This window comes from Phaethon aethereus (genome assembly GCF_964289735.1).
Source record: "Phaethon aethereus genome assembly, chromosome: 6".
Lineage (NCBI taxonomy): Eukaryota > Metazoa > Chordata > Aves > Phaethontiformes > Phaethontidae > Phaethon > Phaethon aethereus.
In genome coordinates, this window is record NC_138580.1 from 11,340,148 (window position 1) to 11,471,033 (window position 130,886).

At 44.6% G+C, this 130,886-nt stretch overlaps 2 protein-coding genes across 3 annotated transcripts; both read left to right on the top strand.

Annotated features, from left to right (window-relative positions):
• Positions 1-36,192: 36,192 nt before the first annotated feature.
• ZNF148 (zinc finger protein 148) lies at positions 36,193-49,792 on the top strand (the record flags this gene model as incomplete). Of its 2 annotated transcripts, XM_082001450.1 has the most annotated exons (6): positions 36,193-36,534; positions 37,741-37,866; positions 40,904-41,027; positions 41,692-41,775; positions 47,742-47,860; positions 48,200-49,792. In XM_082001450.1, 6 exons carry the CDS (start codon positions 36,205-36,207, stop codon positions 49,790-49,792), a joined length of 2,376 nt encoding a protein of 791 aa, XP_081857576.1. The 2 variants fall into 2 exon arrangements, with proteins under 2 accessions (XP_081857576.1, XP_081857575.1); XM_082001449.1 differs by lacking the exon at positions 37,741-37,866 and having other exon boundaries at positions 36,205-36,534.
• An 18,931-nt stretch (positions 49,793-68,723) lies between these two features.
• SLC12A8 (solute carrier family 12 member 8) lies at positions 68,724-118,331 on the top strand (the record flags this gene model as incomplete). The annotated part of the gene is given in 15 exon segments (XM_082001451.1): positions 68,724-68,792; positions 69,591-69,737; positions 72,692-72,883; positions 76,431-76,662; positions 94,114-94,227; positions 101,607-101,694; positions 102,981-103,068; positions 104,242-104,289; positions 104,291-104,347; positions 106,255-106,401; positions 109,338-110,013; positions 110,874-110,971; positions 113,225-113,342; positions 115,497-115,557; positions 118,166-118,331. Coding segments are annotated over 15 exon segments (2,301 nt in total).
• Between the last annotated feature and the right edge of the window lie 12,555 nt (positions 118,332-130,886).

Sequence of the window (130,886 nt, forward strand, 5' to 3'; positions counted from 1 at the left end):
GTAACGTCAGCTACACTCAAGCCCTTGTTTCCTTCGCGTTTGTATTTTTTTCCCTCCGATTATTTGATATTTTATCTCCTTTGTTCCTTGTGATGTGCTCTTTGTGTCATCCTTACTATTTCTGCCATTTTTCAGAGCAGCTCAAGGAGCTGAGTTGCATGTGACCCTGTGCCATCCTGGCCATAAATCCTGAGATTCAGAAGGAGCTCATCTAGCGACAGCCATGAACTCGTGGCTTCATGCAAATAATTTGCGGTGTATCGCTAGGTTGGGCTGCCAAGGTGCAGGTTAGGGGCAGATGAATAGGAAATCGCTGCAGAAAGATGAGGACGTGCTAGTTAGCCACCTCCATCCTCCGCTTTGGGCGCTGCCCGTGGAGCTGCACAGCCACGTTGCTCCCGTGCGCACTCAGGGCTGTGGCTCTGCCCATCTCCTGGACGGGATGCTGGCAGCCTCTGCCGTCTTTTCATCTTGTCTGAGTAATTTATGGTTGCAAAGCGGTGCCAATACGAGATGCACTGGGACTTGTTGGCATCTTTAAGCACTATTTTAAGAGGGGCTCAGACTTGTGTCTTGTTCACTGCGCTGTGAACACAATTGACTTTTTCCAATTTTTCTGCCCCCTGGGGGGAGTCCTTCTCCACAGGGTAAGGACTGTCCCCAAAGGTTGGGGAGGCTGCTCCTTGGGCACCTTTCCATGGGGCGTGCACTGGAGCATCCCTCGGGGCCAGGGAGGTACAAACCTGCCTGTCCCTGCCGGGCGGCTGCAGAAGTAACAGGAGGAGAAAGGGGAAATGGAGAGATGAACGGCCCAGCGCCGTGGCTGCTGCAGCCTCCCCGCTTTAGGAAATAAGCTGAAGGCAAGTTCCCTCTTCGTACCATGTTCCCCTAAACGTGCATTTCATACCAGCTTAGTGCCTGGTGCCAGATGCTGTGAATCTGGAAGGCGAAACCTGCTGTGGGATGCTACGTTAGGCTGCGCAGCGAAGCATGTGACGAGCTTGCAGTTAATGAGACGGCAGGTAAGGCTCTATGGGCTGAGATCACCCGTATTTTGCTCTCGGTGTGGATTGCCCTGCTCTGTGGATGCCTTGCTGCAGGTGGCAGCTACTCATAATCTCTTCCTCCCAGCGCCCTCCACCAGTTTAACCAGTGCTCTCCAGCAGCAGATATGGTCATTCCCAGGGTAAGTGTGCAACTGATCGGAAAACACGCCGGCTGCCATGGGAGCCTCCTTTCCTGCGAGCATGGTCCAGCACAGCCCACGGCCCTGGGGATTCTCCTTTCCCCCCACCACCCATTGCTCTCTCGAGCTGCTGGGGAGCGGGGACCGTCACCGTCCCTGGCTGGGAGAACGCGGTGCCCGGCTGGGGCTGGAGGGAAGCTGCTTGATAGAGGTAGGGCATCTCCAAAAAGGTGCCTACTACAGCTGGCCCCCACTTTGCTCTCCCTCGGTTCCTCTGCTGTTCTCACTGCCTTCCCTGCAAAATCGTGTGTGCTTTGCTCCTCCAGGTGCAGCTCCTGGCTGCAGCCTCCTCTTCATGCTCACCTTCAGAAATCCTTTATTTCACACTGGGTGCTGCAGCCGGTGTGGCCCCGTGCCCCTGCTGCCATGTTTGCTGTACCTGGGCTATTTGTATTCTTTGGTAATTGCAAAGCCATGGAATCTTATAAGGGGTCTAGAATAAAACCCAGCTACAAGCTAGTGTGCTTAGTGCTGTGACAGCAAGCAGTATCTTATCCCACCTTTCCCAGGTTGGAAAAGGTCCCTAGGGATAAATCTGGGTCACTGGTAGCTTCTGGTGGGCTTTAAGGTGTTGGGGGGGAGGCTGGGGACAGGCAGGACCCGTGGCCATCCGCACAAGGGAGTGCCCATCTGTGTGGGGCTACGGGGAGTGATGCATTGGAGGGGACCAGTTTTCCTCTGGTGGGACTGGTGGTGAGCTGGTGACCTGTGGGTGGGGGGACGACAGGACACGGCGGGCTGCAGGACCTGGGCACGGCGCAGTCGGCAGCACGCAGGGGATAAGAGCCACCGCAGCATCCCGGCTCCGGGGGTGCCGCCCCTCAAACAGGGCTTGTGAGTGCGTTTCCAGGCTCGGCTGCTGCGTCAGTGGCTCTGGGGTCAAATGGGGGCACATTGTGTAGTTTGAGTATTTTGCCAACAATTAAACTGCAATTTGTGCCAGCATGACTGCTCTTACTCATCATCAATCGTGATGACAATTAAATGAAGTGCAATGTTTAATGACCAGTATCTCATTTTCTAGAGAGCGACTGAGATTTCTGTTTCACACGCTGATGCAAATTTCTTTAAACGTAAGATCTACTAAAAGGAAAAGGGAATGATTCATCTAAGCCGAATCACAAGAACTTGCTAATTCATTTAGGTGTGTGCTCTGTGTTGCTGCTGTTTTGCTGCTACAGGCTTTACCATAGGTCTGAAAAAACTTCCACCGTGCAAAAAAGTGGGTTTTTTTGTTTTGGTTTTTTTTCTGGACACCAAAGCCATGACCCTCACTAGAAACTATGCAAAGGGACAGCCTGACCGTGCAAGGCAGTGCTTTCACTAGCAGCTGCTGATCGGGGTCAGGCACATCACAGGGGAGGATCACAGCAGCTCCCCGCTCTCCCTCTCTCCATCCCTAGCTGCGGTGGACGATTTCAGCTTAACATTCCTTCATTTGTTAATTTGGTTGTAGCTATTAAAAATAGACATCTTACAGGGAGTGGCAAAAGGCTGTGCAAATTCAGCATCAAGAGATTGAGAACGTTATATTCCTGTCGGTGGTTGTGTCTTTACATATTGTAACAGACTTGAGGATGGACAGACATCTCTTCCTTCTGACGGTTGTGTCCAGCACAAGAAGATCTGCGGTTCCAGCAGACCTCTTAGGTGGTACCACAACACCAATTAGTTAGGGATGATTTGCTCTACTAAAAGATTCGATAAGTTGAGACTATTAGTGCTTTCCAGTAGTAAACAGCATCTGTGGGTTTTTTTGCTCTGTGTTGTTCTAAAGGGCTGTACCACCCTGAGCCGCTACCTCGTAGGAACTTCGGTCTGATGTAACTGTGAGCGGCTGGTGTTCGTCATTGACTCCAGGACACTGCTCCTGCAAGGTCAATGAAATGATTGCACCTTTGCCTTTTTTTTTTATTTTGGCTTCAAAGGACATGTTCCTATAACTCCAAATTATTATGAAAATCATCTTTCACTAGACTAAACTTTGAAGCTGCAATATTAACCATTTTATATGCCTATGATCTGTGTTTCTGTGGTGAAGACACAGTGACGTCCTCCTTCTGTTTTGACCTAGCCTGTTTGCTATTTTTGCATTTAATATTTTAACGCTGTATTACCCTATGCTACACCCTATTCTTCTAGTTCTTTTCTTTATTTGTGATTCAGATAACTTTTGTATTACGAACATAACTTAAATAGAATGCGTTTTCGAAGTAAGAGAAAAATGACGTTTTGAACTAGCTTTGTGGTTTTTTTCCACCATCTCTCCCAAATGATTATATTTGTCTACTTTGGCACTAAATAAGACCTGGTTTTCTTCCTTTTTAAGGACATTGACTTACTGATTTCTACATGAAAAATTCTCCGGCATTAAGACTACTCATTAGTATGCACAGCTGTAGCACAGGATGTTTTATTTTTTGACAGCTCCAGCTTTGTAAACTTCTCTGTAAACTGTGGGGAAAAAGCAGCCATTTTAGTACATAAGTGGGCTGTACTACAAACAGACACATTTCCCAAGCAGGAACCGATCTGCAAAATACTGCCACTTTGCATGCAATTAGGAATGAGATTGACTAGCATATCTTTAATTAAATATGCTAAGTGAGTTGATCAAAAATGGCCAAGCTGACAAAATGAAAGTATCCTTGATCTACATCTAAATATACATTTTTCAAAGGAAATCGTAGCTTTTTATCGTGCCTTCATATTCCAATAGCTGGCATTGATTTCAGCCTGTCGCCTTACATCTACTGGTGCTGAAAAGGAGTCTTTGATAATACGTTGATTTTTTTAAATAAAGCTATTTTTTCCCCCAGAAATTATGGATTTTGAGTCACCTTGTTGGTTTGCCCTTCTGTATTCGGTGAGTGACCCAGAATCTCCTGCCGCAATTTATGTATTTATTTTTTCTATTTTGGCTATTTTCTAGATGTTTTATCAGGGTCTATTTCCTCCATGCCTCTGGCTTCTGAAAATTGAGACTTAACTCTGTCTGGCAGTTAGGAACAACTGCACAACCACCAGCAGCTCTGCAACACTTGTCGGCCCACCGGAGGGGACGCAGGAAAGGGAAGCTCCCTCTTGTCTGGGGAGAATGCTTTTCCCCACAGCTCTGACCCAGAAAACAGTCCGGTACATTACCTGGCAGTTTATTGCCACCATTTGCCCTCTCCAGTTACGTGCTTTTATCCAGCTCCTTTTCCACCTGCCCTTTGAAGCACTGGTGGGATTTTTTCTTCCACCATTTACTGCAGCTCCTCTCAGGCTGAGCAGGAGTCTCTCCTTCCACCCAAGGACTGTTTTTTCTTCATCTGCTCATCTGGTTTGGTATTCACGCATCCAGCCAGCAAACAAGGGCAGTTTACTTTACAGAGAAACATGGTTTTATTTATGACAAGCCATTTTAAATAATTTCTTTGACTTTTAAATTATCCTCAGCATTGAGCTCTCATCTGCTTTGCAGATGGAAAGCAGCACTTACCAAACAGCCTTTATTGTCTGGGATATCCCCAGCCCATGGTCAAACCATTTTGACGTTTTTCTGACCACTTTCATTTTACATTGTTCCTAAGGCTCAGCCAAGCTCCCTGGATTTCCCAAGCAAAGTGGTAATTGCTATTCTGGAGGCTTTCTGAGCTGGCATTATATGGGCCAGCCTCCTGACCGACATCCCAGGCTTTCTGAATATGTCTGGCATGAAACGTGAGGGTGTGATGTCCTTCTTCAGGGTTTCACCTGCAGGACACAGTTGGTTCTCCTTACTCCCCATTGAAGCCTTCTAGAAGCTTAAGTCAGTGTGAAAGGGACTTCACAAATGCCATGCCAGGTGTGATGCTCTAGAGCCTGTAAGCTCTGAGAGTCCAGGAGAGATGGTGCTCTTCCATCCAGCTAGTTGGAAGTCCTGTACAATTTGAAAACCGCATCATCAGTGCTGTTAGCTGAAGATAGTCTGGTGTTGCTACATCACCAGCTCTAATGTTAAAAACAACTGCTGCCGCTGATGAAGTCATCCATGGAGAGACTGTATCATGTGCAGCATCCCTTCCTTACCAAAGTGGACCCATGGAGAGAAGCTGAGGAGGGACCTCTCTTCTTGTCTAAAATACTGTGATGTATCAGCATTACAAAGGTCACATTTTTCTTAATGCACCACATGCCTTCCCAGAAACTGGTCTTTTGATGTTTGGTTTGTGTTTTAAACAAATTGCTGCCAAAATTTCTGGTACGTCTCCGAGATGTGTCCTTAAACTGATCCCCCTCCAAGTTCAGTTCTTCATAGGCACTAGCTGAAGTGTATAAATAATTGAAAATTTAATGGTTGGAATTATTCAGTAATAAATAGGTTTGATAAGTTAACTCTGGGCAAGACTTTGCAACAAAGACCTTTGCTCTTCTATTTATAGGTACCGTCAGTGCTGTCATCTGGGTTGGAGAGACTTGGTCACTGTTCATTATTGGATAAACTAGACACAGAGAAACAGCTACACACACCTTGATAAACATGCTCAGTTTTCTTAGGATGATAAGAAGCCCGCTATTTTACGAGGAAAGTTACTGCTTTGGGGCAACGCGGTGTTTTTGGCTCAGGACACCTTGTATATCTAAGACAGAAAGTGCTTGAATCAGACCTGTGCCCTGTTCTTTCAGCGACGCGCAAGTACGACCAGCCAGTCCCCAGCCTACTGGGATGAATAGCGTCCTCTTAAAAACAAGCAGTCCTCCTTTTTGTCCCCTTTGCTGTATTATGAGAGCAACATCTGAACCTGAGGCTTTTTGGCCACTTTCCTTAGGTTTATTTTTGGCTGCTCTGCGAGCAGCTATCTGGGCTTGCGGTGTGAGTCCCCCGTGGGTGAGGGGCTGCCGGCCGGGGTGGGTTGGGTGGCTCTTGCCCAAGCCCTCGCGCTGGCAGGAGCGCTGGAGCTGGTGGCAGGAGGCCACGCATCCTTCCGTCAGCGACTCGTGTTGCTTCCCGAAGGAACTGCTCTAGAGGGATGGAGCGCCGCCGAAAAGGGCCCGCGGGGGACGGCAGAGCACAGTGCAAAAGGCTGACATCAGGCAAGCTGAAGCAGACTTTTTGTCATAGACTTTAAGGTGTCTCATGTACCTACGTTGGTAAGCCATTTTCTTTCTGAATCTTTTTGGTTTTAGCATCAAAGCTTTGGATGTACCACAGCAGAGAAGTTCCCCATTTTAATCTCGTTGTGTACTTCCTTTGCTGCTTTTTTTTTTTTTTTTAAAAGTTTTAAATATCTCACCTTTAGTTTGATAGTTCAGAGAAGGTCCCTTTATTCTACAGTTTGAGACAGGAAGAAAGGAAGTTCCTGATCAGCCTGTACCAGACATTACTTCATATACTTTTATTCTGTCTCCCTTGTTTTTCTCTGAAGATAATAATGCCAATCTTTTCAATCTTTTGTGAATTGCCATGCCCTTGATCCTACTTGTTGCTCTTCTTTGAATCCTCTGAAGTTCCCAGTCTCTTTGAGATGGCTGGAGATGGCTGGACCACAGCAATCTGCTTGAGGTTGTACCATAGATCTATGTAAAGATATTCTATCTTTTTATTGTTCTTCATCTTATTTTATCTGCACGCTGGAAGGATGGAGTTGTTGAGCTTTCTGTTGCACAACAGAAAAAAAGGCTGGATGGCACTTGGGGGCAAAGGCAATGATCTAGGTTACTTCCTAAAGCATCCCATGAATACGTGTCAAATTTGTCCCTAAAGACCTCTGCTAACTCCACAGCCCCACAGGCCATCCCAGTATTCCGTGACCTTTGCTATTAGAGAGAGAGAAAAATACCTAACCATAAAGTTTCCTTGCTGCTATTTGCATCTTATATACCTCCCATGGGCAGGGAAAACAGCTTTTTCCTCTTGTCTGTGCAATGGCCTCTTACATATTTGAAGACTCTCATCATGTTTCCCCTTTAGCATTCTCCTTGGGAACAAGTGCAGTTCATCTAGGCCTTTTTGGTCTAGATCTCTTATCGTTCTTACTGTCCTCTCTGACTGGGCCACGCCTTTCCTGAGCTTCATGCCCCAAACCAGACATAATACTTCTAGCTGAATTCTTAACAATGCTGTGTAGACTGAATGGAAATGATTCCTTTGTGTCTTCCCAGGCATAAGCCAGTTCATACATAACAGCATGATGTGCACATCAATTCATGTCCAGCTTGTGAACAACTGTACTGCCCCACTAAACCATCTTCGGAAATATTGCTGTCCTGTAGCTCGGCCGTAGATTCAGAGGAGGTCCTTTCCTTCATGCTTACTGTCCTAAGCTCCATCTTCTCCAGCTTAATCCTAGACTATCAAGAGGAGACTGAACCTGGACCCCAGCCATTCTTGCAGCCATCTCCAGCTTGGTGCAATCTGAAAATTTAGTCTTCATCCTCTGGTTGAACCACTGAATAGTCTGGTACAAGTTGAGACCAATTCCGTTCAGTGCATCTTTGTAAATTGAAAGAAAAATCAGTCATATCTACTTTCAAGAAGGGTTTAATAACCTTAGAGAAATTTTATCTAGTCCACTTCTCATTTTATGAGAAAAGTAATTTTCTCATGTGCCTATCAACAGCTTTACCTTCTTGCCTTTCCCTGACAAGAACCCGCCACCTGAAGCTGTACCTTAGCCATTTTTCACTTTAAGGTGTCTTAGCAGTTTGCCTTTTCTCCTAAATGCATAACTTCATGCAGATACAATGAACTTCCTTGGCCGTTACGTTGTCCATTCATCTAGCTTTTCTGAAGGTCTCTGAAGTTTCCTTTAGTCCCCTCTGGGGCCTGGTTAACTTAATAAATTCATACCTATGTTTTCTATTTATATCTATCACATCCCAGTTTAGCATTCATCTTTTCCCAACCTGTACTGTAAAAAACAACAGGAAAGGGATTTAGGATGGAAGGCTGAGGCCTTTGCTGTTAACCTGATGCCCTGACGAAAAGCGACCACCTAATCCTCCTCTCTGCTTTCTGTCTCCTGGACAAACCCTGACATCATAAATTGTCAAATATATTTTGGAAGAAAAAGTAAACTTATGTTTTATCTTATTCCTTGCCTTCCTGATACAATCTATAATTCTAAGAGATTAGTGAGATCTGATTTTCATTTACAAAACATTACTTGCCATAACATGATCTTTCAAATACTTTGAAAGACCACTCTGACCGATTTGCAGGTAAAGATATGTGGCTGCACAGTTTTGCGGCAGCCCAGTTGTTTCAGCTTCTGACAGTCATAGATACGCTCCACATGACTTGGAGAATGGTTAATAGCCTGTCTTGTTCCAACATTTCCTTATTATTCTGATGTAATTTTTGAGAGTACTACTAGAGGAGACCAGTAAAGGGAGGGCAACTCTATGATGTTTTTTCTTATGAGACTGCAAAACCCCAAACCCTTCCTTTTTTTCTATGTTGAATGATTAACTTATAGATTTCCAATTCCAGACTTTTAAGGCTTTTTTACTTCTTCACTTCAAGCATCTCTCCCTGTTTGGTCTTCAAGGTCCATTTGTGCCCTTCTCATTTTCCTTTTCTTCAGTGCCAACTGAAAATTGAGATTTTCCTTTTTACTAGCTTTCATAGATTCAGACTTCCATACTCTGTTGACTTTCCTATTGGCTCAAATAATGTATGAAAACATCCCATTGAGTGTAATCCTCTTGGGCTTCACTGTTTTCAGCAGTATCCCTGTAATCTCCAGAAGGCTTACTTTTTTTCTTTTTAGTTTTCCTGTTTCCACATTGAACTTTTGGTCAATAGGTATCAACCTCCCATTGTTATCACTGCATCACAGTCTGGTATCCTACCCCCTCTTCGAATCTTCAAGTCTTGCTTTTAATCGCTTTTAAATGTTAGACTCATGAAGAGGGGTGAATCTGAATTTAAAATACAGTAGTTGCTTTGCACAAACTCTCAGTGCATGTTAGGTGGTGTGATGCAGCCTGCAACTCTTTAATGTAAACCAAGAGTATTGACGCAAAGCAGATATGAAGTAGCTGGTTACTCTGCACTGAGTAACCTCCCCATATGGACAAGCCTTTAGTTAATGGTTCAGCTAACGCCATCTTTCGAATTAGATCCACTGTAATACTTCAAACTAAAGAACTCAGCAGCAGTGGGACACTTGGGAAAGATTAAGATGAATTAAGTAAAGGTGTGACATTAAATTGCATTAGTTAAAGCCCACCAAAACCCCGTGTGGATGCTCTCTCTTCTATAGATAAAATATCCCTAGCTTCCTTTACATTTAATTCTGAAAGGCTTAATCCTAAAATGTTCATGCTGGGGTTTAAGGCCCTCTTACTTTCCCATCTGCATTTAGTTCAACTTAAATGGCTTAGGTAGGCAGCCAATCTAAGTTAAGAGTAGATGGTTTTCCGCTCTGCTTATACTTGTGTTTTAAGGCAGAGACATTGGTTCTCTAAATTCTGCCTCATTGTGTCATTTGACAATTTATGTTATGCAGAGTACTACATTATCATCATTTTTGTTGCTTTTTCTGCCTATTAGGCATCTCAGCATGGGACATTAAACATCCTCTTTTCTTTTAATCTGAAGATTTATGATGCTAATTTTACAGGAATGCCATGCGGGACCAAGTCAAACATGTTACAGACATCTGAATGTCTTGTGTCTACACAAAACCATCTTGACTGACGCTGACTTGCTCTCTCTTTTTCAGACAGGTATATCTCTCATCAAACCATTACTTTTCATTTTCTCTGGAATTTTTGTGATGTCTTCAGCTCAAGTCTTAAAGCACTTCAAGCTGCTGTATTATTGTAAAATAAATGAATGAGTTAAGTCAGGCATGTTTGTGGCATTAGAAACTAATCTGATATGAAGACATCTTCAGGGCTCAGGTGGAAGCAGAACAGTGTTCTCCTCAAAACAGATTTGGGAACAGAAAAGCTTTTGGGAACACGGAAAAGAGCCAGGTGACTTACATGCACCCTCTCCTTCTGACCAACATTTTCCATAATTTATTATTTTTCTTTGCAAGCATCAGATACACAGGTATTTTGCGACATACCATATCATCACATTTCTCTGCATTAGTTAATGTCAGGACAAGCACACCGTACAACTACGTGACTGATAGCATTATGTTTGATTCCTGATCTGCTGGCAATATAGGGCAATGCAGACTCAACTGAGTCAGGCTTATGTGGGATCACGAATTGAAAGCCTGCTATATAAAAAAAAAAAAAAATTAAATCACAAATTCAATCAGGGATGTTGAAATGAAGAGGAGCAATTTACAGACAATGTGAGTAGAGCTCAGACAATGGACTCATTTAATTTTCTGTGTTGAGTATTTGTGCTAGTTAAAGCCCTGGTGAAATACTTGAATTGAAAAAATGGGCGGAAGGAGATTTTCTAGCTTTCAAATAGCAGTCGTTCCCTGATTGCATCCACAGTTGAAATGTCAGGCATTCATCTAGGCATTTCTGAAGCATCATTCATTGTATCACTGGCACATACTACTATTAACTAGGGCTACAGCAGCTTTAGTGGTCCAAGGAAGGAGGGGAGAAGAGAAATTGAAGGCGGCACTTAGTTTTCTTTCTGATTCAATATCTGATAGCTTCATTTAATTCAATGGGATATTTGCATTTTTGAGGCTACACATGTGCTTGGCTGTGTTGCTGAACAGGGAATGAGATGTAAATCTGTGATAAGGACTAAGTAGTGTTTAACTTCACTTCTGTGGCAACAAGCCATTTGCAATAAACCAGTTTATATTTACTTCTTGCTCTCCATCCTGGGTTTAGCCCTAATGATGATTACTGTTCTTTTGTGCAGTCGTCATTTGGTACTCATTTTTGTCAAAGGGTTTCCAGGTGTCATGCCCAGCATGTAGACTGGTGAGACACAGAGACACTAAAGCTTAAACTAACTTTCCCATTACAAGAAGAACTCAAGTGGGTGGGGGAGAACACATCTGTCATCTCTGAAAGTCAGGTTAATCTCATCCTGCACCAAAGTTGTTAACTTCAATTGTCTGATGACTGCACAAGCACAGAAAAGGCTGCTTTAGCATTGTTTGGGAAGATGAATGGTGTATTTCCACAACTTAACACCCCATGCTTTCTCTTGGGTTTACCTTGGTTTTGAACTTTCTGTTTGCAAATACCTTTTCTGAAGAACATAAAAGATTTTTCAGGCAGTGTTCTCTATCTATAAATTACTGACATGAATTCTTCACTGATAGTCTTAAAGTCTATTTCTTTGGAGATTTAGCATGGTTATAAAATACTCAGTAAAAATACTGATACTTGACATGCAGATTGCTTTTCACATTTCTGTTGGCCTGATCCTGTAACCACATAGAAACATGAATAGTTCAACAGATTCTTTTTAACTCTAGAAAAGCCAATTGCGCCTGTTTGAAAGAATAAGACTATTAAGCTCAGGCTAGATGAATTCAAATACAAAGGCATAACTTTAAGAGTTAGCCTAAGTGGTCATCTTGAAAACCTACCTAACTGGTGGACTTCTCTCTCAAATTCCAAGACTGGATCTTTCCAGATCAAGCTGCTGCTTCACTAGAGGCTACTGGCCTGATGCAGAAATTCCTGAATGAAATCCTTCAGTTTGTCGTGCAGGAGATCAAATGAGATGGTCCTGCTTGTGCTACACGGTTATTTCTGAAGCCACTTCCTGTTTTAAAACACACATGTTCTCCAACAATTCCCAAAAGCCACGTTTTTTAATATATAGCCTACTTGTGCTTCCTATTTTTCTTGTTTTCTGGATTTATACAGAAAAGGGGAGAGGGGGGAAAAAAAAAAGTACCTTCTACCTTCCATTATTTATCCCTCCTAAAAAAAGGAAACTGAAATGTACTGGACTCCACGCTCTGCACACATTGCCTTTTAGAGGGTTTCTCATGGGTGGGCAACTTCTGTAATTCAGAAGGGAGAGGGAAGACTATATTAAAGGCTATTAAATTTTTCCCTAGGGAAAAGCAGAGTTTGTCTGCTATTTACAAAGCAGCATAAGGAAAAAAAAATAGGTCAAAATGCAAGTGCTCCTTTAAGCTTCTCAAGCTACTGGCTTTATATGTTCCTTGTATATTTTGTTATGTCAAAACTCTAATATAAATAAACACCACAGTATTAAATGTGTGTCAAACACTAATACAAACAACAACGGTGCTGTAGCTCTATGACTCGGTGAAGAATTACCATCATTTGAAAACACAGTGGCAAAGAGGTAAAGATCCAAGGTCTGACGTGTCCCTTTACTACTCCTGCCTTGGTACGGCGGGACTTCCAGACGAACACAGCACTGTAAGATTCTCACTGAACTTGACAATTTGTAGGTGCTCAGTTCCTCTTAAAACAACAACAGAAAATTCCACCGTAACCCAAACTGCCATTTGAAAACCGGAGCATGTCTTCATTAAGGACATAGAATAGTAGGACAGTAAGTAATGAACAGAACCCAAATATGCTGAGTCTTACTTCTTTGCTTTAAATACAGGACAGTCTTTCTTCTTTATATTACACTGTTAATTGCCAAACAAAATTTTTTGAAAAGCAGGTTCCAATTGATGTGTCCTTGGAGAAAGGCTTGTGCTCACCCAGCAGAAAGCTTTAATTCCTCAGTGTGTTTTAAAATAAGATTTTAGTGCTGAGCTTCCTGACTCAGACTTAATGAAATTCAAAAGATTATTTTTGACAGGTAAAAATGAATAAAGCCACCCAATTAATTGTCTTTGAAGGAAAAAAAAAATCAAAGCTGCATAAATGTACATCTTCCCTCAGTTTCTAAAACTCTATTTTTGGAAAATAAAAGTTTCCCATTTTATTCAGCAAGCAGGTTAATGACACTTCTTGTATTTATGTAAAACTGCAGATGACTGCATGAAATGTAGCCGTATTTTATTAACTCCTTCCTCTGTTTGTAGAGATGAAGTACTCAATGCAATTATTTTGAAATATATGCATTGCATAAAGTCAGGGCAGACCTTGAAACTAGGTCTTAATGTCATTAATATTTTCTTCTTAATGCAATTTATTACACTAACTGGATGGCACAATCTATGACCTGCATAAGGATGCAGAACTTTGTTAATGCATCTCATTAATGGAGCTAGAAACCCTAAAGCTGACTCACCAGGCAGATGCATCTTACTTCTAACAGGACCTGAACAAAGGGCATCAGCTTTGTCACAGAGACAGGGCGATCCTGTAGGACAAGCTGAGAATAACTAAGCTTCTAGCAAAAAGCTTTGGGCTGCTGCTGATTGAATGACTCACAAAGCTAAGCCCGATGAAGCTGGTAAATTTTACCCAATAGAGCTTATGTAGATTTTTGGCTTCAATCCAGCAGAGCACTTCAGTACATGCTTAATTATAAGCAAGTGACATAAAGCAATTTAGTTAAGCACGTGTTTAAGTGTGTTGCTGGGCTAAAGAATTTATTTAGAAAAAATGTGGAAAGTTGATAACCCCTAAAAGAGATGAAGTCAAGAGATGCAAGAGAGACCAAGGCACAGTCAAAGTTGTAAAGGTGCAGACAGTTTGGGTGGAGAGCTACTCCAAGAAACGTGTGGGTTTCAAGAAGATTTGGCCTCTAGCAATTCTCCAAATTGTTTACTGTGTGGGATCACGGAGGACATCACCATCATGGGGATTACAGCGCAGAAAACTCATTTTGTGACTTCTTGATGGATTTGGAGGCCCTGGGAGTCCCACAGCCACCACCCCTGTGTGTGCACACGAGTGGCCCGGGGTCTCCCACGGTCTCCTGCACCGGGCCCGCACCTCGCTGTCCCAGATGGCCCCGGCCTCACCCGAGAGAAATGGGTTGCATCGGGAGAGGAGAACCGGGGTCTGTGGAGAACTGGGGTTTGCTTCAGCCTCCTCCCCGGCAGCGACCGCGGCGGTGCCGGCCCCCTCTCCTCTGACAGTCCGGACTGCAAATGAAGCCGACGAAACGACACCGGGGGGGCACCCCCAGCACTGCCCCCCCAGCCCCGCCGGCAGCGCCATCCCCTCGCCAGAGGCCCGGCAAGCAGGCACGGCCGAGGGGCCCCACCTCCCCTCAGGGCCGGCCCGGGGCAGCGCTCGGCCGCGCCCGCCCGGCGGGTCTTCCCACGGCCGCGCCAGCCTCCTGACCCACGCATAACCCGGGCCGCCGGCACCGCCCGGCCCCGGCCCCGGCCCCGGCCCCGGCGGAAGGCCTGGCGCGGCCCGGCTCCCTTCTCCTCCGCGCTTCGCCGCGCCGCCGTCCCGCCGCGCCCGGGCGCCCGCCGGTCCTCCGGGCGTTTCCCATGCTGCACCGCGGCGCGGCGGCGCTCTGGCCGGGCTGTCGCTGTCACCGCCAGGAGGAGGCTGAGGGAAGGCGCCGCTCGCCCCGCCGGAGCAGGAAGAAGCCGCCGCCGCCGCCGCCAACTTCCCCTCGGCCTCCCCTCCCCCGCCGCCGCCACCGCCTCCCCTCCCCCGCGCCCCGCCGCCGCCCCGCCATGCCCGGGGCCGCGGCACGGGCACTCTGAGCCGCTGCCGCCGCCGCGCCCTGGCCCGGCCCGCCTTCTCTTCGCAGCTCTGCGGCCGGTAAGTGCCGGCGGGCGGGAGCGGGAGCTGGCCGGGTCCGGCCGGGCCCGCCCGCCCGCCGCCGCGGCGGGAGGTGCACGGAGGGAGGGAGGGAGGGAGGAGAGGGAAGGGAAGAGAAGAGAAGAGAAGGGGGGGCCGCGGCCCGGCCCGGCGCGGCGCGGCGCGTCCCGCCCGCATGGGCCGCGCTTGGCCCGGCCGGCGGAGAGGCCGGCGAGCGGGGGATGAGGAGAGAGGCAGCGGGCGCCCTCCTCCGCCGCGGGGGGGGGGGGCGCCGGAGGCGCCCCTCCGCTCTCCTCGGCCGGCGGCGGGGCTTCCCGGCGGAGCCTGCCCCCCGCGCGGCGGGCCGGGAGCCGCGGGGCCGCGGCGGGTCCAGGCAGGCCGCGGCGGGGAGGTGGGGAGATGGGGATGGGGCCGGCACTGCCAACGGGGCTGTCTGACAGACGGACAAAGAGCCGGCGGAGCTGCGGACAGACGGACAGGCGGCCGGGCAGGCAGCTTGTCCCCCCCGGCCCCGTCCTGCCGGGCAACCGTATTCTCCCGCTGCCCGCGTTTCCATTGTTCCCGGTGTAAGATAGGTGAAGTGTGCCGACTTGCGAAAATTTATTTCATTTAATTTTGGTTTTTGAATAACCTTCTCCGAGTCGAGTCTCAGCTGCTCGGAGGAAGCTTTTGCAAGGGACCTCTCTCCAGCGTCGGGAGCTGCTGACAAGTGCCAGGCTTGGGCAGGGGGGACCAGGAGGAGTTGAGGAGATACTAGTTGGGCTTTAAACACTTTCACTCTTCATCGTCTTTCCTCCCCCAGTTCCTGCCAAACCTCAGCTGGAATGAGTGCAGCAATGTCTGTATTAAGCCGGCTCATTAAAAAGGGAAGACATTTATGTTGCAAGTGTAAATCATCTCTCTGATCACTTCGTTTTCGTAAACTGTTCAGAGGAGCTGTGAGGGCTTTTGCACAATGATAAAAAAAGGAGATATGTAGAATCCGGTGATCACAGCTTTAGTCTTGCTTTGAAAGTCTACCTGGAGCATAACCTACCTCTCTGCCTGCATATATGTGATATTCTGGTCCAAGAAGTTTTAGATGGGAGAGATGTCTTATTTCTGATAAGCAACATCTTCGCTGTTGGTACAAGACATATGACAGAGGACTATGGTTTTGCTCTTGAACAGAGTATCAGTTGCTTTGTTTATTTGCTGTACTTATTCACAGATTTCAGTAATACTTTACAAGCTTGCTAGGAATATGTACCTGGGCCTGTCATGCATATCAGATTCCATCCTTGTAAGTGATACAACTTTTGCAGTCATTCTCCATGAGTTTGGTGATGCACGCCTTGTGAAATAAAGAGGTGGAAAAATAGTGCTAAACCTGTATCAGTTTTTGAAGGCTGTACTCAAAATCAGACTAGATAAACTGACGGGCCAATCTAGATTTAAAATCTATCCTGCTATGTAAAAAGTTTGCATACCTTCAGGCAGTGGTGGTTCTTCAGTGTTTCGCTTTCCAGCATTTGGGATTCACGTATGTGTCCAGTGACAGCTGTCATCTGCAGAAGCTTTGGCTGTGCTGGGATGCTCCAGAGCTCATGAGGCCTGCTTTCCTGTGGACCTCATGGGATCTGTGGACTTCTGGTACAGGGTACAGTCAGATTTCATAGCAGAGGCAGACCAACCCCCCTCTTGTTGCGGTGATTACAGAAAACGCTACAAAATTAGTTTTTCAATTGCGTGATTTCCTGCAAACAGTTGTCATGGCCTTTCTTGGTAAATACTCAGCTGAATGTGTGCACTCAGTTTCCAAAAGTATTGGATGTTTGTGGATGTCTGCATGCCCCTTTTCCCAGATGTCCATGCAGTTAGTCACTGAGCTGAAGAAAGCTAAAAAGATGAGGCTGACCTCTTGTATTTAGCTGCTATGTGCACATGTACTTTTCTGTCTTTGCTCTTCAGCCTAAGGCCTGAGAGAACGCATGTGTACATAATCTATGTTATTGTCCTTCTTGTCCATATGTCCATATGTCTACTGTATTGCAAACATATTCTATTTATGGGAAATCCCGAATATAATGGATTATGAAATAAAATCATAAGTAGGTAAGTAGCTACTTGAAGAACCATAATGGTTAAAAAAAATTTGGAAGAAAAATTACACAGAATGTGAAATTATAGTGCAGGCTAAACTGTTCACCTGAAGGAACACATACTTCTGTGATGTTATTATGTAGGTTCTCAAAAGATGATTTTCCATCTCAGTTTATTGGTATTAGGATTTAAATCTCTGTGGAGTGTGCATGTATTCTAGAGAGAGTTGGTGTTGTAAAACCACTGAGGCTGGAAGTTCTTACTTCTGTCTGAGGACTTCTGTCTACCAATAATGTTAGAACTGAACTATGAGAATACTAAGAATATATTACCCTAGTGAAATATGGTGACAATACATCTGAAAGAGTTTAGGTCACTTCTAAATGGGTTCTTTGCACGACAGGTTCGATAATGTAAATTTGCAAATAGTGAAGTTCAAGGTGTTGGTTGTTAGCGTATGGATTTAGGTAAAATATTTTAAAATTTACTAATGGGGAGGAAGGGTTTGTTGTATTCTAGTATTTTGGGGAAAAGCGGAGTGGGATTGTCTTCTATATCTGCTACTAGAAATTTGTTATGTTTTTTGTGACTAGGATCTTAGTGATCCTTGCCAGAGGAAGACTCAGACAAAGTGTGCTGTTGTCCCATTGTAAATACTACAAATGGAGACCTGTCTGTATGGAGCAGCTTGATGGAGTGGGTTTTAATCTATGAAAACCACTTTAATTATTTAGCATAATTTGGAATTAAGTTTGGTTTAATTTTGTCTCTAATATAAAATAATTTTTCTGTGCGATGTAACAAAAGTTAAGTAAGAAATAGTAATGTTGGTACAACTTCTTTGATAAATAAACATAGTGCTATTGTTCTGGAGACCCTAAACATGAAACTGAGATGTCCAACTTTCTTGTCCAAACTTAACAATGTCTTTTATATTAAATGAATGGAACAAGGAATGAAAAATAAATCCTATTGGAAATATTTTTTACTTTGAAGACTCTTAAGTGGATCTAACAGAGAAATAGATAAGTTTTATGTAAAAGAAGTACTTTTTGTGCCTTTGCCTGGCATTTTAGTGATAGCTGCCTTCCAAACCAGCATCATTTACAAAGAAATAGATTCAGGCCTTTAGCTTGCAGTCTGATCTGCATAACCAAGTGTTTAAAGACAAATGGAGTCCCACAAAGTCTCCATGGCTGTAAGGAGACATGGGTGTCTGCTTTTACCAGGTTGCAGGACTTATGTGAAGGATCAGCACTGTGACTAACTTGCACTGTAATTTGTTTGGATTTTTTTGGCAAAAATACTTTCGGGCAAATATTTCCTGAAGTACTGAGATTCATGAAATATCTTTTTTTTTTTTCTTCTTCTTTTTCTTTTCCTTTTTGTCTTTTTATCTTTTTTCTTCTTTTTAATTTTTTTTTTTTTCTTTGTGTACTGGAAAACCCTTGAACAGAGTTTATATATTTTACTTACTGTTTTTTAAGAGCTGAGACAGTTATTGACAGGACATGTCAGCAAAATGCAGTCATTGGTTATAATATATAGCTATATGCCAAGCACAAACTTCTGTCTAACAGAAGAAAATCCATTCAGGTTTTCATGAGATTTATTTTCATTTACACAAATGCTGTTAGTTACTTTATTTCAGTAATTGCCAGTGAAGTTAAAAACACAATTCCATCTGTTTAGCTCATTAGTACTCTATATACATTTTAAATATACAATTTTTTTCATCATCTGTATAGAACAGAATATTTTATACATCTGCAATAATGCTGTAAACTACGCAAGTGACATTGGTTTAACCTATTTAAGTTACAAATTATCATACAAATTAAAATACAATAACATATGTGAGTATTCCAATATTGTAAGTTATTAAATTGTTTTCCCCTGACTGCATATATAAATATTTTTCATATATCATTCAGATATTCAGCATGTTGTATAAAATATCTGAAAAAATCCATAATATATTCTCACAGAACTTGATTATAAGTGTGTCCTAAGGGGAAATTCGGTGTCTTTTAGAAAGACTGTGGAAAGCACAACGTGCAGAAGGGTTAGAATCTCCCAATTACTTCTTCCATACTGTCAGAATTTTATTTTGGGAGATAATATAGAGAATTACATTGCTTTTACTCAGAAGTAATTTTTAGTGTACTCATGATATTATCAGTTTGTTAAATGTATTCAAGGCTACACTATCAAGAGGTAACAGTTCAAATACTGTAATATAGTTAACATATTACTAATTTATATTACTTCATGTTGTAATTGCACTTTGGAAAACAGCAATACATAGCTCTTTAACGGAGTATGTGTATTGGCCTGATCCTGCAACGGATATACTCTGCTGGCATATTAGTATTACAGTATCTGCATTTTGTCACAGTTTGTGCAGAAAAAAGGCAGTACTGTCTAATTCTTCCCTTATGACTAGGATGACATTTTTATAAGCGCAGAATTAAACAGTCTGATGATAAAATGAAATCCATGTGGGAAGAAGTTCCAACCTGCAAACAAGCAGTAGGGTGTAATTTATGAACAGCCTAACAAATATAAACTGTCTAGTTCTGTTGCACTGGAGGAAAAAAACACACAAACAAACCAAAAATCAAGGTGCCTGTAAAATGTCTGTAAAACAAAATAATTTCCTGATGTAACGCATGATATTACTAACGCATAAAGCTGTTGTGATATCTGTGTAAGTCAGCTCAGATACAAGGCTGATAAGCCTTCTGCTCTAAAATTGTTTCAAATGGTGGCTACATTCATAAGGTAAAAAGATGTCTATTCATGAATTTTTCAACAAGTATCTTAATGTTTTTGTAATAATTTCCCATAAAGTCTGTATTAACTTTGACTACTTATGTACCCCAAAATGGATACAAAAGACATCATTAAAAGGGTTTGCAATGCCACTAACATCGTGACCAGGTCATGTTACCTTAGTGTAAAAGGTGAAGTGAGAAATATTGATGCTGGACAGATTTGACATTGCTCACTAGCAGTGTTTGAGAAAGGAGAAACAACTATCTTTTTACACTCCCTGAATTTTAACCGCTACGTGATTGTCCTGAAAATCTGTTAGATTTCTTTCTTTCAGTTGTTGGGATTAGATTTGAAACAAGAAAGTGGTGATATGCTCCTAAAAGCTATGTGCACATATGTATGTATTATATAAAGCACTTTTAGCAGGTATTTATGATGATCTCTGGCCTAAAGCTCTAGTCATTGAGTATGAGAAATGTTCAGCATAAAGTGAAGTTTATTTTGCCAAACAGTAAGCAGCATGTTACGTGGGTTAGCTGCCTGGGATGTAGTTGTGTTTTGTAGTTTACTGGGAAGGGGCAAGGCAAGTAAGCAACTTCTAAATTCACCGGCTTTCTGCAAGCTTCCTTTGGTAGTGAAAACTAATTAGTCTTGCTTTCAACAAGTGACTGTGTAGTATTGCATTGCAAACATTCTTCAGTTTTGTAAAGGGAGGGGAGAGAGAGCAAAAAGCCAAGAAATGAGCACATTTCACGGGATCCCTGGATGAAGTTTTCGTCTGTAAGCATTGTGACAGTCAGTGTTTCCACACGCAGTGGATGATTTCAGAGTTTTTCAAATAAGAGTACTCTAAAGAAAATTACCATCTCTGTTGCTGACCTCCTGAAGTATGATTCTCCCCTGTTTCTGACCACATACACAGTGGTTCCTGACATAGGTCATTGTTATATGTGAGTGTCTGTCAGATGAAATATATGTGAGAAGGATGACAATTGTCAGGCTTTTAAGTCGGGGCGTTTGTTGCACTGAGCATTTCTAGATACAACAGTAACTACATAAATAAATTTAAGAACTCTTTTCATTTTGTGTCCTTAAACTTTCTTTTAACAAAGAAGTTCCCCATGAAGGATTGGTAAACTCAACTAACTCCCTTTTTGCTCAAGTAATCTTACACTTCGTACCTTGGAGAAAATTTTTGTAAGGACCGCAGTAGATCAACTGCAGAGGGAGGTGGTCAATCCTCAGGGTACCAAGATGTGGTACAATTATTTGAGACCACAATTACTTGCAGATTTTCTATAAGTGTCCATGGAATATTGGTTTTCAACTTAGGTTTTGGCCTTATAACCATTTTTATGTTTTTAAATCTAGTGTGAAGGTGCCCTGCATGAATATTGCCTTAGCAATGTCAAACAAAAATGAATCATTCACATGAGAGAAAGACTGCCATCATCCCTCAAGGAGCAAAGCTTTATTAGGCTGCTGTTCTCAGGAGCTTCCTCTGTCACTGGTGAACCTGACAGTTCTCTGTGATGAATTTTTGTCTGAGTCAGCAAAAAGATGCAAAAGTTATGTGATTGTCTCCTGGGGATCGGGAAAGCTTGTATTCTTGCGGGGTATAAGGAAGTAAGGGGAAGTTACTTGGCTTCAATGTGTCTTCTTCCTTGTAGAGATTATGAAATTTTCTTTTTAAATGACTCGTAGAAAAGAATTTTTATGTATTTAAAATACATTTTTTATGATCACGGTTTATTTATACGCGACATGAAATTAAGGGATTGGGAGGGGGAATAAAATAGAATGTATAGAAGAGGAGCATGCAGAAGACGATCATGCGGTTGTCATAGTATATTGGTTGAATATGTGGAATAGGTGGCAATTTGTAGACAGAACCAGTAGGCCTGGTGTCTTAATCTCACAGTTAAAAGTAGATCATGCAGAACAGGCATGTTCAGGCTTTTCTGGTGCCTGTTAGGAACCTATACTCAGTGTTACATACATGGTATGGGATCAAATACAAGGCAGCTTTAAGTGTGAGTTTACTGTCACTTTTCAAGGAACAGCAATGTAAAAGTACAAACTGACAGAAAACCTTAGTCTCTCAATTCTTTGCATGACCTTGGAGTTTACTGTCTAGTGAGTCTGTATGTCGCCCCTGGCTTACATGCCTCATAAGTCACAAGACAGGCATGGGGCTTTTCACAGTTGTGATGGTGATGAGAGAAAGCATGGGATTTGTTGTAGCTACATGTTACATGCCTCAAATTTGCTGTAAAATTGGGCAACTCTTAATTTCCAATCTTTGGTTGGGCACAAATTCAGCAAAGCAGTCTCGGCTCTGGTGCTTGCATCTTGGGTGCCTGAAATGGTTGCCCTGTTACCTATGGGACACATCTGTGCCTTGAGGGAACCTGAGTGAGAGCAGCTGCATCAGCTGGTTGAGGGCTTGAGGACTTGAGACTCTTAACATGGTTGGATGAGAAAATAATATCTGGAAAGCAGTCCGTAAACACAGGACATGCTGGGTTTTTCTTTTACCAGAATCCTGTAAGAATATTTTCTTACTTTACAAATTGGTTTCCTGCTTACTTAGTAATATGGGTTGTATTGAATATATTTCACTAAGAGTTGGCTTCATCATGAAGTTATTTGACTATGGGTTCTGAGAAATTTCAGACCTATTTGGGATGGTAGCTCTTAATTGTTGGCCTGTGAGTTAATGGCATCAAGAACCCTCAAGATTTTTGTTCCTAATAATTATAGGACTTATTATAAACATGAATCATATCTTTTGATCAATCTGAATTTCTGTTTTAGTGTATTCTAGCACTTAATTAGCAAGAAATAGCTGCAGGGCACCAAAGTCATTGAGGTAGAATCCAATTTCCACGATCTTTTTATTCAAGAGGCCACAATCCTGAGAAGGCTTGAGTTTTATTTTTTGGATTATTTTCAATGTTAGTTAATGGGCCAAGATATCTATGTTGTTATTGCTCTCATAAAATGTCTCCTAGACATCTCATGTTTTGGCTTGCCTTGATCTGAAAATGGGCTTAAGTGTTTTAAAATTGTTTGAGAAATGTAAAACTATAATGAGGAGTAATCACCTCGGGGTATGTGATAGAAGTCAGCAGGATTCCTTGTTCGTACCATTCTCAGAGTATCAGGGTGAAGAATTACCTGAAAGTTCTTGCTGGGGTTGTGGATAGTCTTTTGAAGCAAATATGCTGCAGAAGCACACTGGATTCAGTAGTTACTTGATTTGACTTTTTTTCCTTTGGAGTGAGGATCAACCAGATTAAAAGAGGCTGACTTACAATTCTGGAATTTTATGTAAGCGGGATAGGAATAGTTTGTAGTTGATTTAATCTGACCACAGATGTTGGTTATCAGTAGGGAGGTGGTGGGTTTGTTGCAACAACATGGGAGAAAAACCCTAACTGTACAGATGTGTACTCTTAAAAACTTCTTTGTTGTCTTGGCAAATTTACATGGTCTGTAGCATGCTTGTGTTCTAAGAGGGGTTTTGAGAAAGTGACCTAGTTGCTCACTTCCATGAATTTAGAGTTTATTTCTATTCCTTCACTCTCTGGCTGATTTCATACTGTCTTTAAACACTAACGTGTCTGTTTATGTGCTGACTGTTCTGCTCATCCTTGATGAAGGTGCTGGATACTGTTGTGATGCTTTTGTAACAGCCCCGATTCCACTGATGAAAATTGCTCCTTGGTGCCCAGTTCATAATTGGTTAAATACTTTGAAGAACAGTGATAGATTGTGTTTTTTTGGGGTTTTTTTTTTTTTGTTGTTCACTGTTGGTCAGTGGTTTCCCTAATGGAACATCACAAGATGCTCTGCTCTGTTTTTCATCATGCATTAAAGGAAAGAAAGGGCTACCACCAGAACATACTGTCCCAGATGCTGCTTCTAGTGATACCTAAATCATTGTCAGTTCACTGTTTTTATATTGTGATATAGCTGCCATCTCTGAAGGGTCCAAACACCTTAAGGAATTGCCTTTTGCATTATGATTAGTAACTGTCACCTGTGATTCTCTTTGTTTTCTCAGGGGATTATTATATGGGCTTATTTTTTCCATTGACTGTGTTATATGTATGTTGTCTTGTGTTTATGTTAACAAAAGTGAAGTAGATAAACTACTTCAATCACAGGAATAAGCTTATTTTCTATGTTTCATGTTTGGTTTAATATTTTTTTAGTTGTTGAGTGTATTAGTCTTGTGGAATAGGTCCCTGAAAGGCCTTTATTTTTATTTTAAGTAGAGTAGACTTATGGTGTTTAAGGAGCGGAGTGGAGCAGTCAGCCAAGATCTTGCATCTTTGAGCTTTTAGGAAGGGCTCTTTCAGATATTGTGGCCCAGACCACTGGTGGCTTTGAAGGCTGGCCACTGAAGGTAACACTGGTGTTTGAAAAACAATACAGAAAGCATAGGATTTGCTTGATCTGCCTGCAGTGAGTCTTTTACTAGAGAGGTATTAATTCTTTCATGTTTCGAACTAATTGGATTTTTTTGAGGTTAATGTTCCATGTGTAGGTGATGGGTATGTTTGAAGCGCAGATGAAATGCAATAAATATCCATTAAAAGTGAAGTTACGCTGGGGTATGTTACTGCCTCCTCAGCAGGTTTAAATGCAAAAATGTTCCTTGACAGTACCACCATCGTCTACAGAGAGGCAAAGATATTTCTCAGAACTTGTTTCAAGATGTTAGACAGAATGTAATCTTACCCTGTACCAAGCTTACTGTAACGAAGTTAGGGAAAAAATGTGTTCTTAGTGCATGCTAGTGTCCTAGAATTGAAATTGCAACTTAGGAGAATGGTTCCTATATTTTAAAGCACTTGCATTGCCCTCACAGCCCGAGAGACCATGTTGAAATAATACTTTCAAATATTGAAGTAAGATCTAGAAGTATTGCCTGTGCTCTGTAAGATCTGTTTTGTGTCCGTTATTTATGACCTTCTCACCTATGGTTTAGGTTACTGTTGGTATTTTCCTGAAAGTTTTCCTTATGCTGCCGTGTATGTAAATGAGGGATGTCTTTCAGAATCTTGAGACAGCTTTCACTGCTAACTTAATGGTTCTTTGATCAAAACCTTCTTGATTGTACTTGACTAGCTTGTTGTCTGTGGTGGGTTGACCCTGGCTGGACACCATATTCATATATGAATATGAATATGAATATTCTCACTCCTCTCTCCAGCTGCAAATGCTGCTGGGTTTTTTTTCCCCTTCTTAAATCTGTTATCCCAGAGGTGCTACCACCATTGCTGATGGGCTTGGTCTTGGCCAGTGGTGGGTCCATCTTGGAGCCAGCTGGTGTTGGCTCTGTCAGATGCAGGTGAAGCTTCTAGCAGCTTCTTACAGAAGCCACCCCTGCAACCACCCTGCTACCAAAACCTTGCCACGCAAGCCCAATGCATTGTCCAATGTCGTTTAGCCTATGTGGATGTATTAAGTAATTAGCTTCAACTTTTCTGTAATTACTATTTTTCTTTAATGCATGCAGATGGCCTTTTAGAAAACAATGACGCTGAAGTAAAGATATTACAGGCAAGGAAAGCATGCTCTTAAAAGAACTGTTTTAGGTATAAGTTAAGCACGCAAACATTAAAATTGCAGCATTGAACCTATGCCACCTTAATTTTACCATCCTAAGTGTACATCACTATATTACTAATAAACTGTACCTTAACATTATATGGTAGTCTTTTGTGATACATGAAAGACAGAAGCCCCTACCTTTTTGATTGTACGAGATACATGCTGCTCATTGAATAAGCAGCTGCTCTGTAATTTGCTTTCTTCTCATTGCATAACGTGTGTTCTTGTACTGTGCTCTGCTTAATCCTGCTCTGAAGGCAGAATGAATATATTTCTTTGTGAAATTTCTGTAACAGTTATCAGTAGGCCTGTGAGGCCCTCATAGATAGTGCCTACTGCTCCCTTCACACCTAAATCCTAGGTAGGTCATTGCCCCTGTTTGGGAGACAAGGAAGTGGAAATATGGGGCGGGAAATGATTTGCTGAGGTAACAGATTTGCCCAACAGCAGTGGCAGAGCTGAGAAAAGAAGCCAAATTTCTTACAGTTCTGTTGCAACATCATAGTGGTAACCAGTGTTTCTCTCTTCAGTCTTACTGTCACACTTACCTTTTCTCGATGACAGTCCTACATCTGTGTAGGACATCACATTCCTTTAGTGATTCTCCACCAAAGTGGCACTCTGTGCTAGCTGGAAACCTACTGGTTGGTCTTGCTTTCTGGTCAGTGATTAGGTCCCAGGAGAGGCCAGACCCATTTCGCCTACCATCTCCAAGCAGTTACCTGAGTAACTGATGCAGGCTTATCTTTCCATTTTACATGTGCCATCTTGTCCCCTCAGGAGCTGTGCTGGCCACAGGAACAAGAGCACTGTAAACTGATTAATTCACCCTTGTGACCTATATTGAACGTTGCTTATTCTTAACAAGTATTTCACTAAGCCTCAGGGAAAGGAAGTGGACACTTCTTATTTTATGGTTGGAGAATTGATGCCTGGGAATAAAATGAAAATGTGGATGTCCATTGAACTCTTACAGATTTTTGTGTGTGGTTTTGTTCTTTTTTTTTTTTTTAAGAATATATAGGATTGCATCCATCTTTGTATTTTCAACGTATTGCTGTCATTGATTTAGTCGCAGCCTTCAGTACTCAGCATTTAGGGTAAATCTGACCCAAATGTGTCAGGGTAAGCACCCAGAAAATGAGGGAAGTATAATTATTGATCACCTATTCTTAAAAAAAAGTTTGGTAGAAGTGGCTTGTGTAGACTTGTGTAAGATCTCTGGCAGGATCAAGAATAGGATCCTATTTTGCAAGATAGCATTTAACTGCTTAAATGGTCGTGACTTTCTTTTCCTGCTCTCTGTGTCTCATTTACATGCATTTCAGCCCTTGGCAACAAATGGAGCAAGGATATTATAAACTATCTCACTAGCTTCGCCTATTCTATGGAGCAGTTCCATCCAGTGTCCTGAAGGAAATGGTGCTTTTAGAAAAAGATATATACACACATATTTATATATATAATCTTTTAATAAAAAAAAATAAAAATCACTGTGTCAATAGGCTAGAGAGGTGAATTATGATGAACCAAGGTATCTTAGTTGTGGCAGTCCCTGAAACCTCTGTATGTTTGCATACAACTTTCAACTTTGCAGGCAACTTCTTATATTCTCCCAGGGCTTTTAGTGTGTAATGTTTTAAGGATTTTTAAAAAGCAATCTGGAAAGAAACACCAGAAATTCTGTTATACATGCGTTTATACAGACCTTTGCCCTTTGGGCCAGTAGGGTAGCTGATGGCAACAGCAGGTTGTTGTCTTCTGTAAAACAATGCTAGCATAGTGCTAGTGATGAGAAGAGATGCTTCACAGATACTTGCAGATAATAGAGGAGTGATGAGACCAAAGGAATTTAAGGGCTTGTCAAAACAACAAAAAAAAGACAGTTTTTCAGAAGCAATATATTTTTCTTTTCCATTTATTTTCAGGGTGAAATTATATGAGATGGGCTGAGAGAGACTGTGAATGCTGAACAGGGAAGGGCACTTCCACTTCCACACACACTGTGTTTTGAACTGCTTCTGATACACCGTCTTTATGGTAAATCCATTCAGTGAGTTAACCTGGCAGAAAATTAATAACGTAAAAAAAAAAAAAAAAAATTGCCAGGCTGGTTGAGTGTATAAACCAGTATGTATTTATATGAGCATCAGAGTAGACACAAAAGGTAGGGTGAAATCTCACAGTTAGGAGGAGGGAGCAGGATTTCCCATTTCCATGACAGCAGTTAGATTGGCTCAGCTTTGTCATGTAACTGCACTGTTGCCAAAATCAAATGAAAAAACATTTGATACATTATCTGGAATATTTTTACAAAGATTCAGGTTGAGGCATGCATGCAATACATGAAATTTCACAAAATTTTAACCAGTTGCACTGAAGTTATAAACTACTAAAAGTACTTAGAAGATGCTGGCTAGCCTTAGTTATGTGTAGGGCTTTCTTTCCTGCATATAAATTTAATCGGAAGTCTCCGGAGTGAGCACTTTTGAGTGCCTGAGTATCATAGTGGAAGGGCAGGAATTCTGTATTGTTCTTTTGGGGTTAGCTGGACAGTGGTAGAAATTCCCATATAAATTCTCAAAATAACTATTTTCTGGTAGTTTATAATTTAGTGCCACAAAATCAGTGGGCCTTTTTTTCCAGATAAAAGGTAACATTGCCTATGACTTTTAAAAAATATTTCAAGTATGTTGCTGCACTGGTGGCATCCCTGTGGATTTTGACATGTAACTGTGGCTTCCAATGAGCATGTTTGATATTAGATTATGGTTATGCTCGTGATGATCTAATACTGATTTGAAGAGAAGCAAGGTGGCAAAGATTTTCACGCATGGATAATTTTATGCACAATAAGTAGATTTTCTGTGAGTAATCCTGCTGATTGTAATAGGACTATTCACAGCTCAGTACGAGTGTAAATCTTTGTGGGATCAGGCCCTGTACTGGCACGTGTTCAGCAACATGGAGTGTTTAGAAATAAATGTGCAACAAGACTTAAGAGTGTTTGCATCATATGTTACATTTTAGAATGTGTTAATTTTATGATCTGTGAACCTTTTCACAATGATCTATGTTTGATTACTTTCTTTTTGCAAGTCAACACATTTTAATTCATTCTTGCAAACATTTGTGTGTTAATTTCAAAATCTTTCTTTTAGCTATGACTTATTTTTTGAGTAGGGAGAAAAGACAATTTTATTTAATGTTCTTTATTTAGAACCATTAAGTAGGGTATTTTTTACTTTCTGGGTTTCTGCAGCATGTTTAAAATGGAACTTTTGATAGTGTGAAAGCTAGCCGTGTTTCCTTTCATATTGGACTATATCCATATTTTAATAGTGCAAATAAACGTATTTTCTGATGTGAAAACATTCAACATGTTCTGTGGTCTGATAGGGTTTTTAAGTGGATGTTAGGAACCTGTCAAGTTCTAATTTTTTTTTCTTTTGGAGCAGATTGCGTTGATGGCCGTTTTATTCATGGCAATGCTGAAACATAAGTAGTTTTAAATATGCTATTAGGCCATGTTGCTATCTCTTTCTTCATTAGCATTGGCAATTACAGAATTATTTGTGAATTTTATACTTCCTTTTAGGAGGCGTTGAGAATGTAGATACACGCTTTTCCCCGGATCTAAATTTGGCATAGCTGTTAGGTATGTCTGCGTGGCAGCTGTAACTTGTTCATTTGTGTGTGTACGTTGCATTTGTGGAGCAGTTTCACAACAAGCTTTAATCTAATCTAACTGCTAACTGCTGCTGAAGGAAGCAGCCCTTTTCCCTCCTCCCTGCTTCTTCACTTGTCTATCTCCTGTGCAGCCTGCCTGCACAGTCCTACTGATCCAAAGGAAAGCTAATGGCCTCCCTGGTGGGTAGGTTTTTGTCCAGCTCCCTAGTTGCACAATGCTGTGCTCAGCCCAGTGAAAGCAACAAGAAGGTCTAACGGGGGGAGAGGTGCAGGGCACTACTGCGGTGGGCAGGTAGCCCATGTATCAGGTTGTTTCTTGCAGCTGTATCATTGAGAGTTGGGCTGACTTTTTCTAAATAAGAAAACACACCAAATGTCTAATTGGAATGGCCTTTTGGTTGTTTGTTTCCCTATCTGAATGTCGTAATGGATTTATTTTAATCTTCACTTTATGATAGAAGGATGTGAACCTCTTTTGGCATGGTAACAATCTAGTGAGTGGGGACTCAGTTATAGTTGCTTTTTATAGGAATTTGTCTACTTAGACAGTTTTTATTAGCAGTGCCAGTAAAACTGCTCTGATTATATAATGATTGGCTTTTTTTATTTAGCCTAAACCTTTCCAAAGTGAATTATGCTAAGTAGGGAAGGGGAAAAAAAAACCCGATTCTGTGCTGGAATAAGAATGTTCTCTTAGGGACTTTTGTAGATTTATATGTACTATATTCATTTAAGTTTACAGTTTAGCACAAATTGTAGTATGACCATAGAGATGAGCCCTAAGAAGCAAAATATGCTTAGGGGTTTCCATGAATTGCCATTTAAAAAGTTTACTGTACGTACGTTTTACACTAGTAGCCTTTATACAGTTTGTTGTTTGGGCCCAGCATGCACTCATTCTTCCAAAGGCTGTTGTGGAAGAAAGGCTCTGGTAGGAATGTGCCGAGGTACATATTCGGTAGTTTCAGGTATTTGTTCCTTAGGAAGTTTGCCTTGCCTTACCTTAAACAAAAATACAATTCCAAAAATGTGGAACTCAAATAATGTCATCGGGCTACTTCCAGTGTAAGGTTATCCTGAAACCATTTAATACCTTGAATTGAGCTCAGTCTCAGCTTTTGTGAGGGAAATCTCAGAGGTAGATGTTTTTGTCAGAATGGTATCGAGTTGCTAAAGGCGTGTTAGAATTGCTGTTGTGCATCCAGGCTGTGGTGTTTGGGTTGTTGAATCTTAGAAAATACCGTCAAAGGGAGCATATTGCTATATATGGAAGTAATATTTCTATCTTAAGTTTTTCTTAGAATCCTTCAGAAGGACCTAAGATTTAACCCAGAAAAAGAATTAAATTTTAACAAACTTTATTTTTCTGTCTCCCTCAGCATTCTTTCATTCTATTTTGCCTTGGAAAAACAGGGGGAAGTTAATATAGGAAAGAAATGGGAGTGGGATGTAGATATAGAAAATAGCAAATCCTGCTTTTTAATGCTTAAAAAAAAAAGTAGAAGTCTTAAAACAACAAAGGCTGGCAGGAAATTGTTTACAAATAGAAAAAGTCCATCTTAAAAAAAGAGCAAAAACATTAAATTAGTTCTGTTCTAGAAATAGATATTAAAATGCAGATAACTTTAATATTTTGTCTGTTATTAATCCTTAAGTATATATATTTTTTTAATCTCTCAAATAATCTTTAAATCCTAACTACAGAAACTCAATACAGGACAGCACGTATGGATTTTATTTTTAAAGTGAACCCACTTAGTGTCCCTGGGTACTTGCTCGTTAAATTAAATAATGCTTTACAGCTTGCTTTAGAAAAGAAGGGAGAAGACAGAATAACCCTTACCCACCATCAGTCGAAGTGGAGAAAAAGAGCTGGACCATGTGTTGTACTCTGGTAGCTAACAAGTTTTGCCACTTTCCTCCAGGGTCTCTGTTCAGCTTTACTTCATAGAAGCCACCATCCCAGCAGACCTTTTAAAATCTATTAATGTTTTCTTTTGATTGTATTTTAATTTTTGATTCTGAATTAGAAAGGTCGTCATACTTTTCATTTAGTAGGGTTTTGTTTAAATGGCTGTTTCTTTAATTAGGAATATTGTCTTTACCACTCAGCTGTCCAACTTACTGCACCACTAATCTTTGGAAAAACTGATGTCAGGGTTACTGAAATGAATAGTTCTAAAGTACTGCCGTAGGGTTTGGCGTAGCAGCAGTTTTTTGAAGCAACATGGTTCACTAGCTGTGGATGTTCTGCAGGCAGCAGTGGAGCGCTGCATGAAGAGAGAAGGTGCCGGGATAATCTGGGAGACCTTGTTCTGTGCAGACCCTCCCCTTCCCCTTTCTCCCCCCCCAGAATGTGTGCACACCCAACTAGCTCTGCCTGTAGATGTCTTGTGTGAAATGCTTTGCATAGAGTAAAGGTTTGGAGAACGTCTACCAAGCAAAATAGATACTTTAAAGGTTTTGTTAACAGCTCTTTTTCTGTCAGTGTATAGAGAAACTATATATTAAAAAAAAAAATCATACGATTATTTGGTGAAACTTAATAGTAAGTCCTGAAATTCCATGGAAAATGTCTCTGCAATAAGGGTAACAATATTTTATGCCAAGGAATGTGCTAGTATATGTTAGTATGTGGTTTGTATTATTGTAGCTCCCCTCAAGATAATCTCAAAATAAGTTGATCTTTATTTCATAGATGCATGTTGCACTTAAAATATTTGTTTAATCTTTGCAGGCTTGGTAAAGTGAGCTTGTCTGACTGCTTATAACTTAGATTTCCTTTAGATTTACACTCATTCTTCCAAGAACACTTCTCATCTTCAATTTAAATGATAGGATTCCTTTTATGTGAGCCAAAAGGTGTCAGTTGATGAATTACATGTGTTTTACTGCATTGGTTGCAATTGGGATACTTCTTGTTTGGCTTAATAGCTTATTTTTGTTTGTGGTTCTTCAGTTTAAAACAGTACCTGCGTGTCTTATAACTTACATTGTGTGTCATCACAGCCTAACACTGTGAGTTCTCATTATTTTTTTTATGAAAAGCCAGATGTTTGAAAGCCTGATTTAATAAGCAGTACACTCACTGTACCAAGTTGTGATATGACTCAAGTTCATGACTGGAAAACAACTTGAATGCTTTTGGTTGCATGACTCTACTAAGCCTACTAGACAGGGTGAGAAAGAAAAAGTTTCCGTATCCTTGGCAATTGAGAGAACTAACAAGACCAATAAATACCAGTACACTGCTAGCCTGTCTTCTGGGCAGCTGCCCTATCTTGCCAGCTGTCCTAAGATTCTGCCTGTCACGAGTCTTCCCGCCTCTGTTGCTGAGAGTAGCAGGCTCTTCTGCACTCTTGAACACTCAGGCTTTCTATTTGCATTTGACTGCCTACCTTCCTGCCAGGAAATAGCTTTAAATCCAGGATTTCCTCAATTCATACCTAATTTCAGGGTGATATGGCAGTATCCGCCATGTGGAACAACCTTCTGTGCTGTTTTTGTCAGTGGCTTGAGCAGACACATGAGGGCCACCGTGTTCTCACACTTGATACTGTTTGTTCTCCCATGAATGCATTTCATCATCTTGAGTTCTTGTATTCCAGTACCTGTGCATGTAATTCCTCTAGATTCTTTGGAATTTGCAAAAAGCTTATGTTGTTTTATATCTGTACTGTGGAAAAAAAGCATAGTGAATGACATGTATGAGATGTACCCTGAGTATGGATTAACTTGGGAAAAAGGCTGAAATGAATAAATATATCTGCTTGTTTTTCTTCAGTCTATCTTTCAAACGACATATTTAAAATGCCCTGCCTAAGAAACCAGTCTCAGCCTTACATTTTTTGTGCCATCTCTTATCAAATAATGGCTCCATGGGAGACAGATTCTTAAGAACTTCAGTTCCTTCTCACATTTCTTACTTGGCACAGGATATTCCATACTGATAAAGTGATAAATTAATCCTCATTTTCTTCTTTTAGGATCACTAAGGTCTGTTGTTGCAAGATCTCTCTGGGAGATCTACATTGGTGGAAAAAATACAGCCTTAGTGCTGTGCCAGGTTTTTTGTTTGTTTGCTTGTGTTTTTTTTATTGCTGAGAAACTATCAGTATAGTTTCCTGCTTACCTCCAAAAAGTACTTCATGGATTATACAAAGTCTGCAGGCAGCTGTGTGGCATACCGGACATGTATTTTCCCTTGAAGACACGTGAAATCTCATTCTCTTACTATAAAGTGCATTAACTTGGGAGTAAACCTGTCACCTAGCACTACCCAAGCTCACTCAAGGCATTAAGGAATTGTTGTCCATATTTGAAGACAGATGCTGTGAAAGTCAAGAGTAAGATTGCAAACTTCTTTGTTAGAATTGCAGAAGAACAAAAAAGGACAAATTGCAAGCATAAACATTCTGAACAGAAATTTCCCCATGTTCTCCTCCTGTCACAGGCTTTTTTGTCCCTAGAATGTTCTTTTTACGTAGGAAAAACATTAAAAATTTTTATGACATTGTCCTGTATAAACAGATTTGGCTTGGTGACTCTGTCCTCCTGACTTCCAGCAGAGGAGGGCTGACTAAAAAAAAATAATCTAATTGACTGAAAAGGTTCTTTCTTTGGCGTGCCTCTTGAATATTTGAAACTCAGAGAAGTGAAGCGATCCTGTCTGTCCACCTTTCTGTGATACATTCAGAAATTTAGAACCTCTCGTGATAGAGAATAGGGACAAATCCTCTTTCATTTTCAAGTTATATGATGTGAGTTGCTACTGGAAGGTGTTAATGGACTTTTTTTTTTTTTTTTTGTTGGGGTGTTTGGTCGCTTGGTTTGTTTCTTCATTTGTTTGTGGTTTGTTTTCTTTTTTAAGAAATTGAGTGAATTTTACTTCCAGCGGGTTAAAAACTAATAGTAATATTTGAAACAAAGTATAATGTAGCAAAACTTTGAGATCTTTTCCAGCTGTTTCTGTTGGTGGCTTGCATTCCTACCAAGTACTGTAGTATCTCACCTGAAGAAAGACCACTATTTATTTTGTAAACACAGTGTAGTTTGGCATAAACAAACCTTCAGAAATGTTTAAGACACGTTGAGAAATTTAAAGAGATTTTCCTGTGAAGAAAATTATTTGGAAAGCAATCAAAGGGATCAAACTGAAAATTGAAATTTAAACATTTCATGTACATTTGTTTGAGCCAGTCTTTTTGCACGTTGGCAGGCTGTTAAACTGGCAGGGACTTGCGCTGGTGCAGTTCTGCAGGGTGATGGCCCTGCCAGTTCTAGGCAGAGACCTCATTTCTTTGGTTATGAGTTGTCATCGAGAGCTGCAGGGAAAGAAGCATAGCCTCTGACTTAAAACTTGAATGGAGATGGAGCCTTTCACCGTGCTGCACTCTTTAGGGGGACAGAATTTGAAGCTGATGACTAGCAATATAACAACATCACATTTATATCATAATTCTGAATGCATCAAAATCGAAGGTGCCGACATTATCATAATATTCCCCAAGGTACCCATCTTGTGCTTTGGCTAGGCCTGCTGTGTGTTGTCCAACTCCACTGTACCTCTGCTCCCATCCCAGTGTCTGCTGTAGCCTTTGTTTAGCCTTTACCCTCCAGCTGTGGGGACATAGAGGGATGGAAGAAGAATGTCTGTCTGTCTGTCTGAAGGAGTAGACCAGAGCACTGTGAAATTGGTAGGAGTTACGGGTCTGGGGAATTGGGTGAAGGAGGCTGACTGCTGTAACTGGACATCCAGTATGCCAAGGAGAAGACGACTCTTAGGACTGTCTTGCATACATATATAATAATAAGTAGAATAAGAAGATGCTTGCCACTTCCAGCTTTACAAAAGCCTGCCACCCTATGTTAAAAAACTGTGTCATGTTTGTCATGTCAAGTATGTTATGACACTTGTTGGAATATTATGATTTTGTATCTATCTGTGTACCATCAGTCAATGTAATGGTATTGCTATGCATGACTGGAATTCATATTTCCTGACTAATGCTCCTGCTTAGTGGGTGTGAAAGTGAATGCCTTTTTTATAAACAGATTTGACCTCTCTATAGTCTTTATTTGATATATGCCTTTGGCCAGAAGGTTGTGTTTTCATAGAATCATAGAATAGTTTGGGTTGGAAGGGACCTTTAAAGGCCATCTAGTCCAACCCTCCTGCCATCAGCAGGGACATCTGCAACCAGATCAGGTTGCTCAGAGCCCTGTCCAGCCTGGCCTGGAATGTTTCCAGGGACGGGGCATCTACCACCTCTCTGGGCAACCTGGGCCAGGGTTTCACCTCCCTCATTGGGAAAAATTTCTTCCTTATCTCTAGTCTAGATCTACCCTCTTTCAGTTTAAAACCTCTACCCCTTATCCTATTGCTACAGGCCCTGGTAGAAAGTCTGTCCCCATCTTTCTTCAAAGCGCCCTTTAAGTCCTGGCCGGCTGCACTAAGGTCTCCCTGGAGCCTCTCTTCTCCAGGCTGAACAACCTCACAGCAGAGCTGTTCCATCCCTCTGATCATTTTTGTGGCCTCCTCTGGACCCTCTCCAACAAGTCTGTGTCTTTCCTGTGCTGAGGGCTCCAGAGCTGGACGCAGCACCACATGCGGGGGGTCTCACCAGAGCGGAGCAGAGAGGCAGAATCCCCTCCCTTGCCCTGCTGGCCACACTGCTTTGGGTGCAGCCCAGTTTTCACTTACTTGCGGATAATAAGATGTTCCAGCAGCTACAGTATGCCCTGGGGTAGCAGTGCTGAAAGGGCACTTAAAGGACAAGGAAGTAGGGAGAACAGGACCAATATGAAAGAGGCATTTGTAACAGACAGTCAAAACAGAAAAAGGGAACAGAATAAAAAGGGCACACGGGAGAAAAAAAAAGAGTTTTCTAAGGAATGGGAAGGAGGAATTAGCTATCATTTAATTACCAGAATTTTGCCAGTAATCAGAAGGCACTTTGATTTGAAACTTTCAATTTGAAAGTGTTCAATTGTGTACACATGCACATGTATGAAAGGAGAATCTTTTCATGTTGAACCACAATAGCCAACATTTTGCTTTTATTCGCATATCAGTTTTAGGAGTGCATGTGTGTATGTTAAGTACTGACAGTTCTTATAAAATGTTTTTAAGTAAAAAATTTTAAGCAAGAGCACCATTTGTAGATGTTTACTATTAAAACTTTCTTTGTAGGTTATTGCACTTAAGAATGAACATTGAAGACAAGCTGGGAGGATTATTTCTTAAATGTGGTGGCATAGACCAAATGCAGTCATCCAGGGGAATGGTAGGGATGGGTGCAGTATCCGACCAGTCTGGAGTATCGGGAGATCGGCAAGAGGCAGTGCTTCAAGATCGGACTATGGCGCACCAAGAAATTCTAGCAACAGACGAAGTGTTACAGGAAAGTGAACTTCGACAGCAAGAGATGATTTCACATGATGAACTCATGGTCCATGAGGAGACGGTAAAAAATGATGATGACATGGATACGCAAGATAGACTTCCTCAAGGGCTGCAGTATGCCGTTAATGTCCCTGTAAGCAATTTCTTTGTGAAATATTGGAGAAATTACTAGGAAGCTTGATCTGGTAGTGTAATCCTACTCTGGCAAGAATCTATTCATTGCTTGTTTGGATTTTGATTATCAAAATATTTATGAATGGATGCTATTTATGAATATGTCATTTGTCTCTGGCTGTGGATAAATTTTGCCAATTAAGTATAATCTTTAAGTATCTGTTTTATAAATATTTTATAAGCAGGCTGCTACCATAGAATTAATGCGTTAAAATGTGCTTTTTAAAATAGATTTAATGTTCAAGGGTAACTACAAACCAGAATAAATAGCATTATTAAAAGGTGCATACTGTTTATGCTGTTCATAGTACTATTTAGTTTCTTTTGCTATAGGAAAAGCATCTTGTATGTTTTCAAAGTATGTGGACGCTTAGCAATTGCATTCACACTGCAGGTTGGACTGTGACACTTCATACATGACCATAAATATGCCCCTCCTCGATATCTCATAGAAGGTGTACCTCAGCTTTCCCAGAGAGAGTATAGATGACTTCCTTTGTGAAAACAGAGCATCTGTCTGTAATGCAGCACATCATCACTGTTACCCTTCAAACATAAAGGATAATTACCAGGACTTTAAAAGTAGATAGCCTTATATACGAAGAATAATCTTTAGAAAGGTAGCATTGTTAAAACACTACCCTGTTAGCTGTAGATCAGGTGATTCAGGCATTAGAAAAATGTTAGAGTATCATGCTCTTTATTAAAGTTTACATTAGATTATTTTTTGGAAAAAAACTTCACTAGCACTATTGTTTTCATAAAAAATACTTCTGTCTTAAATATATAATAAACTATTCTGTTAAATCTTGCATTGACAACACATGGACTAAAGTAAAATAGGTATGAAAAACTGAATGGTTTTACAGATGGAAGTGATTTTAATATAAGAACTGATCTCAAAATCAACAAAGGTCAGAAGGAAAAAAGACTTTGGGAGATGAATGAAAGGATACATCAAAATGTCACTGTAGAAATTAACTATGCCCTTTTTACTTAAGATACTTATTATTCCTTTCACTTAAATTTCTGAAAGAATGAAGCCACAAGATAATTCCCTTAGAAAAAGGTTTTCTGTTTCAGCAGTTTGTCATCTTCTAAAATTGAAAAATTGCTTTTCTGTAGTGAGAACCTTACCTGAAACTGGCACTTGGTATCTTAACAGATCAGTGTAAAGCAAGAAATTACCTTTACTGATGCATCTGAACAACAGAAACGAGACAAAAAACAAATACGAGAGCCAGTAGATTTGCAGAAAAAGAAGAAAAGAAAACAGCGTTCACCAGCAAAAGTAAGACGTTGATTTGGCAAAACCAAGATTAAAAGAACCTGAAGATTTGGTTGACTATGACTAATTTCATTAGCATTTGAAGTAGTTAGGCTGGAAATTGTTTGTTTGCTCAGTAAAGATGCAGTTCTGAAGTTCACCAGAGACCCAAAACAAAACCTGATATAACAGTGTTTTTCTTTGAACTCTTTTTAGCAACATGAACCCTTGACATATTTTAGCATCTGTCTCTCCAGGCAGTTCTCTCTCCAAATATTTTTTTTTAAATTATGAGTCAGTAGCTTTGTAGACAATTTATAAATCATTACTCTGTATCTATCTAATAATAGTTGTGCTTTTCTGTGAGCCTGATAATTTTATATGCTTCATGCATAGTAGTGAAAATTTTTAAAAAAGAAATCTAAAATGGTAGTTTCGAAAATTCTAAACAGTTTATTAATATATATAAAAATAATTTGCCAGTAGGGAATATTCCTGTGGTCATAATCATCTTCATATATGTATTTATATCAAAAGATTCTTGCCATAGCTGCTGGTTTGTTACTTCAAAATTTGTTTTGTAGATCCATTCATGAAGAGTATGTATCCCTGTATGTCTGAAAACAATTTTCTTCTATTGAGACGCACTTCAGATAAAACCAGAATCATTTCACCTCATGAGGTAGCAGTGTTATATCTTCTAGTAATTCCCCAAATCAGTATTAATCTTTAGACTTAAAATAGAACATATACAGGCTGTTCTGATAGGCAAAAATCCATTCTGTATGATCACGCAGCGGCATTAAAATAAGTCCACTCTGAAATCAACCCAGACTGTGTATACATTGAAGGAAAACTCACCGTAACACCAGGAAAAACTCCAAAACCTCCTTTTTGTTGGCCTGGGACTGGGACCCCTCAGTCTTCCTTGAAGCACTGTCAAATTAGGTTGCACCTGTTGTATCCTCAGAAAATTGAGAAATTGTTTCAGATTGGGTGTGGAAGCAAGTTCCAAATCCTGTGCATCCAGATACTTCTCCCTTTGATAAAAAAAGGAGATCTAGGTTGAGTACCTCCACAGATCACTTCCATGGAAACATGGCAAGGTAGGAGAGGCATGTGTCCCCCTTTGTATAGACGTGTACTTGCATGCTTCCTTTTTATCTCCCAGTCTGTCAGTGTTAGTCTTTTGAGATGACAAAAGATTGAAAAATGATCAGGCGAATTGTTAAAACAGGTTCTTTTTCAGAGTCTCTCTTCCCATTTTTTCAAACTTGTCAGAATAGAAAGGCAGAAAGAAGCTGAAGGACTGACATAGGTGACAGCTTACTGCAGTTTAAGTTAGTATTCCCAGAGTAATGGGATTGATTTTCCATCCAAATGGCAGCTGGGACTTTTACAAATGGAAGTCAATTAACATATTGAAACATTTTAAATTTAATTTTATATTAATATAGTCATCATATAAATAAGAACTCAGTAGCTTTTATGAATCCTGTCTACTTTTCCCTCTTCCACGCACACAAACACATGTGCACACACATACATGCACGCACACGCATAAGCTTTTTTATTGCTTTTATGAGAAAAACCGCACTGACAAAGTTAACTTTCTTCATTTAAGAGGTGGTACAATGAATGGATGCAGTAGAAGAGCCCAGATTTAGGATAACTGTGAAATTAATTGTATTTTCTGCACAATTATTTTAAAATTTCAATATACTATATGAAAAAACATTTCATAACATGCATTTAAATTTCTTTTAAATAACCAGTCAGTGTTGCATTAGCTGTATGTTGTTACAGAACAGAGTTTTTATAATTGTCTGTATCTGTGACTTACTGGAGCTGTAACATACCACTCTTACAAACGTATGAATGTGCTTGTCCTTCAGAGTGAATGCACAAGGATTTCTTAGCTTGAGACTTTCACTCTTGCTGAGTTTTGATGCAGCAGAATTAAAAATTGTTTAAGTAGACCCTACAGTATTTGCTAATATTGCAGAGATACTATTTCAGTTATTGACTCTCTCTCATCACTGTCATTATCATAAACCCTAAAACATCATAGCTTATCAAATTGCAGCTGTGTTTCCCCAGCAGACTATTTTTTGTTAATAACAAGGGACTAAACTGTTGTACTTAAGGTTACTTAAGCTCTTCTTTATAGTTATGTTTCTAGTTAACTAAGACTTTTGGAAATGTAATTTGTTTACTGGTTTTCTTACTCTCTTGCCAGAGATAGTAGAGACTTTGGGGTTTGTTTTTTTTCTTTTTGACAAATTAGAGAAAACCTATGATGAGCTTTATTGAATAAGGTAGATATGGTGCAATTTTTTTCATTTAAGTTTTTTCAGTTTTATATGAAAATAGCGGCTTGCTTTGACAGCAAAGCAATTGAGTGTGGCAAGTTGAATTCGTCAAAGAGATGCTTTAATATGTATATTGAGTGAGCAATATTTTATTGCGTGAAAAACTTGAAAGGGGAGGAGAATACTATTTTCTTGTTTGTTTGGCTTTGGGGTTTTGGTTTTTAAAATACAATTTTGCCTCTAAGACAATTGGTATTATGTAGATTTAGGTAATTTGTATGACTATCCTGGATAAGTTTTAAAGCCTTTTAGCAAACATTAACAATCGTGATTTGCAAAAAGAATATATATAACTTTTCACTTTTGCTTCAAAATATGATTATCCATGGTTCAGTGCCCAGAGGTGGTTTGGTTACTGTGCGTCCTTTCCAACAAATGGACAAAGTAAACAGTAGCATATAAAGTTACTCAGCTGTGAACAGGGGAGCTCTAAGCTGATATTCCATGAGCTGCTTTTGTCTCCGTCCTGTTGAAATACCTCTTAATAACACAAGGAGACACAAGTTGGATTGGACTGTAATTGGAAATGTATATGAAAAGCCTAATACATAGCTTTGCAGAAATCAACATTGTTTTACCTGAAATATTTAAATTTTCTGTATCAAAAAAATTAATGGGTTTTTTTTTTGTAGTTAATAAGACATCTTTAGAGGGTAGTGTGAGAACAAATTTTACTCTTTTTAAAATAGATCCTTACAATAAATGAGGATGGATCACTTGGTCTGAAAACCCACAAATCTCATGTTTGTGAGCATTGCAATGCTGCCTTTAGAACCAACTACCATTTACAGAGACATGTCTTCATTCATACAGGTACTGCTTGACTTCAGTATTTTCTTTTCTACTATATAAAGAGTTGTTTACTTCTGTTAAAAAATGTTTTCAGCTCGATGCGAATTTCATTTTTAAGAGTGTAGCTAACTTGGCATCTAAGTTTAGAGATTCCATGCACCAAAGTGTCAAAAGAATACCAGAAAAAAAAAATCAACATATGTTTAACAAACTGAAGACCTAACTGTTTACAAGGTTTCTTTTCTTTCTTTATCAGAAAGTAATGGGTTGACTTGTAGCCTAAGTGCCAAAATTGACCCCTTTGTAAAATGTGCTCCGGCTGCTTATTTGCCTGATGAGGTATCTCTCTGGTTCGGAGAAGTGAAAAAGGTACTTACTGTTATAATAGCTTGCCAGTATCCTGAATGCAGTCTTATGCCAGCATCGCGATTGATCTTGTTCATGAGGAAATTACAGCCGTTTCAGATCACTCTTCCGTGCTAGTCTTAATGTGACTCTGGGGATCATGGAAAGAATTCTGCAGTTCATATACTTAGTAAGGCTAATGGTTTTTGGTATTAGAGTATTTTTGGAATTCGCTCAGATGCTGGTTTTTTAATAGACATTTTAATATTCCTCAAAAGTAGTTATCAGAAACAACAGTGTGTAGTTATTAACTTATGGATGTGGAATTATATTGTTCAAGGTGAAAAACCATTTCAGTGCAGTCAGTGCGACATGCGTTTCATACAGAAGTACCTGCTACAGAGGCATGAGAAGATTCATACTGGTGAGTATAGTGCCTTGAGTATCTTTACTGGCGTGCTTAAAAACTGTTTCCCCACTCAGGCAAGGTTTCTGGTAATAAGTATGCAGCCTAAACCCTGTTGTAGTTTGTTTTAACTTAACAGATGTTATAAAACTTTAAAAAATAAACTAGTTTTGTGCTTTCAACTTGCTCCACTTTTCTTTGGCTGTAAAGTGAGTATAAACTCTAGTAAGCAAATCTGAAAGTAGTATTCTATAAATAGCCCGAGAGTAGCAAATCCTGAAGTTTGTGCATTCATAAAAGTCAAGGTTTGTTAAGCAGTTCTATCTTTTGTTGTATCAAGTTAATTCAGACAGTGGGGACTTCCAAATTACATTTCAGTAGATTTATTTATGTATTTATTTATATTTATTTTGGAATTTGATGGAAAAGTGCCAGGACTAAAATGGCCAAAATGCCTAACCCCAAAGGTATTAGTATCAGCTTTACATTTAACTTTTGGGGGTTTTTTTGAAAGGTTTAATTCAGAACTATTCTAAAAATAAGAGCCTTCGTTTAAAAAATATGCAATATAGGTCAAATAAGGCCTGAAGTTTTAAGCCAAAGAGAGTTAAAGTTTATATATGTTTATTTTTTTATCTTCTTGCACCGCACAGAATCACATTCTTTAATAGGTTTGGCTTCATTGGGTTTTTGGCATTTTGGTGCATGGCCTTTCAATCCCTCTTTAAATATTTTGTAATATGGTCCCTTTGGACTAGATGCCAATTTCTCAGCCTCTTTTTCAGAAAAGCAGAGCTGGTGAATGTGCACAGTGTTTCTTGGCTGTAGCATTTAAATGGATATGAAAGCTACTAACATGCAGTGCAGTGTGTGCATGTGTAAGAGTTGAGAGGGAGAAAAAACTGCAAAATGAATTTTCAGAGCAGTGTAGAGGGAGTTACATGCAGAAATGCCCTGCTGTTTATGGGATTTTTGTATCCTAGGTTGCCACGAGTACAGACTAAGTAGGTTTCCTTCAGCCAGTCAGCCACAGAAGAGTCCTCCATTCTTCTGTCCAGTGTCTTTGTTCTGCTCCTAGGCTTTCCTCTGGCTCTGAACTGGTGAACCATGCTGCCTTTGCTTTGTGTAGATATTATTCTTAAAAAGAATGCTCATTCACTCTCTTCCATCTATCTGCTCAATCTGTACCCCCGCCTCAAGGCAAACATTTAAGTGCAGTCTTCCCATTTTTCAGAAGAATTTTTTTTTTTAAAGTGAGGATTATTGTGGCTTTGAAAATGAGAGTCTGGGCAATACAGTTAATTAACACTTGACTGCAAATATTTTATAAATGGATGTAATTGTCTTTTAAAATTCAACTTCTAGCTCTAATGAGAATTCTGTGTTGATTGTAAGCTTTGGAGGGAGGGTGTGGTGGTGGGGGCGTTGCAGGTTTTTTTTTGCCAGCTCTTACACATACTAGTCTTTGTTTAGCAGAGAATAAGCTGCCATTTAACAAATTAACTGTATTGTTATCTGACTTTTTTAGATAACTATGTTTTCCTCCTTTCCTTAGCACCTTGAGGTATAGTTTGGTTGTTCCTCAGAAAATTGAAGATGGTGACTGGGTTTAAATTTTTGAATTACGGGTGTTTTTCTAAGTGACAGCTAGTGTGTGGTTAGAAGAAAACATGTAAGACCCAGCTTCCAGGAGTGAAAAAGCTTTTTTGAAATCCATTTACTTAGCAAGTATTTGACTACTGCTTGATTTTTGGCATGGCCCAGTTATAGTGTAGCTAACTGGCATTCTACATACCTGCCTGTGCTTTCACTTCCATGTGGCAATATTCACTACTGGGCTTTAGCTGTTTGTGTAGCGTTACTCTGTTGTTCAGGAATGCATAATTGAACCCATCCAGAAAAGCTGAATTTTCAGCTTGCTTCTCTCACCAGAAGGTGAGCAGTGGGTCAGTGTTTCACTTTGATGGAAGTAAAGGAAAGGTCTCTTTGTATTATTCATACTCTTTTAAGAAATATTCCTTACAAATTCAATACTGTGTTTTTTTCTTTTTATTTTGCGTTTTTATCTCTCTGCTTTTAGCACCAGCTTTTGTACAGTGTTCAAAACAGTGATGAAGAGCAGCATGTTTCTTACTCTTTTGAAGGCGTTTATCAAATATTCCCATTTATTTTAAGCTAATCAAAGACAGTGGTAACACTTGGAAGCCCCATTTTATGCCTGTTAAAGCCCTGAATTTATAGGTGCTCCAACTAATTCCAGTGTGATTCGAATTCAGTTCTCTGAACCACTCCTTCAAATGAAATGTTATGAGGGAGTTAGGAAGCAATCAATGAACAGCCTTATTCTGTGTAAATAATTAAATAGTTGCATCTAAAAGCAGACGTTGCATTAATACAAAATTCACTTACCAGAAATAATTGTATGTAGAGGAGAGCAGCTGTGCTAGAACCCTGCTGCTAAACTTGTCGCTAATGGTACAGAAAATCGCCATTTCAGTTGTAAGAGAGGGAACGGTCATTGGTACAAAAATATTTTCATATTTTGAGTTTACTAGGCTCACGAAGATGCTGAATTTTTTTTTTTCCAAATATGTCTGCTTTCTTTTTGCTTAGAGATGTTACATCTTTAGATGTACACCTTACCCACTCATGTATTCATATGTACTAATTCTGTAACCCACCCTACTTTCCATTTTAAACACAAAAAATAACATTACATTTTAAAAAAATAAAGCAACATTGGGGCTAACAATTCAAGCATCTTATTATTCAGTCATGCTGCTTTTTTATTGCCGCCTTTGGTATCTTATAATTTGCGTTTTGTCTGTTGAGATTTTAAAATACCTAGGGGTTTATAATTGTTACAGCCTTTCTCCACATAGTATTTGTACCACACTTTATAAACAGTTCTGTTGCTCAGTTTTAATAGATTTCCAACGTAAACACAAAACACAGTCTGTTATCATAAGTAATGCATAAAATTATTTATTGTATTTTAAAATTTTGACCTTTTTTTTCCCACATGTGATTCTTTCCAAATCACCAAGACATTTCAGAAAAATATGTCCTGGATTCTCCCTACATTAGCAAAAGGTTGTTATTAATGATCTCCTCCATTTGCGGTAGATCCTGTTTGAAAAGTACAAGAAAATTGCAGAAAGCATCTGAAGTTCCAGGCTTCTGCTACGAAGAAATTATTATAGGAAGCATATCTTCATATTATTTTTTAATCTTTTTCTAATATTATCTTCCTTATGAAGATTAGAGCAAGAATTAAGTATGGTATCACTTTCACAAAGTATTTCTTAAACTCATTTCCAGACTATTCTGGAATTTTACTGAAAAATACTGTTTTCTGTGTTGTGCCAAGTAATTCAAGGGCAGTGTCCTCAAACTTTTCTTCCTGTTGAGGCATGGCCAGTGGTGCCTTCATATGTACTCTCAAAGTCTCCAAAATAGCTGGTGGTGGTAGTACTCTACAACTAAAAACCTCAGAAGCCCTGTTTGGCCCTCTTTAAGCCTTGAAAAGGGAATAGGTAGCTGGAAGAGTCTTCTGCCAGCAAATAGCCAGCTTGGGTAGACAAATGTTAAGGAACTTGAAGTGACCGTTCACTTACAGGAATGGATATAGGGCTGAAGGTAAATGTATCAATGAAGCGCTCTGCACTCGAGCCTTGCTGGGCTAGCGAGATGGCTCCTTAGAGGGCTCTTCAAAGCTAGAACAGGACTGAGTTGTCTTGCGTCTCTGACTTGGTTTGGCTTCTGTAAGGCCCAGGGTAGTTTTCATCCCAAACAGCTGCTCCTTTCGCTAAAAAAGTCTAAGAGAGTGTGAAAGCAAACTTCCAGACAACGTAAGGAGAGTTGTTCAAAGGGGTGATTTAAAAGAAACACAAAGTAGAATAGTGGAGCAAAGGGAAAGGAAACAGTAAGTGACAAGGATTAAGTAGTTTTCCTTGGGAATGGAAGTGTTCCTGTGATTAACCTAGAACAACGAGACCTAAACCTCTTGCCTCATCTTCTTTAAAAGTGAAGACAGGGTTTGGAATTTGATTCAGAAAGCCTCAACAGGTTTGATGCAAGTAAAACACCGTAGCAGTAAGGGAGCCTAACGCATAAAGAGAACACGAAGAATGAAACTGGAGTTTGAAAGTTGAGAAATAGGCCAGAGGGTAGGATTTGCTTATAGATGGTACGAGAGAATATGATAGGTGTTAGAATTTTTAAAGGGTGCTGAAAAAAGCAACATTTTATGGTAATTATTAAAAAGCAAGAAATGGTAAAAGTTAGTCTTTGACTAAATGTGAAAGAAGAGTTAGGATGCTGAGGTTGTGAGCCTGTAGAAAAAGAACTGATGGAAGCTGAGAGATCTTAGGAGAGGAGATAATGTGATTTAGGAGAGAATAAATTGGAATAATTTCATCCAAGAAAGGAGTTGGCTGAGAAGCCATATGGAGAGGTAAGTATTAATAATGGGAAATAGGGCATAGGCTTACAAAGAGAGAGATTTAGAAATTGCTTGGAATTAAGGAGGTTGAAACTCTGGGCATTAATGATCTGACTAGGAGCAAATGTGTGGGTGATACAGATATTTTCCGTTCTGGTTTCTATAAATACTGGCATCTTATTTTAAGGTACCATATTTCCATTTGTAGAAGGATGTGGCTAAATGGAAATAGCCACATTTTCCATTCTAAATGGAAAATATACGCTCTAACAACATTTTAAATAATAAATTAAAATTTATTAACATTTGGACAATTAATTATTAGTAATAATTTAATAAGATCATTTTAAAAGAATAAAACTACCTCAGAAAAATAGAAATAGTCTGCATATTTCTGGAAACAAAAGATAGATTGTTTATCAATCTATGATTTTGTATCCCAAAAGTCAGTGCAGTACAGTATCCAGAACAAAGAGGATGTTGACAGATGCTGCCAAGACAATTCCTGATGTCTGTGTCAGTTCAAAAGATTTCATAGTAAATATTAAGAGGAAAGTTTACTGTTGTTCAGGGTGAGTTCTGTTAAATAATAGTGAACTTTTACAAAAGCAAAACTAACTTTTCAATGCACTTGGAATTTTTAGATTTTGTCAGAGAAACCTGGAAAAGAAAATTATCAGAGGGAAGATGCAAGGCAAAAGTTAAAAGAAATAAAAATAGAGTTACCCTATGTTCTGAAAGGATCATTGCAGGGCTGCTTTGTGGGGAAAAGTAAGAGGAGAACTAAGATGAATTCAGGGCAATGAATATTGTTTGAACAAATATTTCATGAAAGTAAATAACAATAACCAAAACCAAACCAACCAAACAGAAAAGCCTGTAAGTATGCAAACGCCAGTTCAGCTACAGAGTTTTCTTGTTTTCAGCTTAGTTTTTAAAAGAAAATACTTTAAATTAATTAATGAATTAAAAAAAATAATTGGGATTCCAACCAAAATAGTTGGATTTTTTAAGAGCAGCTATTTCAATTCTACATACAGATAATGGAAAACAATATGCAAAATACAGAGTACCCTACAAAAATGTTAAGTTAAAATCTTGGAAATGCATAATTCTTTTCTAGAAGGGATGGGTTTGAGTTAACGAGTTGGTTAGGTATTTTGAGGTATTTTTATACAATCGTCTGCCCTAAAAAATGTATTATGTAGCAAGCAGTTCAGGAAGGCTATCTTTGCAGTTCTTAATTTGTTAGGTTTAAGACAGATATCTGCACCTACATTAGAAAGAGGGGGTAAGAATTTAGTTTTAAAGGTGGGTGGGTTTTTTTTTTGTGTAAAAACTTAAAATAATTTTGAGGCATCAGCTACTGAGTACTGGGAAAATAGTGATGTGAGCAAGCCCTATGTTCTTTTTCAATAGCAACAGACTATATCCTCCTCTTTATTACTTCTAATAGAGAAAGTAGTATTTGACCTGGTAATTGTATATAAGATCATTGATTTATTTTTTTAGATTAACATTGCTATGGTTTTTTTATCAGGTGAAAAGCCATTTCGTTGTGATGAATGTGGTATGAGGTTTATTCAGAAGTATCACATGGAAAGGCACAAAAGAACTCACAGTGGAGAGAAGCCCTACCAGTGTGAATATTGTTTGCAGGTAAGGTAACTTTGTGAAATCTTTTGCAATTGAAAAACAAAACACCAGTCAATTCCCAAGTAGTACAGATAAGTATTTCTCCAGATGTTGTAGTCATGTGTATACAAATAAACATATAAAAAATGTTTTTTCTGTTAGGGTGGGTTGTCTTGGTGCACAGATAGAGCAGAGTCACAGCTGTCTGTGCTTGATTTTATTGATTATACACTGTTTGACACTTCATTAGAAATCAGTAAAGTGGATGAATTGTCAAGTGAATTTGTTAGAAGAAAAAGTTTCTTTTCTTTCTGCTAATATACTTACTTTTCCTATAATAATAATTAAAAAAACTTTTTGCAGTATTTCTCCAGAACTGATCGTGTGCTGAAACATAAACGTATGTGCCATGAGAACCGCGACAAGAAACCGAACAGAAGTGCCACCAAAGTTGGCTTTTTGCCATCAGAGGAAGATTCTGGTTTCTCTACGCCTATGAAGGACAGCTCCTTGCCAAAGAAGAAAAGGCAGAAAACAGAGAAAACAAAATCGGGGGATAAGGAAAGTACGGATAAATCGGAACAGAAAAAGGACAAAAATGACTATTTGCCTTTGTACTCTTCTAGTACTAAAGTAAAAGATGAATATATGGTAGCGGAATATGCTGTTGAGATGCCACATTCTTCGGTCAGTGGGACGCACTTAGAAGAAGCAAATTCTGGAGAAATACACCCACCTAAGCTTGTTCTCAAAAAAGTTAACAGTAAGAGGAGTCTGAAACAGCCACTTGAGCAAAGTCAAACCATTTCACCTTTATCTACATATGAAGACAACAAGGTTTCAAAGTATGCCTTTGATCTTGTGGATAAGCAAAGTTTACTGGACTCTGAAGGTAATGCTGACATTGATCAAGTTGACACGTTACAGGAAGGGCCCAGTAAACCTGTACACAGCAGCACTAATTATGATGATGCAATGCAGTTTTTAAAGAAAAAGAGGTATCTACAAGCAGCTAGTAATAACAGTAGAGAATATGCCTTGAATGTAAGTACCATAGCAGCTCAACCTTCGGTAACACAAGCAGCTGTGGCCAGTGTCATTGATGAAACTGCTACAGCCTCAATACTAGACACACAGGCACTGAATGTTGAAATTAAAGGTAACCATGACAAAAATGTCATTCCAGATGAGGTACTGCAAACTCTGTTAGACCATTATTCACACAAGGCTAATGGACAACATGAGATATCTTTCAGTGTGGCTGACACTGAGGTGACCTCCAGTATATCAATCAATTCTTCTGAAGTATCTGAGGTCACCCAATCTGAGACAGTTGGAACAAGCTCTCAAGCTTCCTCATCAGATAAAGCTAGTATGTTACAAGAATATTCAAAGTTTTTACAACAAGCTTTGGACAGAACTAGCCAAAATGATGCCTATTTGAACAACCCGAGCCTTAATTTTGTGACTGATAACCAGACTCTTACAACCCAGCCAGCATTTCCTTCCATGGAGAAGGTCTACACATCTATACCCGTCAATAGCTTTCGATCGGGAATGAACTCTCCATTAAGAACAACTCCAGACAAGTCTCATTTTGGACTAATGGTTGGTGATTCGCAGCACCCTTTTCCCTTTTCAGGTGATGAGGCAAATCATTCTTCTTCCTCCTCTACACAGGACTTCTTGGATCAAGTAACTTCTCAGAAGAAAGCAGAGGCACAGCCTGTTCATCAAGCATATCAAATTAGCTCCTTTGAGCAGCCCTTTAGAGCTCAGTACCATGGGGCAAGAGCTGGAATATCATCTCAGTTTAGCACTGCCAATGGACAGGTGAACCTTCGGGGACCAGGGACAAGTGCTGATTTCCCAGAATTTCCCTTGGTGAATGTAAATGATAGCAGAGCTGGGATGGCTTCTTCACCTGATGCCACAACGGGCCAGACTTTTGGCTAAGAAATCTTTGTAAATAATACTGGCACTTTAGAACACATTTGTCAAAAGGGGGTAGCTCTGTATAAGATGGAGTTCTGTACAGCTTTTAAGAGCGCTATGTTAAAACAAAAGTAAGCTGATGTTAGCAAGACCAATAACTGCTTCTTTTTTTTTTTTATTTGGTTAGTCACCAGTCATTGAACTGCCTGATATTGGTGCCCCTGTCAAAGGCAGTTTATTATTCACTTGTTTGAATCCAGAAAATATTTTACCTTCTATGAAATTTAAAATAAACAAAATCCCCAGGTAAGACTTTCCCCCATGATTGTTTCCTTACTGGTTTCCTTGTATGCTTTGAGAGGACAGTTATTGTCTGATGCTATTCATATTGTCATTTCTAAGCTTGTCAGCATATTCATTGCTCTTCAGCAGGGAATTGACATGTACTAAACACACAGAATAAACATTTTAAGTTTCAAAGTCAAGCAAATATGGCTTTAAAAGATGGCATTTTCTAGAAAGTTAATCTTCCTTCCATTTCTCTCAAAAATAATTTTTGACCATGTGCCCTTTATTTCTGCTTTGCATTACCTTGAGTTGTGTTTGGCGGAAAAATGAATTCTGACAGACTAACTCTACTATTTAAAAGTCTAAGTAATTTAAAATACTTTAAACACTTTTTTAAGCAAAATGCCTAACTGCTAAAGCCTTTACTTCATTCCTGAAGTAATGTGTATTTCTTTGTACAGCTGAATCTAGATGTAACTTTTTAACGACTTTTTCATATGCAGATATCAAGATTTTCAAGTTTTAGTTAAAGTACTGTGTAGATGACATTCCCAATTGCATAATGCTTACACAAACTGTGTATTCCAAGATTTAAAAGCTTAATTGTACCTTACCCTACATACTCATAATGATTAACATAGAGCACTTAGTCAACTTGGTAGTTTTTGATTTCTCAAAAAATAAAACCCTTTTTAGATTTTTAGGTTTGATACGGTTGCATCATTTTCATCTCATACAGCTTGAATTATTCTTTTCAATATACTTGAGATTGGGTATTCTTAGCTTCTGTAAAAACTGTTTTAATTCTCTGTCTAGAATTTTGACAATTCAGATCATTAAATTTATTGAAGTATCCCCAAAAGCTGAAGAAGTGGGCATTCGAATTCCCTATCTTTTTAGCGTTTGCTTAGTGGAAGTCATTACAATTTTACCGACAAAAACCACTGAATAATGCTAGTGAACAGGATTTCTTTTTCCAGCATAGGTGAGTGATCAGAAGTTTTTGTTGCATTTCACAGTATAAATAAACTACAAAGTTTATCCCTGTACCATGAATATGTTTTTTTGAATAGTACTTTGTCTTGAAGTATACAGTATGGTACGATAAGTAGTTCTGTGTGCATTTTTAAGGTGGTAAGATTTGAGTAGCATAACTATTGTGTAGTTTAAGTTAACAAGTTACAGGTTTTTGAACTGTATGTTCATTCTGTTGCACCTTCCCTAAAGGGACACTGTCTGGTAGTTTAAGGCAGTTTAAGCCTAATGTAGGCTGATTAACCAGGGAAAATCACACACACATACACACACACACGTGTATATATATATAGGTATGTATGTATATGTTTTGTTCTGTTTTTTAATAGGTTTACATACATCCTTTTACAGCACTATTGCTAGCTGGTATCTCTCAGATGAAGCCATCAGCTAGGAGAAAAGACTGCGTCTCAAGGGGCTAAAATATATCCTGTCTTTTAAGAAAGGACTTGAGCAGGACATGCAACAGTTCCTACCTCTTCCCAAAGCAGTAGCAATATTCTTCTTAATTTTAATTACTAGAAAACTGATCCCACTCTGTCTCTTTTCCCTTATGGTAGCACTATTACAGCTCTAACTTCACTTGGTACAGTTGAGGGAGAAAGTGCATTTGTTATCCATATCTTGCTTCTTATATTGACAAGAAATACAAATTACATAAACTTCTTATTTAATACTTTTGTGTAAGGAAACAGGTTCTGTTTTGATTCACTGACCCTGTGTGTAATATGGGAAGGTGTTTCAGCATGCTGTGTCTTACCAGTAATTTTGTCTGAATATTTGGCCCTGAGTTAAGAAGACTGAGACCAAGGGAGAAAAGTAAATTCCTTATGGATTATTAGTGATACATGTAAAGAAGTTTGTCTGAAAGAATATTTTGAAACTCATTCACGTCTGTTTTTCTTCCTTTATGGTCAGTTTGGTTTGTTGACTTTCCATTCTACTTTGCAGGGACGTAATGGCCCCTATATCCCAGGAAGCCACCTCTTGTAACGCATGTTTCATTTCCATGAAATACCAGCTTGTACTGGTATCTTTGTTCTCATGTCCTGTTGTTGCAAGCAGATGGCCATTAATAGTACTGTTTGTTAAATACAACAAGCAGCAAAAGCCAAAATAAAATAAAAGGGCTAGATTATTACTGCACTTCTCTGGCCCCGTAGGAAGGTAAGAGGAATAAAGCCTGCTTCTCCCTAAGGAGATTGACTGAGCTTTATTTTAAAAAGTTACGGCATTGATACTCTGCTGTGAGCAAGTGATTAAGGAGTAGGAAGGAGTAGCTGTCGCTCCACGCCATTTTCAGACGTAAGAATCGCTGCTTGGTTGCGTACTGTTGTACGGAGTGAAGGAACTTGCTCTTCCCCAGAGCAAAGTGGGAATAATCTGAGGAACTGTTATTCCTTATGTCGCAGCTCATTCCCTAGCCTGCTGCTGAGCCATTACAGCTATACTCTGTGCCTTAGAACAGGTTGTGAAGTCCCTGTCTAGCCCACAGGGACTATCTCATAGGGTTCTTCCACATGTACTATTGAAGTGGTGGTGTGAGTAGTTGATTCGCTGATGCTTGAAGCTTTCTGTACTTGAGGAGTTAACCAAATATACTGCTATGATTTCCTGAGTACATGCCCTTTTATTCTGGAATAAGTGTGTATGTAGTTCTGGGAGTTTTAACTATGTAAAAAGCTCTTGGTTGTTTAATAATTGCATTATTTAATAACATTTTCCACTGCTCGTGTTTTGCTGCTTTTAATCTGCTACAGATGCACACTCTTCATTTTGATCTGGTCAGTGTTCATTTTTGTTAGTTTTCAGTCTGTGTCTGGAAAAAAGTGAATTTGGTTTTCTGTTCTGTTCTGATATTGTTCAGTCGGTCAACATAAGGCTGGGGTGAGCATTTATATTCCACAGAGCTAACAACAGACATTCTTACTTAAAGGTCATGCAAGCACTGAATGTGTGTGTGTGTGTAAGGTGGAATTTTTGGGGATATCTCCTAGTGATAGAGCAATGATGATTTTAAAAGAGAGGAAATTGATTACATTCATTACCAAGCTATATATATATATATATATACACACACAGTATGTGTATATATATACACGCACGTATTAATAGGCCATATTTCAGTCCTAAATTACTTGACAGTGTCCCTTTTAGCATGAATCCTTTGATATGTTTTACCATTAATATAACAGACAATGAAGGAATCGGCTTGTAATGGTATACTAATAGGCATTTACATTTTCTTCATTTGATTTGAGAATGAATTAATCATAAATTGCAAGGTTTGGGGAGAAGGATTAACCATGTGTATCACTGTATGTTGGTTTACAAATAACAGCATAAAAATTTAAATTGGATGATAAAAGAACTATGTTTATGATCTTGTGTCTCCTAGTGTTGTCTTTAGGAAAATTGTGTTTCAAGAAGAAAATAGGACAAGAAAGTATTCATGTAAAATAACACTTGTATTATTTTTATATTGTACTTGTCAATTTCTTGGATGACAGGAGCTTTTCATTGTTAATTGAGAAGTACAGTAAAATCTTGCTAATTCACTGACCACTAATCAGAGCATCCGACAGGTTTATACGTCCCTGATGGTCTCTTCCCCACCTCTCTGCAATGGTCTAAAAAGTACTGTAGCGAGGTCCTATATTAGTAATACTGTACTACCTCACCCAAGTATACTACAGAATCTATATTAGTATACTGGGAGGTAGAAGAAGTATCGAAAACTAAGTTACAGTTGTCAGAATAAATGAACAAAGTACATTTTGTGATGTGACATCCTTGCTTTTATTGCCTGCTTCTTCACTATTTTCAAAATTGTCATTTGTATAGGGTTTCCAAGGCATTGCTGCGAATTATTGGGTTTCTGCTGTAACTTTTGGAGTTTGTTCTAGAGGATTCATGTTCTCCTATGAAAACTTTCCACCTGGACAGATACATTATATTCCATGCTTGTTCAGAATATTTTTGTAGTATTTGTATCATATATAGTAACTATTTGAAATGAACCAGAATATTTGGATGAATCCGCTCTGAATTTTGCAGCATTGGATTACTTTATGTATGTATATTTGCTAACTAAATTTTCTTGGCTTTGAGAGCTTTGATTTTTATTCTTCTTTCTTTGCTTTTTTAATACCATTACAAATCGCAGGGAAAATCCTAAAACTCCTGGGAATCCATTTGGAAATTTTAACAGGCAGAAATATGCTGATGCAGTCGGTACCAGTACGCATGCGAACTTTCAAATTACATGGTTGGTACTGAAGCACATGAATAATGTTACAGTTTCCTAGTGTTAAATGTTTTACTAAAATGAAGCCTTGTAACTTTGAAAGTTCATTCAACTTAGGGTAATGCATGTTTATGTTAGGCATGTAATGCATCTAGCTGAAACTCACTTTGCAAAGGACAAGTACTAAGAAAGTATTACTGCTAATGAAAAGACATGTCTTCAAGTTGAAATTTCAACTTTTGATCAATTTTAAATTGCTTTGTGTCAGGGAAATAAATTTATAGTCGCTTTTGCTCTACTCGGCATATAAAACCTTATGTTTCCTTTTTAAAATTACATCTTTTGGTAGGAAACACAAACTGAGGCAAGCAAACATTTCTAAGAGTTGTTTCTTGCTTTCCTTAATCCAATGGATGGAAAGATAATATTGTGTAAACAACATTATTTTATTTTTTTATGCAATATCATGCTGTAAATATGATTTATCAAATAAGGATGTACCTATGATTGAATCTTTGATTCTGCACAGCTAGAGTTTATATATAAATATAAATGTGTCTTGACAATCAAGGACTTACGTCAGTCTTCCTTTATGATGTTTCTTATTGTTATGCATTCCATTTGTTTGACTTGAGTATTTGTATTGTCTGTAAAGTATGTAATGTTTTTATAGCTTGTTTAAAAAAAAACAAACAAAAAAGCCTGTAAATACATACGAACTGATCACAGTACTGCTCTGTTAGAAGGCGTATGATGATGTACTGTTTGTAAGCAATAATACATGACAGTGCTAACTTTACAAGTAGCATAAGGATAAATTCCAAAAATACCTTTGGGAGTTAATAGCCTTGTTTGAGTTAATGAATATTCTTAATCATTTTTTTATAAATAAATTCAAATGTCCTCCTGCTGGAGTATATAACATTGTTTACACAGCACAATTTCAGTCACAGAGGGGACAGTCGTTAGATCCATGGCTGCATCCGTACACACTTTGAGTAAGAAATGAATGGCTTGGCTGCACTTCTGCAAGATGAGGAAGACTGCAAAGGTTGAATAACTGTGTCTCTAAAGGATGAGAGATACTATTCTGCTTCTGTGCTGATTCCTGACAATTCCTCTACTTAAATTGGGAGTCTTTAAGTCCTGATATTGAACTGATGTGACTTGGGCCTCCAGTAAAAAGGAGTAGTTCTCTTCTTATTTCATACGCAGATAAACGGTGAACTTAGAAGTCACGTCGTCACTTGAGTTGTGTATTTTTCAAATTACGAGCTATGAGATGATGAGATGGGTTTATTCCGATAAATAAAATAAACATCAAACTTATAGCTTGAATTGAATAGGTATTAGACTGTACAGAGCAGCATAACTATTTGAACAGTCATCATTGCTTTAGAACCCCCTATCCCCGATTTATAAATGTATATGACCTACATTTTATAGAAAAAAAAATGTTTTTAAATGCTAGTCATTTATATAATATGTGCTTTGAAGGATTTGCTAGTCCTCTTCTGTCACTTTTAGTACACTGGTATCTTTTATATGTAATGTATGCTTTTTATTATTATTATTATATTATTAATATTGTAGTAAAGCATTTCAGTAGGAGGAATTTTGCAAGAGTATGAGGGGTTGAACTTTTCATTGTCAGAAATTAATTATACTGGACTTTGTCTGTGTAGTCTTGTCTTTCTTTTAATGCTGTCTGGAAGGGAACTTGGTATTCAATAAAGCAAGTGACCTCCTTTTTATTTTGAAGGCATACTATGTAGTGCTGAATTGGATCTGGAAATATGATGAATTTGAAGACAGAAATTAGTAAAAAATCTAGTGTACAGAAGAAATTGTGTTATGAAAAACCTGATGATATATATGGTGGAACACTGTTACAGTGCATTTTCTGATACAGTGTTATTTTCCTGAAGTCCATATGCTTTCTTTGTATTTCAATTAATAAAAAAACCCATAATCCATATAGATAAATTTAGGATAATAGGTTTATTTCAAGAATTATACAGTATTTCTTTATCCTACAACATCTATTCCGTCCCTTTATTATCAGGCAAAAGACCATAACCTGAATTCCATCAGTAAAAGTAATGTATATAGTTGAGATGGTTTTGTAGGAACCTGAAAAGTATGAATTTGTATATTCCTTATGTTTCTGACAGAAATCAGCAAGTGAGACTTTCTTTATTCCTGTGAAATGAGGAATTTCCTGATACCAAGAGAGTGAGAGTGTGTGTGTGTGTGTGTGTGTGTACGTACATGAAAGATGCTTGGGTCTCATGGCAAAAATGATACAACTATAAAAGGATTTAATGTAGTTCAACATGACTTGCATTTAATATGTAAAAGAAACATTTAAATTTCATAATTCAAAAAAGACAAAAATAGTTTTGCAGGAAACAAAACTATTTGGGTAGCAGGCTTGACCAAATGAAAAAAAAATTTTTTTTTTTAAAACTTGATATATTTTAAATGATTCTATTTCTGCCTTTATTTCTGCCCTAAAAGTAACTTAAAGTATTTTGGGAGTTACTCTTCCTGTTCATTTGACTGTGAGTGTAATTTATATCATCGTTTACAAAATGTGGCATGAAGGATTGGATTGTTTTATCTGTATAATACAATGAAAGATTGCTTTTTTTTTTTTTTTTACATAATCATGGTGAATGGTATTGTATGGTTAGGATTGATTTATTCATTAAGTGACTTAATGAGTTTCATCACTTTTGACATTATTGTTTTCTTATGGTTAACTTAGTCTTTTGGGGTTTATAATACCCTTCTATGTATTGTGATACTAAGGGAAGTTATGTTTTTGCTTTATTTTTAATTAAACTAATAGTTTGATAATTTATATTTGCAAATGATGCATTTTAAATGTGGTCACTTGCTGTTTGAAAAATAAAAATATAGAATACTGTTTTATTAATAGACTTAGCAGTATTTTTCATGTTAGATAATTTCAAACAAAGTCTTAATGAGACAGATGAAGGCATGTAGAGATGCGTATTGTTGTGCAAGAACTGAAGTGGCTACTTTCAACAATTAAATATTTAAATACTTGATTTGAGACATACAAAACTTATTTGGGTTTTCTTCCCCTTTGGATCTCGGTCTTGCCTCCTTTCACTATAGAAAACAGAATATCTGACCTTAATTTTAATCCTGCACTTCTTAGAAGATTGCACTGGAATCACTTCGATAGAAACACCTAGTATTAAACCAGCTTTCCTTTTGTGGCTCTTGTTTACACTAGAGGGAATTTATTCAGTGCCAGCAACCCTTCATGTAAATGAGAACCAGGACTTCTTTTTAATCTCAGTTGTAAGGAAGGTGAACTTGATTACTCCCGTTTTTAGTCTATGGGATAACAATATGCCACGTGTGCAACTCCATAATTCTGTAGTGTGTGTAGTGCAGGGTATTTAATATGCAGCATAGATTTTTCTATCATTGAAGCAAACATGTAAAAAATATTGAAGATCTGAGCATTTATGCGCTTACAAAACCAGAAATGCGCCCCATGGCATTAATTACTGATAATACAGTTTCCTCACCTTTATTTATTATGCGTTAAAGGCATTGTTTTCCCTGAATCTTTTGGTAGCATCACTTCTGATAAAGACTTGATTTTTGCGAAATGCGTGGCTCTCTTGATTTTACTTCGTGTGAGAACAAGTTTTGTATAAGAAAATGGTAAAAGTCACACAATGCCTTTTAAAGAGGGAAAAAAACCCCAACCCCTAGTGAAGTTCTGTGCTAAAACTTGAGCCGTGATCAGATGAGCGCGGCAGAAAGAGCTGTGTGGGTCTAGGATGCCAATGGCTCCCCGTCTGCGTGGGAGAGCCGCGGTCCGGGAGCCCGCAGAGCCGCTGCCTGGGCGTTTTCCACCAGCCGCCTCGGGGAGCCGGCGGGCAGCTTTTCACCTAAGCCCCTTCTGCGGGCCTTTAACCCAGTGGACCGAATTTGCGTGGTAGCAGAGAAGGGGCACCGGAGAGCTGTGCCCTAGGGCCTTACCCAGGGGACGGCAGCCCCGGCGGGGCGGCCGCGCGGCGCTCGGCGCGGCCGTGAAGCCGGCCTTGGGGAGGCCGCCCTGCGTGCGTCCCTCTTGGCTGTGCCAGGCCGCAGCCGCCGCCGCCTCGTAGAGCCCGTGCGTACTTCAGAAGTACGGCGTGGATGCAGCGACGTGACTCCATAGACTTGGTGTCGGTGTTACTCCGGTGGGCGTGCGGTGGTGGTGTCGTGTTAAAATGGCCTGTCAGGAACTTCATGTGGTATGTTAACATCCAGCCCGCAGAGTAGCTACTTTTAATGGTTTCGCATTTAATATTTTCAAATTGTGGGTGCACTTTGCGATATGCCTGAGTAAGCAGTGTCTGTGTACTTGGGCACCCTGCTTGTCTTTAGTTTTGTGATGTTTGCTTATGTTAGTTATACTGATTTTTATTTGTTTTAATTATGTGGTAGAAATAAGAAATCAAAACTGGTAGCTTCCACTTACAGACTTTCATGATTAAAACTGTCGAATAGTAAAGTGATACTGAAAAGAAGACTTTTTCAGTATTTTGATGTTAAAAACAATTGCCAGAACGTACATTTTGTGTTGAGTGAGAAAAATAATCAATTAAATTAATTTTTTGCTAAGGAGAAGGAAACAGTTTTCTGTTAAAATGATTGGTTATTTATTTAGAGGCTTGGGGGAAAAAAAAAAATCTCTCTCTGAAATTAACATTTTTCTTGCACTGCACAGGAGAAACTATTTTGTAGCTCCAGGACAGGCATTCTGTGGAAGTAGAGAGATTTGGAGGTGGGTTGGTTTAGGGAGGTAGTCTGGAAGAGTGTCCAATTTGTTGGTTATCTTCTGTATTGTGCTGGCCAAATCAACCGAAGATAAGTTTCCTATAGAATATTGTTTGCTCTTTTGTCTGCTTTAGTTGCCAAGATAAGGAGTTTAAAGACGAGAGCTTTCCTCTGGATCAGGGGGTGAAAAGAGAGCCCGTGTCGTCCTTACGGAAGCCAGCAGTCCTGCCCTGGTCGCGCAGGTAAGCCGCCTCCTCCGCAGCATCCTTCCCTTTCACCTCAGGGCTGGTCTTCAGGTTCACGGCATCCCTGCTGCAGCATCGGCTCTAGCTTTTGAATTTCAAAGGCAGTCGAATGCATATACCTACAAGTCACTGGCAGAAATTAAATACGATGATTTGGTGAGGTTCCGTCTTAAAATGGAGGGGGGTATCTTCTGCAGTCTGACCAGCTACGTCACTTTTGCCAATGTCGGCAGCCGTGCACATCATGCAAAAAAGCATGGGATCCCGTTCTTCCCTCTGTTATTTGCTTCTGGGTGTTTGCTGGGGGTACAAGTAACCGTGGTTTTTTCCACTTAGAGTCCATCTCGCTGGGCAGCTCTACCTGCCGTACGCCAGAAAGCCAAGGCACGTCGCTGCGCGGTGACTGTACGCTGCTGCCCGCCGGCAGCGACGCAGCTTGGCTTTTGCTTGGCTGGTGGCCGCACCCCTCAAGCCTCTCGGCTGGAAATGTGGGTGCCTGGTCCCAAACCAGGCTCTGTGCTGGTGTCTTTTGACATAGGTCAGTGCATTGGCCATAGCTTCTACGTAGGTGCCTCGCTTGAAGGCGGTAACACCTTCCCGGCTGCGCGGCCCGAGAGAGCTAAGCTGGCCCAGCTGTGGAAGTGCAAGCGGTGCCACTGAACACACGTTAGTTTTCACTTTTATTTACATACAGGGTGTTTTTTCTCATGGTCAGATGTGATCGTTAGGGCCGTTTCAGAGAGGCAGAAGTAACAGAGTTTTTGTAACTGCAGTTACAGCCTGGCCTAAGTGAAACCAAGAGGATTCCATTATTTTAGCGGTGTAATTTATAAAAAAAGTATTTTTGTATTGTAATATGAATAACAATTGTTCAAGTTGTATAATTTTTATACTCTGAAACCTCTTCAGGAGCAGCAGTTCCTTAATCGGTCTGTCTTGTCACAAGATAAACTTGAGGCACGAGAGATGATAAAGCAATGACGACGAGTGCTCGGAATATTTTCAGGGTAATTGCAAGTTGATGTGGACCATGCAGTAATGTGTAAGAACAAAGTAGAGGATGTCATCAGCAGCTCAAAGGATGACTTGTTTGTTTTCTCTCAAGCCCTGTTTTTTCTTCCATTTGTGTCGCCAGTTCCTGAAAGCTTCTTTGTTATAAAGCTCATTATAGACAGGTCAGAACAGCCTAAGAAATTTACAGCTCAGGAAGACGGATAAGCAAGGGCGAGGATACCGGTGCACCAAAGTGATCTTTTCGTCCAAAACGGGACTCGGAAAGGAGGATTTTCTTTAAGACGGCATTTGTTAGCTTAAAGGAAAGCGTCAAATCAAAGTAAACGGGATGATCAGTCCCCTAGTGAAACGCGTAGCTAGAGTGGCGGATGCTGCAGCTGCTTGAAAATGAGCCGTAAGGACAGTCTGAGTCCGCACGTCGGGTGTGGAACACGCCGTGGCAGTGTTGGCTCTCGCAGTCGTCCTTGTTGCCTGAAACGCCATTTTCAGGAATTGAAACAAGAATGTTGTTTGTGGTGATGCTCGGGTACCATATCGATAACTGCTGTTATCACGCACTGCAGAAAATCATGTAAAAATGCATTTTAAAAGCAAAGTATTTTACAGTTTACAACTCTGAGTGAACTTGAACAGAAAAAGGCTGGCTCTTCATTTAGTCTAGGAACATACTCTTTGCGTGTAACAGCCCGTTTTACTGTTGATTTGGGGTTTGTCCGGGGGTCATTAAGCGATGTGATTAGCTCAGTCGTGCAGTTTATTCACGGTGTGCGTTTACATGGAAATCAGCTTGCACGTTGCTGTATTAGGAAAGATGGGTATGTCTGGCAACTGAAGAAGACAGTGATGAGGTATGTGGTAATTATCCATTCTACTAAGAGTCAATCCTTTCTGCATTTCACGGCATGGCTCAGACCTGTGGGTGTTTCAAATTCACATCTTCTCTTGCTGACCGACCTCTGCGCTGCTACTTTCCCTGTTCCTGGGGGCCACGTTTGTATCTTTGACACCTCTGTAGTTTTCCCTTACCTGTTTTATCCCACATAACCTTTTGTCACCTCCTTCACTCTCTTAAATCCATCTCCAGGCTCCATCCCCTGGAGCAGTTTCCACTGTGTGACACCATATGGACTGTTGAAAGTCTTCTCAAAATCACGGTTCAGGATGTCCGATACTCGGGTCTGCCGGGCTTCGGACGATCCATCTGATGGTCCCGAGGGCCTCCGTAACTTGAGGGAAAGGATTCCTGCTGGTCTGTGGAACTCGCAGCATTTGTTGCTAGCCCTGAAAGCACCCAAGAATTGGACTTTGATAAAACAATTTTAACTTCCAGTTACATTTTTCCCCCCTGTTTTTCCTCCCAGTAGAGCTAAGGTACTCAGCATAAGCAGAGAGAATTTTTAATTAGGACTTTCAAAAAACTTTCTCAAATGGTTTGCAGTGGTTTTCCTGGAAGGTGATGTAGACCTCAGAGTGCTGGGGAGGAAGGCTCGCAGGGACATGCTGGTGGCTGAGCCAGCTGCGAGTCACACAGCCATCCCGAGCATGCGCTGGGGGAATTTATACCATTCCACTTCAGCACGTATTTGTTACGAGTAATCTAAGCCAGAGATGCTTCTCTTGCATTTGGGTTACCTCTTTGTTTTCAAAGCCTGTTCTTTAAAGAAAGCAAACAGCTTTGCAGATGTCTGCCGCTTGTTGACTGCCCTTGGAGGAGTGACAGTGTATGGCAGCCTACGGTTTTGCTCATGTGCCACGCATGGAAAAGCAGCGCGCTCCTCGGGAGTGCACGCACCCCGCTGAAGGAGTGCTGCCGAATGGATTCTCTTGCCAAGAAGGAAAATGTTGACAATTGCCATGACTTAAATAGGAGCAGACGGAGACCGACGCTGAGCGCTCCTGGAAGTGCTTTTTAACAGCAACGCTTGGTAATTTTAACATGTCAAAGTGGTCCTTGAAAAATACCTTTTTCTGGATTTCTGCAGTCGCTGTTTCCAGTGGGGAGGCAGGGTTTCCGAAAGGAGCGTTCAGCAGTAGGGTGGCAGTGGCAACTGCCCCAGGACGCCGCTTTAGCTCTTGCTTGGCGTGCACGTGCGTGTGTAGGGGCAGACGTGCCTGCAGGCAAGGCACGGGACTCGGTCCTTAGTGAACTAGTGACCCTCCACCAGTTCTGCAACGAATCAAAGACAGTTGGTTCAGATTCTGCACGGGTCCTCAAGATGAGACGGTCTGGCTGAACCTGTTCCCTGGTAGTTGTAAAGACTGAAGAGAAGGGAGCTGGAGGAGAGCTTCCCAGGTATTCCAGCAACGGCATATCTTGGGGAGCTACCTGCTGATTTCCTCAGCTAGTCTTCATCCTTTGAGAAGAGTGGTCCGTTTTCTCTGAACTCTTGCTTTCCTTTTCTGCCACTCGCTCGTCCTTGCTGTTTCTGCCCAAGAGTAAAGATGTGTTTACACTTTGCCTCTGCAGGGCACTCTGGAAAGTCAAAGAAGGTTTGCTAGATTATGTAGATGTCTTTTCATTCATTCAGAATGAAAATGGCCCTAACTCATTTTGGCTTACTTCATTTTGGAAGTGAATGGAGCCGGTGAATACTATTCAAGCTCTAAGGAAGTGTGTCTAGCTTTAGATTTGATCCTATTTACACTGAGACTATCCAAAATTATTGGTGGATGAAAAACTGGACATGAGCTGGCAATGTGCGCTCATGGCCCAGAAGGCCAACTGCACCCTGGGCTGCACTCAAAGCAGCGTGGCCAGCAGATTGAGGGAGGGGATTCTGCCCCTCTGCTCCCCTCTGGTGAGTCCCCCCCCATGCGGTGCTGCATCCGGCTCTGGAGCCCTCAGCACAGGAAAGACATGGACCTGTTGGAGAGGGTCCAGAGGAGGCCACAGCAATGATTAGAGGGATGGAACAGCTCTGCTGTGAGGACAGGCTGAGAGAGTTGGGGTTGTTCAGCCTGGAGAAGAGAAGGCTCCAGGGAGACCTTAGTGCAGCTGGCCAGGACTTAAAGGGCGCTTGTAAGAAAGATGGGGACAGACTTTTTAGCAGGGCCTGTAGCGACAGGACAAGGGGTAGAGGTTTTAAAGTAAAAGAGGGCAGATTTTGACTAGAGATAAGGAAGAAATTTTTCCCAATGAGAGAGGTGAAACTCTGGCCCAGGTTGCCCAGAGAGGTGGTAGATGCCCCATCCCTGGAAACTTTCAGGGTCAAGCTCAGGGGCTCTGAGCAACCTGATCTGGTTGCAGATGTCCCTGCTCCCTGCAGGGCGGTTGGACGAGGTGACCTTTAAAGGTCCCTTCCAGCCTAAACTATTCTATGACGTTATGCAAATCCGTGTCTTTAATTCAGACGGAGCTTTGTCGGCGCAGGGTCGCAGCGTTTCCTGGCAGCCCTACCGGGGAAGTTACGCTGAAGCGTGTTCCTGTGGAAGCCGGGTTGCAGCCGCTCCTCCGCGGGCCGGGAGCCCCGCTTCCCCGCGGCGGGCGGCTTTCCCTCGGCCGAAACCCAGCGGCTCGCGATTTTTAAAAAAAAACAGTTTTTTGGTCAGACTCCTGCGGATTTCAGATTCAGCGGAGGGCTGCTACGGCGCCCTAATGAGCTCGGTTTCCTACCGAACGTTCAGCCGTGCGCCTGCCGCTGCTCAGCCGCTTTGGCACAGCCTTGTCTCACCGCCCCCCCCCCCCCCCCCGCCCCACACGGGCAGAACTAACCCGCGTGTTCCCCGAGCGCGAGTGGAGACTGCCAGAGCCAGCGAGGGGGCAGCGGGCTCCCCGCGGCGGGCGCAGCTGCGGGCCGGGCCGCGGCGGGGCGGGGGGGGGGCGGGCAGCGCCGCCCGGGCAGACGTGGCAGCCGCCCGGGGCCGGCCCCGCGCGGGAGGCGGTGCCGCGGGAGCGCGGGCCGGGGGCGGTGGCCGGCGGGGCAGGAGGGAGGGCCCGGGCGCCGCCAGGTGAGTGGGGCCGGGGCGGCGCGGGCACCCACGGCCCCCCGCAGCGGAGCGGGGCCGAGCCGGGGGCGGGGGGGACACACCGGCCTTAGCGGCGGGGGCGGCCCGGGGACCGCGCAGGTGGCACCGCGCGGTGCTTGGCGCGCTGCTCCCGCCGGCTGGGCCTTGCCGCAGCTCGCGGGGGCGGGGGGGAAGGGCCAAAACGGGGGACAGAAAAAGTTTTTACCTTTTCTGGAAAGGAAAGGAAAGGAACCTTTTCTGGAAAGGAAAAAGAAAAAAAAAAGGCCAAAAAAAAAGTAAGGGTCAAAAAAAGGAAAAAGGGCAAAAAAAGGATAACAAAAGGGAAAAAAGGCAAAAGAGGCAAAAAAAAAGAAAAAAGGCAAAAAAAAAGCAAAAAAGGTAAAAAGAAAGAAAAAACACAAAAAAAGGAAAAAAAAGGAAAAAAGGAAGGAAAGAGAGACAAAAAAACGCAAAAAAAGAAAAAAAAAGGAAAAAAGGAAGGAGAGACAAAAAAACGCAAAATAAAAAAGAAAAGCAACAAAAAGGCAAAAAAGGGAAGCAAAAAAGGTAGTGAAAAAAGAAAAAAAAAGGACAAAAGAAAAGCAAAGCCAAAACCAAAAAATAAAAAAAAAGAAAGGAAAAAAAAAAGGAAAGCAAAAAAAAAAAGACGAAAGCAAAGCAAACCCAGGGCAAAACACACCAGAGAAGGAAAGTGCGCAGGTACTCGCAGCACGCCCTGCGCCGGCAGAGGCAGGAGGCACCGCGGCCTCTGCAGAACCGAAGCTGCCCAACCACACCGGGAAATTAGAGCTGCTGGGGTGAGCCTGGGCTTGTTTCCCACCTCTCGTGTTCTGCAGCGTTGGTTGCGCTGGAGATACATGTAAAAACAAAACGAGTTGGGTAATTGTCCTGGCTATTACAGTAAATGAATAACAGGGAATAACCAAGCGCTCCGATGAGGTGGCGTTACCTTCGTTGCAGTGATGGCTGCTTTATTTCCCTTTAATTCCTGCCTTCCTCAGGGTCCCCTAAATTAGGTGTTTTTAGGAACTTGACCTGGAGTGGAGTTGAGGGGATTTATTAAAACTGAAGTGCTGTTGGCTGCTGGGTCCCTTGAGGGAGGGAGGCTTGGAAGTGCCTCCTCTGGCGGGAGCGGAGGCTTCGGAGGTGGTGGGACCACACGCAGCTGTGCTTGGGAAGGCGTTAGCCTTTCCTCCTCAAAATCAGCCAGCTGTTGAGTAGCTCAGAGCAGCGACGCTCAGCTCAGGAGTGGCTTTAATGTGACGATTAATAAAACGTTATTGCTTCGAAAGGATGCAGAGGGCACGGAAATTTCATCTGTAGGAATCTGGTTTTGTAATTAAATATAGAAGTGTCTCAGGAAAAGGAGATGAGCCTTTGTGACGTTTCTGCGAGGAAGTTTGCTAATGCTCTTCTGCTCTCTCGAGCGCTAAATGGTATGGAAAGATTAAAATAACCATTCTTCTTTAATTTATAGACTAGTTATTGTCTTTGGCAGAAACTTCAGGAAAAGTAATATCAATTAACTTTCGAGTTAGAGGCTCGCTTGGACTAGAGGCAAGTTGTGCCTGTTTGGGTTTTTTGGCAGACCAGCCTGTATAACAGAAAAAGCTTCCTCTGGGCTGGTGACCTAGATAGATAATGGTGCTGCAAAACATTTCTGTGCTGCGCAGCAACTTAGAAACCACGCTGCGCTGGTAGCGCGCCGCACGGGGCGAGAGGAGGGCTCCTGCCCCGAGGACTTTCCACTTTCAGACCCTAAACTGCAAAAATACCTGCGCCTCGCGTGTATCAGGACGCGGCCGCTCGTGCAGCGTCATCCTGGCATGTTTGTTCAGCTCTCGCCGCTGCGCATTACACCCCCTCCTGTCTTTGCTTGGGTTACCCCGGGGGGCTGAACGGACCCTTACGTTGAAGAGGGATGTAAACAATCGCGGGATTAAGTGATAAGGTCTTGGGCAGTTGGAAGCACCGCGGAGGAGCAATGGTGGAGAGGCAGTCTCCTGCGACCGCAGAGGAGAAAGCTCTGCCACCGAGGCGAGCGGGAGCAGGGCTAAGCGGAAAGGGCACGGGAGACAGCTTTTAATTCTGAGAAAAAGGAAGGAAATAGTGAGATAAAGGGGTTTAAATGTCCAGGAGGATGACGTTTCCTGCAAAGGCGAGCCCCAGGTCCGAAATCGGTGCGTGGAGCCCTTCTCTGTATTTTGCGAGTTTCAGGTTGATGGTACGGGTGCCCCAAATCTACCCGTGCTGTAGTACTACACTGGGTGCACTGAAGGAGCAGCTCCAGCCACCCTGAGCTGCTGCGAGGGCTCGGGGCCACCTCCTCTGGGCTTAGGGGCGCCGGGGGCCGCAGGGCTGCAGCCTCCCCATTCTTTCTGCATCCAGCTGCGGCTGCTGCGAATGACAAGGGTTTGGATGACCGTAGGGAATCCTTTGCTGAGTCAAATCTCTGGTGAGGAAGGGCTGCCTAGGGGAATCTTGGGAGAATATGGCCATTCAGTTGTAATCTTGTTTCATGGCGTGTATTTTCTTCCTTTTTTTATTACTATGGCTATTTGCATAAAAACATGAGCTTTGTTTCTTTAGAGTTCATCTGCTCCTGCTGCTTTTGCTCTGCTTGAAGCCCCAATCTCCCCGTAACAGCAGCCATTTGTGATATTCTGAAGGGTTATTTGCTTTAAAAAAAGGGGGGGAGCAGCAGGGAATCTGAACTCTTACGGCTTCAGTGCTGCTTAACCGTCCGCGTGGACGGGGTGAAGAAAAACCTCCTGTGCTGTCCATTGTACCCCAGCTGCAGGAGACCTTCTGCAGCTGAAACACCGTGGTGAAGCAGCGGCAGCATTGATTATTTATTATTGGGTATTTAAAAGTAGAATAATAAAGGTAGGATGCTGAAAGTGCTGATCTGGAAGCTGGGATTCAGACCCTGATGCAGAAATCCTGAGTGACCCAAAGTAGTTTCTGTACTCCTCTGTCCCTGTGCGATAGGAAAAGCACATTTCTGTTGGTTGTCTTGTCTCTGTAGCTTGCAAGCTTGAGGAGTCGGAGATTCCTACACTGAGCCGAGCCCGTGATAAATTGGGTCTCTGGTCTCAGGTAAGGTGTCCAGCCACTGGTACAAGCCATGTGTGAACACGGTTGGTTCTTGTACGCGTGTGAGCTCAACTGGCCAGGAAACTTATCAGCCCCAGGAGAGCCAACGATCCAAACAAACTGCCCTCTCCACATCTGTGGAGCATGGCTTGCTCCCCTCTGGCTGCAGCCTTCTTTATCTTACCTAGGCATGGTGTAACTGTGCTGAAGAATGGCCAGAAAGGCTTTGTGGGCAACTGGCATGGGAGACTGTGGGTAACTGGTTGATGGCCATCACAAGACCATTTTGGGGAAGTTAAGGCTTGGAGCCGGTTGGAGAGAGGTATATAAAAGCAGCTTTCCACAGTTTGAGGGTGAACTTCATATAAAAACCACCCCAATGAGGAGAGGAACAAGCAACTTGGAGGCAGAGAGATGCTTGTGCTAGCTTTTACCTTCTGTAAAGATGTGCTAAGTTAGCCTTGAAATCAAGCCTGATGCTGCTTTCTTGGTACTGTCGTGGTTTAATATAATTAACACCATACATGGTGTTGAATTGGCCTGACCCACTGCCAGAGTCTGCCTGGGGCAGGTACAAATCTGAAGTCGGGCCACTGCAGACAAGATGACTGTGCCTCCAAGGGAAGGGTATGACCATGAAGAAAGGCTCCTGTACATCAGTGCAGGGGATGTGGCTGAGGGTATCAGGAATGCAGAGTGTGGGTCTGTGGTGGACACCTTAGCTGCTCCAGTTCCATCTCTGCATCGTACTGGAAGAGGGACAGAGCGGGGTATCGAGGGGGCTTGTCAGGGGAGAGGTTACATTGGCAGGACTCTAGTCTGCAAAATGTCCAGCTGAAGGGGATGTGATCAAGGCTGTGAGGTGATTAGTGGTGCTGGGACGTAAATAGTCCATGTGTCCCATGTCACCAGAGGGCTGATGATAGAGCCTGTGCCGCGGGCAGGCCCTGGGGCAGTGTTGCTCTCTGCTTGCTGGGGTGTCACTGCTTCAGCACCTGCTACGAGCCGCTGCCGGCTCCGTCTGGATAACAGCCTTGTGTTTCTGTAGGCTGGGAAAGCAACAGTTGTGTCTTCCGTCTTTCCTGCCTCCACAGGGAAGTGCAATAAAACCATGAATCATCAACCACGGAGGATCCATCACTGCAGGAGTTCAACTGAGGAGAATAGCTGACCTTCTGCTTGGATCAGCCTCGCCTGTTGTAGTGTTAGAGCTGCGCGTTGGGCAGGCGGAGGCAACGCGGAGGATACGATGTTCAGGCTGAATGGTGCCAGAGGTGAGGGATATGTCCAAGAGCTGTTCCATGAGGAAGCGCAGCAGGTATGTTGGAGAGCCATTTCATAGCCCAAATTTCCATCTTCGTGGTCTCTTCACCTTCTCATGGTCACCTCTGTGGCAGGTAAACAGGACTGAAATAACAAGACTGCCCTTCTTTCTGCTACGTAAACCTGAGGGGCTTTATTTAGAAAGGGAAAGAGGGGACTTGGTTTTGAGAGTTGCAATGGGAAAGCTGCAGTTTCCCTGGAGTTTCGGCGCTTGGTTCCAGCAGCTCTGAAATTCACTGGCACCCCGAGCACCAGAGTCCCATATCTCCTCTAGAAACTTAGTGTCCAGGTCCCCAGATCTGTTGACGATGGCTGTGTGTGATGGGTAGGCCATCTTAACCTACTTGGTCAGTCCCAATCTGTCCAGCCTCATTTGTCATCTCATGTAAGAGACTTCTCCAGTGCACTGAGGATGCTCCTTATCTTGGTGGGCTGCTTGGCAGGGATAGCAGGAGAAGCACAGCGTACAGCTGCAGTCCCTGTAAAGGACCCCTTAACTGGTGTTTTTGGTTCACATAACATCATCAGTGGGGTTAATTTGATGAGACTGAGTAGGATTCTGTTGCTGCTTATGCTACAAGAATGTAAATAGGGTATTACAGGGAACCCTCTCTTCCAAGGCTCAATGATCCCAACAGCTCTGCTGCCCCTTCATCTTAGAGACAACCTGTAGCAAAGTCATGTCTTAGCAGCTGTTGGTGGCCATCCCACTCTTGGGACTGGCTGTTGCACCACTTCTGCAGCCTGCCTGTAAAGCATGAGAGGTAAAACTGAAGGCTTTGCATTCCTCTAGGTATCTCAAACGCAGACCAAGCCCTGGTGGAAGATCCAGCTGTTTGTGTGGGAGCCGGTGCTTTTTGGAACGTGGGATGGAGTTTTCACCTCCTGCATGATCAACATTTTTGGAGTGGTTCTTTTCCTGAGGACGGGATGGCTCGTGGTGAGTGAGTGCTGACTTGGTTGAACGTGTGAATAGATATTTTCCTGCTCACCTCCTTACCTCGTATCTCCATCACCACCCAGGTGTTTTAGATTCTGTGCTGTTCATTGTAGGCATCGCTTACGTCCGCTGGTATTGTGTAGCTTTTCAAAAAGCTCCACTAAAATGGAAAGCTGAAGTGGTATTTGTAAGCAGTTTGCTATTTTAGCTTGAGGAAAGAAAAAGGAAAACACAACAACAAACCTTGACAATGGACAGGGACACCCGTGTGTTTCACTGTTCAGATGAAATAACTGCTTTTCAGGTAAAGTGTGTGGCCATAGTTACAGCTACTTGGCCATCCTTCCAACACCACTGAAGCACACATCTTCTAAATGAGTCACTGCTGGAGTCCCCAGTGTCTTGAATGGCGACCCTTGGTCAGGTGAAATTGTCATCGCTGCCAAAGGGTCTTCCACTTGTAGATCCGGAATAGTACCTCACCAAGGGTCAGGGCCTGTAAGAGTGTCTTTGCTCCTCTCCTGATGCAAAACATTGTATTGTCCCTTAAAATTTCCCCTTAGAAGAAGGAAAGCTCCCACAGGGATGGGTGGAATTTATCTTTGGGCAGAGTTCGTGTCACAGGCATGAGTTCGTGTCACAGGCATGAGTTCATGTCACAGGCATGGTGGACATCTTCCAAAAGGAGCCGGAAGACGCTTGCACTTTTTATTGAAAACGGCTTTTGGGGGGAGCTGCAGTCGTCATGATGGAGCAGTCGGGATGATTTTCCTAGCTGCCTTTTCCTCCTGATCTTAATTCCTTCACGTCTCCTTTGAAAGCACGTTACTGCTGAAGCAAACGCAAATACAAATAAAGCTAGTAAATAAAAGAAAAACTGAAACAGCTGGAAGCTAGCATAAAAGGGAAGGGAGGAGAAGTCAGGGTTGGCAGAGAGCTCCCCTGGCAGAGGACAGTCATGTGTTGAGCCGTTCGCAGAGTCAGGCTTTTGCTATAAATTTCCAGAGCCGGGGCTGGTAAAGCTCTGCAATTCCAGGGGACCCTAATCTTGCCGAAATGTTCACAACTAGTGTAAGGCTGCACTAACCCCTTCCAGCACGAATGCATAAATAAGCATCAGTGTTTAATGGGGGCTTTTTCTTCCCACTTTCTCTGCTTGCTATTGTTGTCCTGAGTCCAGCCTTCCTCCCTGGTCTTCGCATTAACCCTTTCTTCTGTGGGAACCATTGGATTGCCCATTTGACTAGCTGCTGCCGTAGCCCGGTGCCACCAGCAGATCCTGGAAAAGCCCAAGGCTACGTGTATGTTTGTGTGTGTGTGTGCTTTTTTTCTTTTTTTTAACTGAAGTGTGTCGTATTTATTAACCCTTTTAACCTGAGGGTAAGCTGTTGAAGAAAAAGAACAATTGTCCTTTTAACAAAGGAGTACCGGGTTGCAGTGAACTGTGGTGCTGACCCAGCCAGCAGCTGCGTTTATAGCAAACCTTGGCTCTGTTCCCCACTGACCAGATAAATCCCCTGTCAAAGGCAGCGGGATGCTGAACCAAAATAGGATTTTATGATGATAGCAACATCCTGGATATGTTTTTGTTGTTTCACAAAAAGAGAAAAGAAAAAAAATCTGGGACTTCAACCAACCCCAGAGCTGAGAAGCAGTCTTTTAGTGCTGGTGACAAACCAACCTCCATCAAGGCTAGCATGATGTCAGAGGTGAGCATCGCTGGAGTGAGGTTGGAAAGGAGGGATGTAGACATGGCCTGTAATATGAGTAAAGGCAGGGGAAGTGCAGCCAGACCTTAACGAAGTGCTGGGCACTGGAGGAGGTTTCTGATCATACAGTTGGAATCACACTGCACCAGACTGAGCGATTCGTCAGGAGGGGAAGGTGGGCTGGAGCACCAGGGAAAACTTTTGACCCTGGAAAATAATTTACAGCCATGTGCAAGAGGGTTGGAAGGTCCGGAGCTCAGAAAAGGTGCTTGAATGCTTTTGGAGGTACTAAGTGCCTTCTCCTTCTGAAAATCCAACCTGAACCGAACCCCCCAAAGCAGAGGTTATGCTGGCCCTTAAAGCTGCCAAGAGGGACCTGCAGCTGGGCTTGTTCAGAGGCTTTTGCTCCTCGCACCCAGCGAGAGGGTGGCTGGTGCAGCAGATCCTCCTCCGCCCCGAGCAGGGAAGAGGATTTTTTTCCTGCGGGGCTGAATCCTCTGTGCAAAACTCCCCACGGGCACGGGGGGAGCGAGAGCTGCCTGCTGCTCGGCGTGCGTCCTGCGGGCAGGGGCCAGCCTGTGGTGGTCTGTGAGTGTGCTATTTGTCTTCCACTCCGTGCTGCCTTTGGGCTTTTGTCCTTCGGTCTCTCGCTGTCTGGGAGCTCTGATCAGAGCTCTTAGAGGTAAATGTTCTGAAAAATTAAAAAGTGAGCTTGATGCTGTTAGTAAATCAGCTGTCACAAATCCCAGATGTTCAGTTGTGAAACTACTTTTTGGTGTGAAAGTGGGTGGGTTTTTTTAAGCGTGTCATTCTAAAATGGGCAAATAGGCGGTGATCCCCTCCCCATGGTGGCTGAATCCTTGTTTGACATCGTTCTTTTTAAACCAGAGGACAATATCTGTGATTCATGCAGGAGCCTGGCACCGGAGCAGAACCTGGTCACGCAAAGGTCTGTGGAGCCCCAGGATGAGGCAGGTCTTCTTCAGAGGGGCGTTAATAGGAACTGTAAATTTGGCAATCAATTACGTTAATTAGATAAGTAGGGGCGCGTGCTTTTTCTTTTAATGTGTAATGACTCCAGATTCATTGATCACTAGTGACCAATGAAAAAAATTAGGAGAAAAAAAATTACTTTAAATAATTAAAAAATTAAAATTAGGACCAGATAGGTCCTTCTTCTGTCTCAACTCATCTTCATGGTGCTAGTTGGTCTCTGTTTAAATTGTTGGGTTTTTTTCATTCCAGGGAAACACTGGCATTGTAATGGGCATGTTTCTGGTGTCCTTTGTCATCCTGGTTGCCCTGGTGACGGTCTTATCTGGAATTGGGGTGTGTGAGAAGTGCAGCGTCGGAAGTGGAGGCGTCTACTCCATGATTTCTACTGTCCTTGGAGGTCGAGTAGCGGGGACCATTGGCGTCCTTTATATTTTTGGCCAGGTAATTAAAAAAAAAAACAACTAAAAAACAAACGATTTAAAGACAAATTTAGAAACTTTGCAATGCAGGTATTGATTTTGTGCTTTGCTGCTGCAGGAAGCAATGCTCCAAATAAAATCCAAGTAACGCCCCAGCGTGCTGGACAGCCCGGGCGAGCACCACGGGGAGCACTCGGCCGCTCCGCTCCCCAAAAGCAAGCCTGCGCATGGCAGCGCACCCCTTGGCACGGACCCGGACACTGGGGGGGCTGGGTGTCTGGACAAGCAAACCGTGCGGGACGTGCCCTCCTGTCCCAAATTGCCGCCGTTGCCAGGACGTGCCCTGGCTGGCGAGACGTTTGACTTAAACCCAAGTGGGAGAGGCCAGGGTGGCCACCTAAAGCACGGCGGCTGCGGGCTGGCGGGTGGGCCGTGGCCTGCTCCCCGCGCCCTTAGGGACCGGGCGAGCCTTGGCTGCATCTCTGGGCGCCAGCAGAAGTGGAGCTGGTACGGGAGGAGAGCTGGGCAGTGGTAAGGGCCACCGCTAACTGACCTCTTGAGATCCAAAAGTCACAGTTCTGGGTTTTCAGAAAGGCCCCGAGGAGCTGTCATGGTGGTGAAGCACCGAAATACACAAATAGTAAAGATAAAGAATGGAAAATAATCTCTTAAACCTGCAGTAACTTAACCCCCTCCCCCCATAAAGATGTTATGAATGCTGTAAAATGTGGTGAGCAGAGAAGCATTTTTATTGAGGTTTGTTTTTAACTGACTGGCTTGCAGCAATCTCCGAAAACCCTTAAAGACCCCCAAACCAAAAATAATCCTCTCTTCTCCTTTCACTCCAGATTAAAAGCAAGTGTCCATAAAATACAAACTGAACACAGTTACAAGCCAAGATATGGAAATGGGCCACACATGAGAATCCTTCCTGTCATATTTTCCACTCTCGCTTTCCGAGCGGACGCCGTCTGGGAAAGCAATCAGGCTCCAGCGGGTCCGGAGGATCGTAAAAGCTGGGCTGCGGCAGCCCCGGCCCCTGCCTAGGCATCCCGCGCGGCGGGGGGCTGCGGGGTGGGAGCTGGCAGCTCGCTCGGGGACACTTTGCCCGTTCCCGAAAGCTGATGCCTTGCCCGTCTCCTTGGCCCTGATTTCTGCCCAGTGTGCTTCGCAGCCAGCGGCAGGCTGCCGCCCCGCCGCAAGATGCAGACAGGGCACTGTAACCTCCGTCACGAGGCGAGTCCGGCCAGAAACAGGGGTGTTCCCCGTTCTCTGGCCTGACTGGGGCAAGCGGGGCACGACTGGCCGGGGCTGCTGGTGCCCTGGGAGGTGAGAGGTTGCTCAGTGCCCTGGGGCTGCTGCAGAGCTGGGCTCCTGCTGCGTCGGCCAAGGTGACCGAGAGCCTGGTTGGGCTTTGCTGGGACGCTCCAGAGGAGATTGCCCTGAACGATGCATGTACCAGGTCCTACAGAGACCGGCACGTGTTTGGTCGCCGCGGCTCTTAACGGTGAGTCCGGGGTTTGGTGCTCTCCTCTGCAGTCTCCTTTTCTGGAGCGGTTTGCAGTAAGACCTCTCTGTGCAAGCAGACGGTTTCCAGGGTCCAGCCCTAAAATCCCCAAAAGCAAAGTCAGCGGTAGCGTTTGTCTGGCTGTTGAAAATCAGCTATGTTCCTCGCCCAGCAGAGTGTGTGGTTTACAAGGGCTCGTAACGGACTGATTTCTGCAAGTTTCAGCCTAGAAATTCAGTTTTCTTTTCAGGATGGGTAGTTTGAGAGAAACCAGCCCACGGTCGCAGTGCCGCTGGCCTTTGCTGCGTGCGGAGCGTCGGGCTGTTTGTGGGCACCCATCTCCTCCGTTCCGCAGGCGATGCTCATGGTTCGTCAGAAGAGAAAGGCTGCAAGGAGGCTTGCGGTGCTGGGGCTGTCAGAGGCTCACGCCGCTCTGCTCCCTTCAGAGCGTCCTTCGTGCACGTTGCCATCCTTGGCGTGAAAGGGAAGAAAACTTATTTAGTTAATAAAACCTACCTCCTTCAAAAACTGATGTTGGTCTGGTGCAGGGAGGTGGGGTTAGGCAGTACCACTTTCTGTCTACAGGGCTTTTCTTCATGTGAGAGGCAAGAACTTCACCTGGTTTTAATGTGTTTATTGAAGTTAGGTTCTGTTTGGGGTTTTTGGCTCCAGGTCTCAAGTGCAGTTTTTGTGGGTACCCCAAGTGGAGCTGTGCCAGCGCAGGGTGAAGTCCTCTGCTAGCTTAGGACCTGTTTTCAGGAGAGAGCACCCATGTAGGACATGCGTGGCCCACTCAGTGGTAGTGTAGGCTGTGCTAAAACACAAATAGACAAGAATACGTCCACTTTCTTGGGGACTACCTTGCAGGGTCTGAGACTTCTGTAGTGGCGACATTCACGGTGGGGCTACCAGCAAGGAGAGAGACATTCAGGGTGTATCTCTGCTGTCAGGGTGTATCTCACCCCATCTCTGCTAGGTGGCTGCCTATGGTGGAAGTGAATCCTTCTCCAGGATCTCCAAGTTGTAGGTGTCTGAGTCTGAACAGGTGAATTCCACACACCTTGCTTGCTGAAAACCGTGTGTAAACCTGCAGCTCCTGGCATGGGTTAGGATGCCCTGAGCACCCTCAACAGAGCAGTGCTGGGTTGGTCTAAGGGGGATCTGCAGCAAAGAAAGGGTCTTCTCTGACGCTTGCTGCCTTGAGTAAGGGTTTTCTCCCGTCTGGTCGTGTGGGAGCTGTGCTGCGCATCCGTTGTCCATGGGTGGGGGTAGTGGGGTTTGCAGGACCCAAGGGCACACCATCCATGCCAGACTGGTTTGCCAGGGGACGCTGTGCACTGGGAAGGGTTGTTGCTGAAATGTCAGCTAGTGGGAACCTCTAGAGGGAAATGTGCTGGTGTTTAGGATGGCTGCACTGCCATGGGCTTTGAGGCTGAGCTGCAGATGTCCCATCCTGCAGACTCTCGGCCACCCAGGGCAGAGCGCGTGTCCTGCTCTGTAGCAAGGCAAACAAATAGCGTTCCCAGGCGCTCAGGGGGCATGGCTCGCACAATGCGCTCTCCTCAAAAGTGCAGGCTTCCTTCCAGCAATGAGATGAGGTGAAACATCAGACATCCAAACTAAACACCGAGTTAAAAATAAACCATGGGAGGCAATGAAGGGGGAAGCAAATTGCCATTCTTCAGGCAGGTGTTGAACTGGGACCCTTTTTGCAGAGAAACGGAAGAAGGGAAGAAGCTTAGAGGTTGACTCATCCTTTTCTCCCTCGGAGAAGCCAGCGTGGTTTCTCCTGGAGGGTAAATTTTAAAGCCAGTGGAAAGCTGCTGGGCTGCTGGCCGTAGCACCCAGCCTTCTCTCTTTACCCGGGAATAGGTATGCTGCCGTGGCAGCCTCTTACAGCAGTACGGTTCAGTCCCTGTAGACCAGAGCAACATTAAAGATTGTATCGTGACAGCAAATGTCTGTCTGTCTGTCTGAACAGAGACCGCCCAGCCCGGCATGGGGGCTGTGGATGGGGATCCCTTGTTCTCCCACACGGCACCCACAGAGCTCTGTCCTTCAGTGCGTTGCAGGTGCCATGTACATCACTGGCTTTGCAGAGTCCATCGCGGATGTCCTGAGCCTCAGCAACATCTGGGCAGTGCGTGGGATCTCCCTGGCCGTCCTGCTGGGCCTGCTGGGGATCAACCTGGCGGGAGTGAAGTGGATCATCAGGCTCCAGCTCCTGCTGCTTTTCCTACTGGCCGTCTCGACGCTGGACTTTGTCATCGGGTCCTTTACGCACCTTGATCCAGGTAAGCGTTCATCGCATTGGTGTCAGGAGGCGTTAGTCCCCCGGGGTTTTCTCAGGCATCTTTGTGACCTTACACATCTGGGCAGGGGTAGAGTTCAGCACTTCCACCTGTGCCTCCTGTGCCTTGGTACCGGCCTGTTAGAGGCAACCCATAGTTTTGCAAGGAATAAGTATTTCCAGGACGTGACTGGAGATGCCTCACTAATTTGGGTGTGTAAGCTCAAGAACCGAGCTCTCAGTGTGTGCGCTTGTTATACTTGGGTTGCACTCAAAGGTGTTCTAACAAGAGAGCGGCTGCGCTGGCGGTGGCTCTTTGTAGCCTTCTGCTGACTCTGCGGTGAGCGTTGTGCCCACGGAAACGGAGTATTGCAACTTTGATTGAAGGAGATCTTCTCCGCAGAGGCCCCTGAGGTCACTTAGACCCCGGATGTGGTGAGCTGTGCCACCAGCGCTGGCCCTGGGCTGCACGTTGCTGGATTTGCTGCCCAGGGCTGCGCTGGGGAGCGGAGGAAGGAGCTGGGTGGGCTGGGGCAGGTCACTGCTGGGGTTTTCAAGGTGCTGTGGGTGCAAGGCTCCCCCGTTAACCTTCCGCAGCCTGACTTCAGCCTGCAAGTGGCAGCTCCAGCTCGGGCAAGGTGGAGGTTCAGGACTCCCTCCTGAGCCCTGCTTGCACCCTGACCCCCTTCCCCTCCCTCTGTCCTCATCCCTGAGAGTTGTTAGCAGGGAAACCCATCTCAAGACACGGGGAGGTGTGGTGGAAGGGGTCCCTGAGTGCTGCAGCAGCCACTCCAGCAATAACGAAGTGTAATTAGCTAAGTAAACAGAAGGTGTCACCTTTTTCTTGGCTTCCCCTGTGTCCAGCAGCACCTTGGGGGGTTGCAAGTGACCTGCTAAAGTCAGTTTAAAGGAAGGATCTTTAGTTTTCATTTAGTTAGGACTCAGCCACCAAGTCGGGCGGCAGGAGGTAGGTCATGTAGGTGTTGACCGCACCGACGGCACGGCTGTGTTTTCACACTGCTGTGGCGTTTTGTGCTGCCGGTACGGTGTTCAAGGATGGTGGGGTGGGGGCAGAAGCTGCTGCACCAGCAGCTGCTCCTCCCTCAGAGAGCCTTATGGAAAGGCGCTTGCATTTTATATTTAGAATGTAAGAAATGCCCCAAATGAAAGCACTTCAGACACTTGCAGGCGAGAACAAAGCGAGGATGGTTGTGCTCGGCGTGGTGGGTTTTGTAGAGAAAGCAACCGACCTGCTCCCAGCAGCTGCGTTTCATAGGAAGTAGTTTCCTGAAGGAAATGGCGGGTTGCGTTTCGGCTGCGCTCGGAGGAGAGCTTTAATGCGGACCTAGAGACCTTTCTAATAGTAGAGAGAAAATGAATGCTTGAGGCGAGAGCTGGTGGTAGGAAAGTGAACGTGGGACCAGGAGGAGAGGGAGGAATACAAACGTCAGCAGGAGACATGCCTAAGGTGAGGTCAGCGTGGTCGTCTTTGATCTCCTCCACTCCTGAGCACTATGTCATTTTCTTCTGACAGAAAATAGAGAAAAGAAATGAGGCAGTTGAGCATCACAGATGCTGCAGTTCAGCCGTGGCTAGCTAAAGAGAGGAGGGTTTGCAGGGCCTGGGTTGGGCTGATGGTGGCCCGATCCAAGCCCCAAACACCAGTACCCCAGAGCAGCCCGTGCGGCGGGCCCTGCGGCCATACGGCTGGGGAGAGCTGTGGGTGTCTCTGCTTTCACAGACCGCTTCCGTGTGAGAGAATCATTTCAAGTCCAGGCTGAACGGTTGGTTCCTCCCAAGCCCTGCATTTCCCCAGAAGGCCTCAGAGTGGTGTGTCAGCACCAATGGTGAGCGCTGGGCTTCACAAAGCCTCTTCGCTCTGTCTTGAGCGCTTTCAGCATGGCATGGATGGATGGATGCTTGTCTCCTGGGTGCGATTGCACCCATCAGCAAAGCATCCCTCCTGCAAGGCAGCGCAGGAGGCTGCGGGTGTGACGGTGAGTGTTGATGAAGCTCCAGCCCCGAGAGCTGGCTGATGGCATCTGAGCCCAGCGCCTGGGGAAGCATTTGAGACCCCTTTGGGGCGGCAGTCAACTGATCAGCTCTCCGCAGCCTTCACCTGCATGTAGTTGTTTTGGGTTTGGTTCTTCGGCTGCAGCGGTGGCTGAGACGTGAAGGGCAGTGTGCACGGGAGAGGTAATTTTTGGGGACAGACCTGTGAGCTGGAAGGATTTCAGCTGACGTCTTGCTGGGTTTCTTTCTTATTTTATGACAGGTTTATGGGGTCTCAGCTTGCAGTGTCAGATCTCGGTCTCTGAACCTGTAAAATGGGCCACGTGCAGCCATCCTGCTTTTCCTGCTCCCACCATGGCAGCCTTTTCCTCGCTTCTCATTTCCAAGTGCTGCGCACATACCAAAGGACTGCACATCTGCCAAGCAGCAGTTATTTGGATTTAAATAATCTCCAGGAATGCCTGTCCATCTTGAAGGTCTTAAACGACTGCCTTTGTGTGGTTGCGCTGGGTGGAGTCCCCTGCTCTTCTCCCCATTCCCTCAGCTCACACCCAGGCACACACCAAATCGGATATTGTCCAAGCACTCACTCCCTTCCTGTGGTTGGCCTTTATTTTTAGTTTGAGGACGGAGCATGTTTACACAAAAGGGGGCTTCTCAGCAGGGCTTCCCGCTGCTTTTTCTTCTTTTTTTTTTTTCTTTCTTTTCTCTCTATTGTTGTGGCTCGCTCCCGCTCCGCGAGCCGAGAGCCGGCCGGGAGCTGGGGCTGGAGGAGCTGAGCAGTTCCAGCAGGCAGGGAGTGCTCTGGGTCGCTTGTCCAGATGCTGCCGTCCCTGCAGAGACTGCAGGCAGGCCTGCCTGCTCCCTGCCCGGCTGCGGCATCCCTCCGCCTGGCTCCGAGGGCTTTTGCGCCTTTCGGCAGGCTGCCTGCAGGGTGGGGTGGAACTGGCTGATTTTTTGGAGTTAATCCTAAATCCTCCCCTTGGCTCTGGCTGGCACTTGCCCTGGGGACAGGTCACGGTCCCAGGCTGGGATCTTGGCCGGGGGTGGGATCTTGGCTGGGGGTGGGTAGTAAGGAGAGGGGCTTGCTGTGCTGTCTGAAAACCAGCCTCCTTCAGCTGTCTCTGGCCACTCACCCTAAAATTCAGTCCCACCTCCAGAAACAGAGAACCCTGTGCTCCTTTCTTGGGACAGAAAACATCCATATTCTCTTTCTCCCTAGAGAACAGCTTACTGTTTTTACCAAACCAAACACAGGTAAATTGAAATCAGGCAGCGCTCTGCTTCTCAACCCATAACCAAGACCCAGCACTTGCTGCACAACTGGGTTTTCTTGGCGTGCATACATTTGCATTTTCATTCTGGAGGTCTGTACCTCAAAATGAGCCTGAGTCATTTTTGGAGGGAGCAGTGAACGTAAAGGAGAAGATGCTCCTCTCCGTGACCGGCTCCTCCGAACAGTACGTGAAACTTTTTGGCCTGTTCATGTCCTGAACATTAGAGTCATGGAAAAAGAAGATAAGCCCGCTGTTAATGCCCACTCTTTTATTTTCCTAGCGTATCTCTGCTAATTTTTGTGTAGGGTGACTCCCAAAAACTCCCTTTCAATTAGGCGCCAGCTTTCCTGTTTTGGCAGGGGCTCACAGGTGCCCTGCTAAGGCGGAGCGGCTGCGGGGCCGCGAGGGGCTGCTTGCTGCGGTTGGGGGGGGGGCTGGTGTTAATTTGGTTGCACTTTGTTGGGGAGATGAAAGGAGTCGCAACACGAGCAAAAGGGACCCGACAACAGCCTCTTAAATGCCTGGGGGAAAAAAAATAAATTATTTTGTTGGGAATTCAATAATTGGGTCCCCTTGGGCTGAGACCTGTGCTGCAGCAGACAGTAGCACGTGGCTGGGGCAAGCATTGAGCTGGGAAACCTGGGTGGTTTGTTTCTCAGGGACGCAACGAGGTTTGGAAGGTGCGTTGCTGCCGGAGAGCTTCTGCTTGGGATTATTTTCCATGCAAACCACATCCTTCAGTGTCACCCTCTTGGGTTTTAGCTTCCCAAAGTTGCTCACACAGAGCCCAGAAAACTCATTTATCACCCTCATTTCTTCCTCCAAGGGTGAGTCCTTTGGAGGATTCATCCCCCTCGTGTGTTCTGCAGCTGACCCGGGGGAGCTGATGCTCTCCCACGGGTACCACTGGTGAGGAACTGTGGGAGACGAGCTTCACCTGGGACTTCTCCAGCAGACAGGGAACCTGCAGTTGTTAAAGTGATTTATGTATAGAAACACTCGGGTGTTGTAAAGATCCCTCAAATGGTGCCACGGGGGCTTTGATGGATTGAATTAATTAAATGTATTCCCATGTATTTAATATGAAGGTGATCAAAGCGACCTAATCAGGGGCTTCTGCTTGGCTCTGGGTTGTTTTATCTTATTTTTGGGCACAAGGGGTGTGCCCCAATTTCATAAGAGAGGGTGCAGGAAGGATGTGTGTGTCAGAAGATGATCTGCAGCTAATCCCAGAGGCTTTATCCAGGCTGATTGCTGACTTCCTGGCCTGAGACACATCTGGAAACTGGCATCAAATTCCAAGTAGAAATCACTGAGCAAGAGGCAGCAGAAAAAAAAAATCCTACTTTGCTACCGAACAAGGTAGACACCGTGTTGAATAAAAGCAGGAGGCTGCTAATATGCTCTTTATTTATTAAAAAACACGGGATTGCTTTCCCCAGGTTTTTCCAATTATAGCACATTGAATGGCCCTGACATCACTCTTGAGCCGGGGCCAGCCTATTCAACAATCTGGCGAAGACATTTATTAACTGGTTACCTGCCAATTGTCTGGGCTAGGAGCTGCGGGACAGATGTGTTTTGAAAAGTGATAACATTGTTAGGGGCCTTATTTAGATAGCAAGAGGAAAGCTACACCACTCTGTCCAGGCTCTCTGAGTAGATATTTAAAGCAGTTTATTAAAAGCAAAAAAAAACCCAACAAAAAAAAAAGAGGTTGAGATGTAACTTTGCTGCGTGGTTCCACTCTGACGCCCTGTTTGTAGGTAGGTTTTCACGGTGTTTCCTCGGCAGTGGGACTTCATTGAGGAGCCGCGGTCTCGCCTGCCAGCGGGTGCTCAGGGTGTCGGTCGAGCTCGTCGGGGGCTGGGGCTGGCATCCCTGTGCCGCCGCTCCGCCGGGGCCAGGCAGGACTTCTGAGCCCGGCGCCCTGAAGCATCTCCCAGGAGGTGGGCACGGAGGAGGGGAGGAGAGCTCGGGGCCTGCGGGTCCCTGCCCTCCTGCACCCGCCGGGCTGCGCTGGGGATGCCGCGTGCATCTAACCTGCTCTTACACATTTCTGCCGCTCCATCCTCTGCTGCGTCCTTGGGGACCTGCTCTTGTCACGGCTATCTCAGGCTAACCCCCGCTTCCTGCAGCCCGAACCCACCGCTTCGGGTCTCTCGAGGACTTGGGGACCCGATGAGGTCCGTCCTTTCTGCCCGAAAGCACCTTGCCCAGAAGATCTGTTGCGCTCCCCTTCGGTCTTTTCTTCTCCAAGCTGCACTGGCCAAGCGGCCACATGGGACCTGGGAGTGAGCAGCCCTCTGCCATGTGCTTCTGAGGAGGAGGAGGGTCCCGGCCTCATCGGCACCCAAAAACATGCCGCTGCACAGTGCCGTCGGGGCAGGGCTGGCCTGGGTCCGTCCCCGGAGCAGGAGAGGGTTTGCTGGGGCTGTTACAGGTTTAAACTTGCTTAATAGGTAACGCTGCTCCTGATTTGTGCAGGAGATTTTCTGTGCGGTTGGTTTAACCTTTAATTTCTTCGCTGTTTCCCTGCGAGGCGATGCTAAGCTCATCTTCCTGGAGCTTGTAAATAAATCCTGAAATACCTCGGCCGGCTTTGTCCCCTGCTAGACGCTGCCTTCACGTGGGCTTTCCCCACCCGCTCCTCCCACAAGACCTCCCATGCAGGCTCTCGCTTGTTTAATGCTAGAGACCTAATAAAACCGACTGGCTCGAGGAAGATGTATATCATCCCATAGTCATCGCTCCATCTCTCCCTGTTGCTTTGTTTAAACTAGACAGCTTTATTTAATTGCACTGATATTTTTTCTTTTTTTTTTTTTTTGGTGCCACTACATAATTGTTTTCAAATGATGGAGATATTTTACCTCCTCTTTTTTCATTCCCCTGGTGTTTAATTCCAGTCACACTTCAGCTGTGCTCTGAATCAACTTTCCTTATTTAGGGATTTAATTTATGAAGATAGTTTCTAGATATTAGTTTCTTTCGCCAGCTGCTTCACTCCTAGTTTGCATTCCTCCCCTAGGCTAAAGGGAAAACTTTACATGGGACAGGGGTCCTTATCCACTGCTCATCATCTTCTCTGCTGGCTTGTGTTAACAATTTTTGGCCATTTTTGGCTGTAGGTAAGAGATTTTAGCGTGGTTGTACCTTCACTGGCCTGGATGGTGGTCTGATGGCTCTTGCCAGTTTTCTGTTCTACTCAAAAGGGGAAAATGCATTCATTGAAAAATGTGATTTTGGTAGGGAAAATGTGTTCTCCGATTTAAACTGAATTCAATTTATGGTCAATTTATGGTCAAGTTATGGAAACCAATTAATAGTTTCAAACAAACAAAAAAATCAAAATCCTTTTCGGTGACAACATCTTGCTCAACCTTTCAAACACTGTTTGATTTCCAGTTTGATTTGCAGTCTGAAACTAGACTTGAAGCTGTAGCTATGTGTGTTGTATAGAGGATAATGAAAACCTCCCCAAAATAAAATGAAACTATCATTTTGGACACAGAATCAAAAAATCAACAAACGGAGTAGTTTTCTTTGAAATATCATTGTCATCTGGGTAATATATCCATAACTTGGAAGTACAGGATGGTCTAGTCATGAGTAGACTAGACTTTGTAAACCATGGCAGAAGACTCCATAGACCGTGGCAGGGTCCAGTGGATTATGTTACCTTTTGGTTCAATGCTTTCTTTTGAAAGATGGGGATTTGATCGACAGGGATTGGGCTTTGTCCCAAGCAATAATGGAGCAGCTCTGAGTTAGAAAGGAGGTCACTCCAATGAGCCCAGAGGATGTGTGTCATTGCTGCTGCCGCTCAAACACCATTTATTTTCCTCCAATTGTTGTGCCTTGACTCAGCCTAAATTCTGATTTCTCAAGGCTGGGGTTTTTCATCAGAGAAGTTCTGCAGAGCTTCCCACAACCAGGGACTCTGGGCATGACTTCCAAGAAATACCATTCTATAATTAATAATAATAATAATATCCCATTGATGCAAACTATTTTCCTAGAAAAAGGGTGAAGCAAGGGACGTTTTACTTCTTGTCCGCTTTGTAATGAATAAAACCATTTCCGCTGGCTGGTTTGAATAGCGCTGAACAAGCCAGGTAGTGGATACCACATCAGAAAATAAAATAATAATGGAAGGATTTCATATATTATGGCAAGTCTGGTGCTTAACATTTAGTAATATAAAACATAAGTGGACTTTATAAAGTTGAAATACCCATGTTAAAATCTCTTCCTTTTTTCTCCTAACCAAAATTTCAGATTTTCCACCTGCAGAAAATATCAATTTTTGGCTTTTTTTAAAAAAAAAAATTAAAACCACCAACGTCTACAGACAGTATAAGTGCCAAAGGGCTCTACTAGCTACTGCCATGGGCACATTCCTGAGTTTTCCTTCATTTAAGCCATGCTGAGGCACTGGGCTTTCATGATGAGGAGCTGCCCGTGTGGGCACTTTTGGTCTCTGTGTATCCTCTTGTGTATGCTGGTGGTTTTTCACTTCTCCACCCTTTTGAGAAGCTGAGGTGGAGATAAAGCAGGCGCATGGGAGTTGGGCAGAAATTATTGTTTCCTCCCAGGGACCTTCCCAGCCTGGTCCCGCAGGAGCCACGATGTGGCTGGGGAGAGGTCAGGGGGAGTGTAGGCTGCTTCGTGATTTGAGAGAAGTGAGAGCATCCTGCAGACAAAAATTGCCCTGTTAGCTAAATATGAACAGTGGAGACCAATTTAAGCAGCTCCCTTTGTTTATTCTGCCTTTTGTGCTATTTTTAGCTGTTGGCCAGGACCCCTTATTGCAGGTCCGTTGTCTTTAGGGAGAGGAGGTTGCTCATGACCTGATGGCTCTCATGGTTGGGATGCTCCCAGGTCCCCGGACCATGAAGAGATTGGGGTGGGGTGTGAGCGCATTTTCCGGGGACCAGCCACCTCTGAGGCTGGGAGGACCCCCCCTTCTTGGGGTCTCCAAGCCTGATGACCTGGGCAGAGAGGGCACCTGGAGACCTCCGAGAAGAGCAAGACAGGAGGATAGAGAGTGAGTGCTTCCCCTCGATGTTGCAGTCAGCCTCCATGCTTAGTCTCCAGCTAATTTGTCTGCTCAACTGAGAAGTATTTACAGACGGGGGTGATTCGTCGCCCCGCAGCAAGGCTGCTGGCAGCCGTCAGCATGATGCCCGTCTCCGTGACGGTGCTTGAAGCGTGACCAAAATACCCCATTTTCATCCCCACTGGCGGTGGCTGGGACCGGCAGGTGCGGTGAAGGGTGGTTTTTGGGAGAGGGTTAATGGTGGGATCCCTCAGAGCCTGTGGCAGCAGGAAGCCGTATTGTGTGTTGACTTTAAACAGGAGGTTTGGGAGATCAACTCTGGAGCAGAAAACAGGGGCTCGGGAGGAACAAACACTCGCTGCTTCAGAAGGGCGGTGATTTCCTTTTGGGTAAACACGTCATTAATCTCAGGGAGCACATTCTTTTCCATCAAAAGATAAGGGATTCGAGTTGCCTTTCTCAGGGCTTGGCCTTTTTGGATTGTTTTAACTGTGGCTTTCTCTCCTTCAATTACAGACTTTACATAAGCTCTCATTTTGGGTTTCCTGGGCTTATTATGGGTGCAGAGAAAGTCTTGGGCAAGAGAACTCCTTTCCTTCTTTCTTTAAAATTGCTCTGATCCTTCTCCGCCCTGCCACTGTCTTGTCAAATTTTTTTTTTTTCACTAAAAGCTGTCTATTTTTTGCTACTTGCAGCTCTGACAAATTTGAAACCTAAGTGTGCTGTTTGTCCTAATTTATGAAACCATCTCCCTAGTGCTAATGGTAAAATAGGAGCTTATTTGTGCACCATGAGTGGAAAAATAGCGATGGGCTCCTCTCCCCGCCCCGGGCTGCCTCTTGCTGCTTGACATTGGTTTGCCATTTTTGAGGATGCCACTTGCTGTGGCCAGCAAGGCGTGGGGAAGGCTGGGGCGCTTCCTTGTCACCTGGCACCACCCTGCCGTGTGGGGAGACTCCTGCGGCCTGTGACTTGGGGTCTGTGGTCGCTCCAAGCTCTTTTGATAGCAGATGTGTTTAACTGGGACTTGGGGATGAAATTACGGGGGGCATGTAGTCCCCTCCCATTCTTACCTCCTCCTCTTCCCAGTACTTTGTGCTCAGGGCTGCCAGCAGTGGCACGGGTTGGGGTGGGGTGGAGCTCCCACATCCCCCATCTCTCGGTGCCCTGGCAGCTCGAGCAGATGCTCTGCAGTCTTTCTGCACCGATCTGTCAGTGTGGCCACGCGCCGTTGTGTTGATTGCGCAATAGCTGCATTTTTGTCACTGCATAATCATTGACCTGCGTGTATTCAACACCAAAATTCATCTTTATTTTTTCCCTCACCTAGTTTAAGACTCCCAAAGCAGAAATACTGAGGCTGTGGGAGCTGTCAGCAGGCAGGACGTGGCCATGAGGACTGAGATGAACCCAAGGCATGACGTCATTTGTGACATACAGAGGGTGAATCTGCAGGGAAGGGATCAGAAGTCCTGTGTTTGTTCTTCTCTGGCTGGGCTGGGCTGCACGTGCCCCATCTCCAGCTATGGAGCTGTGCTGCTGCCCACAAGTCCAGCATGGAGCAGATGTGCTCCTGGCTCGTAGGAAGCGTGCGCTGATCCGCGCTGACTCATGCGGCGCACGCGTTGCACTGGGGATGCAGAAGAGGGCAGCCCGGGTTTGGTGAGTGTGGTCCCTTGGGTAGGTGAGCCCAGCGGTAGCTGTCAGGAGATGGGGGCATCAGTCTCCTCAGTCCACCCCATCCTCCTCCAGCTCTGCTCCCCTGCAGCTCTTCTCTTTTCCTTCTGTTTCTTCCCAGTCTTCCACTTAAAACTTGTGTATCCACAAGTGAAGCAGGAGGAGTCCTGTAAGACGTTAAAACATTTTTGTATCCCCGTATGAGTTCAGCAAAGGTCATGTTTATTCTCTGTACCTGCCAGCGCAGCTCTCCCTCTTAATGCACTTTGCTTTCATGACTCACCAGTTCCCCGTCTCTTAGAGGACGGGGACTTTCTGGTGAAAATGTGTTTGTGCATCTCACAGCCTGAGGGTCAGCCCACAGCAGTGGACAGGTAGCATGGAAAAAACACCATATTCTGTCCACCTCCAGCACTGCTTCCTTCTCACTGTTTTCCTTCCCAACCTTTCCACATTTTTCTCCTACACCTCTGCCTCCTCCTGCCCTGTACCAGGCTGGCAGCAGTAGGGCAGAGCCTGGGAGTAGCGATGGTGGTGTTGGACTTGCCTGGGAAAAAATATTGGGAGAACCTTGGCAGCTGGAGCTGGGTGGTTGCAAAGGCACGGCTGCAGAAGCGGCCCAGCCTTGGAAGAGTGATGGAAATGTCATTGTTGATGTCGGCGTTAAACAAACCCAAACACAGGAAGCCAAGCGTGTGCACAGAGGGATGCGGAGGGATGGGGCTTGCCACTGCACCACTTTGATTTATTTTTTATTCTGTTGTGAAAGGTGATTCAAGTGTTGTTCATGACCCCGGTGCCCTCTTCATGCCTCTTTGATGATGCCAATCCGCTGGAGAGGTGCAACATTTTCAGTGACCTTGCTTGGGTGTGCTGTGTGGCATTGCTGGGCTGTGGTTGCAGTCAGCCAGACCCACGTCGTTCTCCGGCACATGCAAGTACCCCCTTCGCTGGGGAAGCCCAGAGCCATCCGGAGCGTGGCTGTGTCAGCACAGAGCATCATTCAGAGCGGCTGTGTCAGAGGATCCTGTGCTGCTTGTTGCCCCAAATTAAATTTCAGCGTTTGCATAGTGTGGGGGGAACACAGAGATAAAAAGGCCTTGGGGTTTGGATGACATTCATGGCTTTGTATCCATCTCTTCACATCCACAGTTTCTATGAGGATGGTTAATTCTGTGTATCTGCAGTTGCATGCTGAAAAACCTATTGCTGGTGGTGGTTTGGCGTCAACATGTTGCTTCATTAAAGCCAAGCATGCCTGACTTTCCCTTGGCAAGTGAAGATGCTGTTCTTGTCTGATAGGCTATGGGTAGTAAGTACATTTTGGTGAGTTTAGTGACCACCAGCCCATCCATGGATCACAGAATCACAGGATGGTAGGGGTTGGAAGGGACCTCTGAAGATCATCTGGTCCAGCCCCCCTGCCAAGGCAGGATCACTTACGGCAGGTTGCATAGGAACGTGTCGGATTTGGAAGGTCTCCAGAGAAGGAGACTCCACAACTTCTCTGGGCAGCCTGTTCCAGTGCTCTGTCACCGTCACAGTAAGGAAGTTTTTCCTCATGTTGAGGTGGAACTTTCTGCGCTGCAGTTTATGGCCATTGCCCTTCGTCCTGTCACTGGGCACTACTGAAAAGAGGCTGACTCCATCCTTGTGACAGCCACCCTTCAGAGATTTACAGACATTGATAAGGTCCCCTCTCAGCCTTCTCTTCTCCAGACTAAACAGCCCCAGGTCTCTCAGCCTTTCCTCATACGAGAGATGTTCCAGTCCCTTAATCATCCTCATAGCCCTCCGTTGGACTCTCCAAAAGTTCCCTGTCTCTCTTGAACTGGGGAGCCCAGAACAGGACACAGTACTTCTTCTGCAGGCAGGGGAAGAATTAGTATTGTGAGGGCTTTTGGAGGGAGAATTTCACTGCTTCCCTGCGGTAGAGCACTTTAATCTATGTAGAAATTAATTTGGTTTATGCCACCCAACAGTCATCTGACAGGTCACAACTTCTGAGAGTTACCAACCTGGCAGGGCTTGACTTGCTCACCGGGACTTAACAGCTCAGAAGTCCTGGGCTCGTACCTTGCCCACGGCTAAGAGTTTGGAGGAGGAAAATGCAAGCACGTGGCTGGTGAGGAGTGAAACTTTACCTTACTGCAGAGGTGTGTGTTCAGGTGAGGATGGCAGCTGTGGGACCAGGCTGCGAGGACCATCCCTGTTTTCTCCACACTGGTGTGCCCAGGTATCTCTGGCATCCGCACCAGGACCTCACTCTGGGCATGTGTTTGGACTGGTGTTCAAGGGGAACGTCTGGATTTCAGAGCTTATGCCAGAAAGGTTTAGAGATGGAAGAAGAGATGGGAAAGAGAGATAGAGAGGAGATAATTATGCCAAGGATATATAATTAATCTTTGGCTCTCCATATCTTACATCACACAGGATCCTGAAAGCACTGGGATCAGATCTGGGAAATGTGCTGCAAGACAAACACTTCCAGCTGTTCCACTGAAAGCAAATCTCAGCAAGTACCTTCCAGGCAGGAATGTGTGGTCTTACTTATTTAGGAAAAGAAAAAAAATCTCACCATTTCTAGCCTTCAGCATTCACCTTCATAATTGAAATCTCTAATCACAAGCAGAGTGCAATACGTGACTGTCTTCTGGGAGCTGTTTCTTAAGGTGGTTTTCCATTTTTGTATTATTTAGCCCCTGCCTTGGTGCCAGGGTTTACTTAACCTTAAGCTTGTGAACAGGCTTATTGAATTTGGCCAAGATTTGACTAATCTGTAATGAGCTCCAGGTTGCCTGGAACTTGGCAGCGCCGTCGTCCTCTGTGCCGTTGCATAATGGCCTGACCCCACGTAACCACAGCTTTGCCTCGCACCCCTTCTCCAACCTCGAGTCCCGCTCTGAAACCCCGGGCTTCATGGAGAGGCCACCCTTCTAAGGGGTGTCCTGAGTGCCGAAAACATCCTCGACTGCTTTCATCCTCTTCCATGGAGTGAGAGTTGGGACAAAGTGCAAGAAAAGCTCAAACGTGGAAACCAGCCATGGTGGAGGGGGGATGCAGCGGTGGCAACCAGCCAAAGGCTGGTACCTCCTCCCAAGCTTCTGTGGTGGCTGGGGGAATGTGAGAATCCTGGCCATCTTCCTCCTCCTCTTTGTCCTTGTCCTTCTCCTCCTCCTCTGCCTGCATCAGGCTGATTTGTAGCCCCCTGTGGTCCCCCTGCACTTGTGAATGGAGGATGCTCATCCTGGAAGCTCTTCCATTTGAAACTTGCTAGGTGTTTGTTATTGTTTATTACATCATTTTAATAAGGGCAACTGAAAGGACTTAATTCATCAGAAATCACAGGGGTAATTCAGATGTTGCTCTAAGTCAATTTTTTCCCCCGTTGTTTATTTACTTCAGCTCAACCACTTGAGAAATCCATTATTTTCCTGCTTCTTATTGAGTATCTAATGATGAAAATAAATTGTTACCACTCTTTATTGTGCATTTCCCATACGGCTGACATGGCACAGAGGAGGAACCAGATTCCTTTCCTTCTAGCATGACACTGGGAAGATTTTTTATAGCACTTCAGCTCCAGCCCTCTGCAAGCCAGCTGAGAGCAGGATCATTAAAGGCAGGATTTAGAGGTTGTGGGGTTGCATAAATTAATTGAGAGCAAAATTTTTCAGGCAAACATTTTGAAATGAGCGAGGAGGGAGGAATCTGGCTTGGATCTCATATACCCAGCAGTTAGCTGGAGAGAAAGATCCTCTTACAAACAAAAAAAAAAAGATCTTTCCTTGTTCGGAGATCAGAGAGCCAAATATAGACTCTATCACATTTCCTTCCCTCCTCCTTCCGAAGCTCGTCCTTTTGAAGTGCACTTTCAATGGGATGTGGATAATTGACTCTGTGAACAACCGACCGAGTGCTCTGTTGGTTTAACCGATTGGTCTCAGTTGCTGATTCCTGTTTTGTTTTGGATGATTTTCAGCCCAATTGCCCCGTCAGCTACAATTAGTCCCATTAATATGACAGCTGAAAGGTCACAGATGACTCCCTCTGGTCGCAGGCACGAGGGCAGCCAGGAGATACTCACAGCGAGTTGTTCTCGGCTCTGCGGTCGCGTGCCGATAGCTTGCTTAAATTGGTGGCGATTGCAAATCCTGGCGTAAAACTGATGAAAAGGGATGCGAGATATGCTTCACAGGAGGGTGATTGACTGAGAAATGAGGTTGCAATAACAAGTAACATTTGGATGAACTTTTCTTTAATTAGACAAGAAAGCTCCTGGTTCTGTATAGAGAGGACATGTGGATTGGCTGGGCTTCCTTTTGCCTGCCAGAGCCGCAAGGAAGGGAAGCAGAAGTGGGATAGAGCCATAGGCGCATCCGATGGCTCTTTCAACAAATCCACAGCTGTCGTTTTCTGTGGTTCCAGTGACATTGGCCATGATTTTGGGCTTTGTCTCTTCCACCCAGGATTTACACTTAGGGGAATACAATAGGAAAGGGAACAGCAGACGAATGGATGGAGCACAAGGGATCGTTTGGCTTCTTAAGATTAATAGGGGTCAGATGCACACAGGTGCAGGTCAGATGTTGGACTCATGGGTCTCGTGGTCTCTCTTTGGCCATGGCACGGCCAAAATGGTATCACAGAAAATGTGGTCTGGTTGTATACTTGGTCTTTTGTATGAGAAAGGAGACATAAGGCACCCGAAGAGCCTGGATCAGCCCATTATTGAACTATATAGACCTTAGTTGGAAGACCCTGGTTGGAGATGGTTCACTTGCAAAGCAGGATGCTGTGCCGGGTGAGGTTCTGCAAAGGTCTGGTTTCGGTTTGGTGTATTTGGTATTTTCCTTAACTGCTTGGGTGATGGAAAAGAGAATATGCAGATTCAATTCGCAGATGACCCCCCCAGCTGGGAAGGGCTGGCTGAGAGGGTCAGACTTCCAGATGACGTCACACAAGCTGGAGAAGTGGTATGAAAAGGACAATTTGTGGTTTGATGAAGACAAACATGAAGTTTTACAACCTGGCAGAAACAGTTGACTGTGCCAATGCAGGATGGGGACTGTTTCCAGTAGGTGAAAGGATGCTATCAAAAAATGCAAACAGCTTATGAATCAGGCAAGAAATAGCATCATGAACTTCAAACAGGGTGATTTTGGTTAGACAATAGGGGAAACCTAAATGATAGAGGCAGGAAAATATGAGAGTAAACCAGTAAGATATGAGAGGCTAGAGTCCACTTCACTGGAGATTTTTAAGAATTGGTGGGACAAACTTTTGTCAAGAGTGGCATAGATATATTTGATGCTGCTGCTGTGAAGCACAAGTTGGAGAAGGTCTGCAGTCCTCCTTGGGGTGACATGAATATTTTGCCCACTCCTTTTGTCTTATTAATGAATCATTAACATTTCTATGAGGAGCACATACTTTGTGAAAAATCCCTTGGCCAGGGACTGAAATTTTCCTCAAGCAGTTTGGTGGGATCTTTACAGCCAGCTCACATGCTGGGCTGTCGTGGGCACAAATTCCAGTTGAAGGAGCTCGGGTCTGGAGTTGTGGGAACATACAGCCTACACAAAATCCTCCCTTTATTCCTCCAGAAGCTGCACTTTCTGCAGACATCCATGGGGTCCACAGGTCAGTGTGCTGCACTGAGCTCATTCCAGCTTAAATCTCATCTGAGACTTCTTCCTGGTGAAGATAGCTGGTGCTTTTAAAAAGCCTAGCAGCAGGAGACCTCTTCTATCAGTGTGTTTCCATCCATGTTTGGGCAACATAATGAATGCAGATGTAGTAGGAAACTTTTGATTATCTATAGGATTTTTCTGTAGCAACTTCAAAGCTCTGTGGTTAGTTATATTCAGAGACTTTAAATGGATATGTCTTGCGTTCAGAGCTCTGATTTAATTTTCCGGTTTAATCTATTGTCCAAATGTCATTAATGTTGTCTTTGAGGCATGGGACAGCTTTGATGGAGTCTTTCTTTAATTTCTGGCCATCCCCTGTGCAGCTATAAACAACATCCTGCCTGCTAATGAGAAAATTCAAGTTATTGCAGTCACATGTCTTGTGGAAATAGATTGTAGTGGCAAGAGGAAAAAAGGAACCAACTTTGCTCACCTCCCACCCCCAGCCGGCATGAGCATTTGGATTACTGACAGGGAGAAGTTTCCACAGATTAAGATACTCCATTAAAAAGCAGTACTGTCTGTTGAAAATGAAATTATTAATTTTGTAGACGTATCATTAATTCCTTAACCTGCTTTCATGAGCTATCTTTTCTACCTGTAAGCATCTAAAACCTTTCCTAATTAATGCCCTGACAGCACATCAGCTGTGGGGCTCAACTATTCCTGACGACTCCAGGTTTGTGGAAGAATTTGACCCGTCCCTCCAGTGTGAAGTGAGGGAGCAGGATCCTCCATTACATACCCAGTAAACCAGTTGCATGACGTTGATATCCCACCCATTGTTTTTGCCTCTCTCCCATCTTCTGTAAAACTTTTTGTCTGGAAGGTAAAAATTGTGTGTGTATGACCTTGGAAAGACTTGGCAGAAGTCGATGTGAGGAGCAGGGCACAACCCAAGGTCACGGCATTTGATCCTTGTTGCGCCATGATAAACATCTGCAGAAGATTTGGGAAGGGGGCAGCTGGTCATGATGCACAGCCCCATGTTTAGCTCTGGTTTGGATAATGCAGCAACAGGGGAGCAATGGCATCAGAAGAGTAAGTGCACAACGCAGCAGTGGGCAGTGTTAGAGCACCTTATTCCTTCTCCGCTGGGAAACCCGTTGTGTAGGGAGAGCCCACCCTGCAACAAACTGGCTTTGTTGGCTCTGGGCTCATTGGCAACCAGCGTGTAAACTGGGTGTGTTGGTAGCAGCTTCACAGCATGGGAATATCTCAGGTCTTGTCTGTGCAGGAGCTTGACCGGCAGAAACACAGAATTGACATGGTGTGAGGGCTTGCTGAGGGATGCAGTTGTCTTATGGCAGCATAATTTTGCTCTATTTGGAAAGAGGATTAAAGTGACATGGATAAATAAATATAAATATTAGCTGATCCCTGCAGCCACTTTTCCTCCATGGACAGGTTTTACAGGAAGATGTCCTGCTTGCTTGCAGACAGGGCTCGATATGATCCGTGTTCTGGCTTGGCGAGAGCCGCCCAGCCTGGTGGTGCCTCTCGACGTGCTGGCACCTTTCCCTGGCATTTGCACCCTTGTAACCACACTGACCTCTTCTCTGGCTTCTCCCTCCACCAAATAAGTTGACATTCATCCTTTCAAACCATCCCTGGAAACAGCCGCTGCTGTCACATGTGCTTAGAGGACGGGTGGTCACCAAGAACGGGCTGGAGGGTCTCCTGCAGTCCCTGTGGTTTCTGAGGTTCCCCTCTCGCCCTCCGTGTCTTTGCAGAGCACGGCTTCGTCGGCTACTCCGAAGAGCTTATGTTCAACAACACACTGCCGGACTACAGCCAGGGAGAGTCCTTCTTCACTGTTTTTGGAGTGTTTTTCCCAGCTGCCACAGGTACAGTTAAGTTTTATTCTCCCCCTCTTTTCCTCCACAGTCATATCTTGGAGATGAGTGGAAGCAAGGGGAGTTCCTCTGGGCTGTGAGGCAAGGCGAGCAGGACCGCACTCGGCCGTAGCAGACTCATGAGGTCGATTCAAAATGTTCAGGCTTTCCTCCAGCATCTTAAATTTTTCACACTCCTCTGCTGTTCACTTGAATGTGCTCTTCTGTCTCTTTGTGGTCAGAAACTGCTGGTCAGCTCTATGGGTTGATGTGGTGGTATAAATCCTTCCCTGCCAAGGACAAGGCTCAGGCACTGATCTTGGCCAGTGCTGTCAGGCCACCAAGTATCAAGTCTTTTTAAAAGGGCTGATCACGATTTATCTTATTAGATAAGCCTTATGACTTGATTGCACTGGGAGGGTGGGACGAGCACAGGAGGACTTTCCCATTCTTACTGCAGGCAGGTGGCCGAGCTGGGCTGATGCCATCACTCATGATGCTGACCCACCACTCTCTGCATGGTGTCACGGATACATCTTTGCATGTCAACAGAGCTCACGCTTATGAGCTTAATTGGATGCTTTCATATTATTCATTCCCTTAAATTGCTAGGAAGATCCATGTCCCTTTTCCAAAGCTGGCAATCTCCAGTGGCAATGAAATAACTATCAATTGGAGTTACAATACCTTTTGTTGATGCTGGGTTTTTTAAGCTATAAAAAGTACCGATTATAAGCAGTTTCCATAGTGATGAAACCTTGGATTACAGAATGAATTTTCAGAGGATTATCTCTAAGCAACTCACTGGAAATTGTTTGCAGAATTGCTGTGATACAGGGGGACAGACTAAAAGGTTTCGTGAAACAGATGGGTCTGGAGGAATAATCTAGTAGCAGAAGTCACTTTGTCAGGTGCACCTAGTGCAGGACTTCAAATTTTCCTTTGAAATCCTCTGTCCCAGCCTATCAGACTGGCTATTGCCTCTCTGTAGACTTCCTCCCGGAAAACTCACCTGCCTGAACTATTGGCACCATGGAGAAGTTGGCTCCTGCCCTCTTTTTTGTCATTCTGCCTGGCCCAAGCGGGTCCCCTGGCCAAAGAAAGAGACCTTCCCCATGAGCCCTGTCTCCAATGCAGGAAAGCAGTTTTTTCCAGCTCCCTGATTATAGAAAAGTGATAGTTATGACAAAGCTGTGCAGAAAATTACCGTGCTTAGCCATATTAAATGGTTCCTCATCACTGCTAATGCTTGGCTGCTAGGAAGAAGGCCAAAGCTAATAGATATAATTTATTTAAAGTCCTGGCAGCCTGTTGCTTTGTTAGTTAGCCACAGTAATACCAGTAGTAATGTTAAACATTCTCTGAAAATATGGTTTGTGCTGATGTATAATTACTTCTGTTGCTGCACAGCTTTTTCATGAGTTCGTTTTAATTGCTTGGTTATTTACAGGATTTAAATTATTCCTTTGGAGTAGCAGTGCCAGTGGTACCATATAACACCACTATTGCTCCTGTTATTGCTGTTCGTAGCACTGCAAAGTTCAGGAGCTTCATAAAACATAGGGTTGTGTTTGATGCCCTACGTAGAAGAACCTGTGCTCGGATTAAGAAATTTTTAAGAAGGTGGAAGTCAAGACTTCTTTGCTGCAGATCACAAACGGGGAGCCCAGTGCAACCTCAGAAGTGCTGGGAATAAAGCTTGCATCTCCTAGGGCTGGGGCAGTGAGTGGGGGCTGCAGTTCCCCCGTGTCCCGCCTGACCCACGCTGGCTTACCTCGCCTCCTCCCCCATGATGGGGGTGCGATGCCCGGACTGCAGCGGGGACCCCGGGTTTCTTGGGGTCCCACATGCTGGAGCAGAGCTGTTCCCACCACAGTGCAGGCGCTGCCTGGATGCAGCCTGAGCCTGCCAGCAGGACAGGCAGGCTGCAAGATCGGAGGTGACATTTCAGGGATGAGTTTGGCAGTGGCATTAATAGCAGGCTGGAGAGATGCGGTGGGATTGCCGGCGCCTCTGATGCAGGGCAGGCAGCGCGATGCAGGTTGCGAGCGAGCGGCAGCGTCAGTCCCCAGTGCCTCCGCGTGAAAAGGAGCTGCAGGGATACCCAAACGTCACCTCCAGTCTGTGCTCCCGCCCCGTACCATCCCCAGGGGTACCCACCTCTGCTGGGACCCCCGCAGTCACCCGGCCAAAGCACTGGAAGCAAAATCCCTTGTGTTAAGATGCGTCAGAAATTCAGGGAGAGTTTCAGTGAAACAGTATGTTGTTTATCTTTGAGGGGTTACTTCGAGCCAGTTTGAAACATTTCTGTGACCCACAGCAATGTTCTGTTTATCTTTTATTATTAAACGTTGTGTTTACTCTTTTTAATTTTTAGCATATGCTAGTTTACAATATAAGATGCTGTTTTGATAACAAAGTTTTAAAAAGAAAATGTTTAGGAAATTGTGAAATGAGATGTTTGGGCCTTTCTGAGATGAAATGTTTCTCTTTGAAGTGAAACTATTTTGATCTCTTCAGGATAAGCTCTTTACTCTCCCTCTGAAATGGTTATCTGAATTCAACTGGTTTAAGTTGTCTTTGGGATGTACAGAAAAGTGGGCTTAAGTTGCCCATTTCCACCAGAAATAGCAGTGAAATGCAAACTATGGAAATACAGGCTGGTAGCTGCAAAAGCAAAGAGGGGCAACCACTTTGGGAAAGGGGAGCAGGACCTGCAGGGAGACCCTTGCTGGGTCCAAACGGGCAGGAGGAGAAACCGGGTACGTGCTTTGGCTGGAGGGGATGGGATGGTTGTCCCAGCCTTTCGTAGACCGGTAGCGACATGCTGCCTCCTACAAGCATCCTCCTTGGATCGTTTTGCTCCAGATTGGGTTATTTTCTCTGTTTCTCTATATTTTATTACTATGACTCCAGCAACGCGGTGAAGTTATCCTGGTTTTACAGTTGAGGAGTGATAAGCAGAGGCTGGTCCATTTGCTTCCTGGGTAATAGCTGTTTAAACCATTTCAGCTGGATATGCAGTGCAGCTGGCTTTATTCCCCCAATTTGTCATTTAATAATAGAGAAGTAGCTGAGTGATCCAAAACATACATCTAGAGCTGGCCTAAATGGGAGTGCATGGGCATGGAAGACTCAGATTTGCTGGCTTCAATCAAAAAGACTAACGTACTTGCTACGGAAGATGTGAACGTACCCCTATAGAGATTCTGTGCATTAACCAGATGTTTTTCAGTGTGTTTGTAAATACCTTCCTAATGCACATGTTTTGCTGCCGTGCTGTGATACGCAAACAGCCAGCTACCCGCTTAACTCGGGCTTTGCATGGGGAAGGAGTCTCGGGAGCTGCCTGCCCATGTTCAGCTCCTAGCAGCAGCCGCGCAACCACCAACGCATTTTTAAAAAGGAGTTAAATGTCATATCTGTTGTGCAGAGAATGTTTTTCTTTTTCTACTAAATCCCCAAGGTTTTCTGTCTAATGAAAGAAGTGTGTTGTCATGCGATACAAGAAAGTAAGACGACGTTTGAAGCGGCGTTCGTGGAAAATATCGTACTGAAACCAGTTCTGAAATAAGCCGTATTTGGCACTTGCAAAATGACAGCAAATAGATTTAGAAGTTTTGGGCTAAGTTATCAGATGATGTAAACTGGCACAACTCATTGAAGTCTATGGAGAGATGCCAGCTTACATCAGTGGAGAATTTGGCCCTTTTAAAAAATTAGCTACAATTCTTATCTAAGATTTTCCATTCTTCATCTCTTGGGTGAAGGAAAAAAGAAACCCTTTTATATTTTGTAGTAAATTCACTGGGAAATGTAATGGGTGTTTGCAAGCAGTCATATCGGCAGCTACAAACCATAGCTGGTGGAGTTAGAAGCCAGAGCTGGTGGAGTTGGTGGTTGTGACTAATGTACAATGTAGGTGGTCCCCTCATGCACGTATCCACTGCCTGGATGATGCCCAGGACAGGATTACGCTGGGAATAGCAGCAATGTACAGACTGTCTCAGCCATAATTTCCTGGCAGAGTTGACCGTGTTTGCCTGTTTCCTTGTCCAGAAGCTTTGTCATTATCTGCTGCTCTCTTGAGATAATAGCCAGTGTGGAAAATCCAGCCTGCTATCTCACTGAAACAGAGAGGTGGATAATTTTCTCCATGGACAATCTGCAGATATGATTGCTTGAGTTCAGAAGGGATTGGCCATTTCCCTAGGGACAGGTCTGTGTCTGGAGGAAGGAATGCCCCAACTTCTCTACGTTGTTGAATTTTACATGCAAGTGTAGGGTTTTTCTTCTGTTGAGCAGCTAGAGACCCTGGAAAGGCTGTTTGTGGTTACTCACAGGTCAGACCAGTTCTCTGGCAGGGCATGACCAAAGCTATGGATGGTGGAGCTTGTTTAGGTTTTTTTGAAAATTAATCAGGTTGTCCTTTCATTGAAAAGTGGGGTGGTTAGTCTGCTGCTCGCAGAAGACCTTCTCAGTACTGCTGTTTGGCAGCTGTCATCTTGTCTGGAAAATTACTTTTTGGGTGGTGATGGAGAGGTGACTTTAGCATTGTCCATATGCCTGTACTACCAGATTGTCCATCCTTCTATACTAGTCAGGTCTGAGGCATAGTCACAGCACAGAGGAGATGGATTTGGCCTGAGTGGCTGAGAATATCCATGTTGGTTCCCTCTGTGGTGGCCTTTGGCAGCGGAATCCATGAGACACTGGTGACCTGGGAGTCCTGACAGAAACTAATGGTATGCACTAGCCTAGGTCTGACCCCTGGTCGCTGCAGGGCAGGAGGTCAGTCATCGATCTCAAGATCCTGCTAGTGTGGGCTCTGGCAGGTCATCTCCTGACTGTTCCTGAATATGCATGGGTGTATAGGAGGGAGGCAATGAGGTGGCCTGGGCTGTGCAGTCATTGCTGTGCAGATGACTCGCATGTCTTCAACTTTTTCATATTCAGTCCAGAAAACACCATTTTGGTGTTTCCCCAGTGCTTTGCTGAGGTAGGAATTTGGACGAGGAAGAGGTGAGTCAAGCTCAAGCTGGAAGATTTAGAGGTGGTGCCAGATGTTTGGGAAACTTGCCCAAGAGGCACATGAGATTAACAGCTGTCCTTCTGACAATAGTTTGCTCCCTTCGGAAGAAAAATTCAGAGTATTCTTGGCTTCCTGCTTTGCCCCCAAACTGCAAAGTAGCATGTCACTGGAGAGTGCTTCATAGAGGCTTCATGTACCATGATGTCTGTGACCATTTCCATGCAATTCTACCTTCCTAACTTTTCTCACCTCCAGATAAGGCTATGGTGTAGCTGTTTAAAAGGAGCAGTGCTTGAACAGCACTTGGAAGCTTTATGTGGGGAAAAGTGCACCAGCTGACGGGCTTTTAGCAGTGCTGCTCAGAAGTAGGTCCATGGAGTAGTCTTCCAGGAGAAAATTAAGAACTCTTTTTGATTTGTAATGTTTTCGGTATGGTGTCAAGGATTCAAATCTGGTCTGAATCTGGAGGACAGCTTTTCCAGGAGCTGAGGAATGCCAGAAGCCCGTGGGGACTGATGGGGCTCTGGCTTTGTGCAGGTGACAGAAAAAGATGGCTTCTGGGTGGGATGATCAAGGGGAAAAAAAAAAAGGGATGATCAAAGTCGAAATATTAGTAATAAATAAATAAAGCCCTGGATGCTTAGCTGATATGTTTGGCAACATGCGAGTGCCTTGTACTCATTAATGCACTATCCTCACGGCAGCACAGCGAGGAGATGAGGTGTTACGGTTCCCATCTAGCAGACAGGGATATGGAGCTATGAAGATGGAACAGAAAAACCTGGGATGGAGCAGGGAGATCAGCCCCTGTTCCCTGGTTAGCAGCCCAGCTGCTGCTCCCTGTTGGCAGTCCGTCGGTGTCCATGCAAGGTCCAAGCTGGGTTTGTCCCCTTTACGTGAGATTTGTCCCACAGCTCCTGTCTACCCTTCGTCTTGGGAGAAAACCCTCCCAAGCAGCAGTCAGTGTTTCAGCTTTAAAATGCAATGGGTTGTCGCTGACTTAGAGCTACAGCCACTCAGACTTGCAGCCTCAGAGACTGACTTCGTCATTCTTGTGCCTTCTGGAAACGAGGAATGACTGCTGGACTTGGCAGCCGAGTGGTGGACTGACGCACAGCTGGTCTCCTGCTGCTGGGGCTGGCAGATGCTGTGAGTGCCGTGGCGTTGGCGTCCTCCTCCTCATTGTTGTTCTCTGGTGATCTCACCCCAGCTCCCAGGGACCGTCCCGTGAGCCCTGCTGGCTGTCACCTGGCCCACGCATCCTTATGAAGATGTTAGTCTGACATCTGGGGGGTGGGACAGTGATGGGCAGAACTTAGTGTCTTAAAAGGCTCTGTCCTGCCTTCAAATTGTCCAAATTCTCATCAGGATTCTAAATAACTTTTTTTTAAATTTATAGCAGATATCTGAAGTCTTCTAGGAAAAGTTTTGGGATAATGTGCCAAGAGAAGTTGTATTTTCTTGCCAAGTCTGGTATGACTTCTCCTTCAACTATGGACAAAGCCTCTTAATCAATTTGTACCTCGGGTTCCTAGCCTCAACATGGAGACTTTAATCATCCTTTCCTCCATCCTGTTTCCCTTTCTTATGTCTTTAGATGGTAATTTTTTAGGCTAAGGACTGTCTCTGATTGTACAATACCCTGTACTCTGGCCTAAAATAACAGTTCAGTACTTTATTCTTAGTCCTGCCATGTGTTTTCTACGTGACGCTGGGACAATCACTTGCCCTCTCAGCGCTTCTGTTTTCCTATCTGCAAAGTAGAGATAATGCCTCCTTCCAAAGCAGATCCCTTGGCTGGAAGGTGCCACCTACATGCTGAGTTATTCCCTCGCTGTTATTACCTCTGCTAAATGTGCATATAATCGTCATTAAACATGGGCAGGACAGGTCATTTTGTAACGGCAGTTGTCCCCCCATGAATACAGGGAACTGTAATGGATCTGCTCTGGGGGGGTAGTACCACCTGCTGAATGTGCTGCCGTGATGAACGATGGCATTTTTATTTTCAACAATGGGACAGCACTGTCTTCTGTGAGGTTTGCCTTAAGATAAGAGGAGTTTTGTTCAGATTTCGGCATTATTTTTTTTTTCCTTTCCTCCCAGCACTGTTCAAACTGGACAAAGGGTTCTTTGTAGACATGTTGGTGGTGGCTTGCTTCTATTAAAGACATCAATAGTTTCTTACCAAGCAGTCAGTGGGACCCGGTATTCTTGTGTGTGGAATTGCAATGAAGTGGTATAGTTACTGTTCTGAAGCAATCAATTAGCTGATTGATTAACTTATACTACATATTATAATATTTATATGCTATAACTTAGGTTAACTCTGAATTGTGTTTATGTCCACAAAACACAGGTGTGATGGCTGGGTTCAATATGAGCGGAGATCTCCAGAAGCGTGCTGCCAACATCCCCCTGGGGTCTCTGGCCGCTATTGGCACCTCGTAAGTCACAGATTGGGGAAAATTTACTCTTTGGAGACTGCCCTGGATGTGACCAATGCATTTCATATTCCCATCAACCTTTTATTACTCAGCCATCTGGAAAATTAAAGTCTGGCTCTCATTCAAATTACTGTCCATTACCACCACTTACTCTGGGTTGGTTAGAGAAGAGGTTCATTAACGCAGATATAATCGGTCCTTTCTCCACTGGGTGGGATCTGTGTTGGTGCTGCAGCCCAGCTGTCCCAGAGTGGGATGCAAAGCTCTTGAAGGCTTGGGGTGCGTGTTTTTGTCACTTATTGCTGTTGATTTCAAAGTGCTTTCTTTTTCTGTTTGAATAGAACGTATAAAAGTATAAAATATTTGAAACATCTAATTTTTATTACTGGGAAAATATGGCCAAGACAGATGAGATGACCTACCCACCTGCAAGGCCAGGGGAACGCAGGAGCCCTGCATCCCTGAGCAGTGCTGTCCCCTGGGAAATGCTGCTTTCCAGGAGTAAAATACTGTCACATAATGAAAAAAAAAACCTCAATTGGTTTTCCTGCCTCTTTTCATTGCCACATAACTGCTTTTGAAATTACTGCTTTTAATTGTGTACCAAGGTTCAGACAGAAAGGAAAGGTCTTCGGAATTTATAGGGATTCCTGCTGAAATTGGTGCTTGTTTTAAGTGAAGGGATTCCACAGGACACAGAAGTACCGCAGATGGATGGACTGTGGTCATTCACATCTCTGCTGTCTGGACTTTGCAGACAGTCTAGCTTATCCCACCACCTGAGTAATGGAAGTGCCAGAGACACCAAAGGAGGATCATGACTGAAGTTGTGGAGCAGGCTGGCTGTGGTGTTTATCATTACTGCCAGACAAGGGGACCTGTGTACCTGCAGAATCATAGAATGGTTTGGGTTGGAAGAGACACTTAAAGGTCATATAGTCCATCCCCTCTGCCATGAGCAGGGACATCTGCAACTTGATCAGGTTGCTCAGAGCCCCGTCCAGCCTGACCTTGAATGTTTCCAGGGATGGGGCATCTACCACCTCCCTCGTTGTCAAAAATTTCGTCCTTATATCTAGTTGAAATCTGCCTTCTTTTAGTTTAAAACCGTTACCCCATGTCTTATTGCTACAGGCCGTGCTAAAAAGTCTGTCCCCAGGACTGTGTTATCCCTACCATGCCCACATCAAGACTGCAGGTAGCTTCCTCCTGGCTCTGCTAATGGGCAGAATTCTCAATGGTCTTCTCTTGCTGGAAAAATAATAATTTATTTTTGCTCTTCTCAGGTGGTTTCTGTACATGGTCTTCGTTTTTTTGCTGGGAGCCATTTGTACCCGTCAGTCACTCCGCTATGACTTCATGATAGCAGAGAAGGTAACTTGTTCAAATAACCCAGTGTGGTTTTATATAATGGTGCTTTTGGCTTGCCATATGCTTTATTGAATTCTTGATCTTTTCCAAAAGCCTAAGGAATTCGGGTACCCATCCCTCATTGAGATTCAGGGGGATTTCCCCGTTGCAAGTCCCAGTGTACAATTGATCTGAAGAGCTTTGCATTCACCGGCGTATCCAGTAATGCTGAATCTTGGCATAATCACCCGGCAATGGCTTTAAGAGCTAAAATATGCTAATGTGGTCTAATGATAAATGCTGTATTTTATTCAATGTATCCTTTCTTGTTGGTGAAAGCTTAGACCAAATTGAAATCTCTAAAGAACCCCACTGCTTATCTTTACTAAGTCAAGCGAGGCTTACATTTCCATATCTAGCAGGCTGTAATTGCAGGGCGAGCAATAGGATTATTAAACTCGAGACATTCCACATGAGTGTATATACATGAGGGAGGTCTGCAGCGTTACAGGCAATGAACCTTATCGTTGCAAGCCTTTAAAAAGAGAGCAAAAGATTTTGGTGTTTGTCACTGTCTTAATTTAAATGGGATATGGGGTATAATTTTCTGTTATTCAGTGTTATCCAAAATCCCGGGTTCATCATATTTGACGCTATTTTTTGTGATTAATTTAAAATCGAGATGTTTGCCATTTATTTGATTTGTAACATGGTTTTAAGCTAAAATATCAAATTGAAACTCTGGTTTCGTTTTCTCTCTAAGTAATTGTGAAAGTCTAGACTTTCATCAGCCCCCAAAACAAACTCCAGATTATTGGTGGGGCTCCTGCCGCTTCCTGCTAAGGTGAAAAATCATCTCTGTTTCAGGGGAAAAAAGAATGACTCTACCTTCTTTAAGGCCACGTCTTTGTATGTCAATGTGACAGCTTTAGTGGACAAAAAGTGCAGTAACTAAAATAATCAGCTTTACATGAATCAGCTGAAGAGAAAGAGACTGTTAAAGCTATGTTTTAACTTTAAAACCTCCTGGGGAGGGAAGAGGAAAAATCTCCCAGTAAAGATGTGAAGATATTTAATAATATTAAGTATAAAAACCAACCAACCAAAGAAAACCACACAAAAGGAAATTCAGTTTTCTTTTCCCTTGTATGGTACAAAACAATAGTGCAATCCCAATATTCATGTTGCTTCTTTGAGTTATTACAAGCTGCTTTAGATTTTAATGACTTTGTTCAGAGAGGGGGAGGGGGGAAGAGATCATTACACATCCAAGACGCAAACTCTTCGTTTCTGTCACTCACAGGTGAGCAAGTGCTTGGCTGCTTTTCTCCCTTACAACACTTTTTTGGCTTTTTAAACATAAAAATGAGATTCAGTAATTTCACTTCTAATGATCTCGAAGTGCCAATTTCTTACAAAGCATTCACGCTCTCCGTGCTCAAAACCACCAGCAAACCTTTTCATCAGCCTCGGTGAAAAGGACTCTTCCCCTCTAACCCTGATTTGAATGTCAAGTAGTACATTTAAATGCAAGAATTTTTGGCAGCTAAAATAATATATGATGTCTGGCACAACTGATTGTTTCTTCCAAGTATTTCTCAGCGCAGGGCAGGATTAGAGGAGAGGGAAGGGAAGTTACGCTCATAAGATTCCCCATCAAGTCCATTAGTCTAATGGAAGCTGATCCCTGCTCGTCTTTCTCTCAAGTTTCTTCTGTCCCACAAGATAAAATTCACAAGGCCGAGTGGATTTTCATGGAGAAAAGAAATGTTGTGGTAGGCGGTTTGTACAGTTCTGGACCATGAGGTTAATTTTACACACCTTCCCCAAACAGCAAGCATTTTATGGCTTTTTACCCAACCTCCTTTTTTTTTCTGTGTGCAGGTTCAATAAATAAGGGAAAAGGCAGATGTAGCTTGAATCATCTTTAGCCATGTAAATTTTTGTGATACCTTCTAATAAAGCATGTGCCACCTGACTTCAACAGGGGCAGAAGCTGGGAGGACCCATGTTCATTTAGACCTTATTTTCCATGAGAGGAGGGGTGGGAGCGAAGGACGCATGGGACACAGTAGACCTGCATTCAACGCTGTCCTCTGCCATGGACGTCTGCGAGCACCTGCGGCAGCTCGCTTCAGTGGAGTATGGCAGGACAGATCTGGACCAAGATGTGAGGGTTTTCTCCCTGCCTGGCCTTTCTGCCGGCGTTACTCCCTGTGATTTGCCTTTCTCTGTGGCTGGCTGTGGGCTGTCAGACTTGTGTGGTCTTACAGGACTTGACGGCTCAGGTGACCCTAGACCTTAGTCTCCTTGGCTGTGTCTGCCCACACCCTCACGCCACGGTACCAGGAGCACTCCCATGTCAAAGCTTTCTTGCACCATGTTCATATTGTGGGGTTTTGTGGTTTTGGGTGGGTTTTTTTAAGATGTGCTGCCTATGCTTGCAGCACTTGACAGTGGAGACCTGTGCAGGGGGACCCCAGTCCTTCAGTTCTGTGTGGTAGACCATGAGCTGCCCTCCTTTCCCCCCACGGTGCAGGAGATGCTCCCCGATCGAAAGGGAGCTCTCTAGAAACTGGTAATAAACCCAGCCTTGTTAGCACTGTGGCTTTAAAGACTTTCTTATGTTTCATGTTGGCCAAAGGAAATTCTGTTCTCATTGAAGACAGGAAAATAAGGTCATTGTATTATATCCTTCAGAGCGTATTTTTTGAGATGCCATTTGTTTAAGTGGCAATTTCAATTTGGTTTTACTGTGGATATTCTTTCAGGATTGGTTTTCCCCTCTGGGACACAGGGGTGTTTGTCTTCCTGTTTTGGATGGTTGGAAGCCTGGGAAGCTTTTCCTGCACGATGTGCTCTGTATATAAGTGATCTTTCCTGAAATAAACTCACTTCCAGTTACTTAAGGGGAATCTAATAGCTGCTGCTTTGCTGCAGTTGCTCCAAGTGACAAAGAATTTCTTGGATATGAGCTCTGTTGGTACAGGATGTTCAGTATTAAATTACTTTTATGGGATAATTTTCCTGTATTAATTGCTTGCACTTTATACCACAGAGCAGTTAAATTGCTCCTTTCCCACCGCTCGCTCTGTTAATTTTGCAATGTTACAAAATATATGTGATCTCTTAAAAGACACGTCTTTAAAACTGCTCATCAGTCTTTAGTGAACAATATAATCAACTTTGCGTTCTCTCTGCTTCCTCCAGGTATCCTTGGTGGGTTTCTTGTTTTTGCTGGGACTGTACATCTCGTCCCTGGCCTCCTGCATGGGGGGGCTGTATGGAGCACCCAGGATCCTGCAGTGCATCGCCCAGGAGAACGTGATCCCCATGCTCGCCTTCCTTGGACGTGGGGTTAGTCATCCTTTCCCTGAGATTGCTCTCAAACCTTCACCTGAAGGAAAACTGTTGGTTCAAGAAGCCAGGATTTCCGTGTGTCTGTGGAGTGAGATGGGAGATGTATGAAATGCAAGGAGGGGAAGGCTTGGGATCTGGTACCCTAGAGTAGGCAGAAAAGCCAGGAAATGAGTGGATTTATTCAAAAAACAAGAGCCCAGCTGCCCTGGTCCTTTCCCTGCCTGTCGCCCGTGCTGCACCGCCTCTGCCCTGAGCCCTCCCACGGGGCTCAGCACCGCGCAGGAGCAGCCCTGCTTCGCCCCAGCCCCTCGCTCACCCACCTCTGCGCCCCGGTCCCCCACGCGTGGACAGCCCTCCCGACCTGTGGGTCCCCTCCCTCCCTCGGACCCACCTCTTTCGAGATGCCCCCAGTAAAATAGCTGCTTATGATGCAACTTTACCCATGATTTCTTTTGCAGACGCCTTATCTACACTGGTAGTGTTCCTATCCGTGACCGAGGCAGGCACCTAGCTCTTCCCTGCCCTCCTGTCCAGGGCAGAGGCCTGAAGCTTTTGTCCAGGCACTTTGGTGCAATGCACCTCTTAATCTGTTTTTCTTTTTTTTTCTTTTTTCTTCTTTCCTGCACCTTTTCCTTGAGCTCTTCCTATCCTCTCTGATTACCTCATAGCTGAGTACGTGAGTAGTTGCGGTACGGTGGATTCAGTCTGTGTGCACTGGAGAAGGGGACTCTTCTTTGTAAGATAAGGTGCCTCTTGGACACTATAAAATAAAAACAAAGTATAGATTTGAAAGGTTAAGCTAGGCGGCTGCTAAGCTTTAGATGTGCTTTGAAACAAGGCCTTGCTTTGAATATGACAAGAGGCTTTTTCCTTGTCATATTCATAAATAATCCTCATTCACGTGAGTTGTTCTGCTGAGATCAGTCAGAGTACCAGTCACTAAGGACTCTGTAGTCTCGGACTATACATTCAGAGCAAACTATTTTTTATGGTTTTCCCTTCTTCTAAACAGGGAGAAAATAATTCCCTTGCTCTCAATAACCTGCAGCACCTAACTGTACTGAGCAGCTAGAAAAAACCTTACGATATTTTGCTCCTTCAGAGAGGCTTACAAATACAGAAAAATATTTTACAATATTGGTATTTATGAATATTTTTAATATGTGTTTTATAAGTATAATAATTTTATATACTGTATTCTATATTTCTCAAGGTAATTTTCTAAAATTAAGGTAGTAATAATAATAGCAATAGTAATAATAAATGGTAATAATCATAGGGGAAGCAGGAACAATAATGGCAGCAAAAACTTCCAGCTCCTGAAAGGCAGCTGTCAGGCCATCCCAGAACAGGCTGTTCTCCACTTGGCAACCCTTGCCAAATTCTCAGTGACTTAGCAAAGTTGACTGCAAAGCTAATTCCCTCTCTTCTCTGATAGTTTTCTGTCTTTCTGTCAAATTTTCTGCTCTGAACTCTGTCCGGGCAGAGTGCCACGATGGGAAGGGCTGAAAAAGAGGTGAGAAAGCAAAGGCAGATCACTTTCCCCCATCCTTCCCTCTGCCACTTTGAAACTTGTCTAGATTTGGTTTATGGAGAGCTAACAAATTTAGTTTGCCCTTAACAATCTGTTCCATATCAGTTCTTTTTTTCCATGGTTGAAAAAAAAGTGTTGTAGTCCATAACCATAACCCCAGCTGATGGGAAGGACACGACTGTTTTCTGTAGAGTTAAACCCAAGCCAGAGGCATCCTGAGATGTTCCCCATCTCAGTATGTCTTTCTGATACTACAGATGCTGAGAACCGTGTTCCTTTATCCCTTTATCCTTTATATTTCCATTTCATTGGGAGAAGGACCAGAACTGGTCCCCTTTTCTATTAATAAATAAGAGGAGGAAATATGAATAGTTTCCATCTGAGCTGTGTGTTTATTAACAAAGCGCATGCAGTGAGTGAAAACCTAAGATATTTTGTAAGATATCTTGTAAGATATTTTCCAGTGAGGTCTTTACACAGCCTGCACAGGCTTCTCGGGTACTGAAACGGCGAGACAGTGCCTGGTCCAAGGAAGGGCACGTTAGACCTGGGATTAAAGTTCAGGAACTGATGGCTCAAGTCTTTCCACCCCCTGATGCCCATTGCTTTGTCCCTCTCTTTCTCCTCCTCTCCCTGCCTTCACCCCAGCCCAGAGAAGAGCCGGCGGTGTTTCTCCTGGCTGCCTGCCTTCCCGGCGCACTCCCAGCATCGCTGGCGCTGACTCCCGCCCTCCGGCATCCGGGGCTGCCCAGCCTCTCTGTGGCTCTCCTCCTGCCGCCGGGCAGATGCGCCTTGGGTGGAAGAAAGGGGGGAAACCCCAAGTGCAGAGGCTCAGCAGACCGTGGGTTTAGCTCAGCCTCCGGTCAGGGCAGGGCCAGAAGCTGCGGCTGGGAAGGTGGCACTGCTCCGTGCAGGCAGAGCTTCACTGACTCTATCTGGCAGCCGAAGCCTTTCCAACGGCAGCGTGCGGGAGTCTTCTGGGTCGGCAGCGACGCAGAGTCCTGTAGAGAAATTGGAGATGAACAGTTAACGCCAATTAATGCGTTTTATTGCCAGACTTCCCATAAGCCCCACAAATCTCTCTGAAGGTTTATTGCTGCTTTAATGACATTGTTTTACTGCGGAGTTAGGGAGTGAGAGTGGATGAGTTTTCCAAAGACAAAGCTTGAGTAAGGCTCAGAGGCGAGGTGGGAGCGCAGCAGCTTTTGGCTTCCAGCCTGTTCTTTAATTTATTAAGCCGGTGAGCCTCTGCTTGTGCACGTGTGTGTGTGTTTCATGACTAAGGGGGTACTGCAGACCGCCCAGGTAACCACTCATGGCAGCTGAGCAAGAGGGGAATCCTCATGGTGAGGCTTATGGTTATTAATTTAAATGTAAGTTTGTTTTATTTATGAAATAGAAAGGACCCAACAAGACTCCAGTGGCTGCAATTTGCTTAACAAGTTTCATCACCATGGCTTTCGTCTTCATTGGGCAAGTGAATGTTCTTGCTCCCATAGTCACCATCAATTTCATGTTGACATATATTGCTATAGACTATTCCTATTTCTCAGTCTCCTTAAGCTACAATGTTCAGCAGAAACCTGACGAGACCCAGATGGAAAATGCTAGGCCTGCTCATTCTTCCCAGCCTTTAATTTTCAACAAGCCCTCCAGCCATGCAGCAGATGGAGTAATTCAGAGCAGGTCAAACGGCACCTTGCTGGAATTCACAAAAGACATGGACCAACTTTTTAAACCATTTCATAGTGAGCCAGGCACTTGCAAAAAAGGAGGAGCCAAGAATTTAACCCAAAAGGCCAAACAGAAGAAGACAAAGAAGCGAGCCAAGCAGACATTACAAGACAGCTTTCTCCTGGATCTCCATCGTGATGTTCCCCCGGCTCCGTACGGCGGGGATGAGACCATGGAGCCCTGCAGCAAGAGCCAGCAGGACCTGGCTGAGCAGGTCCATCAGCATGACACGGGTCCATGCTCACCACCCGCTGCGGATGCCCAGCAGACACCCAGGCTGCTGGAGCTGGGGGAGCAGCTCTGCAGTGAGGCGCCCGCACTCCCCGGCCAGAGGGGCGAAGGTAAGGGCCGTAGGAGATGGACATCTCTGTGCTCATGAGGGAGCGGTTCATAACCTCAGTCCTCACGGTGCTTTCTTGGGGGCAGGTGTGGAACTAGCATTATACAGGGCTGTCATTCAATGATTCATAGCAAGAATATCATTTATTCCAGGTTAGGGTAGAGTTCATTGCAATGCATCACAGGAGGAGTTCCAGTGCAATTTCCTATGGAAGATTAATCACAGGAAAACAGGCAGGACTATGCTTAGTGTAGGATTGTTTACGGTCTAGTCATTATTCTACACATGCGCTCTTAGCGCTGTACATTAAAAAGGTTTTGAGTGTATCCAGGGGTTTACTTCACCCTGGTGTGGGGTAGGAGGGATGGAGCCGTTTGAGTCTAAAACTCGGGCTATCAAAATGCAGTGGTCCCCATGCCACGGGTGGAGTCTGTGATTCAACACCCACGGCTAAGAGTCTGAATTTGTTTTGTTGGCGATGTGGGAATTTGATACCATGGCGATTTGCTTGGAGTTTGTCATCTCAGTGCTGTAGGGTTTTACCAGCATTAGTCAATTAAGCTTCATAAACCCCTCTGAGGGAGAAAAGTATTGTTCCTCTTTTTTCACAAATAGGGAAACTGAGGCAGAGAGAGGTAGATATGGCTTTCAAATGGACTCAGCACCAGAGCTAGAACACTTTTTTTTCTTGCACTTCTTTTTTGTTTTCATTTTTGAGGTTTTGCTTAAGCTCTGCCATACCCAGCTGTCAGCTAAAATTTCTGCTTTGGTTTTCTGGAATCTGGTAATGTAAAGAAGGAGAAGAAAACCCACTTTAGCTCCTTTTTAATGTCTCTTTTCTTTTCTTGTTTTTTTCTGTAGAATCATCTATAAAGCAACAAAATCCAGAGCTGGGAATTCAGCAAATACCAGAATCCTTCTACTCCAAATTCTGCAATCACTGGGTTTCCTTTGCTGGTGTGAGTATTTTCGTTTATTTTGAGCACTGGTTTGTGATTGTAGAAAATGGAAAGAAATTCATCACTCACTCACTGCAGTGTAAATACACTCCAGTACTTTAAAATGGCCTTTGTTTCTAGTATTCCAGGCCACCTGAATCAAGTATTCAAGGTACCATGCATCCACTCGTTCAAATTCAAAGGAAGCCAGATGACATATTAATTAAAACAACAACAACAGCAAAAAAAACCCCCCAAACCCAACCTAAACCAAGAAGGTACAAATTCAAACTGTGGCATTTTAGGACTTGAGAGGCATGGCTGGCTGGGAAAAAAGCAGCATCCCTCTTTTCACTGTGTGCCAGCCTGCTTTTTCTTGCCGTGGGACGGAGTGAGACATCAGCTTCAAAGCCGTGTTGCTTTTATTTATGAGATGGTTTCTGCAAGCTCGGGGTGGGATTTCATTAGTGCTGACCTCCTGATACCACAGCAGCCTGGCTGTGAAATTCCACCTTTTGAGGAAAGAAAGCGGAACATTCCCCCAGCACGTTACTTTAAAGAATAAAAAACTTTTAAATAGCTTCTGTCTCAAGCTGCTGAGGAGTTTAGGACATTTGAATTCATCTTGGGAAGATGGATTAATGGGCAGATGACAGGGAAAGGGTCAGATATGCATAATGAATGAGCCATATGGCTTTGCTGCATGGACGGTGATTTCATAGCTGTGTGTAAAATGTAACAAACCCACTCGAACAACTCACCGAACCCTTTTAGCTTAATCCTCAGATGGAGTTTGACACCTACTTTTCAAAATCACTGCCCCCACTGCCAGCAGCCAGCTCCTGGCGAGGGGTCCTGGCCGGATCGCGGTGCCAGGGGTGGGACGGCTGCTGGAGGCTTCTCCCTAGTGATGACATCTGTAGGAGGTTGTACGTCTCTGGGCTTGGTAACTAACGTGGCTCCCAAGCGCATGTCATCGCGGAGCGGTCAGCTCTCTGCCTTCGCGGGGGAATTCGGTTATGGAGACGACTGACATATTCATTAAAGCAGATTTGCTTTCCTGTCAGTAGTCAGACTTGGGAGGAGGTTGCAGCAGAGCTGGGAAGGGATCAACAATGCAAAATAAAATCACAGAAGGAAAAATCAGATGCATTTATTCAAGCTGGCTCCTTTCCCCTCCGCCCTCTCTCTCTGTGCTTCACCGATCATGTCATTCTGGACTCATTTAGCTCTTTCTTTGCATGCTGTCCCTTGCTGTTCCTAACCTGATCCATGAAGATGCCAACCCTGCCCCCTTTCTTATGTCCCTTGAGCCAAATCTACCTTGTGAGCTGGTGAGCCTCTGGATACTGCTGCTGGAGCAGCCCCGCAGAGACCCGAAGCCCATGCTCCTGGGCTGTAGGGCTCAAGGTAGCTCACTGAAAGCTACCTCCACGCTGCTGAAGATGAAACTGTAATCCTGTGCTGTCCCTCCTTTTAACAGTGAGACCAAACAGGGCTCCCTATAACGTGGAAACTTCATTACTGAGAAACTTCAGACATGCGATACCCAAATCTTTTCAGAAAACACTGGGTGAAAGTGCTTTATATGTGGCCAAAAGCCATGCACTAGTGGAGTGTTTTACAGGCAGGAGGTGACGTGGTTCCCCGGGAGTCCTGCTGCGCCATCGGCCTCGGCCACCGAGGCCTGGGAGCATCCATCCAGCTCCATCATTCCTCCCGTGGGCAGGACCCGGGCTGTGCAGCAGGTCTGGTGCAAGGACAGTCTCTGTTGTCTCCCCATCCCAGGACTTCATTAGGAGGGAGACACCTAAAAGGAAACACTCACCAGGATAAAGCCCAGTGGCTGCATCCTGGGTCCTGACTGTGCACACCTCCTATACAGTTCTCCTGAGAAGTCCCTGAGAAAGCTGGAGGTGCAGAGACACCATCGAAGCGCTGGTTTTGCATGTATTTAAAGCCAAGATTCATCATTTCTGGCAAAAAGCCCCGCAGCCCAAAACAGTTAACTGGTGCTGTCATAACAACTTGAACGCTCCGGCGCTGCCTCCGTTATTAAGAAGTTTCTGTTAGAGTTGCGATGCATGCTCACCTTGCAAGGTTGAGGAACAAAGCGCTGACCTCGTGTCAGGCTGTGTCTGAAGGTGAGCAGTCCTCGCCGGGCGCTGTACTGCAGGGCCAGAGCAGGAGGTCGGTGTTGCCACCGTCAGATTGTCATCAACATATTATCTTACGGACTCTGAGGTGACCCCAAAAACCGTGTCTTTCCAACAGGCAATCATGTCCCTCGTCATAATGTTTGTCATTCAGTGGATCTACACCCTTGTCAGCCTGGGTGCAGCAGTTATTCTGTATTTCTACATCGGCCAGGTGAGCCCAGGACTCCCGCTTGGTGAGTATTTTATTGTATTATTAAATCTGCTTAAAAATTCATTAGGCTTTAATTTAACTTAATTAGGAATTGAGACCCTTGTGTTTAATATGCAGGTGACACAGTGGATGATGAGGTTTTGTTTTGTTGCTAGTTTTTAATACATTTTCTCTCTGGGTCTTTAATTTTATATTGGATTCTAACTGCAACTAGCATGAGTTTGGTGGTTTGAACATTGTGCTTATTGCTTTAATATGTTGTACTTTAAATGGCAAAACCAGATACTAATACTAAGACTTAACAGGGATGGCAGATCGTAAATGTATCACAGCAATGAGAAAAATCTGCCATAAATACGTTTTAATAAACTTAATTAATCAACCTAAACCTGCCTGAGAAAACTTTAATGAAAATGGGAATTATGACGAGTATCTCGTTAAACCTCAGCATTCATAACTGCAGAACAAGAGAGCCTTTTGATTCCAGAACTAAACAGGTTGAATATGTTGGGAACGTAATCTGGGAAAATACTCTTAGGCAGAGGGCATTAGAAAGGTCTGCGCATGTGATCGGCTTAAACAAGTTCAAAATTAAACAGCGAAGCACATTCAGAAGGCAGCTCATGGGAGCCTACAGCTCCTTGGCACGGCCGCAGGAGGGGTTTGCATTAGTCTATGTCTCTGTGTCTCACGTACATATGCATACATACGTATGTAGGTGCATATGGACATAACTACCCGCACACGTGGCTGTGCCGTTTTTTTCTGCAAGATGAGAAAAGTCCAAAGAGCCTGAGTTCATATGTCTTTTAGGCAGTGCAGAAATAGATACCCAGGTTTATTTAGATGAAAGATTATTAGACAGTAGGTACCTAGGTACTAGATTTCAGAAACCCAAAATACTTGTCGCTCGGTAACCGTCACAACATCGCTCATCAGTGCTTCTCTTTCTGCGCTGACTTCTTTTCTATTTATCTGCATGGGATGGTAGGAAAGAGCTAAGACTGTGGATAGTACTTGCTAATTAGTATGTTCTGAAATATATCTAAGTTTTAACAAAGATTTTTACAGTCCCCATCTATTAAAGAAAACACTGTTTTCAGGCCTTGCAGTTTTCTTTGCCTTTGTATATTCACTATATTACATCTCTCTTATGTGATTTTGAAATATTTACCAAAAATGACTTTAAAAAGAGTTTCTCGGTCAGCGTGTAGAGGATCTTGGAAGGTGATCTGAGAAATAGTATCATGATTAGACATTTTTTTCTTGGTTTCTTTTGCATGTGCATTCCCATGCATACAGTAAAATAATGCATAGCAAAAGAAAAGTTAGAAATGAATGCTGAAAGTTCAGCCCAATTTTTATTTGGATGTGAAGTGAATGTTATTGTGCAGCCACATGGCATCCAATGATCCCTGAGTTTCTTCTCCAAAAGACTGAATGACCCTTCTGTCTAGAAAGACTGGGAGACACTGGCTTGAGAGGTACTCTAGATGAAGGACTAGATGAAGACCTTGGGAGCAGAAATGCTCTGGGATTTCGACATGTCCCTTCTCCTCTCTCTTCCTCCCCAACAGCCTAATCCAAACCAGCAGGCGCTGTCGGGTGCCTGTTCTCCTCCCTGTCCCTCACCACAAACTTCTCCTGCTGCTTTTGCTGCCAGCTCTGGCACTTCCCTGGCCCTGCAGTGAGCCAGTGCAGGACACTAACCCTACAGAGAAACCAGAAAAAAATAGTATTGGCGTAATAAGCTAAGCCAGCTCTCTGTGGGGTGAGACAGGAGGGAAGGAATGGTGAGACCACAGACACCCCGGCTGAATGGCTCTTCCTGTCCCCCCATCCTGGCAGTGGGAATGAGCTTTGCAGTCCAGGGAGGAAAAGGTAGTGCTACGGGTGTCTGTGCTTTGCTCCTTGCCTTACTGGGGTTTTCACAAGCTGTCAGTCTGGGAAAGGATAGCTGTTCTGCCTGGGAAATTGGGTTTAAATTTCTTGACAATCATTTAAAAGCTACAATGTGTGGGAAGGCTGCAGGAGTGTTCTCACCATCGTGAAAACTTTTTGTACTTAGGGCTAATAACAAGCATATTGGTTTGAGATTTTATGCAAAAATTCAATGGCTTAATGCTATTATGAGAGAATTAGCAGCATACTGACTTCTCGTGCCTTTTCTCTGTAGGAGCAGCAGCAAATTTCAGTTTCTTCGGCTGGATTAAGTCCGTTTTGATCACCTCGTGCAGGTTGGTACCAGTCACTTGGCAGGGACCAAGGCAGTGCTCAATTGTTCCTGTGACCCACTAATGTGCACAGCGAGGGATGGCAGAGTTGACTTGCTTATTACCTTAAGCAGTCCCTTCTTGCACACTCAAAGTTATTCTTAATGGCAAAAACAACTGTTTGCTTCCATTAGCCCGGCCTATGGCTGGCCACGTAAGCGGGAGAGCTGGAGTCTCCTCTGCCTTATGCGTGGACACTTCAGCTGCTAACCATATCTTGGTGCCCAAAGCTTTATCTTACCTGAAAGGTCGGTGCTCAACTTTGGTGGCTCAGGCTGAACTGGAAAATCTGGTAGGAAATGAATAACAGGAGACTCCATCTCTTCCACCCACCATCCATTGAAAGCAAATGAGTATGGTAGTGGTGGAACAGGTGCATGTGGCAGCTGTGCTCAAGTTTGAGAGGAAATCTAGGGGGAAGCCACAATAGCTACGGGGCAAATACAACAAACAAGGTCTTCAGTGAAGGAACAGTATTGAGTCTGTATGGGACTGCAGTAGCAATGTCTTGGGATTTTCCTTCCCAGAAGACCTCCAGCTTTTTGGTTGGTTGGTTACTAACTAGTGTTTTTAATTTGTTTTGATACTATTAATCATTAATTCTGTCACGTTTGGGTTTCCCACAGAGGATAGTGACCATCTCTGTACAGCACAGTGGGATTTGAGGTTCTCAATCTGTTGGGTTGCTTTTTTTGTTGCGGTGGGTGAACACTGTAGTAAGGACTGCGCAACATGAGCTGCCATGCATTATGTGGGCAAATTTGGTGGCTCCTTTAAAATAAATCAAAGTCCAGGCATTTAAGCACATTGGCACAGGCCCATGCCTGTGTTGCCAGCTCCTGCCTCTGCTCACAGTCCCTATAACATGGCCACATGCCTTTGGTAGCAGAGGTGGCTTGGGAGAGAAGCCAGAAGACAGGACTTCTCTTCGGTCCCCATGGCAGGTCTGTGGCAGGGCCGAGAATAGACAAGTCGGTTCTCCCGCATCGCATCCATCCCTTTCTCTACCAGACCAGTGGATGTCTCCAAGCACGGGACTGGGTCCCTGAAGACCCACCTGTCCCACAAACCTCTTGCCATGACTAGCTTTGTTCACACAGCCACCGCTGCCTCGCACGGCAGTTGGGTAAAGCTGCACGCTTGCCTAAGCGTTAGGGAACGAGATCCCAGGTTAGAAGAGATTACCCCGGCAGGGGGGAGTGAGGGGGTGTGGAAGGTGTGCGCTGTGTTTTCTGCATATCTCATGTGGAGTCAGGGGTTGTCCCCGCGCTTTTCACAACGTCTGCTGGACTTGCAACGCAAGCCCAAGCCGAGGGTGCGGAGGTGAGGACGGGAACAGGGCGTGCGGGCCATGCTGAAGCGCTGCCAGAGTTACGCATCACACAGCATGTCAGGCCCCGCTGCTTCCTACCCCGGGCACTTGTCTGGTTCCACCTCAGTGTCTGGGTGGACTCGTGGCAGGTCGTTTGAGCTCAATGCAGCTACGATGATAGAGCAGGATTTTCCTCCCGGTTGTCCCCCAGTGCTTCTCAGCCCTGTCTCCTGCCCATTGTCTGAGGTTCCCCACAGGAGGCTGGTTGAGATGCGAGGCTTCATGGAGAGTTACCATGTGTGGAAAGGAGAAACCATCCCTCCTGGAAGGCAGCTCTGCTTCTCACAAGTAGAGGCACAGTTGTCGCAGGGATTTTTTCTCCTGTGGGTTACCAAACCGTCCCAGTCCTTAGTGGTTCGATTAGTGCAATCAATGAGCGATGAAGTGCGATCAATGAGTGCAGTCAAGACCCTGCCAAGGAGGACTGAGCGTGGAGCTGACGAATGCCCAAGGCAGAGACGGATCCTATTTCTCTCTCCTCAAAGAGCGCAATCTCTGGGTCAGACAAACAGCTTGATTGCCTTATCCTAATGCCAGGGTTCCTGCTCATGCTGCCACAAGGACAATTTCGTCGCCGCTTGGGGGTCAGGTGGGTCATTTTGAAGCCCACCTTGGCTACACTGTGAGAAATTGCATTGGAGTGATTTGCAGTTTCTTCCCAAGATTTGTTTCCTTGAAATCCAGGAGAGATATTTTAATGAATTGGAGGTAAAGAACAAATCCCATTAGAATGCAAAAGAGTTGGAGGCAACCAAGGATCCTTGACACCTCTAAGGCTCTTTGGTGCTCAGTGAGGTCTGAGTCAGTGCTATAAGCTCTTGCCATTTTGATTAGCAGATGTGGAATAAGGTTTTCTTGAAACCAACCTCTGGGCTATATATAAAAAGGATATTTTTCATTAGAAATGGTTCAAGCTCCTTCTTTTCCTGCACAGTGTGGAAAGTGTTTGCCATAGTCAATGTCCAAAGAGGGAACTTATTGGTTAAGAAAATGTGTATTTTCTAGTGTTTGCTGGGGGAAGTAAGTATATATTTTGTGTGCCTTCTAGGAAAAATATTTTCAGATTAGTTCCATGCCTCCCAAGGGTGCTGAGAAGGATTTAGGCTTGTCACAGCTGCGGTTTGGCTGGTTTTGTTTGCGCAGCCGCTAATGGACGGCAAACAAGGGGTGATGCAGGTGCCTTTGCTTCTCTGTTTACAGGAGAAGGCCATCTCCTAAGGAGCAGATCGTGGTGACACCGTCCTTTGCAACAGTTGGCATGGAGACCACGCAGCTCACCGAGGAGAACGCAGACTTCGCCTCACGGGACCGCTATCACCAGTCCTCGCTTGTCAGCAGAGAGGAGCTTGGGAATCAATTCCAGTAAAGGACACACACAAAAAAAATCAAGCCGCTACTTCAAAAAGCGTTTAGAAATGCCAATGGCTGCCACGGTGCCTTGTGCAATACTTGAATATATACGGAAAGGATGTGAATAGTTATTTATATATTCGAGGCTTGTTTGTTTATGCAAACTACAACATTGCTGGGTTTTGAATCATATCCAAAATGAGGGAAAAAATGCAAATGAAAGGGCCAGTCCAGGGAAGCGATGAGTTACTGAGGACAATATAATCCTTTTAAAGAATTCAATTATAAGTGCTATTGGGCTCTAAAGAGTGTTGCCGCTATAAAAGCTTACAACACTCTATTTCAAACGTCCTCTGGGTGACTAGGGACACACTGTGCCTGGGAGCGGTGGCCTTGGCAGCAGGAGCCAGCACCCCGCTCCCAGCTGTGCCACGGATGGATGCAACCTTCCCGGTCAATTCACTTCTCCTCTTGGCGTGAATTTGCCTGCTTGTAATACAGTAATTTTCTACCTCAGCGTTTCAATTTCCAAGGTCTTAGAAAGTACTTTAAGGCATTAGACAATAGGCCAGAATCAGTGGCAAGTGCAAGAAGATTATGAAATATATTCACAACTGGAATCGCACATTTAAATGCAGTAATGCTGTATAATGACCTCTACTGTGAAACTGTAAAATGATGTCTTAGAAGCTGTTCGTAGTGATTTCGCACATCCTTTCTGCCATGGCACCGGAAACCTGACAACATAGCTGGGTCCAAGCAGAGCATCTCCGTGCTGAAGGGACGGATGGTTCAGAAGTGCCTTAACAAAATACGTTTAGCCTCATTTTTGCTTATTTTGCTTAAAGCCGAGGATGCTGCAGGATTTCCCACGCAGACCTTAGGGTTGGTGGGCAGTGGCTGTGGTGTGGGGTCTTGCACGGACGCCCCTGTCACCATCGCTTCTGCTCCCCAGGGAAGAACCCCTGGCTGAGCGCTGTCCTGCCTGCAGGCAGTGGTCCTGGCAGGACCTGGGGGGGTGCACGGGAGGACTCAGGGCTGAGGCAAGCCCCAGCAGCACAAACTGTTCTCATGCCGAGAGGAGGGGGAAATCGCTGCCTTTCACTTCCCTTCGCCTCTGAGCGTTTCAGCCTTTAGATTATTTATTTCTCCTTCTGTGCAATAAAAGCTTGAGACACCAGGAACTCCTCTCCACGCTTGCTGTGGGCACACTCAATGCCTTTGAGCACCAGGGCCATTCCGCTTGCTGGCCATGGGGGGACCCCCCGTCCCATCTCACCGCTGGCTGGCTGCAGCTTTGGCTCTTCCAGTTTTCTTACAGAGGGAAGCAAGGCAGGCTTTCTGCTGAGATAAAGAAGAGAGTGATCCTGGTAAGCGTATTAATTTTTTAAGGTCACAGGTCTTTTATTAAGTATTTTTAATCTTAATGATCTCAATGGAGGCAAGAGGGAAGTTATGCTTGTGTGTCCAGCTCTGAGCCACCTCAAGGCCTGTCTTGGCAACAGTCCATCCCGGGGTTCCTTCTTTCCATTGCCTTTTGCCTTTGGTTTCCAAAGAGTCTGAACGTGTTGTGGGGATATGGCTCTGTGCTGAAGCTTCCCCTGGGTTCCCCGGACCCGTGGCTCCAGAGAGACCTTCCTGTGCTTGTAGCATCCTTGACCTCAGCAGCTACTGCTGTTCCGCAAACTTCAAACACTCCTGGGTGCTGATCCACTGCTGGCAAGCCGCACGTTGCTGCGTTATCCCGTTACAGTTTGATGCACAACCATAAAACCAGTACTGTAAAATCTTGTATTCCTTAAAGTCCTGTCACATCAAAATACTGCGGGGTGCCTTCCCTCCTAAGACAGGCATTGCCCAGCCCCACGTTTCTCTGTAGCTTGAACAAAAGAAAACCCCAGAGCACGGCATGAAGTGATTAATGGGCAGAAATTCCTGGGTTAACTTATTTGTTAGCTCCTAAACAATTTAGTTCCCTTCTTAAAATAAGGCAGCAATCAGGAGAACCAGTGAGGGAGGATGGGAAAGGTCCCTTGGCCATGTACCTCACTGGGCAGCTGCGCTGAGTGAAGCCAGATGGCTTGGCGGTGGGGAGTGTTTGCCTCTCTGACACCATGGCCCCCGCTTGTCCCCAAAACTGGGATGTGATGGGCCAGAAACACAAGCAGCTTCTCCCTTGGTCTAGCGGTATTGGGAAGGTGCCTCACAGCTTTGCTTTGAGCTGACTTAAGTCTGCAGCGGCTGTCCCCTTGCCCTGCCAGTGCCGTCCTGCCCCTTCAGCTCCGGTAGCCCTTTGCATCTGGATGTCCTCTGGAACAATTCTGGTTGTGTTTGCCCGGCGAACACAAAGCCTCCGCCGTCAGCCGGAGGAAGGCACCGTGCTGGTGAGAGGCCGTCTGGAGGGTGCTGGGGTGCAGGGGTGGGTCGTGCCTTGGCATTTCTGGAAAAAGGCGGCAGCGGGGCTGGCGTCGGCGCCGGGAGGCAATAGCTGTGATCGGGAGCTGGCAGCGGAGGAGATGCTCTGCAGGGCACGTCATGCCAGGGGTTTCTGGTCTTTGGGCTCCACGTGCTGCTGCTGGGGAAACCCTTCACCTCCTCCACTGGCACCACCAGCACAGCAGGAACCAGCTCCCTCCACCGCCCCGTAAGTATGGGCCCTTCGCTCCCCTCCTGTCTGCAAGGGAGCAACGCATCGCCTAGGGCTGGTTTCCTCGCTGCTGTTACAGGTTGTGAGGAGAGCAACTTCCCTGTGTGATGCTTGGAAAGGGACGTGCTGCTCTTTCCTGGAGCGTTAGCGTTGGCCTAGTTGATGGTAGGAGCAGAGGGAAGCCTTGTTTTGGCACCGGTAACCCCACAGGCTCGGTAGCATTGGAGACTCGATGAGTTCAGGCCGTGCGGGTATGCAGGGCTTTGCACATCAAGGAAGCTTTTCCAGCAAGAAAGAGCGAGCAGTTGCATTGCCGAAGATTTGAGGTGTTGTGTCAAAAATATCTGTAGCTTCTGTAGCACTCAAAAAAAATGGGTGAAATTAGGGGTAGGAATTTATCAGCTTCACGTTTAGTGATTAATGAGAAGAAATGCAGGTGGAGATTGCCACCGCAAGTGGGAATGTGCTGCTTTCACCCAGGTGGTCACTCCAGATGCTGTGGATTTCATGAAGTTTCAGGTTCCCTGAAGGTGGTTTTGGGAACCATCTCAGAGAATCACATGTCCTGTATAGGTTGCAACTTGCTTAATGTCATTTTGAAAAGGCCCTCCTATCTCCTAAGCTATGTAAGTTTTGTTATAATCTATAATTATTTTCCTTCTAGTTGGAAATTTTATTTTATTATTATTATTATTATTATGTAAGAAACAAGAATGTCTTGCAATGTGTCAGGGTGTGAAAACATTTGGTTTTGAGAGAGATGTCTTCTTTTTGAAGACTCCAACTGTAAACTGGTGGCTCTAGTTTTGACAGCTTCCTTTGCAGAGCATACAAGCACAGAAGGCAGTGGAGGATAAATATTTTATTACTTGCCTTGCAGTATTGCTTGGAAGCTCATGCTGGGATCATGAGCCCAAGCTCGTGCTTTGTTTGTGATCCCACAGCACTAAACAGGTCTGGAAATCAGAATTTTCTGCCTCAAAAAACTTGCAGCACTAATTCTTAGTCAAGACTAAGAATGGGCAGGAGAAAAGTGAAGTTTTATTGTGATATTGGCATTAAGAGACAGCTCCTCAGTTGGTATAAATTGTCATCATCTCCCCCAGATCTGCCTGTGTGTCCCATTAGGAATCTGCATGGGGAGAACCAAGCTCCTTAAATCCATAGCTTAGCTCAAACCTGTCTTTTTTTCTGCCCTCTTGGGTGTCTGTTGATCAGCTTTGAGTTTCCTTGGATGGTTTTGTTGTGTACGGTGGCCAAAAAAATTACACACCTGCCATGGTCACTTATTCATAGTTAGTTGTGACCACAGACTTGAAAGTAGCAAAGAACGATGACAAAACATGAAATGATGTTTCTGCGCACGGCCGAATTTAGGCACGGGGGCTCTCTGTGCCCCGTGAGCTGGTATGCTCTCGCCCATGCACCTCTGGTTCAGACAGGCAGAGGTTCTTAAACAGCGTCATACTTACACATAGAATCACTTAGGTTAGAAAAGACCTGTAAGATCATCAAGTGCAACTGTTAACCCAGCACTGCCAAGTCCACCACTAAACCATGTCCCTGAGCTCCACATCTACACATCTTTTAAATACCTCCAGGGATGGTGACTCCACCACTTCCCTGGGCAGCCTGTTCCAGTGCTTGACAACCCTTTCGGTGAAGAAATTTTTCCTAATACCCAATCCAGACCTCCCCGGCACAACTTGAAGCCTTTTCCTCTTGTCTTAGCGCTAGTTACTTGGGAGAAGAGACCAACACCCACCTCGCTACAACCCCCTTTCAGGTAGTTGAAGAGAGTGATAAGGTCTTCCCTCAGCCTCCTCTTCTCCAGACTGAACAACCCTAGTTCCCTCAGCCGCTTCTCGTAAGACTTGTGCTCCAGCTTCGTTGGCGTTCTTTGGACGTGCTCCAGCACCTCAATGTCTTTCTTGTAGTGAGGGGCCCTGCAAGGTTGGAAGAGATTTGCTGAATCACAGGAGCCAGCCTAGGATTAACATTTAGGTTAGTGGGAAACGGAGGTTATTTGAATTATTGCCCTTGCTGGGTGAATTTTAGAAAAGGGAATTACTGGGATAAAAGAGAGAAAATTTTGTAGACAACCTATAAATTTGGTAACTCCATATAAAAAGAGGTCTATAGTGGACTTGCTTATATTCCTGACTTCACAGTGGTGTGTTGCTGAGACACAGATTTGGCATAGCATCATTTAAACCTGAGATTAGGTGAGACCTCAGTGGTAACAGCCTTAAAATCTGCGGATGAGAGGCTCTAGCAGCAAATTGCAGGCTAGAAATAAATAGCTTTAAAGCCATACGGCGCAAGAGAGGCTCCTTCCCCTGCCACCTTCTGCCCCTCACAGCTTTTTTCACGTGGCTTGCGTGCAGGAGCCCGCACCCCCCTGAGCCTGTGCCCCACGATACCTGCGATTTGCCCCACTGGTGCACGAGCGCGTGGAAGTGCGGGCGCGCTCCCAGAAAGGCGGCAGTCAAGGAGTGCACCTGTCACTTTATCGGATCCCAATGTTGCTCGTAAACTTTGGCAAGGGCTTCTTTTTGGATTTTAGGGATGCTGCCCTGCAGTGTTTTCCTCAGCTCTGAAATGGCTGGGTTTTTCTTGACGCGCTTCAAACCGGAGCTGGCTGAAAAGTGTCCTGAAAGAAACAAATCAGAAATTTAGAATTGCTTCTTCCCAGCTAGATTTAAATGGCTGTTTTTAAAATGTTTTTTCTGCCCAGAAAATACGGGATTTATTTCCAATGACAGGATGCAAAATGCAACGTCATTTTAATTTGTTGTGCATTTTTCTGTGAGGGATGAGAAGAGATCACAAGACCTGTATCCATCCTGACCTCCAAATGTCAAGTATCTGGAACAAGCTGCTTCCAAAGGAGGAAAAAGGCAAGCAGTTCTTGTAAAAATATATCAATAAAATACCACCACCCCCCAAAATGTCAAGAAAAATGGTCAGGTCCTAAGTGCCTTTTGGAAGATTTGGATCCATTAATGGATGGCTTACGGCATCGAGAGGAGATGCAGAAGGTAATTAATTACTTTCTTAGGAACTATCTGTCCACTTCGGAAACTCAGGACTTTTAGTAACAAATTCCAGGAGTAGAAAACATTGACTTCGTACCTTAATTCATCATCAGCTTAAAACTTGTCTGAGGTTTATGAGCCTGATCCAAGTTTTGGACAGATCTGGGCTGAGTTTCAAGGGAGCTGCAGGAGTTTCATGACATTGGCCGGGGCTGCAAAAGGCTCCTATAGAACCGGAGAGAAGGGACCGGTCAATGTAATCCTGACAAAGTGCTACAGAGATGCCTCTTCTGTGGAGACTCCTGTGGTTTTGGTGATTTCAGACTGAAACAATGTAGAACCGGGCAAATTCGGCCCCTCAATCTGGAGAGTGGAAATCAAGGTGAAATAAAAACACAGCATGTTTTTCCTCCCCCAAAACAAGGTGATGGGTGAGCTTCAATTCCTCAGTGTATAATATCAATCATGGTTTATATAGTTATATTAGAGGCTTCCTCTGTTGATAAGGTTCTTGTCTGTTTGTTTACTTTTAACTCCGTTGTGTGTTGAATGTGCTGGCTGCTTTCAGACCGAAGTGTTAAATGTATTTTGTAGATAATTCGGGGAGACGTCTGAGGTCACAGCATCTTTCGGGAGGATGCCGTGGCATTGGTTTACATCAGGGTTCGCCTGGCACATCCGACTCCTCAGGCACGATTTCATGCATTTAAATCTCCTATTAGTTTCGTGCCCTGAAGGAGGGAGGGGAGCTGCCCTGTAACGATCATTAGTGGGATGCGGCAGCGGAGCGTGCGGTCATGCCACGGGAGTAAACAGCTCCAGGACCACATGAGGAAAAGCCAAGTGCCGGTGGCCTTCGCCGCGCTCTCACGCTCCACGCAGCCACCTTCGCCCTGCTGCAGCGCATCCTCCTCCCACCACCGATGCTTCTTCCCCGGCCTCCCAGGAGGCACGTGAGTGGCAGGGGTGGCATCCCCACCACACTACCCTCTGCAATCCCAATGGGTCAATAAAATCCCGCCCCCCCCCCAAAAGGTGAGATGATTATTTTTTTCTCCGTGCATTCATGTAGCTGTTCGAGCTGGAGCTCAAAAATATCAGTCATGAATTGACTTCTTTGGGTATTCCATTGACTTCTTTGGGTATTCCTTTGAAGCAGTGAAGGTAGGAATAAAATAACATGGCAGAAAAACACAGTAGCCTTAAATATACAGCCACTAAACCTGGGTAGATTAGGCACCTGCGAGGGGAAGAGATTGCGTTTGGGAAATCTGAAACTGCCTGACTATCGGTGTTTCCTTTCCAGGTGCGCGTGAATAACGTGCTGCTCATGGAACCCCAATGGAGAGAGGAAAGAGATTATTTTCTGATGGTAAATACTGGTTTAAACGCATGGGTGCACACTGCGGGGCTTTTGCCCCGGCTGGGGCCGGTGAGGGCGGCAGCCTCACGTGTGCTGTGTGTGTCGGAGGTTGCACCGGGCCAGCCCCAGCCCCGCTGGCTGGCCCGGCGCGGTGTTTTCCCACCCGTACGAAGCTCTGACGGGATGCGGCCGGCTCAAGGGCAGCACAGGGCCCTCCGGCCGGTGTTTCCTTGTGCTAGCCGTGCGTATGGACCTCTGATTCTCGTGGTCACCCCCCGGATGGTCACAAATGCCGCGTTTTGTTCAGAAATGCGGTGTTACCGCAGCTCAGGCAGGTTTAATGGCAATTTGGGAGAGGGCGTTAGCTTTCCCCCCCACCCCCATAGGGGGTAAATCCAGGTCTTCGCTGCTTTTATAGCCAGCGGCACGGCAGGGTGGGTCGTGCTACAGATGCGCACCATAGTGGCGTGGGGAGAGACGGAGCCATTTGGTATGGGTGCCGGTTGTTCTTTCAGCAATGTTTTTTGCTTTTTCCTGCTTTTGCTATTGGTCTCGATGTGCCTGTTGAATAAAACAGTAGGAAGAATTTATTGAGATTTTTTGGGGAAAGCATTCACTACCGTGCTTCCTGCTGGTTGGATTTACAGTTTGGGAGGATGCAGTAAGAGCAGGGAGCTGCTACGTGGCTTAGACGTTGGGGAAGTCTCTTGGGAGAGGTGGGGGGGGAAAGGGACGAGAGCTGTCAGCTTGGTGTTATGGCCCTCAGCCTTTATAGTGAGCAGACACAAGGGCATCCATTTCATGTCAGGGCTGGGTTTGGCTTTGGTTTGCCCCACGCAGCCCTGATGGCGTATCATTGACCTTGGAGAGGTTTCTCTGCCCCTGCTGCCTCACCTGTATCACATAGTTAAAGGGTGTAGGAAAGCGTCAGGCTCGCTTGTTGGCAAGACTTTTGTTCAAGGGACTAACAAAACTCTCTGAAGAATCATAATTATTGCCGATACTACTTATTATCTTAGGAATCGGTAACACGGAGTCCTGCGTGTCAGGTATAAAGATAGCCCCAAGTATTTAAGCTGCTGCTCTATGCTCCCTGTACCATCTCCCGAAGTATCAAAATACTTCACAGCTTTAACTCAATCCCATGACGGCGCGTTACTTAGTTGTGTATTGGTCTCACCGTCTTATTGATGAGGAAGCTTTTTTTTACACAACCTGTTCCATAAAGAATGGATAAGTACATTGACATAGGCTTAAGGAGCCTAAAGATGTCCTGTGTGGATCATGCACCTTGGTGGTAACTGCCTGTGGTTTCTGGGTCACACCTTTTGCCAGGACTGGGATATTTACTTGTAAAATTGAAGTGTCATCGTGATTTGTTTGTGCTTCATGTCCCAAACTGACCCTAGCTTGACTTGTTCCTTGTCTTTAAGCAAACTTGAAGCAAGAATATGCCAAAAGTTGTAGGGAGTCGAATAGAGAATGGGTTGATAGAGGGATGCCTCAAAGGGCTGTCTTTTCCAGGGCTTTCATCTATGATTACACAAGCGTCAGAATGAAGATTTGCAAGTGCGCTTCATTGCGAAGCTGTGGGAAGGTGCAGAAAGCACCCACACGTTGAGAGAAAAGCACAGGAGCTTGGGAGACCAAGTCCTGTGTCTCTGTGGTCGGGTAAAGCCAGGGTCATTAACATGCTGGTGTGGGCTCATCAGTGCCACCTCTTGGGTGGAAAGAGGCTTTCAGGAGAATTTGTGTTTGTCAGTCATCGACTTCTGCTTTTGGCGAGGGGAGAAATGGGGTCCCGGGGGCTGTGGATCAGATCCGGGTTTTGTCTGAGGCTGCAGCTATCTGGATGTGGTGTATTGTCACTTGTCACCCCCCTTTGAAGGGTGGGATTCTGCTTGGCCAGTGGAATTTAAGCCTGATTCTGAAATAGCTTGTGGGAAAAGCAAAGGGTCCAGGAGCATCTCAGGGGGGGAGAGGCTGCCCAGGACGAGTTTATGTTCCCTGGGGAGGGAGAGCTAAGCTCGGGATGCCAGCAGCCTTGGCAAAGCCCGACCTGCTGCTCCGTGGCATGCTCTCCTGCCGAACCAGGAGCATGAAATTATGGAAGGGAATTTCAGAACAATGAAGGGAAATCCTTTGCCTCCGTACAGCCCAGCCTGGGAAATTCACTGCCGCAAGAAGCTGCAGCCTCAAACGCTGCTGCTGGCGTTTAAAAGAGAGCATGTTAGCTCTATAACCAATAAAAGATTTGAAGTTATTTGGCAAGGACTTGATTTCGATGGGAATGAAGTTTGGGGCTACCTAGTGCTCACTGCACTCATCGGGGAAAAAAACTTTTCAGTCGTGCAGAGCACCGCGCAAGCGGCCGGGTTTTCGTCTGCTTCAGAAGCTGTATCGGTCGCAGCCAGGGACGTGAGACCGGATGGATCGAGCGATCGATCGCTGGCTTTGTTCCTCCGCAGCACAAACAGTAGCGCGGGAGCGTAACGGCCCCGACGGCCCCGCGGCCCCACGCGGGACCCGGGCAGGGCAAGGGCTGCCGGCTGGTTTTGGCCCCTTCCCCCGGCCTCCATGGCGCGTGGGGCCTGGAAAAGGAAGGAGGGGAGCGCTGCCCTTGAGAGCAAAACGCCTTCGTGCGGCAGCTGCTGGGCGATGCGCGGGGGGGCACTGCCGGGAGCGGGGGGGGTGGTCGGGAGCCTGGGGGGGGCCGTGCCGGGAGCCGAGCAGCCGCACCCCGCCGTGGGCCGTTGCGCGGGATTTGCGCGCTGCCTACATTTAAGCGCGGCCGCGATAACGCTGCGGTACCGGGGCACCCCTGCGGCGGCTTACGCCTGAGGGTGGTGGCCCAGGGGAGTTCCTGCTCGCCCGGGGCGGCTGGGAGGTGCATCGGGGGGGGGGGAAAAAAAATTGAACAAAAAAAAAAAAAGAGAGAGAGGAAAAAAAAAAAAAGACTACCACTCCTAACGCCGCACACAGCCGGGCGAGGGAGCGGGCGGCCCGACGGCTGCGCGGGGCGGGAGGGGGCGGCCGCTGGGGCCGGGGCCGTGCGGGGCCGGGCCGGGCCGGGCCGGGCCGGGCGGCGAGCGGGTGATGTCAGGCTCGAGGAGGAGCCTCCGCCGCCGGCCCTGCTACTTTCGGGAACCGGCACTTGGCCGCAGGCTGCAGCCGCCGCTGGCCGGGGCCCCCCCTCTTCGCCCCCTCCGCTATGGGCACCCCGCACTTTTAAAGCCGGGGCGGCCTCCCTCTGCGCCGCCCCGGGGAAGGGGAAGGGGGGGGGGGCACCGTGAATTGATTAAAAAAATCGCTATTTACGTGGTTATTCATTGCCCCGCTCCGGGCATGTGAACAACCACCACTCCCCTCCCTTCACCCAACCCCAGCGCCATGCCGGCAGCCTGCACCCTGCTGCTGCTGCTGGGGCTGGGGCTGGTCCCACCGGCCGGGTCGTTGCCCCTCGTTTCCCTTCGGCGTCTTCCTCCTCCTCCTCCTCCGTCCCGAAGCCGTCTCGGCCGCCCTTGCTCGCCTCCCGCCGCGGCAGGACACGCCGGCAGCCCGGGTGAGTGCCCCGCTCCGCCTTGGGGATGGGAATGGGATTTGGTCCTGGTGGAGAGTTCGTGGGGTGGGTCCCACGCTGCGTGGGGACCCGCGCGGCGTGGGACCCCGCGCAACGTGGGACCCCACATGCTCTTCGCCACACCGCGACCAGGGGTTGCTGAGCATCACCCAGAGCTGCATCGGCTGCAAAGTGCAACATCTCCCACATCCCTCTCCCCACATCCCTCTCCCCAGCCATGTTGGTACAGGCAAGCGCTTCAGTGGGTGAAGGTTTGGGGTGGGAATTGTGGGTGGGAAACTGTAAACATGTTGTCGTTGCGTGGACTGAACAGTGGAAACCTCAGAGAGGAACTTGAGGAAGGCTCTGGTGTGGGTGCCAGGGGCACAGCCAATGCACATCCACCCACCAACGTGCTTCTCGGGTGGGAAATCGGTGGCTCCCATAGGTGGTGTGAGTTGCCTGCTGCTCATCTCCAGACATGCCATCATCTCACCGTAGGTGCTGACCCACATCCAGGTGTGCGGACAGATGCCATCAGCTCTCTATAAATAACCTGTCTCTCTGCGTCGCCTACAGATTGTCAGATTAGTCACGTATAAAGTCACATTTTTCCTTGCATGCCACATCTACAGTGTCGTTATCAGGGGCAATGACTAGTTTGGTGCTTCACAAATGATGCTGAATTTGGTTTCAGCACAGGACAAACCATGTTTTTTCCCAGAACAAACTGGGCTCATTTCAAGTGTCACCCCATAAACTGGTCCACTTGCTTCTTCAGAAGATACATAGCTCTAAGGATGACTAATTCTCGATGAGTTTGGAAAATGCTGGGTGTCTGCAGGTGGTATAAGGAAATCCGATATGTCAAATTAGTCCTGTGCAGGTTTTAAGTAGACTTTAGGACTGATCACCTGCCTGAGCTGGACCATCATATTTCATCTTTTAATTTCTGATGTGGAGACCGTATCATGCTTTGGTACTCTGGGTTAAGTTTACTTTCACGAAGCTATGCAATTTCAGGAAATGTAGCAAAACTACATTTATAACATTTTAGTTAGATCGTGCCTTCGTAAGATATATCCGTGCTAAACAAAATGTATAGTTGGGGGTATCGACTGGAAGGTACCCTGCGGTGGATTAGAACGCTCCTAACTAACAGCGTCTGCGTGAGAGCAGCCTGGTGACTAGGATGCTACACCGAAATTAAGGAGATTTGGGTCTTTTCCCAGCTCAGCCACCTCTTTGTGCCACTCCAAGTGTCAGTTTGCCCTCCAAACCGGGAGAGAATAATGCTGTCTTACCTGCTATAAACATTGTGAAGAGACAAAATCTGCAACTTGCTAGCAAAGTGTTCGCCTGTTATTTGACGAGGGCTGCGCAAATTCCTCGGTGGATAGAAAAAACCTGTTTAATTTCACCTCAGCTTTCGATCTGGCATATTTTCCTGTGACCTTGATGACTCCTGAGAGTCAGCGGAGGAATGCGTTTCCTTTGTTAAGAGCCTGAAAAGCTCGAACTATCTGTCCCCATGCTGGAGAAGCCATTTGTCTGGCTACCAGCATCTGGCCACCCGGCTCGGCGGCGGAGGCTTTGCTCCGTGCCGCCCGTGCTCGGCAGCTACAGGTGCTCGTGAATTATGTCAACCCCATCCAGAAGGAACGGGGGCCGCGTCGTGAAGGAGTGATAAATAACCCGGCAGTAGCTCGCTCCCCAGCAAACGGCGTCGTGAATTATGCTGGGTCCTGACAGCCGCGATTCACTCGCCGTTAGCTACAGCTCTATGCCTGTCAGTCAAGGGGATTGTTGGGTGTTAGGGGAGCGGGCTGGTGGGACCTCCTGAATCACCCTCAGGTTGAGCTGTAGACGCTTGAGAAATCCCTGTTCTCTGTCTCACTGCCGCTCGCGCCCCTCTCGGGTGTTTTTCACCTCTGAAAACGCTTGCTTGAAGTGTGCGGGGGGAA